General features: G+C 45.3%; 1 protein-coding gene across 1 annotated transcript; it reads right to left on the reverse strand.

The window, feature by feature from the left end:
* Positions 1 to 33,371: 33,371 nt before the first annotated feature.
* Positions 33,372 to 104,973, reverse strand: LOC143804979 (protein bicaudal D homolog 2-like). Its single transcript, XM_077283662.1, has 9 exons — positions 104,840 to 104,973; positions 100,900 to 101,137; positions 99,602 to 99,814; positions 74,647 to 74,799; positions 72,836 to 73,249; positions 61,889 to 62,833; positions 35,613 to 35,764; positions 34,949 to 35,173; positions 33,372 to 33,792 (listed from the first exon to the last, which is right to left on the reverse strand). Coding segments are annotated over exons 2-9 (2,304 nt in total). The 5' UTR covers positions 101,101 to 101,137; positions 104,840 to 104,973; the 3' UTR covers positions 33,372 to 33,791.
* Between the last annotated feature and the right edge of the window lie 37,141 nt (positions 104,974 to 142,114).

The following is a 142,114-nucleotide window of genomic DNA, read 5'->3' on the forward strand; positions in this document are numbered from 1 at the left end:
GGTCTAGGATAGGGGCATATATACAAGTATGGGGGGACATATATAGCAGGTTTGCGCAGCATGTATCAGCAGATAGGTTCCCTTTAATGAATCAGGGCCATTGCTCTCGTTAGCACATCGCTCGGTGTACACAGGAGATGATCTGCCGATAACATATGTATGGGGGACAGATTGATCTATTACTGATCGTTCTAACCCCATAATTCTCAGTCAGCCGGTGTAAAGAGGCCGGTACACAAGTGCCGAATGACTTTAATATAGTTGATGGCGCTCATTTAAATGTCTGACAGCGGCTCCTATAAATGCAACCTAAATGTTTGTATGTGATGGTGCAATATATTACATGTTGGGGCCCCTCTCTGTCTAAAACCAGCCCTGGTCAGGAGAAGGGGTAGAAGACAAAGGCAGTTGTCTAGGGCGCATCTGCCGTGGAGAGCGGACAGGGGCTCTTAGTATGGGGGGCTCTCTGGCGGGTACTGTGTATATGGCGGTGTACTTCTCATACTTCACTTGCATAGTTCCACAGATTAACCTCTCAAGGGCCACTCCAAAAACAACAGAACTGTAGAGCCGTGGATATGTGTCCCCATAGTTTACATTACTGAGCGACTGGACTAAGTTTGGAATTCCAGCCACAACCGTCATACCTGTAACTGATACACTGGAGATTTTGGGAACGGTCGTTTATTGATCTTGACATTTTTTCTGACTTGCTCTGACATGTTCAGACTGTACAAATGTCTAAGATATTGGAGTGTGTGAAACAAATCACCAGAAGTATGGCTTCATCTACTCAACAATAGGAACGAACTTCCATTGTGTTGTCATTATATACTTGAATCAAAATAAGGTTTCATGAAAATGTTTTGCTTTCCATAAAAACTTTTTATAATCTTTATATAAGAAAAAAGAAAACATACTATATGGCAAAAACCGCCTCATTTGTTCACGGTGTATGGCAAGGCCGACGTCATAAACTAAATTAGAAACAATGTCACACCCACAAATCATTTTTACGAACATGTATATTTCCATAGTGTTGGCAAAAAAAATTAGTCCATGACCATTACCGACATCTGTTTTTACTATGAATATTTGTGATCACTAAGCTGTTTAATGCGGATCTGTCGCAGAATTTCACTATACAAACTGCATACGCCACTGAATTAATATCTTAGACCTGACGAGGCTGGTATGCTTGCTGTGAAAATCCAAATCATAATCACTGTATGATCCTTTTTGAAAATGTAAACACCATTACCGCCCACCTACCCTTATTGACAGCTCCTCAGTGTCCCTCCTGCCTGCATATGCTGTCTTTCCCTCTCCTTGCTGGATCTACGCCCGCCTACTTTGATTGAGACTCACCAGTATCCTTCCTCTCTGTGGCTGCTGAAAGTTCACACTTCTCTGTACAAGCTGAAGCTGTCAGCCAAGCTCGGTGGGTAGGGAGTAAATACATTTGGACTCATGAGTTCTCTCACTCTTTAGCTGAACTCATAAAATGCTGATTTTAATATCAAAATTATGCAGCTGTTCTATCATGGATTTTCATAGTAAGTACACCAGTTTCATCAGGACAAATTATTCTATTTATTAATGTATAGCATTTGCTAATAAAGTTGTCACGCTGTGACTGCACGTGAGATAAGGAAATGGGACCGTCACTGTCTCTCAGGCTGGGGCCATAACTATGCCTGTTCCCAAAGGTTCCTCTGATGGTGAGGAGGTTTGGGCCTCGTTCCTCACTGTTCTTTTGTTATACCCTAAGCTGTCCCCAACCTATCCCCCAGGAGGTCTGGGCCAGAAATGCTGGTGTATCAACAGAGATAACAGAAAAGCCATTAACTTACAAAAACACTGACCAAAGGTAGATAGGTAGATAGGGAAGGGGAGGAATGCAAAAATTAAATAGTAAAATGACAAAGAGAAAAGCATACACCCAAAAACAGCACGCAACAATCCCCAGCAGCAAAAACGATCTTCAACTCAGCACAGCGATCTTCAACTCAGCACAGCGTCTCCAAGGAGCTAGGAAACAGGGAATGACCAGATCAGGAGCAGCTGAGAGATGGAGCTGCAAGATTCTAACCAGCATAGAAAGGGTCGTTAACCTCTTCAGCACCAAAGGAAACAAAATTCATTTAATATAGGACTCGAAACACACAGACTAAACGGATGACCTGGGATTTACAATACGTAATGGCTTTCTAACCCCAGATCTCCCAGGAGGACGTGACCCACTCGTGACAAATGTATGGCACAGGATCAGTATTCAATGGAAACAGCTGCCAGCATTAAAGGGGTTGTCCAGACATGGGCTCAAGTCTGCAGTCACTCTATGTGACTGCAGACGCACTTGATTTACCAGTACAGCATCTAGCGCTGGCTCATTCATACGGCCGTAGAAATCAGTCTGATCTTGGTCCGCAAAGCACAGACTGGCCACGGGTCTCCTGACCCGACCGTGATAGCTTCACGTATTTCTATGTCATGCTCGGGTCGGGAGAGACGCGACCAGTCCTTGAATTGAGGTCTGAGATTGGACCGATTTTCACAGGTGTCTGAATGAGCCCTTAGGTGTAGAACATTATGTCCCAGACAAAAGAGCAACTCGAGAGTCTTATCCTGCTCTGTTCGTTACAGTGTGCGGTGCACGTCACAGACATGTATATTTTCAGTAGACTCACCTGTGAACCAAACCTCAAAAGAATCCTAGAGCAAAGGAGCAGCTCACCCAACACCTAATGTATAGAAGCCGCCCGACCTTATTTATCTGCGTTTCCATAATTTCAAGTGCCAAATCTTTACAGCATTTTTTTTCTTTAAAGAAAGATCCAACATACCAGTCTTGAGATATCTAGCATACAAGCCATATGCAATTCAGACTCAAATATCCCTGGGGGCATCAAGACAGCTGGATAACTTCCCAACACGTTCCCAGTGCCCTTCCAGCCTGATTTGTACATATAGGATACAGTATCCCGTATAGTGATCATACAGTGGTATATACCAGTTCTGCAGAACATATAAGAGATTATATACAGTGACTTATAGGTGACATCTTTTCCATCTGGCCCAGTCCACCATAAACTCTTCTTCCAGCCCAAACTTGTTTGCAACGCTAACTTCTATTTCCAACTGGGTCCCATCTATTCCCAATCTACACAAGTTCTCCATCCTTCTGATACCCAAAATTCAGAGCCTTTTGTTACCCTGCCCCTAAAAAATAATAATAATAGTCCTTGCATTTACCCTTAAATAGTCGTAATGGCTATAGTGTCCCTTTAGCATGTAATAATATCTAGTGTGCCCCCTTAATCAGTAAAAATATCTACAGCGCCCCTAAATCAATAATGCTAAGAGTGGCTGTGAGTGGGCCGAGGACGGCTGCCCCAGCTTCCCCCCAATAAGTAATTACTGATAGCAGCATATGCTGGAAACGAAATACATGCTCCATGCAAATCCATCTCTTGTCCTAATAGCGTGATACAATGTATCAGTGCTGGTAACCTGGATCAGCCATGTCACAACTTTTTACATGTGGAGTATCGGTTCACGTTTATATCACGATCACCATTGATTTGCATGGATAGATGTGCACACGGACTTATAATCTGCCCGTCTAAGAGTCCTTACACACTAAAATGGAACAGCCCTTTAACTTGATTTGTTACACTATATACAGGAATGTTTCCTCCAGAAGAAAAGGCTCTCTCTTGCGCCATCTACAGGGAAATGATGTCAGGCTCTCCTCAGCCCAGAGCCTGTGATCAGGTTCATAGCAGTATCTGTGCCCCCCCCACCCCCCCGAGGGGCTCAAAAGCTAAACTACCCCATCTCAGACACACAGCACAGCACCTAATCCTGTTTTGGAACATCACATACTAAGTTTCTGGCCCAAATCCCAACACAATTAACTGGAGAACTTGCTAATTAGTCAGCGCTGGCATACAGTTTACACAGCTGTTAGCCAAAAGCTTTGCCCTTTGACTCCACCATACATTTATACGTTCAGCTGAGCATCACCGCAGTTTTAGGGCTTTCACATGTCCTGTTTTCCTGCTGTGGAAAAAACAGTACCGGAGATATCCGTGTCCATGTGTTTAATATGTCTGCCGCATCAGTGTCACACATACCGGCGCCTGGGAAGCAGCGGTACACTTCACACTGTTCCCCAGCGCTGGGTGCGATCAGCACAAGCAGGGGAGAATGTTAAGAGTTGAATTCAGCTGATAACAGTGAGAGCAGGCGGCGGCTGATGGGAGTATTCATTAGCCGCTGCCTGCGCAAAAATAAGTCCATAGAATGTAAGTCCGCAATGACAGGGTCCTTTCACCTCTGTACCAGTCTGTCACTGTAAACCTGTTTACTGTAAATTATTATTATTATTATACATTTTTATAGCGCCATTTATTCCACAGCGCTTTACATGTGAACTACGGGGCAAATATAGACAAATACATTAAACATGAGTAGAAAACAAGGCATACGGGTACATAAGGAGGGAGGACCCTGCCCGCGAGGGCTCACAGTCTGCAGGGGATGGGTGAGGATACACTAGGAGAGGGTAGAGCTGGTTGTGCGGCGGTTCAGTAGGTTCAGGATCACTGCAGGCTGTAGGCTTGTCGGAAGAGGTGAGTCTTCAGGTTCTTTTTGAAGGTTTCTATGGTAGGCGAGAGTCTGATGTGCTGGGGTAGAGAGTTCCAGAGTATGGGGGAAGCACGGGAGAAGTCTTGGATGCGGTTATATCTATAACCCTGTATGTAACCCCTTTCTCGTGTACAGCACCATGGAATTAATGGTGCTATATAAATAAATAATAATAATTTAAAAAATGACATCGGGTTCCCTTGTATTTTTCTGATAACCAGCCAGGCAAAACTGACAGCTGCAGGCTGCAACCCTCATCATTACCTGATCCTAGTCTGTTATTTATAGTGTTACATAATTTGACTGTAATTTTTGTGTATTAATAAATTTATACCTTTTTATATATTTGGACTTTTTACTTCTATTTCGTTTTGATGATACTATTATGGTCAGCAGTGTCCTTTAGGTGTATCTTGGAGACAACCACATGGGGATTGGTCTCTTTCTCACCTCTACACTGATGTTGCCCTATATGGTTTATGTTTATCTAATAACCCTCAGCTACAGTTATATGAAAAAGTTTGGGCACCCCTATTAATCTTAAGCTTAATGTTTTATAAAAATTGGTTTTCTTGCAACAGCTATTTCAGTTTCATATATCTAATAACTGTTGGACACAGTAATGTTTCTGCCTTGAAATGAGGTTTATTGTACTAACAGAAAATGTGCAATCTGCATTCAAACAAAATTTGACCGGTGCATAAGTATGGGCACCTCACCAGAAAAGTGACATTAATATTTAGTAGATCCTCCTTTTGCAAAAATAACAGCCTCTAGTCGCTTCCTGTAGCTTTTAATGAGTTCCTGGATCCTGGATGAAGGTATTTTTGACCATTCCTCTTTACAAAACAATTCCAGTTCAGTTAAGTTTGACGGTCGCCGAGCATGGACAGCACTCTTCAAATGATCCCACAGATGTTCAATGATATTCAGATCTGGGGACTGGGATGGCCATTCCAGAACAGTGTAATTGTTCCTCTGCATGAATGCCTGAGTAGATTTGGAGCGGTCTTTTGGATCATTGTCTTGCTGAAAGATCCATCCCCTGCGTAACTTCAACTTTGTCACTGATTCATGAACATTATTGTCAAGAATCTGCTGATACTGAGAGGAATCCATGCGTCCCTCAACTTTAACAAGATTCTCGGTGCCGGCATTGGCCACATAGGCCCAAAGCATGATGGAACCTCCACCAAATTTTACGGTGGGTAGCAAATGTTTTTCTTGGAATGCTGTGTTTTTTTGCCGCCATGCATAACGCCTTTTTGTATGACCAAACAACTCAATATTGGTTTTCATCAGTCCACAGGACCTTCTTTCAAAAAGAAATTGGCTTCTCCAAATGTGCTTTTGCATACCTCAGCCGACTCTGTTTGTGGCGTGCTTGCAGAAACGGCTTCTTTCGCATCACTCTCCCATACAGCTTCTCCTTGTGCAAAGTGCGTTGTATAGTTGACCGATGCACAGTGACACCATCTGCAGCAAGTTGATGCTGCAGCTCTCTGGAGGTGGTCTGAGGATTGTCCTTGACTGATCTCACCATTCTTCTTCTCTGCCATTCTGATGTTTTTCTTGGCCTGACACTTCTGGCCTTAGCAAGAACTGTACCTGTGTTCTTCCATTTCCTTACTATGTTCCTCACAGTGGAAATTGACAGGTTAAATCTGAGACAGCTTTTTGTATCCTTCCCCTGAACAACTATGTTGAATAATCTTTGTTTTCAGATCATTTGACAGTTGTTTTGAGGAGCCCATGATGCCACTCTTCAGAGGAGATTCAAACAGGAGAACAACTTGCAAGTGGCCACTTTAAGTAGCTTTTCTCATGATTACATACACCTGGCTATGAAGTTCAAAGCTCAATGAGGTTACAAAACCAAAAAAAAGTGCTTTAGTAAGTCAGTAAAAAGTAGGTAGGAGTATTTAAAACAAGAAAATGATAAGGGTGCCCATACTTATGCACCTGTCAAATTTTGTTTGAATGCAGATTGCACATTTTCTGTTAGTACAATAAACCTCATTTCAAGGCAGAAACATTACTGTGTCCAACAGTTATTAGATATATGAAACTGAAATAGCTGTTGCAAAAAAACCAATTTTTATAAAACATTAAGCTTAAGATTAATAGGGGTGCCCAAACTTTTTCATATAACTGTATCAGCTTCACAAAGGCTGGTTATCAAGAATAGAGGAGTCCCTGCACCGTATTTTTTTTAATTTAAATAAATAATAATAAAAAAGAAAAAGGTGTGGGGTCCCCCTCATTTTTGACAACAGCCAAGCTAAAGCAGACAGCTGGGGGCTGGAATTCACAGGCTGGTAAGGGGCCATGGATATTGCCCTCCCCCACCCTAAAAATAGCAGCATGCAGCTGCCCAGAAAAGGCACGTCTATTAGATGCACCAATTCTGGTGCTTTGACCAACTCTTCCCACTTGCCCTGTAGCGGTGGCAAGTGGTGTTCATATTTGTGGGGTTGATGTCACCTTTGTATTGTCAGGTGACATCAAACCCACGGCTTAGTAATGTCTATAAAACGCCTATCCATTAATAATCCTATAGTTGCATGGTAAATAAACACACAGCCAAAATAAAGTCTTTTATTTGAAATAAAAACAAAAAACACACTTCCTTTTTTTAATTTTAAAATAACAGACACAATTATACTCACTTAACGCCTATGCCACTGATTTTCTCATCTCCTGTAATAAAACAAAAAATAGAATTAGACTTACTGGTAATTCGGTTTCTAGTAACCTTCAACGACAGCATAGGAAGTTATCTCCGTTCCCTAATGGGGGACAGGAAGCACAAAGAGGTTAAAAGCCCCTCCTACTCGCCAGTGACTTATAACGGACACCATAGCACCGGTTACCTTAAGGCTCCCAGGAATTATCCAAGGAACATAGGGAGGGAATTAGTGATGTCGTGGAAGATTCCTAGAAACCGAATTACTGGTAAGTCTAATTCTATTTTCTCTTGTCACCTTCCATGACAGCATAGGAGTACCAACCAATTTTGCACTGGGGGGGGGGGGGGGGGGGAGATAGTAGCCTGGAGTACTTTCCGGCCAAAGACTAGATCCCTATTGGACAATAAGTCCAATCTATAGTGTTTGGTGAAGGTATGAAGTGAAGACCATGTTGCGGCCCTGCAGATCTGCTCAGTGGATGCACCTGCTCTTTCTGCCCAGGAGACTGAGGTAGATCTCGTAGAGTGGGCTTTGACCCCAATCAGAGGTGTCATGTCCTGAGCCAGATGTCTCATGTATGGCCCTCTTGATCCAATTTGAGATGGTACTTTTCGCCACCTTCTTCCCTTTATTTTGACCCAACGGATGAACGAACAAATTTTGGTCAACTCTCCAGGAACTGGTTTGTTCAAGGTAGTGTAAAATAGTACGCCGAACAACGACTTGGCGACTCAGGAAATCTGCCTGAAGGTTGGAAGATCTCTTTAAATAGACCACTGTCAGGGAGAGAAGGTGTTTTTCAGCCCACCAGAATAATGCCCCTTAGGCCGTTGAACCTTGAGCTCCCCTGATGTTTCAGGTGAGCAACTGTAGTCATATTGTCTGAATAGACTCTGACGTGATGTCCCGAGATTAGGTTGCCTACAGCTAGCAGCTTCCTCCACTGCCTTCAGCTCCCTGAAGTTGGAAGACTTGGCGCTTATCTTCTGATCCCAGTGTCCCTGGAAAGGAGTATGAGATACCATGGCCCCCCAGCCTCGCTTGCTGGCATCGGATGTTATCGTAACCAGCGGGGATTGCAACCAGCTTACGCCCTTGCGAACATTCCTGGAGTTCAACCACCACGCGTGGGAGGCTCTCACACACCCTGGAGTGTGCATCCTTTTGTTCATAGAGCTGGGTGTCATGGCCCAAGTTTATTTTCTTCTTTCCTCTCTTGGGACTGGTCATGCAGGGGTTAATCTCCTCGGCCTCGTTCTGGAGCTAGCTGGGCTATTTCAGTCCTTCACAGCCTGCTGACCAGTGTTAGTGATAGCTCAAGCTTCCAGTTTAGAGCCTCTGACCCTTGTACCTTGGTGACCCTCCTGCCTTTGACTTGTATTCCCGTGTATGACCCCGACTGATCTCTGACCCCGTCTCTTGGTATCCATCTCTGCTGCTAAGTTCCCTGTCTGGCTTGTTGATTCTCTGGCTTGTACCTCGACCACATCTTCCGTGTCGCGTGTTGGGAATTCTGCTCTTGGGCTCCCTCCGGTGGTTGTAAGTGATAGCGCTGCTGTCTCTGAATCACAGCATTTATCAGGTGTTTTCACTTTTTGCAATTTGGACAGGGCTATTTAGTCTTGCTTCACCCTTTAGTCAGTTCCAGTTGCCCATTGTTCCTGGAGGATTCACATCCCTGCCTGGTCTCTTCTGCTTTGCAGTTCTTTTCAACAAAGATAAGTTCTGGCCTTGATTTTGCTGTCCACATGCTGTGGTCTTATTGTTCAGTTATTTTCTCTGTTTTGTCTTGTCCAGCTTGGTCTGTATAAGGATTTGTTTAGCCAAGCTGGTATCTCTGGAGATGCAGATATACCCTCCATATCTTTAGTTAGCTGTGGAGTTTTTGTATTTTCTGTGGTGGATATTTTCTAGTGTTTTAATACTGACCGCATAGTACTCTGTCCTGTCCTTTCTATTTAGCTAGAAGTGGCCTCCTTTGCTAAATTCTCATTTCAGTCTGTGTATGTTTTTTCCCTCTCCTCTCACAGTCAATATTTGTGGGGGGGCTGCCTGTTCTTTGGGGATTTTCTCTGAGGCAAGATAGTTTTCCCTTTTCTATCTCTAGGGGTAATTAGTCCTCCGGCTGTGTCAAGATGTCTAGGGAGCGCTAGGTACATTCCACGGCTACTTCTAGTTGCGGTGTTAGGTTCAGGGTCTGCGGTCAGTACAGGTACCACCTTCTCCAGAGTACGTCCCATGCTGCTCTTAGGCCACCAGATCATAACAGTACAACTGGCCAACAATGAGTTAACCGCATCTCAGAAGAAGGGAAGGAAAGTGCTGAGCCATTTTTTTTTCTGTAGTCTGTTGTGTTTTTTTTTTCTCTTCCCTCTTTGCCTCTGGGTGGCTCAGGAGTTCGGCGCTGGTATGGATGTTCAGGGATTGGCTTCTCGTGTGGATCAACTTGCTGCTAGAGTACAGGGTATTTCCGATTATATCGTTCAGACTCCAGTTTTAGAGCCTAGAATTCCAACTCCTGATTTGTTTTTTGGGGATAGGTCCAAATTTCTGAGCTTTAAAAATAACTGTAAACTGTTTTTTTCTCTGAAACCCCGTTCCTCTGGTGATCCCATCCAGCAGGTTAAAATTATTATATCTCTGCTGCGTGGTGACCCCCAGGATTGGGCATTTGCCCTGGAACCTGGGAATCCGGTGTTGCTTAATGTAGACACCTTTTTTCAGGCACTTGGGTTATTGTATGACGAACCTAATTCAGTGGATCATGCTGAGAAGACCTTGTTGGCCCTGTCTCAGGGTCAAGAAGCGGCAGAATCATATTGCCAGAAGTTTAGAAAATGGTCTGTACTGACTAAATGGAATGAGGATGCCTTGGCGGCAATCTTCAGAAAGGGTCTTTCTGAATCCGTTAAAGATGTTATGGTGGGGTTCCCCACGCCTGCTGGTCTGAGTGATTCTATGTCTCTGGCCATTCAGATTGATCGGCGCTTGCGCGAGCGCAGAGTTGTGCACACTATGGCATTGTCTTCCGAGAACAGTCCTGAGCCTATGCAGTGTGATAGGATTGTGTCTAGAGCTGAACGACAAGGATTCAGACGTCAGAATAGGTTGTGTTTTTACTGCGGCGATTCTGCTCATGTTATTTCTGATTGCCCTAAGCGTACCAAGAGAATCGCTGGTTCTGTTACCATCAGTACTATACAACCTAAATTTCTGTTATCTGTGACCCTGATCTGCTCATTATCGTCATTTTCTGTCATGGCATTTGTGGATTCAGGCGCCGCTCTAAATTTAATGGACTTAGAATTTGCCAGACGTTGTGGTTTCCCCTTGCAGCCTTTGCAGAGTCCTATTCCTTTGAGGGGCATTGATGCTACACCGTTGGCTAAAAATAAACCTCAGTTTTGGACACAGCTGACCATGTGCATGGCGCCAGCCCATCAGGAAGATTGTCGTTTTCTGGTGTTGCATAATGTGCATGATGCTATTGTGCTGGGTTTCCCATGGTTACAGGTGCATAATCCGGTATTAGATTGGAAATCTATGTCTGTGACTAGTTGGGGTTGTCAGGGGGTTCATGGTGACGTTCCTGTGATGTCAATTGCCTCCACCCCCTCTTCTGAAATTCCTGAGTTTTTGTCAGATTTTCAGGATGTATTCAATGAGCCCAAGTCCAGTTCCCTTCCACCGCATAGGGACTGTGATTGTGCTATTGACTTGATTCCAGGCTGTAAGTTCCCTAAAGGCCGACTTTTCAACCTGTCTGTGCCAGAACATACCGCCATGCGGAGCTATGTGAAGGAGTCCTTGGAGAAGGGGCATATTCGGGCATCTTCTTCACCATTGGGAGCAGGTTTTTTCTTTGTTGCCAAAAAAGATGGCTCCTTGAGACCCTGTATTGATTATCGCCTCTTGAATAAGATCACGGTCAAATTCCAATACCCTTTGCCTTTGCTTTCTGATCTGTTTGCTAGGATTAAGGGGGCTAGTTGGTTTACTAAGATTGACCTTCGAGGGGCATATAATCTGGTTCGTATTAAGCAGGGGGACGAATGGAAAACTGCGTTTAATACGCCCGAAGGCCATTTTGAATACCTTGTGATGCCATTCGGACTCTCTAATGCTCCATCTGTGTTTCAGTCCTTCATGCATGATATATTTTGGAATTATCTTGATAAATTCATGATTGTATATTTGGATGATATTTTGATTTTTTCAGATGATTGGGAGTCTCATGTGAAACAAGTCAGGATGGTATTTCAGATCCTTCGTGATAATGCCTTGTTTGTGAAGGGGTCTAAGTGCCTCTTTGGAGTACAGAAGATTTCTTTTTTGGGCTTCATTTTTTCTCCCTCATCTATAGAAATGGATCTGGTTAAGGTTCAGGCCATTCATGATTGGATCCAGCCCACATCCGTGAAGAGCCTTCAGAAATTTTTGGGCTTTGCTAATTTTTATCGCCGTTTCAGTGCCAACTTCTCCAGTGTGGTTAAACCCCTGACCGATTGTTGTGATCCGCTTTTTGGCTCCCCTGGTGGTGGCTGGTGGTACTGGAGACTTGTGTGTGCTTTTCTGCCTCAGCTCACCTGCTTCCATCAGTTTTGGGAGTTCCCTATTTAGCCTTGCTCTCCAGTCACTTCCTTGCCGGTCATCATTGTAACCTGAGTCTTTCAGTTGCATGTTCCTGCTACTAGTCTGCTGATCAGCTAAGTGGACTCTTGTCCTTATTGTTTTGTTTTTCTGTACAGTTTACAGTTTTACTGTTGTGATCCGCTTTTTGGCTCCCCTGGTGGTGGCTGGTGGTACTGGAGACTTGTGTGTGCTTTTCTGCCTCAGCTCACCTGCTTCCATCAGTTTTGGGAGTTCCCTATTTAGCCTTGCTCTCCAGTCACTTCCTTGCCGGTCATCATTGTAACCTGAGTCTTTCAGTTGCATGTTCCTGCTACTAGTCTGCTGATCAGCTAAGTGGACTCTTGTCCTTATTGTTTTGTTTTTCTTGTCCAGTTTACAGTTTTGTCATTTCCTGTTACTGGAAGCTCTTGTGGACTGAAATTGCCACTCCTGTGTCATGAGTTGACACAGGAGTCTTAAAGTAATTTCAGGATGGGTTTTTGAAAGGGTTTTTCAGCTGACCGTGAAGTCCTCTTTTGTATCCTTCCTCTATCTAGTAAGTGGACCTCGCTTTGCTAAATCTACCTTCATACTGTGTATGTCTTTTCCTCTGTACTCACCGTCAATATACGTGGAGGCTATCATCTTTGGGGATTTCTCTAGAGGTAAGCCAGGTCTGTTCCTTCCTCTTCCAGGCGTAGTTAGTTCTCCGGCTGGCGCATGGCATCTAGGCAGCCGTAGGAATGCTTCCTGGCTACTGTTAGTTGTGTGGTAGATTTAGGTCACGGTCAGCTTGAGTTTCCATCACCCGAGAGCTAGTCTGTTATTTTTGTGTTTCTGATGTTCCCATGCCATTGGGGAATCATGACAGTATGACCGGCCAACAAAGTGTTAATTGTTTGGGCTGAAGCTGGAGAAAAAGAAGTGTTGAAGGAAATTTTTTTTTTTTTCTTTCCCTCAGAGTTTTGCTGCCTAGCCCTTAATTGCTGTCTAGCTGCTTCTTACCTCCTCTTAACCCTTGAATGGCTCTGACCTTAGCTGTTTAACATGGATGTCCAGAGTTTGGCTGCAGGTTTAAATAATCTTGCTACGAAGGTTCAGAATTTACAAGATTATGTTATACGTACTCCTATTTCTGAACCTAAGATTCCTACACCAGAGGTATTTTCCGGAGATAGATCTCGGTTTCTGAATTTCAAATGTAATTGTAAATTATTCCTTTCTCTCAGACCTCACTCCTCTGGAGATCCTGTTCAGCAGGTTAAGATTGTGATTTCTTTGCTGCGAGGTGACCCTCAAAATTGGGCATTTTCATTGACACCAGGGGATCCTGCGTTGCTCAATGTGGATGCGTTTTTTCTGGCTTTAGGGTTGCTGTATGAGGAACCTAATTTGGAGATTCAAGCTGAAAAAGCTTTAATAGCCCTGTCTCAAGGGCAAGATGAAGCTGAGATATACTGCCAAAAATTTCGTAAATGGTCTGTGCTTACTCAGTGGAATGAGTGTGCCCTAGCGGCAAATTTCAGAGAGGGCCTTTCTGATGCCGTTAAGGATGTCATGGTGGGGTTTCCTACGCCCACAGGTCTGAATGAGTCCATGACAATGGCGATTCAGATTGATCGGCGTTTGCGGGAGCGCAAACCCGTGCACCATTTGGCGGTATCTTCTGAAGGGACGCCAGAGAAAATGCAATGTGACAGAATTCTGTCAAGAAGCGAGCGGCAGAATTATAGGCGCAAAAATGGCTTGTGCTTCTACTGTGGTGATTCCGCGCATGTTATATCAGCATGCTCTAAACGTACTAGGAAGGTTGACAAGTCTGTTTCTATTGGCACTTTACAGTCTAAATTTCTTCTGTCTGTAACTCTGATTTGTTCATTATCAGTTATTACCGTGGATGCCTATGTGGACTTTGGCGCCGCTCTGAGTCTCATGGATTGGTCCTTCGCCAGGCGCTGTGGGTTTGATTTGGAGCCTCTGGAAGTCCCTATACCTCTGAAGGGTATTGATTCTACACCTCTGGCTTGTAATAGACCACAGTTCTGGACGCAAGTGACTATGCGTATGACTCCAGACCATCAGGAGATGATTCGCTTCCTCGTGTTGTATAATTTACATGATGTTTTAGTGCTTGGATTACCATGGTTAAAATCTCATAACCCAGTACTGGACTGGAAAACTATGTCTGTGTTAAGCTGGGGATGTCGGGGGGCTCATGGGGACATACCTTTGGTTCCTATCTCGTCATCTATTCCCTCTGAGATTCCTGCATTTTTGTCGGATTTTGGGGATATTTTTGAAGAGCCTAAAATTGGTTCTCTCCCTCCCCACAGAGAGTGTGATTGCGCCATAGATCTGATTCCAGGCAGTAAATTTCCAAAGGGTCGTTTGTTTAACCTATCTGTACCTGAGCATGCTGCCATGCGAGAATATGTTAAGGAGTCCCTGGAAAAGGGACATATTCGTCCTTCTTCATCACCTTTAGGAGCTGGGTTTTTCTTTGTCTCTAAAAAGGATGGCTCGCTGAGGCCTTGTATTGATTATCGACTCCTGAATAAAATTACTGTCAAATATCAGTATCCGTTGCCGCTGCTTACTGATTTGTTTGCTCGCATAAGGGGGGCTAAGTGGTTCTCCAAGATTGATCTCCGTGGGGCGTATAATTTGGTGCGAATTAAGCAAGGGGATGAGTGGAAAACCGCATTTAATACGCCTGAGGGCCACTTTGAGTATTTAGTAATGCCTTTCGGCCTTTCTAATGCGCCTTCAGTTTTTCAGTCCTTTATGCATGATATTTTCCGTGAATATCTGGATAAATTTATGATTGTGTATTTGGACGATATTTTGATTTTTTCTGAGGACTGGGAGTCTCATGTTCAGCAGGTCAGGAGGGTTTTTCAGGTCTTGCGGGAGAATTCTCTGTGTGTAAAGGGTTCTAAGTGTGTTTTTGGGGTTCAAAAGATTTCCTTTTTGGGGTACATTTTTTCCCCTTCTTCTGTTGAGATGAACCCTGTCAAGGTTCGGGCTATTTGTGACTGGACGCAGCCTACTTCTCTAAAGGGTCTTCAGAAGTTCTTGGGCTTTGCTAATTTTTATCGTCGATTTATAACAGGTTTTTCTGGTGTTGCTAAGCCTCTTACGGATTTGACTAAGAAGGGTGCTGATGTTGCCAATTGGTCCTCTGCCGCTGTGGAGGCCTTTCGGGAACTTAAGCGCCGCTTTTCGTCTGCCCCTGTGTTGCGCCAGCCCGATGTCTCTCTCCCCTTTCAGGTTGAGGTCGATGCTTCCGAGATCGGAGCGGGGGCGGTTTTGTCGCAGAAAAGTTCCGATTGCTCAGTGATGAGACCTTGTGCGTTCTTTTCTCGAAAATTTTCTGCCGCCGAAAGAAATTATGATGTCGGTAATCGGGAGCTTTTGGCCATGAAGTGGGCATTTGAGGAGTGGCGTCATTGGCTTGAGGGTGCTAGACATCAGGTGGTGGTTTTGACTGATCACAAGAATCTGATTTATCTTGAGTCTGCCAGGCGCCTGAATCCTAGACAGGCGCGCTGGTCGTTGTTTTTCTCTCGGTTTAATTTTGTGGTCTCATATCTACCAGGTTCTAAGAATGTGAAGGCGGATGCCCTTTCTAGGAGTTTTGAGCCTGATTCCCCTGGTGATTCGGAACCTACGGGTATCCTTAAGGATGGGGTGATATTATCCGCTATTTCCCCAGATCTGCGACGTGCTTTGCAAGAGTTTCAGGCGGATAGACCTGATCGCTGTCCACCTGGTAGACTGTTTGTTCCTGATGATTGGACCAGTAGAGTCATCTCGGAGGTTCATTCTTCTACGCTGGCGGGTCATCCTGGAATTTTTGGTACCAGGGATTTGGTGGCTAGATCCTTCTGGTGGCCATCTCTGTCTCGTGATGTGCGTGTTTTTGTGCAGTCTTGTGATGTGTGTGCTCGGGCCAAGCCTTGTTGTTCTAGGGCTAGCGGGTTGTTGTTGCCCTTGCCTATTCCGAAGAGGCCTTGGACGCACATCTCGATGTCTCTCAGAGGATGTCTGTTATCTGGGTGGTGTGTGACCGTTTTTCTAAGATGGTTCATTTGGTGCCATTGCCAAAGTTGCCTTCCTCGTCTGAGTTGGTTCCTTTGTTTTTTCAAAATGTGGTTCGCTTGCATGGTATTCCTGAAAATGTCGTTTCTGATAGGGGTACCCAGTTCGTTTCTAGATTTTGGCGGGCATTCTGTGCCAGGTTGGGCATTGATTTGTCTTTTTCGTCTGCCTTCCATCCTCAGACTAATGGCCAGACGGAGCGAACTAATCAAACTTTGGAGACGTATTTGAGGTGTTTTGTGTCTGCGGATCAGGATGATTGGGTTGCCTTTTTGCCGTTGGCGGAGTTTGCTCTTAATAATCGGGCCAGTTCTGCCACTTTGGTTTCCCCTTTCTTTTGCAATTCGGGGTTTCATCCCCGTTTTTCTTCTGGTCAGGTGGAGTCTTCGGATTGTCCTGGAGTAGATGCTGTGGTGGATCGGTTGTATCGGATTTGGGAACAAGTGGTGGACAATTTGAATTTGTCCCAGGAGAGGACTCAGCGGTTTGCTAACCGCCAGCGTCGGGTTGGTCCTCGCCTTCGTGTTGGGGACTTGGTGTGGTTGTCTTCCCGTTTTGTCCCAATGAGGGTTTCTTCTCCTAAATTTAAGCCTCGGTTCATCGGTCCCTATAGGATTTTGGAGATTATTAACCCTGTTTCCTTTCGTTTGGACCTTCCGGCATCTTTCGCTATCCATAATGTGTTCCATCGGTCGTTGTTGCGGAGATACGAGGTGCCGGTGGTTCCTTCTGCTGGGCCTCCTGCTCCTGTGCTGGTTGAGGGTGAATTGGAGTACGTTATAGAGAAGATCTTGGACTCCCGTATTTCCAGGCGGAGACTCCAGTACCTGGTTAAATGGAAGGGCTATGGTCAGGAAGATAATTCTTGGGTAACTGCCTCTGATGTTCATGCCTCGGATTTGGTTCGTGCCTTTCATAGGGCTCATCCAGGTCGCCCTGGCGGTTCTTGTGAGGGTTCGGTGCCCCCTCCTTAAGGGGGGGGGGTACTGTTGTGATCCGCTTTTTGGCTCCCCTGGTGGTGGCTGGTGGTACTGGAGACTTGTGTGTGCTTTTCTGCCTCAGCTCACCTGCTTCCATCAGTTTTGGGAGTTCCCTATTTAGCCTTGCTCTCCAGTCACTTCCTTGCCGGTCATCATTGTAACCTGAGTCATTCAGTTGCATGTTCCTGCTACTAGTCTGCTGATCAGCTAAGTGGACTCTTGTCCTTATTGTTTTGTTTTTCTTGTCCAGTTTACAGTTTTGTCATTTCCTGTTACTGGAAGCTCTTGTGGACTGAAATTGCCACTCCTGTGTCATGAGTTGACACAGGAGTCTTAAAGTAATTTCAGGATGGGTTTTTGAAAGGGTTTTTCAGCTGACCGTGAAGTCCTCTTTTGTATCCTTCCTCTATCTAGTAAGTGGACCTCGCTTTGCTAAATCTACCTTCATACTGTGTATGTCTTTTCCTCTGTACTCACCGTCAATATACGTGGAGGCTACTATCATCTTTGGGGATTTCTCTAGAGGTAAGCCAGGTCTGTTACTTCCTCTTCCAGGCGTAGTTAGTTCTCCGGCTGGCGCATGGCATCTAGGCAGCCGTAGGAATGCTTCCTGGCTACTGTTAGTTGTGTGGTAGATTTAGGTCACGGTCAGCTTGAGTTTCCATCACCCGAGAGCTAGTCTGTTATTTTTGTGTTTCTGATGTTCCCATGCCATTGGGGAATCATGACACCGATTTGACGAAGAAAGGCGCTGATGTTACGATTTGGTCCTCTGCGGCTGTTTCTGCCTTTCAGGAGCTTAAACGCCGATTTACTTCTGCCCCTGTGTTGCGTCAGCCAGATGTTTCTCTTCCTTTTCAGGTTGAGGTTGACGCTTCTGAGATTGGGGCAGGGGCCGTTTTGTCTCAGAGGAATTCTGATGGTTCCTTGATGAAACCGTGTGCCTTCTTTTCTCGAAAGTTTTCGACTGCGGAACGCAATTATGATGTCGGCAATCGTGAGTTGTTGGCTATGAAGTGGGCATTTGAGGAGTGGCGACATTGGCTTGAGGGGGCCAAGCACCGTATTGTGGTCTTGACCGATCATAAGAATCTGATTTATCTCGAGTCTGCCAAACGGCTGAATCCTAGACAGGCCCGATGGTCCCTGTTTTTCTCCCGTTTTGAGTTTGTGGTCTCGTATCTTCCAGGTTCTAAGAATATTAAGGCTGATGCCCTCTCTAGGAGCTTTTTGCCTGATTCTCCTGGGGTCCTTGAGCCGGTCGGTATTCTAAAGGAAGGGGTGATTCTTTCTGCCATCTCCCCTGATTTACGACGGGTTCTTCAGAAATTTCAGGCTGATAAACCTGACCGCTGTCCAGTGGGGACATTGTTTGTTCCTGACAGATGGACTAGTAAAGTGATTTCGGAGGTTCATTGTTCTGTGTTGGTTGGTCATCCTGGGATTTTTGGTACCAGAGATTTGGTTGGTAGGTCCTTTTGGTGGCCTTCTTTGTCACGGGATGTGCGTTCTTTTGTGCAGTCCTGTGGGACTTGTGCGCGGGCCAAGCCTTGCTGTTCCCGCGCTAGTGGGTTGCTTTTGCCTTTGCCGGTCCCTGAGAGGCCTTGGACGCATATTTCTATGGATTTTATTTCGGATCTTCCGGTTTCCCAGAGGATGTCAGTTATCTGGGTGGTTTGTGACCGGTTTTCTAAGATGGTTCATTTGGTACCTTTGCCTAAGTTGCCTTCCTCTTCTGATTTGGTTCCTTGTTTTTTCAGCATGTGGTTCGTTTGCATGGCATTCCGGAGAACATTGTGTCCGATAGAGGTTCCCAGTTTGTTTCTAGGTTTTGGCGGGCCTTTTGTGCTAGGCTGGGCATTGATTTGTCTTTTTCTTCCGCATTTCATCCTCAGACAAATGGCCAAACCGAGCGAACTAATCAGACTTTGGAAACTTATTTGAGATGCTTTGTGTCTGCTGATCAGGATGATTGGGTGGCTTTCTTGCCATTGGCCGAGTTTGCCCTTAATAATCGGGCTAGTTCTGCTACCTTGGTTTCACCCTTCTTTTGTAACTCTGGTTTTCATCCTCGTTTTTCTTCAGGGCAGGTTGAGCCTTCTGATTGTCCTGGGGTGGACTCTGTGGTTGACAGGTTGCAGCAAATTTGGGCTCATGTTGTTGACAATTTGGTGTTGTCTCAGGAAGGGGCTCAGCGTTTTGCTAACCGTCGTCGCTGTGTTGGTTCCCGGCTTCGGGTTGGGGATTTGGTCTGGTTGTCTTCCCGTCATGTCCCTATGAAGGTTTCTTCCACTAAGTTTAAGCCTCGGTTTATTGGCCCTTATAGGATTTCTGAGATTATCAATCCAGTGTCTTTTCGTTTGGCCCTTCCAGCCTCTTTTAACATCCATAATGTTTTTCATAGATCTTTGTTGCGGAAATATGTGGTGCCCGTTGTTCCCTCTGTTGATCCCCCTGCCCCGGTGTTGATTGATGGGGAGTTGGAGTATGTGGTTGAGAAGATTTTGGATTCTCGTTTTTCGAGGCGGAGGCTTCAGTATCTTGTCAAATGGAAGGGTTATGGCCAGGAGGATAATTCTTGGGTTGTTGCCTCCGATGATCATGCTGATGATTTGGTTCGTGCCTTTCATTTGGCTCGTCCGGATCGACCTGGGGGCTCTGGTGAGGGTTCGGCGACCCCTCCTCAAGGGGGGGTACTGTTGTGAATTCTGCTCTTGGGCTCCCTCCGGTGGTTGTAAGTGGTAGCGCTGCTGTCTCTGAATCACAGCATTTATCAGGTGTTTTCACTTTTTGCAATTTGGACAGGGCTATTTAGTCTTGCTTCACCCTTTAGTCAGTGCCAGTTGCCCATTGTTCCTGGAGGATTCACATCCCTGCCTGATCTCTTCTGCTTTGCAGTTCTTTTCAACAAAGATAAGTTCTGGCCTTGATTTTGCTGTCCACATGCTGTGGCCTTATTGTTCAGTTATTTTCCATGTTTTGTCTTGTCCAGCTTGGTCTGTATAAGGATTTGTTTAGCCAAGCTGGTATCTCTGGAGATGCAGATATACCCTCCATATCTTTAGTTAGCTGTGGAGTTTTTGTATTTTCTGTGGTGGATATTTTCTAGTGTTTTAATACTGACCGCATAGTACTCTGTCCTGTCCTTTCTATTTAGCTAGAAGTGGCCTCCTTTGCTAAATTCTCATTTCAGTCTGTGTATGTTTTTTCCCTCTCCTCTCACAGTCAATATTTGTGGGGGGGGGGGCTGCCTGTTCTTTGGGGATTTTCTCTGAGGCAAGATAGTTTTCCCTTTTCTATCTCTAGGGGTAATTAGTCCTCCGGCTGTGTCGAGATGTCTAGGGAGCGCTAGGTACATTCCACGGCTACTTCTAGTTGCGGTGTTAGGTTCAGGGTCTGCGGTCAGTACAGGTACCACCTTCTCCAGAGTACGTCCCATGCTGCTCTTAGGCCACCAGATCATAACAGTCGCGCTCATGTTTGGCTCTTTGACCCTCGGCTTAGTATTTTGCCTATGTGTCTGGCTGGTCCTTCTGTTCCTGATCTTTTTTGACTCAGTTCGTCTGACCACTCTCTCGTTACCTGTGCTCTTGCTCTGTGTTGCTACGCTTAGTGTTTAACCTCTGTTCCCACACCAGCTCCCCCAGGTGGAAGTTTCACTACATCGGGATTTCCATTCCAGTTCTTGAGGATGTGAGCCTGAAAGATTCTGGAGTGGGCCTGCGCCCAGGACACTGATTGAATACAGACCGTCATGGAGCCCAAGATTGACATGGCTTCCCACAGAGTAGGGGACCTTTGTTTTCTGAAGTTTGTGATTCTTGCCATTATAGCTAGGCGATGATCCTTCGGGAGAAAAGATGTCTGTTTCACAGAGTCTAAGAGAACCCCCAGAAATTTCCTTGTTTTGGAGGGCTGGAGCTGGGACTTTTTCAAATTTGGAAGCCACCCCAGAGAACGCAGAATATCGAGAGTCCTTGATACATGATTGCCGAGAGTCTGAGCGGAGGAGGCTACGACTAGCAGCTCGTCCAGGTAGGGTACGATGCAGATTCCTTGTCTCTGGATATATGATACCGCCTCTGCCATTATCCTGGAGAAGACTCTCGGTGCTGAAGAAATGCCAAAAGGGAGCACGTTGAACTGGTAGTGTCTCACCTGACAATTCTGCTGTATCGCAAACCTGAGATATTTTCTGTGTCGAGGATAAATCGGCACTTGGAAGTACGCATCTTTCAGGTCGATAGTTGCCATGAAGAAGTGCGGACCTATCAAGGGAATGGCTGATTTTACCGATTCCATTTTGAATCTGCGATAGAGAATGTGATGATTGAGGTCTTTTAGATTTATTATGACCCGTGCCTCCCATGATGTTTTTTTCACCAGGAAGAGTCGGAAGTAGTGGCCTGAACCCCATTCCTCCGGAGGTACTGGGGATATTGCATTTGATCTTAAAGGGAACCTGTCACCCCCAAAATCAATGGTGAGCTAAGCCCACCGGCATCAGGGGCTTATCTACAGCATTCTGTAATGCTGTAGATAAGCCCCTGATGTATCCTGAAAGATGAGAGAAAGAGGTTAGATTATATTCACCCAAGGGCAGTCCCGATTCTGTTCTGGTCCGATGGGCATCGCGGTCCGGTCCGGGGCCTCCCATCTTCTTATGATGACGTCTTCTTCTTGTCTTCACGCTGCGGCTCCGGCGCAGGCATACTTTGCCTGCCCTGTTGAGGGCAAAGCAAAGTACTGCAGTGCGCAGGCGCCGGGAAAGGTCAGAGAGGCCCGGCGCCTGCGCACTGCAGTACTTTGCTCTGCCCTCAACAGGGTAGACAAAGTACACCTGCGCCAGAGCCTGAAGACAAGAAGAGGACGTCATCGTAAGATGGGAGGCCCTGGACCGGACCGCGATGCCCATCGGACCAGAACAGAACCTGGACCGCCCCTGGGTGAGTATAATCTAACCTCTTTTTCTCATCTTTCAGGATACATCAGGGGCTTATCTACAGCATTACAGAATGCTGTAGATAAGCCCCTGATGCCGGTGGGCTTAGCTCACCTTTGATTTTGGGGGTGACAGGTTCCCTTTAAAGATTCTGGAGGCCTGCCATCATCATTGTCTGGGCTCCCTGAGATGTTAGGGAGGTGACTCTCAGACCCCGAGGGGGGAGGATTCGAACTCTATAAGGAGGCCCTCTCATGACATTGAGGACCCACTGGCAATTGGTAATGGCCCCCCAATGATGGAAGAATTCTGCAAGCCTCCCCCCCACTGGGATGGAGTCATTGTTTATCCTGCTGGGGCTGCTGTTGTTGGGGAACGAGGATGTTCTTTCCCTTCCCTTTAGCATAACTCCATCTCCCAGTTTTTCCTTTTCCCTTTCTCTGGGAGGATTGTGACTGGGAGGCATGAAAAAAAATGCTTCCTAGGTGGTTTTTGTTCAGGAAGGGCCTTTTTCCTATCTGTGGATCTCTCCACAATTTCATCAAGAGCAGGCCCGAAGACGTAATCGCCTTTAAAGGAGATTGAGCATAATTTGACCTTTGAGGTGACATCCCCACTCCACATCTTGAGCCAGAGGGCTCTTCTGGCAGAGTTAGACTGAACCAAGGATCTGGCAGCAATTCTAATTTACTCCATAGACGCATCAGCTAAAAAGGCAGTGGCCTTTTGGAGAACAGGCAGAGAGTCAAGTAACTCCCCTCTAGAGGTACCCTGGGATATATGGTTTTCTAACTCATCCATCCATCGGAAGAGGGCTCTAGCCACACAGGTGGAAGCTATATTGGATTTTAACCCAGAGGCGGATGTTTCCCAAGATTTCTTCCTATCCATTGGATCTTTTAGCTGCGAAGAATCCTCAAAGGGGAGCATGTTTTTTTTCGCTACTCTCGCCACCTGTATGTCCACCTTAGGCACGTCCCATGTAGGGGAGTCACTCTCTAAGGGAAACCTATGCTTCAATTCTGAGGGTGTGGTGAGGTGTTTCTCTGGAAGCTCCCACTCCTGAGATATCAGATCCAGGACGTTTTTATGTACCGGAAAGCCAATCCATCTCCCCGACTTCAATCCCCCAAACATTTCGTCCTGTATGGACTGACTCCTCCTACAACCCCATAGTACTACATAGTACACAGTGCTCACTAGCTCTTCTATATACTCAGAAGAGAAAAAATATTTCCTCGCTTCCGACAACTCAGAGGATGCAGATTCTTCCCATCTTTCTGAAGATGAGGAATAAAAGTGCTCAGACTCAGAGCCTTCTCTCTGAATTTTCTTTTTTAGAAGAAGGTCCTGGCAATGGAGGTGGCGGAGGACTGAAGGTGGCTAAAGAGGACCGAACCTCTTGTTTAACCAGGGTGCGGATTTCTTCAAGGAGAGAGGGTTGTTCTGCTCTGACCATTTTATCCGTGCATGCTTGACAAAGCTTTTTCTCCCAAAGAGGGAAGCTGAAAACGGCACATTTGTGAGTCTTCTTGGCAGGGGCTTTATGGGCAAACTTGTCTCCCTGCAAGAGAGAGAGAGTGGTGTAAGTAGAGGACCCAATACCACTGCCCCTAGCGTAGGACCCACCCCACATCAGACTTACTGAAGCTGGGGCAGCTCTGGGCTCTGCAGATGCAGGGCAGGAAGCAACATCCATACTGAGGGGATCAATCTTACCTGGAGGTGTCTTCAGACAGGTTTATATAGCCATAAACCCTGCCCTCAGCACGATTGGAAATTATTCCCCTCCTCCTCCCCGGGTCCGAGAGCAGGCCTACATGTGGATCGACGTGCTCCACGTGCCGTTCGGCAGCCAAACCCGGAAGTACATGAGTTCCAGCATGGAACGCAATGCCCAGAAGTGACGTCACTTCCGGGACGCAGAACAGTGCGCGCTGAGGAGGAAAGCCGGGAAGCTCAGGGAGGTCCCCAGCTGGGGATCACGGGCCCACTTTACCCCCCACGGGGGCGCAGGTGGACCAGGAAGGTCCCGAATCCACCATGAGCGGGGAGACGGGAACAGCAAAGGAGAAGGAAGGCAGAGCCCACGGCCACCACTGGCCCGGCAGGAAAAACCAGGTGCACTGCAGGCCATGCCCCATGGGGAACTGGAAAGACACTGGCGAGTAGGAGGGGCTTTTAACCTCTTGTGCTCCCTGTCCCCCATTAGGGAATGGAGACAACCTCCTATGCTGTCGTGGAAGGTGACTAGAGAAATAAAAAATATCCCTCACCTGTCTGACGTTCTGCCCCACGCCGTAATCCATGTCTGGGGGATAAATAGTTGTCAACTTGGACGGTGCCTAGATGCGACCATCCAGGCTGAGAACCACTGGTGAATGTGCTGCTATGAGCGCAGCCTCAGTAAAGCGGCGGTGACGTCAGAGGTTACTGCCTGCATAGAGTGGCGCCCCCTGTATGGGAGAGTCGGGAGAGATTGCTACCGGCTAAACAGCTATCCATTGTGCAGAAGAAGCTTTACTTAAAGACTTCTCTGTTTCCTTACAGCTTTCTTCTGTTCACCAACAATAAAATTTGTAATATAGTGACTGTCTTCAAAATCCTCTACCGTAGTCCTGCACTCATATGTGCTAAAAGATGCAAAACTATTTATACATATACATCAAATTGTAAAACCTAAATATTTCATTTTTAACTATGCACATTGAAAGATGTCATTTATGATTTGGCCACTAGAGGGGGTATATACAAGGCTCTATATACAGCTGCTATATACTGCAGACTGCCAGTCTGATAGCTGACGTATACACAGACTGGAGGTGCAGATTATTGCTGATGGAAGCCACTGGTCCTCTTATGGATTGGGAGCATGTTACTAATCCTCGGTTATCCTGTTCTCTCGTCTATTTTGTCGTTATAGGTTCCTCATTCATCTTATCGTGCATAGAATAATATCTTGGTCAAGTCACGATTATTGAAAATGCAATACTCTACAGCTGGCGGTGATTCATCGACGTACAACCATTAAAATTGGATTTTACATTGCAGCAGTGATAATACCTGACCGCTGCAGCCAATCACTAGACTGTGTGGTGCCACTGATGAAGATGGTATATCCACCGAGCCTGGTGATTGGCTGCAGCAGCTGTCTGATAGATCACCTCATTAACAAAGATTGGACTTTTTTTTCTTTTTGTAAACTGGCCTTGAAAAGGGAGTCTCAGCAGAAAATGACTGATCAAATCAAGCACAGTTGTTCAGTGCACCCATAGCCTGGCCAACCAGTTGAGGGGCACCTACTTTTGTTCCTCCTCATCCATCTCTTCCCTCCTCTGGATCTTATAAACAGAGAGCGGTCAATGAAGAAAGATGAAAGCAAATATAAAAAGAAAACAAGGTGGTGCACAGAACTGTTTGGCCACACCAAGGGTGCACCAAGCGCCTGAGCTTGTTTTGAACAGTCATTTTGTGCCGATAGTTCAAATCACAGAGGGCTCCTGTGCAATATACGGGGCCCTTGCGTGCCGATCCCCAATTTGGTGGTAGATATATGATATCTAATCCAGAGATTAAACCCCCTGTGCATGAGTAGTACATGTACTCTGATTTTCTACTGCAGAGTGGGCATCATTGATCACCTTATTAATGGTTCTCCATAATATGGACCCTTATATATAACCCAATAGTGAGGGAACCACTATTATTTTGGCCACCCCTTACAACGTCAGACTGCAGGGTTATGTGGACCATTTTACACCACTTCAATCCATCGAATTTAGGTTACCCCTAACCCTTCCATACTGGGACCTGTACCTTTCCTAAAAATGGGAGTGTAGTATTAGATCACCCAGTAAAGGTTAGCTGGAACAAAAGCCCCATTCACTCAGGATTGTCCCATAAACAATTTCTAGCACCCATCCACAGAATAGATGATAATCTATGAAAGTTTGGGTGCTAGGACCCCCGCTAATTAGAAGAACCGACGTCCAAATGTCCCATGTGAATGGTGCTGTAAGTAAGCGAGTGCGACCACAACTCCTATCGGCAAGGGAGCAATTGTCACATATGGTCACTACCACTCCATTCAATATTCAGACCCCCCACTCTGGCAATCTGTGGGGGTCCCAGTAATCACATTTATCGCCCATCCTTGTGTGCAGGCAACAGGTTGTTAATGGGACAACCCTTTAAATGTAGCAGTGCTGCAATCTTTCTACAGAGTGTAAAAATGTCATGGTCTGCCAGGGATTTCAAGAATAAAAAGGAGCCAAAGTGACCGTGGATTAAGCCCCAATGATCATAATGGTGTAACAAACCAGCAGTCCTAAAAAATCCAGGACAAATTTTTGAAACTTTTTCACATTGGAATAGAAGAAAGTGACAGAGAACAGAGTCTGAAAAATAGTAATATTTTATTGAACATGTAATTCAGTGTTAAGTGAAGCTGAAAACTCGACAGTCCCGAGGAATCAGCCGCTCCCACGGCCATGTGCGCAGTCATATGAGGAAACTGAGCAGAACCTCAAAAGTTTTTAAAGGAGGATTGGAGAAGTTTTGTCTCCGTTTCTGCTCCAAAAACTCCTCTAAATAGTGTGCACAGAGCCAACTGCAAATCCTTCTCCAAAACTTGGTTTGACAAAAGGACCACATAGGTGTGAAACGTGTTGCCTGCTAGCACAGTGGATATTTTTCTGCCTTTTTTAAGTTTTGTTACTGTTGTGTTCAACCCTTTTTTTGTGCTGGATCAATAAAGCAATTCTTTTAAGATGTGCGTGCCGGCTATTGTTTGGATTACTTTTGGATCTAAGCTTTCCAAATACACACAGTGGTATACTCAGCGAGTTATGTGATGTGGGATTATTAGAGCCCGTCTATACAAAATGTTCCCCTATAAACAGATGCACTGTAAATCAGACGAGGTTTCATTGGTCAGGACCCAATATATCAGACTCATTCGCTTTACAAGCCGACGGACATTGTAAAAGCCTCCATGGGGCGGCTACACCTCACAGGATCGCGCCGAGTCAGCGCCAATTACTCACGTCGTAATGGAGTCATTCTAAAAAGGAAAATCGCTCACAACGCAATTCCCTAATGATGGAAACTGATAAGACGCTGTTTTATTAAAAGGGGTTGATTTTATATTGAATGTTGGAGAAAAAGCCAATGACGGGGTAAGGGCACACATTTTGTTCTTACAGTATAGCCATATGAAATCTTAAAAGGGTTCTCTTCTTTCATCAATGGGTAACCCGTCAGGGTCCGGTATGTGTAAAATAAGCTGATCTTTAGTTCCTAAATCCAGTGCTACATCGTTAGCGCTGCAGCCAATCACTGAGCTCAGCTGCTCATGAAGTCTACATGGCCCAAGCCATGGAGATCAGCGATTAGTTTAAGTGCTGTCATCGCTACAGCCAATCAGACAGGCTGAGTCAGGCAGCGCTGGACCTGAGGAGGGCGAGTAAAGAAAGTTTGTTATTTTACACATAACTGGGCATGAAGCATAAAACATTGGTAAAAGGACAATCCCTTTAAGTAAAACAGACGTAGGGCAGAGTCCTACTCATGTGACAGAGCCCTCTCTGCTTGGATATTTTGCTCTTCAGCCAAATACAGGAGTGGATACAAAACAATAGAAGAACTTAAAGGACTAGGGGTGATGTCACACGTTGCAGTCTTTCCAGAAAGGGGGGGAAAAAAAAAAAAAAAAAAAAAACATGCTGCAGTTAGGATAGGCTTGACACAGGAATGCATAAAATGCACCACAAACAGTTAGTTTTTGTACATTTTTTTTTCTATTATTATTGTTTTAGGAAAAAAAAAAAAAAAGTCAAATCTACTTAAGCAATACATTTTGAGTTATTCCATTATGGAAATACAGAGTAGAGTTGAGCCAAAATCATTGCGTGTAAACTGTGGTTTTCAGCAGATTGCAACAGGAGGATGAGATTTGATGAAAACTTATAAAAAATGCGGTGGATATGTCCAGGAAAATTCACTGCGTACCCAATCCACGTGGACGTATCCTTGGTCTCGGCTTTTGCATCCACTCCTTGCTCAAAAACTACCTATTAATCTTTCTATCCTCCTTCTCCTAGTTGCTGGAGACATCTCTCCGAACCCCGGCCCCCCATGTTATAGCCAGTCAAACCTCCCAACTGCTACACCCAGAAACCCCTCTAACCTTATTAATATTCCATGCATGCCTTCTGTCTCTTTCAATTGTGCTCTTTGGAATTCTCGCTCTGTGTGTAATAAACTCTCCTTCATTCATGACTTCTTCCTTTCCAACTCTCTTAATCTCCTGGCTCTTACTGAAACCTGGATCCAGCAGTCAGACACCACCGCTGCTGCTGCTCTCTCATTTGGTGGACTACACTTTTCTCATACCCCAAGATCAGACAACAGAGCAGGTGGAGGCGTTGGTCTGCTCCTTTCACCCAAATGTACCTTCCAAGTTATCCCCCAAGTACCCTCACTTGTATTCCCTTCCTTTGAGGTCCATGCTGTCAGATTCTACGTCCCCTTCTCCATGCGAGTGGCGGTGGTGTATCGTCCTCCTGGCCCCTCTCATCAGTTCCTGGATCATTTTGCCACCTGGCTTCCACACTTTCTCTCCTGTGACACCCCCACCCTCATCATGGGTGATTTCAATATCCCAATTGCTTCTCCCCTCTCCCCATCTGCTTCTCACCTTTTATCTCTAACCTCCTCTTTCGGCCTCTCGCAGCATACTAACTCTCCAACACATGATGATGGAAACTCCCTTGATTTGGTCTTCTCCCGGCTTTGCTCACTGGATGATTTCACAAACTCCCCTCTCCCGCTCTCTGACCACAACCTTCTTTCATTCTCTATCAAGAACTGCCATCCCGCTCAGGTCATCCCCACTTTCCACACTTATAGAAACATACAGGCCATTAACACCCAGAAACTTATGAAGAACTTGCAGTCTTCATTGGCCCCAATCTCCTCCATCTCTTGTCCTGATTCTGCTCTGAAGCATTACAATGAAACCCTGCAAAGTGCCCTGGAAGAAGCTGCACCTCCTATACATAGAACAACTCGGCACAGACGGCGACAACCGTGGCACACGCTGCAAACACGTTTCCTGCAGCGGTGCTCCAGGTGCGCCGAACGTCTGTGGAGAAAATCTAATCTGCCCGAAGATTTCATCCATTATAAGTTCATGTTAAAAACATACAACTCTGCCCTTCACCTCTCCAAACAAACCTATTTCAACACCCTCATCACCTCGCTGTCCAATAACCCTAAACGTCTCTTTGACACTTTCCGGTCCCTACTCAACCCAAGAGAGCAGGCCCCAACCACAGATCTCCACGCTGACGATCTGGCCAATTACTTCAAAGAAAAAATTGACCACATTCGACAGGAAATCATTTCCCAATCTCTTCATACCAAGCACTGTCCTCCCTCCCCCACTGCATCTAGTTCACTCTCTGACTTTGAACCAGTTACAGAAGAAGAAGTAAGCAGGCTCCTTGCATCTTCTCGCCCGACCACTTGCACCAGCGACCCCATTCCGTCGCATCTCCTCCAGTCCCTTTCCCCGGCTGTCACCTCTCACCTAACAAAAATATTCAACCTTTCCCTCACTTCCGGTATTTTTCCCTCCTCATTTAAGCATGCCATCATACATCCACTACTTAAAAAGCCCTCCCTCGATCAAAATTGTGCCGCTAATTATAGACCTGTCTCTAATCTTCCCTTCATCTCTAAACTCCTGGAACGCCTGGTTCACTCCCGTCTTACCCGCTATCTCTCAGATAATTCTCTTCTCGACCCTCTTCAATCTGGTTTCCGCTCTTTACACTCTACTGAAACTGCCCTCACTAAAGTCTCTAATGACCTACTAACAGCTAAATCTAATGGTCACTATTCCATGCTAATTCTCTTGGATCTCTCCGCAGCATTCGACACTGTGGATCATCAGCTCCTCCTCACTATGCTCCGCTCCATCGGCCTCAAGGACACCATTCTCTCCTGGTTCTCCTCTTATCTCTCTGACCGATCCTTCACTGTATGTTTTGCTGGTTCCTCCTCCTCTCACCTTCCCCTTACTGTTGGCGTTCCTCAAGGATCAGTCCTAGGCCCCCTCCTCTTCTCTTTGTATACTGCCCCTATTGGACAAACAATCAGTAGATTTGGTTTCCAGTACCATCTCTATGCTGACGACACCCAATTATATACCTCTTCTCCTGTTATCACGCCGACCTTTTTAGAAAACACCAGTGATTGTCTTACCACTGTCTCTAACATCATGTCCTCCCTCTATCTGAAACTGAACCTGTCAAAAACTGAACTCCTCGTGTTCTCTCCCTCTACTAACCTACCTTTGCCTGACATTGCCATCTGTGTGCGGTTCCATCATTACTCCAAAGCAACATGCCCGCTGCCTTGGAGTCATCCTTGATTCCGAGCTTTCATTCACCCCCCACATCCGATCACTGGCTCGCTCTTCTTATCTGCATCTCAAAAACATTTCCAGAATTCGCCCTTTTCTTACTTTCGACTCTGCAAAAACTCTTACTGTCTCACTTATTCATTCTCGTCTGGACTATTGTAACTCTCTACTAATTGGCCTACCTTTTACCAGACTCTCCCCGCTCCAATCTGTCCTGAATGCTGCTGCCAGGATCATATTCCTCGCCAACCGTTACACCGATGCCTCTACCTTGTGCCAGTCATTACACTGGCTACCCATCCAATCCAGAATCCAGTACAAAACTACTACCCTCATCCACAAAGCACTCCATGGCTCAGCACCACCCTACATCTCCTCTCTGGTCTCAGTCTACCAACCTACCCGTGCCCTCCGCTCTGCTAATGACCTCAGGTTAGCATCCTCAATAATCAGAACCTCCCACTCCCGTCTCCAAGACTTTACACGTGCGGCGCCGATTCTTTGGAATGCACTACCTAGGTTAATACAATTAATCCCCAATCACCACAGTTTTAAGCGTGCGCTAAAAACTCATTTGTTCAGATTGGCCTACCGCCTCAACGCATTAACCTAATTATCCCTGTGTGGCCTATTAATAAAAAACAACAACATAATCACGTTCCTCCATCATGTTCTCATACACTTTATGCAGTTAATAGCCTCTGTGTCTGTACTGCTACATACTTAGGCAGTTAACTGGTTCATGCAGCTTTACATGAACACCCGAGCCTTACACTATGGCTGGTCCAAATAACTAAAGCAATTGTTACCATCCACCTCTTGTGTCTCCCCTTTTCCTCATAGATTGTAAGCTTGCGAGCAGCAGGGCCCTCATTCCTCCTGGTATCTGTTTTGAACTGTGATTTCTGTTATGCTGTAATGTCTGTATAAGTCCCCTCTATAAGTTGTAAAGCGCTGCGGAATATGTTGGCGCTATATAAATAAAATTATTATTATTATTATTATTATTATTAATAATCCAACCCTGCTGGACTAGCTTTGCTATATCTAGTAAAGAGATTCTGATTTTAGGAATATTAGAAAAAAAAATAAAAATAAATAAATTATATATATATATATATATATATATATATATATATATATATATATATATATATATATATATATATACACAGGTCCTTCTCAAAAAATTAGCATATAGTGTTAAATTTCATTATTTACCATAATGTAATGATTACAATTAAACTTTCATATATTATAGATTCATTATCCACCAACTGAAATTTGTCAGGTCTTTTATTGTTTTAATACTGATGATTTTGGCATACAACTCCTGATAACCCAAAAAACCTGTCTCAATAAATTAGCATATCAAGAAAAGGTTCTCTAAATGACCTATTACCCTAATCTTCTGAATCAACTAATTAACTCTAAACACATGCAAAAGATACCTGAGGCTTTTCAAAACTCCCTGCCTGGTTCATTACTCAAAACCCCCATCATGGGTAAGACTAGCGACCTGACAGATGTCAAGAAGGCCATCATTGACACCCTCAAGCAAGAGGGTAAGACCCAGAAAGAAATTTCTCAACAAATAGGCTGTTCCCAGAGTGCTGTATCAAGGCACCTCAATGGTAAGTCTGTTGGAAGGAAACAATGTGGCAGAAAACGCTGTACAACGAGAAGAGGTGACCGGACCCTGAGGAAGACTGTGGAGAAGGACCGATTCCAGACCTTGGGGAACCTGAGGAAGCAGTGGACTGAGTCTGGTGTGGAAACATCCAGAGCCACCGTGCACAGGCGTGTGCAGGAAATGGGCTACAGGTGCCGCATTCCCCAGGTAAAGCCACTTTTGAACCATAAACAGCGGCAGAAGCGCCTGACCTGGGCTACAGAGAAGCAGCACTGGACTGTTGCTAAGTGGTCCCAAGTACTTTTTTCTGATGAAAGCAAATTTTGCATGTCATTCGGAAATCAAGGTGCCAGAGTCTGGAGGAAGACTGGGGAGAAGGAAATGCCAAAATGCCTGAAGTCCAGTGTCAAGTACCCACAGTCAGTGATGGTGTGGGGTGCCATGTCAGCTGCTGGTGTTGGTCCACTGTGTTTCATCAAGGGCAGGGTCAATGCAGCTAGCCATCAGGAGATTTTGGAGCACTTCATGCTTCCATCGGCTGAAATGCTTTATGGAGATGAAGATTTCATTTTTCAGCACGACCTGGCACCTGCTCACAGTGCCAAAACCACTGGTAAATGGTTTACTGAGCATGGTATTACTGTGCTCAATTGGCCTGCCAACTCTCCTGACCTGAACCCCATAGAGAATCTGTGGGATATTGTGAAGAGAAAGTTGAGAGACGCAAGACCCAACACTCTGGATGAGCTTAAGGCCGCTATTGAAGCATCCTGGGCCTCCATAACATCTCAGCAGTGTCACAGGCTGATTGCCTCCATGCCACGCCGCATTGAAGCAGTCATTTCTGCCAAAGGATTCCCGACCAAGTATTGAGTGCATAACTGAACATTATTATTTGATGGTTTTTTTGTTTGGTATTAAAAAACACTTTTATTTGATTGGACGGGTGAAATATGCTAATTTATTGAGACAGGTTTTTTGGGTTATCAGGAGTTATATGCCAAAATCATCAGTATTAAAACAATAAAAGACCTGACAAATTTCAGTTGGTGGATAATGAATCTATAATATATGAATGTTTAATTGTAATCATTACATTATGGTAAATAATGAAATTTAACACTATATGCTAATTTTTTGAGAAGGACCTGTGTGTATATATATATATATATATTTATTTATTTATTTTTTTTTAAACAAATAGCAAAGCTTTACATTTTACCAATACTAATAAGCCTCATCATCCATCTATGATTATATGTAGAAATACCAAATATTTTTTCAGAACCATTTGTACAGGTATAATATCTCCACATGCAAAGAAAAAAACAAATTAAAAATTAAACATTTTATTCTAAAAAAAATAGAAAAAAAAAATGAATATTGGAGAATGAAACCGTATTAATAGTTTTTTGCTAAGACTTTAAAATAAGTTAGTTGATATCTAACAGTTAAGGCACTTTTCAGAATGAAAACTTTATATACATTTTTTTTTTTTAAAGTGATAAAATATTTCAAGTTTAAAAAGAATTAAAAAAAAAAAAAAAAGGAAGATCCACGACATCTTTATTTTTTCTTCTAAGTAACTTTCAGATTTGCCATCTGCTAGAAGTCGTTGAGGAATGATGTGCTCCGAGCTGGGTGCATTGTTGTGCGTGACTTCTTTAAAGAGTCCTTCGTGGGAATGCATTTGTGGTTGGTGGTCGCGGGTGTAGGGGGCGTTTAGTCCACAATAATGGAAGCATTTATACTTTCTGTGAAAAAAAAACAAAAAAAACCTAGCATTAGAGAATTGAAATTCGTACTACCAGAACTTGTAATTCAGAAAGGGTAAGGCCGGTTTCACACGTCAGTGGCTCCGGTACGTGAGGTGACAGTTTCCTCCCGTACCGGAGACACTGACACACGTAGACCCATAAAAATCAATGCATCTGTTCAGATGTCATTGATTTTTTGCGGACCGTGTCTCCGTGTGCCAAACACGGAGACATGTCAGTGTTCGTGGGAGCGCACGTTTTACACGGACCCAATAGAGTCAATGGGTCCGCGTAAAACACGGACCTCACACGGACATTCTCCGTCTGGGGTCCGTGTGCGTGCAGGAGACAGCGCTACAGTAAGCGCTGTCCCCCCCACATGGTGCTGAAGCCGGTATTCATATCTTCCCTGTAGCAGCGTTTGCTATAGAGAAAATATGAAGAATAGTGTTAAAAATAAAGATCCATGTGTCCGCCGCCCCCCCACCCCCTGTGCGCCCCCCCGCTGGTCAGAAAATACTTACTCGCTCCTTCCTGGTCTGGCCGCGCCTCCTACTGTATGCGGTCACGTGGGGCCGATCATTTACAATCATGAATAGTCGGCTCCGCCCCTATGGGAGGTGGAGCCACATATTCATGACTGTAAATGATCGGGCCCACGTGACCGCATGCAGGAGAAGCCGCGGCCAGACCAGGAAGGAGCGACAGCCGACGGGGGACCCGGGTAAGTATTTTCTGACCAGCGGGGGGGCGCACAGGGGGTGGGGGGGCGGCGGACACCTAAATCTTTATTTTTAACACTATTCTTCATATTTTCTCTGCAGCAAACGCTACTGCAGAGAGGATATGAATCGCAGCTTCAGCACCATGCAGAGTGGGTACCACACGCTCCGTGTGGTACCCACTCGCCATACGGGCGGCACACGTGTGCCTCACGTATGGCCTCCGTGAGTTCCCAGGCACACGGACACGGATAACTCCGGTACCGATTTATTCCGGTACCGGAATTATCTGGACGTGTGGGACAGCCCTAAAACAAAGGTTAGCCGATGCAGGAAAAGCAAACAGAACTCCACTTTTTTTTTTTTTTTTTCCTTCGACCTATTGCATACCAAAAATTGAACGTAGCGATGGCATTTTAGTCATTACGTACCAGATCACTTTTGACTTCGAAGAACGAGTTTTCGTCTTTGTCGAAGATTTTGTTCGACTTGATTTGGAGGCCTCTTGAGCTGCTTCCCGAACTTCTAGTCGTTCAGTTAGAGCCAATTTTTGTTGGATGGCCATCCGCAGCAAAGCATTCAAGGTCTTCTTTTCATCCTCGGCATGCACCAGTTGGCGTTGCATGTCTTCCAACTGGTTAACATACTGATCACATCTATAAAAAAAAAAAATTGAAGTCACAAAGTTATCAGCTGAGCTGACTGCATTGGTCATAGGAAGCAGCCATTAGTGTTACAGAGAGAAGGGAAACAGTTTGGTGTCATACACCTTGTATATCATATTATGGACCTGCAGGTCTCACTACTGGGGTTCTAAATGCTCCCCTTCCCCCACACCACGCAGAAAGCGTTTCCCCACCCGTCCACTGCGACAAGCATTTGATTCAGCATGCTTCGATGATGTGACCAGAAGTGACACATGAAGCACTTTTGCACCAAACACAAAAATCTGATAAGTCTGCTACTACCACTGCCCCGTCCCTACACTCTTGGATAGAGCCAAAAACGGCACAGTAATTTACACTCCATAAAGTGTTCGTTTTCTTTAAACTCTTCAAATTTTGCAATGACAAGTTCTAGTCAAGCATACGGTACCTGCTCGCAAACACAGAACGCATGGATGAAAAAGTAGCAGCGTCCTCCTTTAAGGCCTTCAACTCTTGTCTCAGCTTCAGCATCATGTCCGATACGAGCGCCTTCTCGTTTTCATACTTGCTCTTCAGGTTTGACATGGCTACCTCAGCAGTCTAAAAAAAAAAGAAAAAAAAAAAAAGAATTTGAGTCCACATTAGAGGATATGATATAAAGTGGTGTACGAGACACACAGATCAGTCATCATTGAAGATCTCAAAAGAGGGGGGAATGTTCCACATGGTCTTCGCAGCATTCACGTAATCCAAATTTTTGGCTTTTCGGATGGTAGCCAAGGAGAAAATTGACCATTCAAAAGCTACATACAACTTGGAGACTTGTGAGCTGATTAACCCTTTTCTGCCATCAGACATACTATTCCGTCCAAGTGATCCGGGCCCTAATTCCCATGGACGGAATAGTAGATCAGCGATCAGCCGTGCTCACGGGGTGTGTGTGTGTGTGTGTGTGTGTGTGTGTGTGTGTGTGTGTGTGTGTGTGTGTGTGTGTGTGTGTGTGTGGAGACCGGGTGTCAGCTGATTATCACGGCTGACATCCAGCACATTAACCCCTGAAACGCTGCGATCAAACAAGATCGCAGTGTTCCAGCAGCACAGGGAAGCATCGCACAGGGAGGGGGCTCCCTGCGTGCTTCCCTGTGAAACGCCGCAATGTGATCGCATTGTTCAGAGGGTCTCCTACCGGGTCCTGCAGGGAGGTGGCTTGTTGGCACCTGCTGAGAGCAGGCGCCAGCAAGCCTGGAGCACTGCCTGTCAGATTGCTGATCTGACACAGTGCTGTGCACAGTGTCAGATCAGCGATCTGACAATATATAGTGATGTCCCACCCTGGGACTAAGTAAAAATGTAAAATAAAAAAATAAAAATATCATGTGTAAAAATATTTTTTAAAAATTCCTAAATAAAGGAAAAAAAAAAAAAAAAAGAAATTTATTGGAACAATATTTATTTTGAGTAAAAAACAAACAAACAAAAAAAAACAGTAAAAAGTACACATATTTAGTATCGCCACGTCCGCAACAACCCGTTCTATAAAACTGTTCCACCTGTTAACCACTTCAGTGAACACCGTAAAAAAAAATAAATAACAAACGAGGCAAAAAACAATACTTTACCATCATACCGCCGAACAAAAAGTGGAATAACACGCGATCAAAAAGACTGATATAAACAAACATGGTACCGCTGAAAACGTCATCTTGTCTCGCAAAAAAACAAGCCGCAATACAGCGTCATCAACAAATGAGATATCACTGTAATAGTACTAACCCAAAGAATAAAACTGCTTTATCAATTTTACCACACGCGGAACGGTATAAACGCCCCACCCAAAAGAAATTCATGAATTGCTGGTTTTTGTTCATTCTGCCTCCCAAAAATCGGAATAAAAAGCGATCAAAAAACAAGACCTCACATGACTCTGTGGACCAAAATATGGAAAAATTATAACTCTTAAAATGTGGTGATGCAAAAACTATTTTTTGCAATAAAAAGCGTCTTTTAGTGTGTGACAGCAGCCAAACAAAAACCCGTTAAAAAACCCGCTATAAATAGTAAATCAAACCCCCCTTCATCACCCCCTTAGTTAGTGAAAAATTTTAAAAAAATGTATTTAATTTCTATTTTCCCATTAGGGTTAGGGCTAAAGTTAGGGTTGGGGCTAAGGTTAGGGCTAGAGATGGGGTTAGGGTTTGGATTACGTTTACGGTAGGGATTAGGGTTAGGGGTGTGTCATGCTTAGATGTGTGGTTAGGGTTAAGGTTGGGATTAAGGTTTGGAGCGTGTTCGCATTAGGGGTGTGGATAGGGTTATGGTTGGGATTAGGGTTAGGCGTGTGTTTGGGTTTCAGTTAGAATTGGGGGGTTTACACTGTTTAGGCACATCAGGGGCTCTCCAAATGCGACATGGCGTACTCTCTCAATTCCAGTTAATTTTGCATTGAAAAGTCGCTCCTTCCTTTCCGAGCTCTGCCATGCGCCCAAACAGTGGTTTACCCCCACATATCGGATATCAGTGTACTCAGGACAAATTGCACAACTACTTTTGGGGTCCAATTTCTCCTGTTACCCTTGGAAAAATAAAACAAATTGTATCTGAAGCAAATTTTTTGTCATAAAAAGTTAAAAGTTCATTTTTTTTTTTTTAAACATTCCAAAAATTCCTGTGAAGCACTTGAAGGGTTAATAAACTTCTTGAATGTGGTTTTGAGCACCTTGAGGGGTGCAGTTTTTAGAATGGTGTCACATTTTCTATCATATAGACCCCTCAAAGTGACTTCAAATGTGATGTGGTCCCCCCCCCCCCCCCCAAAAAAAAAAAAAGAAAAAAAAAAAGAGGGTTGTAGAAATGAAAAATTGCTGGTCAAATTTTAACCCTTATAACTTCCTAACAAAAAAAAATGTTGGTTCCAAAATTGTGCTGATGTAAAGTAGACATGTGGGAAATGTATTTATTAAGTATTTTGTGTGGCATATCTCTGTGATTTATGGGCATGAAAATTCAAAGTTGGAAAATTGCGAAATTTTTAAAATTTTCGCCAAATTTCCATTTTTTTCACAAATAAACGCAGGTAATATCAAAGGAATTTTACCACGAACATGAAGTACAATATGTCACGAGAAAACAATGTCAGAATCACCGGGATCCGTTGAAGCATTCCAGAGTTATAACCTCATAAAGGGAGAGTGGTCAGAATTGTAAAAATTGGCCCGGTCATTAACGTGCAAACCACCCTTGAAACCCCCCAACAAGTAACACCATTTTGGAAAGTAGACCCCCTAAGGAACTCATGTAGATGTGTTGTGAGAGCTTTGAACCCCCAAGTGTTTCACTACAGTTTATAACGCAGAGCCGTGAAAATAAAAATCCTTTTTTTTTTTTTTTCCACAAAAATTATTTTTTAGCCCCCAGTTTTGTATTTTCCCAAGGGTAACAGGAAAAATTGGACCCCAAAAGTTGTTGTCCAATGTGTCCTGGGTACGCCGATACCCCATATGTTGGAGTAAACCCGTTTGTGCGCACGGGACAGCTCGGAAGGGAAGGAGCACTGTTTTACTTTTTCAACGCAGAATTGGCTGGAATTGAGATCAGACGCAATGTCGTGTTTGGAGAGCCCCTGATGTGCCTAAACAGTGGAAACCCCCCAATTATAACTGAAACCCTAATCCAAACACACCCCTAACCCTAATCTCAACTGTAACCCTAACCACACCCCTAACCCTGACACACCCCTAACCCTAATCCCAACCCTATTCCCAACAGTAAAAGGGTCATTCCACATCAAGTGAACCAGTTTTAAAAATCGTCCCCACTCGACCTTCTCCGATTTTGCTGAAAATTTTTAAGGATGTACATGTATATTTGAAAAGAGGTTCTGTAAATTTTTAGGGCCAGATCTCAAATACATTGGCCACTATTGACCTTTCACTGGAGGTTCCACCAAGCCTGCGGCTTTAGCTAAGAGGATTTTGCAAACTTTGGCACATAGCCATTAGAGTTCTATACTGGCTATGATGCTGAAATTTGGCATACTAGCTCAACTTTTGCTGCTAAACATGATAAAATTATTACCGGCTATGACAAAACAATATTTGGGCCGCAATTTTGTGTCAAAGTAGCTTGAAAAACGCGTCGCATAAAATTTATGCCAAACTTTGCCCATATATAACTCAAGACCAAAAACCAATAGTAACTGGTGCTTTGCCCTGTACACCAAACATCTACATGACTTTGCATTGCTGCAATATCACGGTCAAAGCATATGTACTTGTGGAAATATTCACACCCACATATGATGAAAAACTTAAAAAAAACGAATTTTACCTATTTTTAGGTCAAATTTCTCAAAAAGGGTACCCCTAAAATATATTAATTCTGATATCATTAGAAAGACCACATTTTTCTCTACAATGATCATTGTTTGTTTTTTTGGAGTCTCTGTTTAAAGGGAACCTATCACCCCGTTTTTTTCGGTATGAGATAAAAATACTGTTAAATATGGCCTGAGCTGTGCATTACAATAGTGTAGTTTGTGGACCCCGATTCCCCACCTATGCTGCCGAAATACGTTACCAAAGTAGTCATTTTCGCCTGTCAATCAGGCTGGTCAGGTCGGATGGGCGTGGCTTCTTCCCCCAGATATTGCGTAGTTTTCCATTGGTGGCGTAGTGGTGTGCGCATGCCCAAGGTCCCCAATCCTGCACGGGGGGGTGAAAATAGCAGCGATGTCCGTTATTCCATTGGTGGTCGGTGGGCGCGGCCATCTTCCTTTGGCCGCGCGTGCGCAGAAGCGGCGCTCTGCTGGCCGCGGCTTCAGGAAAATGGCCGCCGCGATCTCCATCTGCGCACGCGCGGCATCCCGCGGCCATTTTCCTGAAGCCGCGGCCAGCAGAGCGCCGCTTCTGCGCACGCGCGGCCAAAGGAAGATGGCCGCGCCCACCGACCACCAATGGAATAACGGACATCGCTGCTATTTTCACCCCCCCGTGCAGGATTGGGGACCTTGGGCATGCGCACACCACTACGCCACCAACGGAAAACTACGCAATATCTGGGGGAAGAAGCCACGCCCATCCGACCTGACCAGCCTGATTGACAGGCGAAAATGACTACTTTGGTAACGTATTTCGGCAGCATAGGTGGGGAATCGGGGTCCACAAACTACACTATTGTAATGCACAGCTCAGGCCCTATTTAACAGTATTTTTATCTCATACGGAAAAAAACGGGGTGATAGGTTCCCTTTAAGAAATGAAAAATGCCACTGAACATGGTGTTATTTATTAATATGCAATGAATGGTAACTGCACTAGTCAAACCCTTGCGTTGGTCCATGGTGGTTATACCACAACCAATTCCCTAAGAATTGGTATTATAATCCTATTAAGAATTGTAATAATGCTGTCTTTCGAGAATTGGCAGCCCCAGCGCCTAGGAGCCATGGCCGATAGCCGTGCAAGGCGAGCCTCGGGCGGTCTCTTTATCGCAGGTTCCAAAGCCTGAGGGTGGGTGTCTTTGCCTAGGATCCCAAGCCTAATATTGGGTATCTTTTGTTGGTTCCCAAGCCATAATGTTCAGTCTAAGGGTATGTTCACACGTTCCTGATTTCCCTCCTTTTTTTTCAGGACTAAAAACCGCAGCTCTTGGAAGAAAACACAGGTGCGTTTTTTGGTGCGGTTTTTGATGCGGTTTTTTATGCAGTTTTCTCTGCAGATTGTCTGTTTGACACAAATAAAGCTTTAACTGCAGTGAGGGAAAAAAAAAAAAAAAAAGAAATGATGTCATTTCCTTGTCCAACCCTTTTCTTCTTCCATCCTCCATTTTGGGACTAAACACCAAAATGAGTGGACGTGTTTTGAATGACAGCGCTCCGCAGAGTGCTGAGCGTAGGCCAGATCACAGCCCGCGGATCCAGCTCTATCCAGCTATTTAAGTCTACGTTCACATTTGCGGTCTGCGCCGCAGCGTCGCCGCATGCGTCATGCGCCCCTATATTTAACATGGGGGCGCATGGACATGCGTCGCACTTGCGTTTTGCGCCGCATGCGTCACTGCAGCGCACGCATCCGGGCGCAGAGGACGCAGCAAGTTGCATTTTTGCTGCGTCCAAAATCAATCAAAAGAAGGACGCATGCGGCGCAAAACGCAGCGTTGTGCATGCGTTTTGCTGCGTTTTTGTTTGCGTTGTGTGTTGCGGCGCCGACGCTGCGGCGCACAACGCAAATGTGAACATAGCCTAAGTGCCACGTATCACATATTTCACTGCCACGTATTTCAGTGCCACGTATTTAAGCGCCACATATCACGTATTTAAGTGCCACGTATTTAAGGGCCACGTATTTCAGGGCCACGTATTTCAGTGCCACGTATTTAAGTGCCACGTATTTAAGTGCCACGTATCACGTATTTAAGTGCCACGTATCACGTATTTAAGTGCCACGTATTTCGTATTTAAGTGCCACGTATTTAAGTGCCACGTATTTCAGTGCCACGTATTTTGTATTTAAGTGCCACATATTTCAGTGCCACGTATCACGTATTTAAGTGCCACGTATTTCAGTGCCACGTATCACGTATTTCAGTGCCAATAAGACGCCTATCCATTATTAATCCAATGAAAGGTTTTAAAAAAAAACACAAACACTAGAAAAAAAATATTTTAATGAAATAAAGACACCCACTTTTTGACCATATTTTATTGTACGCTCAATCCGTCCTGAAGACCCTCGACCTGAAAAAGACGCAAAATGAAAAAAAAAATTCATACTCCCTGGCCCTGTCCGCAGAAATCCATCGAGGGTCCCACGAAGATCTTCCATGGAGAACAGACACATCCAGAGATATGTCTGCTCTCCACGGCTGCAGCAACACACTGACAGGAGCCATAGTTCCTGTCGGTGTGTCACTGCGCATGCGCGAGCGAGTTTACCGGCGGTCATTGACCCCGGCACTCTCGCTTAACGGCAGTGCTGCGTGGGAAAGTTCAACGCAGCTGTACTGCCGTTAACCGAGACGCCGGAGCCATTGAACTCCGGAACAGTACGCGATACACTGCTAGGAGCTTCGCTCCTGGCAGTGTATCGCCGGAGAGCAGCCGATCGGCATGGGACACTCGTTTTATGGATTCTGCGGACAGGGAGTATGAATTTGATTTTTTATTTTGGGATTTTTTTCTAGGGGATCGAGGGCTTCGCCTACCAGTGTGCTGTTGGTGAGTATATACTCTGTGTTATATGTTGTATGTACTGTGTGTCATGTATGTGTATTGTGTGTGTTTTGTGTAACTTTACAACTGTGCTAAGTCGCCGGACACAGGGACAACTCTCCCATCCTAATACCGAATGGGAGTAGTAGTCCCATACGGCGACTTAGCACAATGGTGGCACTAGCGTCGCATGGGGACACACACACACACACACATACCAAATCAATCAAACGGCCGACACGATCCCCATGAGACGGTATGCCTCCATGTCTCTCCGCCCAAGCACTTCCGCCCACGCACTTCCGGCCGCTTCCCCGCACTTCCTGCTGCAGCGGTTTCTCCACCCATAACCGCAATAAAACCCGCAGATATATTTTTGATCTGCGGGTTTTACTGCGGGTTTGACCTCACAATGGAGGTCTATGGGTGCAGAACCGCTGCTGTTTCGGACAAAGAAGTGACATGCTCCTTTTTTCCCGCAGCTATTCAGCGCGGCTTTTTTTTTTAAATTCAGGATCATGTGCACAGTGGTTCCTGTTTTCCATAGGGTACATTGTACTGTACCCTGCATGGAAAAAAGCTGCGGAACCCCGCGGTAAAAAACGCACTGTGTGAACATGGCCTAAGTGGTCTGGAATTGATGCTGAATTTGCAACATAATCAGTTCAGAGAAGCTGTATTGTCGGCCCATTGATGTTGCAGCTGGTGCTGGAATTATTGCAATGATTGACTGCTCGGGAATCCAGCATGTATCATTTCTCACAGGCCAGTGAAAAGCTAGCTGGTCCATGAGGATGCATAAAATTTATTAATGCATCATGCTCGTCGACAGAAATTTCAGAAATATTTCCAATCCACCAGTTCCTATCGTAAATGCAGGCAATGTATTCCCCTGTCTGGAGGTTTGCAATTGGCATAAAAGGCATTTCTGATCTGACAGATCTATCTACATGGGCAATGAAAGATGATGGGTCATTTGACACCCTTGAAATGCGAATCTTTTTGTCATCAAGTGGCACAAACTGGTGATTTTCTCTTGTTCCAGCAATCGTATGTCCATCTTTGAACCTTTCCTCTTGAACTACCCGTATTTCCTCAATTTTTTCTTTTGGAACAAAAAAAAAAAAACTTGATTCCATGCAGTTGCTCATTGCAAAAGTTGAATAAATCCACCGGGGTCAGTATTTGGTTTTCAGTTGGGCGTTGAAGACTGGCACGAGCTGCCAACCTCTTTGCTGTTCCTCCAATCCCATCACAGGGTGACTTTCCATGACTGGTACCAAAAAAATTCCATTCCGCGCTGATATTGAAATCAGCTTTGTGGTGGCACAAGTTGAGAACATTTTTGAAATTTTTGTACTGGGCTGCAGATCCATCGCTGAAGTAGTGGATATGACGAACCCCATAGATGAGAGTCTTGAGATACTCCACAATTACTGTTAAGAAAGTGTGGACTGCAACTGTGTCATGTTGTGAGCAATCACTGATTATGCACAAGCTGATGTTCTGCGCAGCTTCACCATTTTACTTCTTGAAGTAAATTACAAATGGGTGTACTGTAGCTTGACTATTTTCCCAGTGGAAACCTTGAATGGCATCTTGAACAATAAATGAGTACGGTAATTTTCAGCAAAGTCCATAAGGATCACAAGCTCTCCAGGTCTCAGATTTTCCTTCAACGATTTCAGATAGCAACTTTGATACTTGGCGATGTAGTGATGGCTACAAAGTTTAGAAATTTTCAAAACCAATTCTTCAATGAAATCTTCTATAGTCAGTTGTTTGGTATCAAGCGTGTCTCGATCAATGTGAATCCATTGTTTGAACTCAATAATATCTTCAGGGTCACTGTTGACAAACACATTGACTAGAAATTCTTTTAAAACTTCAGGACCCGGGCATTTATCACAACGGCCAAGCATACAGTCCTTGGATTCAATTCCACAGACCATTTTGCATATGAGCTCTTTGTAGTCATCATTGATTGGGCATGCTGCAAGCATTAGTTTGACATTTTGGTGAATGGTACACACACAAACGGAATGTGTTCCAGCAGATCCAACAGTTACGCACCACTTTGGCCGAAGCTCACAAAACATGGAAAATCCAATTTGAGGGCCATTCCGATCCCGATCGGCAACAAACATTTCCCTCATATTGCTCAGTAATAGTCGCTTTTGCATCTGCTTTTTTTCTCCTGCTATTCGCACTGATACATAGTCTTTTGTACCAGGGCACATTTGACTAAATTCATCATCCTCAAAAAATGCCTGCACCTTTTTCTTCACTTCCTCAGAAACTTTCTTGCCACACTTAATTCTTGGTAAGGCTAAGATCCCATGTTCACATTTAAGCTTTCGAGCTTGTTTGACCATTCGTTCAGAGACACCGAATTCGTCTGATATAGCCTTAATGGACCAACTTTTGGGTGCCAATGCCAAGATTTGGACCTTTTTAGACAGCAATGGGCTGACAATACAGCTTCTCTGAACCGATTATGTTGCAAATTCAGCAACAATTCCAGACCACTTAGACTGAACATTATGGCTTGGGAACCAACAAAAGATACCCAATATTAGGCTTGGGATCCTAGGCAAAGACACCCACCCTCAGGCTTTGGAACCTGCAATAAAGAGACCGCCCGAGGCTTGCCTTGCACGGCTATCGGCCATGGCTCCTAGGCGCTGGGGCTGCCAATTCTCGAAAGACAGCATTATTACAATTCTTAATAGGATTATAATACCAATTCTTAGGGAATTGGTTGTGGTATAACCACCATGGACCAACGCAAGGGTTTGACTAGTGCAGTTACCATTCATTGCATATTAATAAATAACACCATGTTCAGTGGCATTTTTCATTTCTTAAACAGAGACTCCAAAAAAACAAAACAATGATCATTGTAGAGAAAAATGTGCTCTTTCTAATGATATCAGAATTAATATATTTTAGGGGTACCCTTTTTGAGAAATTTGACCTAAAAATAGGTAAAATTCGTTTTTTTTAAGTTTTTCATCATATGTGGGTGTGAATATTTCCACAAATACATATGCTTTGACCGTGATATTGCAGCAATGCAAAGTCATGTAGATGTTTGGTGTACAGGGCAAAGCACCAGTTACTATTGGTTTTTGGTCTTGAGTTATATATGGGCAAAGTTTGGCATAAATTTTATGCGACGCGTTTTTCAAGCTACTTTGACACAAAATTGCGGCCCAAATATTGTTTTGTCATAGCCGGTAATAGTTTTATCGTGTTTAGCAGCAAAAGTTGGGCTAGTATGCCATATTTCAGCATCATAGCCAGTATAGAACTCTAATGGCTATGTGCCAAAGTTTGCAAAATCCTCTTAGCTGAAGCCGCAGGCTTGGTGGAACATCCAGTGAAAGGTCAACAGTGGCCAATGTATTTGAGATCTGGCCCTAAAAATTTACAGAACCTCTTTTCAAACATACATGTACATCCTTATAAATTTTCAGCAAAATCGGAGAAGGTCGAGTGGGGACCACTGGTCCACTTGACACGGAATGACCCAAAAGTAATCCAAACCCTAAACCTAACTTTAGCCCTAACCCTAACTTTAGCCCCAACCCTAACTTTAGCCCCAACCCTAACTTTAGCCCCAACCCTAACTTTAGCCCCAACCCTAACTTTAGCCCCAACCCTAACTTTAGCCCCAAGCCTAACCCTAACTGTAGCCCTAACCCTAGCCCTAACCCTAATGGGAAAATGGAAATAAATACATTTTTTAAATTTTTCGTAACTAAGGGGGTGATGAAGGGGGGTTTGATTTACTATTTATAGCGCGTTTTCTAGCGGATTTTTGATTGGCAGCCGTCACACACTAAAAGACGCTTTTTATTGCAAAAAATACTTTTTGCGTTACCACATTTTGAGTGCTATAATTTTTCCATATTTTGGTCCACAGAGTTATGTGAGGTATTGTTTTTTGCGGGACGAGTTGACGTTTTTATTGGTAACATTTTCGGGCACGTGACATTTTTTGATCGCTTTTTATTCCGATTTTTGTGAGGCAGAATGACCAAAAACCAGCTATTCATGAATTTCTTTTTTGGGGGGGCGTTTATACCGTTCCGCGTTTGGTAAAATGGATAAGTTTTATTCTTTGGGTCAGTACGATTACAGTGATACTTCATTTATATCTTTTTTTAAATGTTTTGGCGCTTTTATACGATAAAAACTATTTTATAGAAAAAATTATTTTTGCATCGCTTTATTCTGAGGACTATAACTTTTTTATTTTTTTGCTGATGATGCTGTATGGCGGCTCGTTTTTTGCGGGACAAGATGACGTTTTCAGCGGTACCATGGTTATTTCCGTCTTTTTGATCGCATGTTATTCCACTTTTTGTTCGGCGGTATGATAAGGCGTTGTTTTTTGCCTTTTTTTTTTACGGTGTTCACTGAAGGGGTTAACTAGTTATAAAGTTTTATAGGTGGGGTCGTTACGGACGCGGCGATACTAAATATGTGTACTTTTATTGTTTTTTTTATATTATTTAGCTAAAGGAATGTATTTATTGGAACAATATATATTTTTTTAATTATTTAGGAAAAAATTTTTTTATTTACATTTTTGCTTGCTTTGCTGTGCACTGTGTCAGATCGGCGATCTGACGTGCACTGCTGGTGGCTTCCCGGCGCCTGCTCTGAGCAGGTGCTGTGAAGCCACCCCCCTGCAGGACCCGGATGCAGCCCCGCAGCCATTTTGGATCCGGGGCTTGCAGGGAGGAGACGCTCGGTACAAGGTGAGCACATCGCCTTGTACCGATCGTCTCAGGGAAGCACGCAGGGAGCCCCCTCCCTGCGCAATGCTTCCCTGTACCGCCGGAACACTGTGATCATGTTTGATCGAAGTGTGCCACGGGTTAATGTGTTGGGGGCGGTCCGTGACCACTCCTGGCACAGTGCCGGATGTCAGCTGCGATAGTAAGCTGACACCCGGCCGCGCTCCCCCCATGAGCGCGGCCGATCGCGCTGGACGTACTATTCCGTCCTTGGGAAGTAGGGCCCACCCCACATGGACGGAATAGTATGTCCAATGACAGAAAGGGGTTAACTATATTGCTGGTTTAGTGTAAACAACGTCTCACCAAAAAAAAAAAAAAAACTAATACCATAAAAATAATTTTTATTAAATTGCTCTTAAAAATAACCAATGACCTAAAAACAAACCACACCAAGAAATAATTAATCCACTACACTAGACAACACTCACCGGTGGGCTGGGTATCCTGTTATACCCTTATAATCCCTACTTGAACCCTACCTGTCTGCGGAGGTTGGCACCCTCTTGGACGCAATGTGGCGCCCCCGCTCCTCACCCTTATCTCCCTAGCAGATCCCTAGTATATACACCAATAGGGGATTCATGAAAAATACCACTACACAGGGATACAACACACAATGACTTATCTAGATTATAACCCAAAAAAAGGGGAGTAGGCCAAAAAAAAAAAATGACACCTACAACTAAGAGCCATATCTGATTCTGATGTCAGAATGACACAGACATTCCCTTAAGCCTCCTGAAGAACTTTATCATGGGAGGGAAATGCGTCGAGGCGAAGTCTGATTACAGATAAGTTAGACCAACATGGATTGGCATTTTTATTGTGTCGGCTGTTGATTTTTCTGGGGCACAGTGCAATAGGTGTTTTTTCTTGTACATACATTTGTTAAAACCTTAAGGTACCGTCACACTAAGCAACGTCGCCAGCGATCTGTGACGTTGCAGCGTCCTAGGGAGCGATATCGCTGTATTTGACACGCAGCAGCGATCAGAATCCCGCTGTGAAATTGCTGGTCGCTGCTAGAAGGTCTGCACATTATTTGGTCGCTAGGTCGCCGTGTATCGCTGTGTTTGACAAGCAAAAGCAACCATACCAGCGATATTTTACACTGGTAACCAGGGTAAACATCGGGTTACTAAGCGCATGGCCGCGCTTAGTAACCCGATGTTTACCCTGGTTACCAGCGTAAAATGTAAAAAAACAAACAGTACATGCTCACCTGCGCGTCCCCCAGCCTCTGCTTCCTGACTCTTACTGATCGCCGGCCCTAAACTGAAAGTGAAAGCACAGCGGTGACGTCACCGCTGTGCTGTTAGGGCCGGAGCTCAGTCAGTGTCAGGAAGCAGAGGCTGGGGGACGCGCTGGTGAGTATGTACTGTTTGTTTTTTTAACTTTTACGCTGGTAACCAGGGTAAACATCGGGTTACTAAGCGCGGCCCTGCGCTTAGCAACCCGATGTTTACCCTGGTTACCCGGGGGCCTCGGCATCGTTGGTCGCTGGAGAGCGGTCTGTGTGACAGCTCTCCAGCGACCAAACAGCGACGCTGCAGCGATCGGCATCGCTGTCGCTATCGCTGCAGCGTCGCTTAGTGTGACGGTACCTTTAAAGGTGAAACCTGTATAACAGAGTCAGCTCTACTATAGGCTCGGATAAACCTCATCACCCACCTATTGCTTGCGAGGTCACAGTTGAGTAAAGGTACCTTCACACGAAACGACGCTGCAGCGATAGCGACAACGATGCCGATCGCTGCAGCGTCGCTGTTTGATTGCTGGAGAGCTGTCACACAGACCGCTCTCAAGCGACCAACGATGCCGAGGTCCCCGGGTAACCAGGGTAAACATCGGGTTGCTAAGCGCAGGGCCGCGCTTAGTAACCCGATGTTTACCCTGGTTACCAGCGTAAAATGTAAAAAAAACCAAACAGTACATACTTACATTCGCGTCCCCCGGCGTCCGCTTCCTGCACTGACTGACTGAGCGCCGGCAGTAGCAGGGCACAGCGGTGACGTCACCGCTGTGCTGTGCTTTCACTTTGCGGCGCTCAGTCAGTGTGGGAAGCAGACGGCGGGGGATGCGAATGTGAGTATGTACTGTTTTTTTTTTTTTCCATTTTACACTGGTAACCAGGGTAAACATCGGGTTACTAAGCGCGGCCCTGCGCTTAGTAACCCGATGTTTACCCTGGTTACCAGTGTAAAATATCGCTGGTATCATTTCTTTTGCTGTCAAACACAACGATACACGGCGATCGGACGACCAAATAAAGTTCTGAACTTTATTCAGCGACCAGCGACATCACAGCAGGATCCTGATCGCTGCTGCGTGTCAAACTAAACGATATCGCTAGCCAGGACGCTGCAACGTCACGGATCGCTAGCGATATCGTTACAAAGTCGTTTCGTGTGAAGGTACCTTAAGGCTGCTAAGGCTGAAATGTGTACTTTGAGGATACTAACAGCTAATCCCAGATCTAAGCCCTTTTGCAGGAACTCCAGTATTGCCACTATCGGGACCTCCCCTTCCCGTATTGGCCCTGAGCTGGAGAGGAATTTCTTCCATATTCTCCCATAGATCTTGGTCGTTACTGGTTTTCTGCTACTGAGCAAGGTGGATATTAAACCAGCTGAGAACCCTTCTTTCTCTAACAACGACCGTTCAAATGCCAGGTTGTCAAATGTAGCCCGGAATTCTGCGGGTGGTTGAAGGGACCCGGTGTTAGAAGGTCCTGGTCTTCCGGGAGAACCCACGGGTCCGTCACTGACATCACTCTCAGCCAGTAAAACCATGGTCTTTTTGGCCAGAAGGGAGCTATTACAATTACCCTGGCCTTGTCCTCCCTGATCTTCTTCAGAACTGCTGGGATTAGACATATCGGTGGGAAGGCATACAGGAGTCCCGACGTCCATTCTATGCTGAAGGCGTCTACTGCCAACGGCCTGTCTGCTGGGTTCAGGGTGCAGAACTTTTGAACTTTTTTGTTGGCTTTTGAGGCAAAAGAGGTCTACATTGGGTCTTCCCCACATGTGACTATCCGTTGAAAAATTGACTTTTTTAGGGACCATTCCCCTCGCCTTAAGTGGTTTATATTGTCCACACCTCGAATATGCAGGGCCGATAATGAAAGGAAATGCCTTTCGGCTGGAGTCATGAGTCTTCTGGTTATGTGCATCAGTGACCGAGAACGGGTGCCCCCCTGGTCCGATAGGACTCTCACATGATGCCCTGCCAAGTGTGGAAGTAACCTCTTTAGCGCTTTTTCGATCACTAGGAGTTCCCACTCATTTGAGGATAGATTTTTCTCCTCTTGAGCCCAGGGATCTTGGACCCATAGTGTGTCTGAGTGAGCTCCCCACCCCCATGGACTGGCGGCCGTTGTGATTACTTTGGAGGCTGTGTATGTCCAGGGAACTCCTCTCGGAAACGACTATCTGTAACCACCATCTGAGTGATTGGAGTACAGAGAGTGGGAGAATGAGCTTCTGCTCTAGCTGCCCCTGAAGTTCCAGGTCGTTCTGCAGCACACACCATTGCAGTTCTCTTGCATGGAACTGGGCCCATTTTACTGCCGGTATGCAGGAGGTTAGAGATCCTAACACCGACATGGCTCTTCTTAAAGTCATCTCTGTTTTTTTTTTTTTAATGTGGACATAATCATTTGTTTGATCTTTTCCTCTTTTTCCTCTGGGAGTCTACCGTTATCCCTAGGAAATTCTGGACCATTGTTGGCTCTAGTTTGGATTTCTTGAGGTTCAGTTGCCATCCTAGTGTCTGTAGAGTGTCCATCACTATTCTGACCTGCTCCTGACAGTGAGAAAAGTTTTTCCCCACTATCAGGAAGTCGTCTAAGTAGGGTATTATCAGAGTGTCTTTTTCTCTGAGAGGTGCTGTGACCTCTGCAATCAGTTTTGTAAATACCCGTGGGGCTGTTGCTATCCCAAAGGGCAGAGCCCTGTACTGAAAGTGACGTAGCTGGGACCCCATCTGAACTGCCACTCTGACGATCTTGTTGTCTGATTGGGACGTGATAAGCGTCCTTGAGGTCTAGGACGGACATGTAACACTGAGGATATAGAAGTTTCACCGCTGATTTTATGGTTTCCATTTTGAAAGATGGAATTATTAGATATTTGTTGAGGCCTTTTAAATTTATTATTGTTCGCCAAGAATTGTCCGTTTTTTTTTTTTTTATGAGAAAAAGGGGGAAGTAAAACCCTTCCATCCTTTCCTCTGTTGGAACTTCTTCCAAGACGTGTCTGTCTAGGAGTGATATTATTTCTCCTTCCAGACTGTCTTGTTTCTCTTGGGAGGACTGTACCGGGGTCTGCATGTATCTTCTTGGAGGCCAGTGGTGGAATTTTAGTTTTATGCCTGATCCTATAATCTGTCGGATCCATACGCTGGAGGAGATCCTCTCCCAGGCTGGAAGGAAGTGAGAGAGCCTCCCTCCCACATGAGAAGGACCGTCACTGGGAGGGTTTCTTGGTGTCCCTGGGGGACTTGCCAAAATAGAAGCCTTTCCCTCCCCTGGACCGCTTATCGAAGTTGCTCCTGTCTCGGTCTATATACTGCTGCCTTCGGAATTTTTGGCCTCTCCGAAAGGAGCGCCGAAATGGCTGCTTAGGAAAATTTTTCTTTTTGTCACCGGCTTTTTCTAACACTTCGTCTAGTACCGGTCCGAACAGGAAGTTCCCCTCACTGCAAAGAGCAAAGCTTCATCTTTGCCTGAGTATCTCCTGGCCAGCATTTAAGCCATACGGCACGGTGTCCTGTGTTGGCTAAAGCTGCTGATTTTGCTGCCAGTCTAGCTGAGTCTGCTGATGCTTCAGCTAGAAATACTGCCGCTGCTCTCATGGTTGGTATTGCCTCTAGGAGAGTTTCTCTGGGAACTTTTTGTTCTACCTGTTCCTCCAGTTTGTCTATCCAGATTTTAAGGGATCTGGCTACACAAGTGGCCGCGATAGCTGGCCTTAGTGCCCCTGCTGAGACTTCCCATGACGTTTTCAGGGAACCGTCCACTTTTCTATCCAGCGGTTCTTTTAGAGAACCTAAAACCTCAAATGGCAGGGAGGATTTTCTGGCAACTTTTGAAATTGCCACATCAATTTTTGGGGCTCTGTCCCAAGATGAGGAGGCCTCCTCTTCAAAAGGATATCTTCTCTTTAGGGAGGTGGTTATTTGGGACCTTTTCTACGTTTTTTGCCATTCCCTTTTAATCAGTTCTTGTAGCTGTTCATTAATAGGGAATGACCTCCGTTTTTTCTTCTGCAGACCACTGAACATAAGTTCTTGGGCTGTCGTTTTTGCCTTCTCATCTACCAACCCCCCATGGTAGAGCGAACAGCTTTAATAAGCTTATCCGTAGCTTCCGCTGGAAATGCGTCTTCCTCCTCTGAGCTACTATCTGAGCAGCGAGCTGTATCAGAGTCCCCCTCTGACTCCAAGGAATCTCTTTGGGATGCTACTGAGGGGCTGGATCTGTCCCTAGATCTGGAATCTGTGTCGGCTGTCTGCAATGCTTTCACAGACCTACAGACCTCTGATTGGATCAGTGATCTTAGACTCTCTGTAAAGGAGGGTGTTTCCTCCGCTACCGTCTTGTTAATGCAATCCTGACACAGATTTTTATTCCAGGATGGTTTTAACGCTTTTTTGCATAAGGGACATTCCTTGTTTTTAGCCTTTGATTTACACTTCTTTGGGACCTCCTATACTCCACCCCCCAATGTATGTAAGAAAAAGAAGGGAGAGACGGAGATAAGAGAAGAGAAAAGAACAGACAGTGTGCTGGACTTTCTCGCAGTTCACTCACCACTCGGACGATTTCAAAGTACGGGTACCGGATCCGGAGGTTGGCTGGTTTTCTCCGTGTCTCCCAATGAGACTAGGGACCCCTCCTTGGTATGGCGATCCGTCCGTACGCTGTCCTAGCAGCTTTTGCTGCTGCCATGTCGGATCTGGCTTTTCCACTTGAGCGAGACCGCCTCTCCTGCACCTCTTGCTGTGGCATCAAATGTGCTGGTGAAAAGCTCTCCATCATACACACTACCACGTAACAAGAGTAGTCACCCTCAGCCTGGTTTAGTGACACAGGGCAGCACTTCCGGTTCGTTTAAATAGATTCACTTCCTCTTTTTTAATGAATCACCTGGTTGATCCTGCCATTACTGGTTGCTTCAGCAGTCAGGTGCTTGTGCGCACCTGTCATGTTTTGATTACCTGGCCGATCGTGCCTGCACCACTTCCGGTGCTCATAGATGCAATCAATCACCCCTGCATCTGCTGGCCGCTAGCGCAACGCCTGCGCTGTATAATTATGCCAAAGCGAGCACCCGGCAACTACTTCCAGTGCGCGCTATTAGATCCACCATTCACCTGGTTGATCCTGCCCCGAGTGCTGCCGCCGGGTCCTGCGCGTGCACACGGCTATTATTTCCGGTGCACGCTTCTTCAGCGCCTATGCGCGCTTTACTTCCAGGCGCGGCACCGGAAGGCCTTTGCTTCCGGTGCCCGTCGAAGATTCTGGCCCCCTTGCCCCTATCAAACGTTCCAAGTGCTGCCACCGGGTATTGCGCACGCACGTACCTCCATTCCCGGGTACCTGGCTCCGGCTGGAGGTAGGCTTCTGGAGTGTCCACGCCACAGATTCAGGAAGGTAGCGCATGTACCCTCAGCGTCCAGATGCTCTCTCAGTGCTCCACCGCTCTGTGCAGCCTCAGGTATCGCCAGGGAGGAGGGGGAAGGGGGGGGGGGGGGGAGACCTGCTCTTAATGCTCGACAGGGAGGGCCCCAAACCTCCGAGGAGCTTACCTAGCCCCGATGTGCCTTACATGTGGTCAACAGGGGGGGCACCATAAAAGTGACCCCCGTGGACAGCAGGATTTTAAATCAACAGGGGGGAAACGCCACCTGCGGCCCCCGTGGATAATCTTCACCAAGGCAATCCTCACGGGTTGTGGCCATGCTTTGCTCAGGGGGGCATGGAATACATGACCCCCAAGGCGACTACCGGTACCTGGTGACGGGTGCAGCAGACCAGCACCTGCCCAAATCCAGCTGACCCAGGCATCCTCTTCTATCTTCATCAGAAGTCTTCATCTTGAGGGTTCCCCGTCAAGGACAGGAAACCAACTGATGTGGAGAGAGGAGCCGCCCCTTTTATTTTGAAGGTTTCCTGTCCTTGATGGGCGGATCCCCCTCTCTCGTGGTGCCGTCGTGTATGATGGAAAAAAGTCATTGTGTGTTGTATCCCTGTGTAGTGGTAATTTTCGTGAATCCCCTATTGGTGTATATACTAGGGATCTGCTAGGGAGATAAGGGCGAGCCGCCGAGGAGCGGGGTCGCCACATTGCGTCCAAGAGGGTGCCAACCTCCGCAGACAGGTAGGGTTCAGGTAGGGATTATAAGGGTATAACAGGGATACCCATCCCCCAGCCCACCCGTGAGTGTTGTCTAGTGTAGTGGATTAATTATTTCTTGGTATGGTTTGTTTTTAGGTCATTGGTTATTTTTAAGAGCAATTTAATAAAAATTATTTTTATGCTCTTCAGAACTCAACAGAGCTTTGTTTCCATCCATTTCTGGAGGCTTATTGAAGTATGTGTTGGGTTATTGTCCGGCTAGAAGACCCATTACCTAGAATGCAAACCCAGATTTCTGACACTAGGCACTACATCACGACCCAAAAACCTTTCGTAATCTTCAGATTTCATGATGCCTTGCACAAAGTCTAGGCACCCAGTGCCAGAGGCAGCAAACAACCTCAAAACATATTTGAACCTTCACCATATTTGACTGTAGGTAGTGTTCTTTTCTTTGTAGGCCTCATTCCATTTTTGGTAAACCGTAGAATGATGTGCTTTACCAAAAAGCTCTATCTTGGTGTCATCTGTCCACAAGACGCTTTCCCAGGATTTTGACTTACGTACATTTTGGCAAACTGCAGTCTAGATTTTATGCCTGTGTCAGCAGTGGGGTCCTCCTGGGTCTCCTGCCACAGAGTTTCATTTCAGTCAAATGTGGAGGGATAGATTGCGCTGACACTGATGCATCCTGAGCCTGCAGTAGATAAGGTATATTGGTGTGCACTCAGTCAACTTAGAGTGAGGTGCTGGTGCCACGGACTGTTAAAGTCCTAGGTATCATATTACTATAAGACACCGCACACTCTAATAATTGTATATACAAAATAGTGTGAATTTATTAAAACATGAACAGCACATGGGAGCAAACAAAGAAAGCGACCGAGACAGTTATGACGTTTCGACTCTCCCGAGTCTTACTCATACACTGTGTGCAGAATTATTAGGCAAGTTGTATTTTAGAGGATTATTTTTATTATTGATCAACAGCTATGTTGTCAATCAACCCAAAAGACTCAAATATCAAAGCTTAATATTTTTGGAAGTTGGAGTGGTTTTTTTTTAGATTTGGCTATCTTAGGAGGATATCTGTTTGTGCAGGTAACTATTAAGTTGCCTAATAATTCTGCACAGTAATAAAAACCAAATATATTCCCATCTCACTTGTTTATTTTCACCAGGTAAACCAATATAACTGCACAAAATTTAGAATAAACATTTCTGACATACAAAACCCCCCAAAATTTTGTAACCAATATAGCCACCTTTCTTTATGATGACACTCAGCAGCCTTCTATCCATAGATTGTCAGTTGCTTGATCTGTTTACGATCAACATTGATTGCAGCAGCCACCACAGCCTCCCAGACACTGTTCCGAGAGGTGTACTGTTTTCCCTCCCTGTAATCTCACATTTTATGAGGGACCACAGGTTCTCTATGGGGTTCAGATCAGGTGAACAAGGGGGCCATGTCATTAATTTTTCTTCTTTGAGACCTTTACTGGCCAGCCACATTGTGGAGTAGTTGGAGGCATGTGATGGAGCATTGTCCTGCATGAAAATCATGTTTTTCTTGAACGATACCGACTTCTTCCTGTACCACTACTTGAAGAAGTTGTCTTCCAGAAACTGGCAGTAGGTCTGGGAGTTCAGCTTCACTCCATCCTCAACCCGAAAAGGTCCCACAAGTTCATCTTTGATGATACCAGCCCACACAAGTACCCCACCTCCACCTTGCTGGTGTCTGAGTAGGAGTGGAGCTCTCTGCCCTTTACTGATCCAGCCTCTGGCCCACCAAGAGTCACTCATTTCATCAGTCCATGAAACCTTTGAAAAGTCAGTCTTAAGATATTTCTTGGCCAAGTCTTGACATTTTATCTTAGGTTTTTTGTTCAAAGGTGGTCGTTTTTCAGCCTTCCTTACCATGGCCATGTCCCAGAGTATCGCACACCTCGTGCTTTTTATTACTCCAGTAACGTTGCAGCTCTGAAATATGGCAAAACTGGTGGCAAATGGCATCTTGGCAGCTTCACGCTTGATTTTCCTCAATTCATGGGCAGTTATTTTGCACCTTTTTTGCCCAATACGCTTCTTGCGACCCTGTTGACTATTTGCCATGAATGAAACGCTTGATTATTCGGTGATCACGCTTCAAAAGTTTGGCAATTTCAAGACTGCTGCATCCCTCTGCAGGACATGTCACAATTTTGGACTTTTCAGAGCTCGTCAAATCTCTCTTCTGACCCATTTTGCCAAAGGAAAGGAAGTTGCCTAATAATTAATCACACCTTATATAGGGTGTTGATGTCATTAGACAACACCCTTCCTCATTACAGAGATGCACATCATCTGATTTACTTAATTAGTAGTTGGCCCTCAAGCCTGAACAGCTTGGAGTAGCACAACATGTATAAAAAGTATCATGTGATCAAAACACAACTTGCCTAATAATTCTGCACACAGTGTATAGTCGCTTAGTATTTTAGTAAGAAGTATACATAGCGAGTCCGCAGGAGCGCCGCTCAGCAGTCAAGACTTCACAGGTCCTTCATACAGGGTAGCAGATCTTTACGGGTCACATACCACTTCGCCACAGTCTTGCACCACCCAAATCCTTAAAAAGGACTCGCTATGTATACTTATTACTAAAATACTAAGCGACTATATCAGTAAGACTAGGGAGAGACGAAACATCAAAATACTATCTCGGTCGCTTTCTTTGCATCTGTAATTTGCTCCCATGTGCTGTTCAGGTTTAATAAATTCACACTATTTTGCATATACATTTATTAGAGTGTGCGGTGTCTTCTAGTAATATTTGATTCCTGAGCCTGCGGGACAGCTTGAATTTCTTTGGAACTTGGTTGGGGCTGCTTAGCCACCATCTGGACTATCCTGCGTTGCACCTTTCATCAATTTTTCTCTGCCGTTCAGGAACAATATGTTGCGCACCATGGACAAGAGAACATAAAGCCAATATTTCCTGGGTGTGGATTAGTCACGTTTTTTGTGGCGTTCCAACAACACATGTGCAATTGTAATTATTTCCGGGAACAAAATTTCTCCCAAAAAAAATTAAGTACCATATTTCAAGGATGCCGACACTTTCGGCCATGACTGTAGATGGCTCTATGCCTAGTTTGGGTGGACGATCAGGCCTGCAATGGGACTTTATATGGTGGTAGGGCCCTCAGCGGGAATCCCACCCAGCTTCCTGCATAACAGATCTTCTAGGAGAGGTGAGGAACTGATTGATCTGGCAGTTGTAGGTTTTGATGGTTATTTGTGACCCAGATTGGGAGATTTGATGAGTTTGGCCTTTTTGGTACTCTGCAATAGGGAGCAGTGAGCTACGTTAACACCCGAAGTAAGTAACAGCACAAGTGCGCAAAGATACCTTCAGGTTTTAACAACTTATTTTGGGCTCGTGTCAGATATTCATATTATACAGTTACAGGAGGAAGCTGCCGAATTGCTCATCTGCAAGAAACCATAAGATGCTTGAGGGACGCAAATACCAGTATAATTAAGCTGCACATAGATCTTTCAGAACTGTGTGCCAAGTGAGATGGCCCTCTTCCCCCCACCCTAGTGATCAGCCAAACGTCCAACGGGGAGAGGAGAAAAGCTGGCAAGCTCACTGATTTTGTTTCAGAGAATAAAAGAATTGGGCATTCACATACACTCACTAGATGGTCAGGCCAGTTAATGATGAAATCTGTAGCGGTGGTCTCGTACTATTGACTCTACAGTTAGGGATTTTGTGTGGGGGAAAAAAAAGCAGCAGAGGATATGTCTTGAGATATTGCAGAGGCCCAAGGATGGAGGGAGACTGTCGCTTCCGAGCCCTTGGATTTATTACTTAGCTGCTCAGGGCCAACAGAGGAGGGGGTGGTGGGAAGTGTCTGGGGCAGGTTCAATACAAAGGGTCTTGGTCCAGGTGATGGGGAGGCATCCCTTGGTTCAGGGGTTGGAGGCAGGAAGATGGGTTTGAAGTATTCTACTTTAGCACCGATACATAAAATCTGGGAGGCAATTAAAAAGATTAGGGGTTTGGAGCACTTGACAAATTTAATATGGCAAAACGAGACTCTACCGGAATTTGTTAAAATGGGAGAATTTAAAAATTGGATGAGACTGGGAATACAGTACATGGTTCAGGTGCAGGACGCGCAGGGACTGGTGCCCTTTGGAAAGTTGCAGGATTATGGGCTACCGGAGGTCTGCAGATTTCAATATGGGCAGTTTCAGCATGCTTATGTTACGCAGAGCAAGAAGATTAATATGGAGATTCACAAGGATATATTGATTGATTATGTCTGGGCAGAGGGGGGAACAAAAGGGGTGGTGTCAGGCATTTATAAGGATCTAATGCATGCTTTTATAAATAATTATCCTATTAGTGCACAGGGGAAGTGGGAGGAGGAATTGGGTAGGATAGAGGAAGATAAATGGGAAGTGATTATGGAATATATACCCCAATTATCGCTGGGTGAACCGGGCAGACTCTCGCAGATATATGTACTCCATAGAGTATATAGAACTGCTGAACAGCTCCATAGAGCGGGTCTTAGACATTTGAGTGACCTCGGTGCCGGGTGGAGGGGGCTGGAATTCTCCATCTGTTCTGGCAGTGTCCAAATCTGAACCCATATTGGACAGCGGTGCTTAATGCCATAGGAGGAGCGTATGGTTGTAGGATCGAGAAGGATCCTGTGGTGTGTATACTGGGATATGTGGAGGAAATCCGGGTACATAAATATAAGGTGGCAACAGCTAGATTATTATATATTGCGCGGAAACTAATTGCCAGATACATGAAGATCCGCCGATGTTGAGGGAATTTTTCAGACAGTGACTATTGTGAATATGGAAAAAAACACATTTATGTTAAGAGAAAAGGCATAAGAACATTTGAGACACTATGGACACCTCGGGTGGAGAGAAGCAGATGACCCTGAACTTAGGTTACACCGTGCATCATCGGCTGCTCTTGTATGTAATGGGGGGAGGGGAAGGGAGGGAATTTCTAAAACTAATGACCACTGTTAATGTTGTTTCTATTGTGAATTTTTATTGCTTTGTACCTTGAATTTGGTTACATAAAAATATATCTGACTTAAAAAAAAAAAAAAAATGATGAAATCTGCAGGTACGTCCAATTATTATTTTTTTTATGCATGTATTAGGAGCTAAAAATGACCTTTAGTGAAGATGAAATTACAAAAAGTTAAAGTTTAGCTTTTTACAGTCTTTGTTCCACTGCTTGTTCACTTTAATGTTGTCTGTGGTCATAACTCAGCTAAAAGTAGCGCAGAAAAAAAAAAAAAAAAACGGACAAGACCTGGAAACTCTATTCGAATGTCAGGATGAGCTTACTGACAGATTCTCTGTAAACTCCTACTGCAAACAGCAATAGAAAGTGCAAAACAGAGGCTACAAAAAGGACAACTGTGCTGCAGCACGTGTCATCGCTCTGCAGTGGGGAGAGCAGACTATTTGTCAATGCTAATGTAAGGGTGTGTTCTGCTTTTCCCAGTGTGCTGCTGCTTGCTTATGATTGGTCAACGTAAGAAAGGAAGTACACGCCCCCAGTGAAATCTCTCTGGTAACGCCCACTTTGACTTAAATTTAACTGTTAAAGAGTCTATTACATGGTGTGTCCAGTTCAACTTGAAAAATTTGGTGAAAGTACCTCTATAAGCCATGAAATGTCTGCTTGCAGACAGTCCCCCTAGAAAATATCCCCAGGGGCTGCAATCTACAGTATATATAAGCAGGAATTTAAAGCATGTTTACATCTTGGTTATTAAAGCATTATTATGACTGAAAATGAACAGTTACCTATTTTATTCTAAATGGCTCCCGGTTACCTCACAACATGACCCATTTCATAAGCGAACCAAATTTATCTCAATATACTTGAATGAGAGAAAAAAAAAATATATATATATATATATATATATATATATATATATATATATATATATATATATATATATATATATATATATATATATATATATATATATATATACACACATACTTTGTAGGAAGAGAACATTGGATAAAGGGGTTCAGGGCAAGGATAATGAACATTTATTAGGATAGATCATCAGGAAGGGTCTGACACTTAGAACCCCCACCGATCAGATGTCATCAGGTCCTGCAGCATGTGCAGAGCTGGAACAGCACAGCTCCATATAGTGGCAGCTCAGTCCCCATTGAAGTAAATGGAGGTATTGAAGAGTATTTGGTAGTCTACAGAGACTGACAGACCTGACGCCATTGTGCAGGTATGTAATGTATGGGTCTATACACACACAGTATGCCCATGCATAAGAGTAGGAAGAACAAGGAGCCGAGTAGAGAGTCAATATATGTACCTAGGGTGACGTGCAGAAATATAGATGGACCAAAAAAAAAAAAACACCACACACCAGACAGACCGTGCTACACATTTTCCCTAGTGTCCATTCACATCCACAAGAATTTTGAAAATTGTTTGGCACAATACTTTTGACAGTTTCGGTAATCCCATTTCTCTTTGTCACGCACATCTAGACACGAAAAGGGAGAACGACCCTTTAAATTTCTAGAAGAATAAATAGCAAGCACATCGGAAACCAATATTTGGCCGGCCCTGGTCCAAATGCTTAACAAGTCCATTAAAGGGGTTTTCCACTACCAGGACAACCCCTTCTTGATAATGTTTGGCCCCCCATAAAATAATAAAAGTCTATACTTACCTCCTGTGCTGGCGTCGTTTGCACGGAGGCGCCACGGCCTCTTCCCGGGGATCTCATTCGGTTGTTGTGACACTGGTGCCAAATCAGTGCCGGCGTCCCCGTCTCCACCTTTAGGCACAATCGAACATGAAGAGGAAGTACGGGCTGCAACTGATCTCGGACTTCCCCTTTCCGCTCAATTTGACAGGAGGCAGGGACAGTGACGCTAGCCCTGATTGGGAGCCGACTCGCCACAACCACAGCTCGGGGGCCCCCAGGGAGAGCCAGTGCAACCACCATAGGAACGGCGCCAGCACAGCAGGAGAGTATACGCTTTATTACTTTATAGGGGACCAACACGGGGTATGAGAAGTCGTCCAAGAACACATCCTTGTGGAATACATTCACACGGGACATTTATATAAAAAAAAAAAAAAAAAAACACATACACAAATCTTAAAAAAGGAAAACCAACTTATTTATTAAATTAGCAAAAAAAAAAAAAAGTATATAAAAAACAAAAACATACAAAACACTAATAACGGCACGACATAACGAGTAGACTAAAAAATAAATACTATAAAACCGGGAGCCCTGATTAAGACAAAATGTACCTGCTTATTAGCCTTCAGAACAGTCCTCAGGGTGGCTATCTGCTCTCGCTTAGTGCTCAGCAAAGCTTTTAGTTTCATGATTTCTTCCACCAAAACCTCCTTCTCCTTATCCATTTCAGAGGTTATGGTTTCGAGCGACGTGTGGTGCCAAGCCACGGAAAGTGCGCCCTGGAGATGTTTGATCTGGTCTTTAACGATGGCGATGAGGTGGGTAATGCTAAGGGGTTCTCTAGCAGAGTCACCAAAGTCTGAACCTACGGAGGAGTCCGGGCTACTCAGAGGCGAGCGCTCGCCACTGTGAAGGCTGGTGGTCATCTCCAAGTCAGGGTTCACTAGAAGCTTACCAAAAAAGTCTGAAGATTTTCGCTTTCTAAAATGTAACTTGGCTCCTTTCCCATCCCGGAAGTAATCGAGCATGACGCGGTTGGGCGTTAGGTTATTGCACATACAGACGTGATTATAGAGATGGGCCAGCTCTTCTATGAAGGATAGCAGCTCGTCCTGCGCCAGGTTCAGCTTGCTTTGAAAGTCACAGTACAGTCTTCTTGCTGCCCTTAACTCCTCCTGAAGAACAGACATGAGTCCTCGATCATCGCTCTCCGATTTCGCAGAAGTGTCGAGCTCCTCAACCACCACCTGCTTGCCCATCTCCCACTCTTGTTTCTCTTCTTGGTACCTTTTCTCGCACAACTCGTATTGTTCCTTGACTTCTTTCAGCTCTTTTTCAAGTTGCAACACTTCCGCCCCTTCTTGTCCACAGGTACATACTGAAATATCTCCATTATCCAGCTGGTGCCTGGGATTAGCACTCTTCTGGAGAGTTTTCATTTTTTCAACCAGGTCAGCGTTTCTCTGTTGCTCGTCACACAAGTCCTTGCTGATCTCATCGAGGTTCCTCCTGACTTCTTGCATGTTAAGCTCCATGTTGGCCTTTTCCCGATCAACCTGCAGAACAGCAAAGAGGATATTCAGGATAGAGTACAACTAAGAAATCCATTATAGCTAGCCAAAGACCTCAAAACTATACTTCAGAAGCCAATCTTGGGAACATTCAGATGTAGGAGGCCCAAAAGTTGTGGTCTATCACCCCTTATCCCTCTTTAAAAGTTATTAGTCAGAGCCAAGATTTGTGCACGACATACACTGTCATTATTGGCAATAATATGGATTATGTATGCAAACTGCCTTAATGGGGTTATCCAATAAAAAAAAAAAAAAGTAGGACCTGGATGGGTGAGCAGGGTGGCGGACCGGCTATTAGACAACCTCTTTAAAAAGATCTTTCTGCTTTATCAAATGGTAGGAAGGAACAAAAGGGGAACTAGTTTCTATAAATAAGAAAAACCTTTATAAAACTCTATAGTCCATTTCCTGGCACACAGGATTGGGCATGTTGGGCATCAACATGTCTGATCCTAGTTTTCCCAGCCATCTGATACAGGACGACACCACAGACTTAAAGACAGTTAGTGGGATCCTCCAATACTATTGGTATGTGGCCAGATAATCAGATTTGTTCTTAAAGCTAGTTTCAGATCAGCCCTATATTTAAGAAGCCCCACAGTAAGGACTGGATTTTGGGAATCGCTGCCCGTCACTCATTTTTTGGTCCCTTGACCACCATGTCACCCTTTGGCCTGCAGTCTAATTCCCCTGTAAGCTGTAGGACATCTAAGGCTTGGCACTAAGCAGCGTGGATCACAACTGTAAATCCCGTCTGGTCATCAGCACACACTACAGGGATTACAGCAGTCTCATCCTGTATACATGGCGGCACTGGCTGACTGTGTGCAGAGCCTCACATACATTCGCTCAGGAAGGGCCTATACCGTAAGTCACGTCTCCCGGAGGAGGCCATGTGCATGCTGATGGTTTCCATCACTACTTGTTTGCAGACGACCAATATTTACACTGAGATAATTGCGCTCTAAAGGCCCCGTCTCACATAGCGATTTACCAACGATCACGACCAGCGATACGACCTGGCCGTGATCGTTGGCAAGTCGATGTGTGGTCGCTGGGGAGCTGTCACACAGACCGCTCTCTCCAGCGACCAACGATCAGGGGAACGACTTCGGCATCGTTGAAACTGTCTTCAACGATGCCGAAGTCCCCCTGCAGCACCCGGGTAACCATCGGGTTACTAAGCGCAGGGCCGCGCTTAGTAACCCGATGTTTACCCTGGTTACCAAAAAAAAAAAAAAAACAAAAAAACAAAACAGTACATACTCGCCTTCTGATGTCCGTCAGGTCCCTTGCCGTCTGCTTCCTGCTCTGACTGAGTGCAGCCGTACAGTGAGAGCAGAGCGCAGCGGTGACGTCACTGCTGTGCTGTGCTCTCACTGTACGGCCGGCAGACAGTCAGAGCAGGAAGCAGACGGCAAGGGACCTGACGGACATCAGATGGTGAGTATGTACTGTTTGTTTTTTTACATTTACGCTGGTAACCAGGGTAAACATCGGGTTACTAAGCGCGGCCCTGCGCTTAGTAACCCGATGTTTACCCTGGTTACCAGTGAAGACATCGCTGGATCGGTGTCACACACACCGATTCAACGATGTCAGCGGGACCTCAACGACCAAAAAAAGGTCCAGGCCATTCCGACACGACCAGCGATCCCGCAGCAGGGGCCTGATCGCCGGTACGTGTCACACATAGCGAGATCGCTACTGAGGTCGCTGTTGCGTCACAAAACTTGTGACTCAGCAGCGATCTCGCTAGCGATCTCGCTATGTGAGACGGGGGCTTAAGCAGAATGACTGCGGCTGTGCAAACACTCCTATTACAACGTGGGGACACAACAGCCCTCCATCCCAGTTTTGTCACGTCAGGGTGGTCAGGGTGCTGTGTGCAGAGAATTCCACATTCCAAAGATAATCAGTGTTGTATCCGCAGGGATTCTGCAGCCACATTCCTCTCCTCCCTATATAAAGGAATATGAAAGTTGCTCAATAGTTCTGGGTCATATGATTAAATATTTCCTACAGGAAAGAAAAAAGGCAAGTGAGATTTTACTGCATCCATTGTAGTCACAAAATAGTTTTCAGCTCCATGTTTACGCCGGTCGATGATGACAATTAGGAGCCCATGTAAATGGGGCTTAAAGGGCGATTACACTTTCGAGTAACTTTTCAGAGTAAGTTGTCCTGTGTGTATACATGAGGAATGACATTGTCTGGCCATTATATTGCTGCATTTTCACCAGTTTTCCCTTTGAAAAATTAGAGAAAGCATGCAATCCACTCTGAGCTGGTGAGAGGAGGCTAGCTGCGGTGATGTGGGATGGATTCACGCTCTCCGTTTCTTAGTTAGCACCCAGGCACAAGCTGCAGCAATGGAGGAAGATATACAGCAGCGCTGAGCCGTAAAGATATGAATCCAGCTCTGGGAGGAGGTAAAAGCCTCGTCAGAAAGCTCAGCACGATCTTTAGGTGTCTTTACAAGACAGCTAGTCCTGTACAGATATCTCCTGCTGATACCACACAGCCTAGTGTGACCCATACCTGGAATCAGGCTCTCCGATCCTGTATCATGCTGTTATCTGTCCTGGTTTGGGGATTTTTTTTTTTTTTTTTTACGTCAGAACTACATCTCGATGTGCTAAGGTATTTGGGTGCATTTACACTGCACAACTAAGTGACCTCTGATCAGCTACATATTTGTAGATCGGTGGTCGTTCAGCAGCCTGTTTAGACAGGTTGACCAGTAACAGATCATTCTGAGAGCATAGACTCATCGTTCTCGGCAGCACTAATCCTGTAAACACAAGGCGATGTGCTGCCGAGAATGACAATTTTAAAGAAAACGTTCATTCATTGGGTGAAAATAATTAAAGCGATGTGTGATTTGGGAGAACTGGAAATCTTTCTGCGGCGGTTGATAATTAGGGAAAATAGTGTTACTAGCAACACTCGTTCACCCAATGCAAGTGCACCCATAGTAAATCAGACATGCTAGTTTTTCTAAAATGAGAAGGGGGGGAAAAAAAAAAGAAAAAAAAAAAAGACAAATGGTGAAGAGGCTATTGCTGCCTGCATGTTAAGCATTTGTTGGGTGGGTGACTTCACCAGATTTCCAATGCTGGAGGCTTCAGACAGTTGGTAACAGTATGTATTGCTGTATTAGGACCAACCGATATTCCTATAAACCAAGAAGTATCTGGCTGAATAAGAGCTGCACCTAAGTATCAGGAGATAACCAAAAAGGAAAATGGTGCTACAAAATCTCAAATATATATTTTATACTTAATAAAATTTATATAACGGTTTTGCCAAACAGAGTAGCTCAACGGAGAGCTAACAAACCTGCCAAGGCTATAAACCCTATATAGTTAATATGGCCACATATCTATTGAACTACATTCCCTAATGGTTAACATTCATCAGGATAGAAGATTATAGGAGGCAAACTTACATAGTAATAATGTGGAGACCTGCGAACCAAGATGTGTTTCACCCAGCTTTGTCAGGGGCCTCATGAAATGCACCCTGAGGAAACTGGGTTAACCCCTTCACCCCAAAGCCTGTTTTCACCTAAGTGACACGGCCAATTTTTACAATTCTGACCACTGTCACTTTATGAGGTCATAACTCTGAAACGCTTCAACGGATCCTGGTGATTCTGAGATTGTTTTCTCGTGACATATTGTACTTTATGATAGTGGTAAAACTTCTTCGATATGACTTTCATTTATTTGTGAAAAAAACAGAAATTTGTCGAAAATTATGAAAATTTAGCAATTTTCAAATTTTTCGTTTTTATGCCCTTAAATTAGAGAGTTATATCACATAATATAGTTAATAAACAACATTTCCGACATGTCTGCTTTACATCAGCACAATTTTGGAAACATAATTTTTTTTTGTTAGGGAGTTATAAGGGTTAAAAGTTGACCAGCGATTTCTCATTTTTGCAACAAAATTTGCAAAACCATTTTTTTTACGGACCACCTCACACTTGAAGTGACTTTGAGGGGTCTATATGACAGAAAATGTCCAAAAGTGACACCATTCTAAAAACTGCACCCCTCAAGGTACTCTAAACCACATTCAAAAAGTTTATTAACCCTTCAGGTGCTTCACAGGAATTTTTGGAATGTTTAAAAAAAATTGAACATTTAACTTTTTTTTCACAAAATTTTTACTTCAGATCCAATTTGTTTTATTTTACCAAGGGTAACAGGAGAAATTGGACCAAAAAAGTTGTTGTACAATTTGTCCTGAGTACGCCGATACCCCACATGTTGGGGTAAACCATTGATTGGGCACATGGCAGAGCTCGGAAGGGAAGGAGCGCCATTTGACTTTTCAATGCAAAATTGGCTGGAATTGAGATCGGAACCCATGTCGTGTTTGGAGAGCCCCTGACGTGCCTAAACAGTGGAAACCCCCACAAGTGACACCATTTTGGAAAGTAGACCCTCTAAGGAACTAATCTAGATGTGTGGTGAGCACTTTGAACCTCCAAGTGCTTCACAGAAGTTTATAATGTAGAGCCGTAAAAAAAAATTAATATTAATTTTCACAAAAAATGATATTTTTGCCCCAAATTTTTTATTTTCCCAAGGGTAGCAGGATAAATTGGACCCCAAAAGTTGTTGTGCAATTTGTCCTGAGTACGCTGATACTTCATATATGGGGATAAACCACTGTTTGGGCGCATGGCAGAGCTCGGAAGGGAAGGACCGCCATTTGACTTTTCAATGCAAAATTGGCTGGAATTGAGATCGGAACCCATGTCGTGTTTGGAGAGCCCCTGACGTGCCTAAACAGTGGAAACCCCCAGAAGTGACACCATTTTGGAAAGTAGACCCTCTAAGGAACTAATCTAGATGTGTGGTGAGCACTTTGAACCTCCAAGTGCTTCACAGAAGTTTATAATGTAGAGCCGTAAAAAAAAATTAATATTAATTTTCACAAAAAATGATATTTTTGCCCCAATTTTTTTATTTTCCCAAGGGTAGCAGGATAAATTGGACCCCAAAAGTTGTTGTGCAATTTGTCCTGAGTACGCTGATACTTCATATATGGGGATAAACCACTGTTTGGGCGCATGGCAGAGCTCGGAAGGGAAGGAGCGCCATTTGACTTTTCAATGTAAAATTGGCTGGAATTGAGATCGGAACCCATGTCGTGTTTGGAGAGCCCCTGACGTGCCTAAACAGTGGAAACCCCCACAAGTGACACCATTTTGGAAAGAAGACCCCCTAAGGAACTTATTTAGATGTGTGGTGAGCACTTTTAACCCCCAGTTGTTTCACTAAAGTTTAGAATGTAGCGCTGTGAAAATCAAAAAATCATTTTTTCTTTCCACAAAATGATGTTTTAGCCCGCAATTTTTTTCCCCCCAAGGGTAACAGGAGAAATTGGACCACAAAAGTTATTGTCCAATTTGTCCTGAGTACGCTGATACCCCATACATTGGGGGGAACCACTGTTTGGGCGCACGGCAGAGCTCGGAAGGGAAGGAGCGCCGTTTGAAATGCAGACTTAGATGGATTGGTCTGCAGGTGTCATGTTGCATTTGCAGAGCCCCTGATGTACATAAACAGTAGAAAACCCCCACAAGTGACCCCATATTGGAAACTAGACCCCCCACGGAACTTATCTAGATGTGTTGTGAGAACTTTGAACCAACAAGTGTTTCACTACAGTTTAACACGCAGAGCCGTGAAAATAAAAAATATTTTTTTTTCCACAAAAATTATATTTTAGCCCCCACATTTTTATTTTCCCAAGGGTAACAGGAGAAATTGGACAACAAAAGTTGTTGTGCAATTTGTCCTGAGTACGCTGATACCCCATATATGGGGGGGAACCACTGTTTGGGCGCATGGCAGAGCTCGGAAGGGAAGGAGCGCCGTTTGAAATGCAGACTTAGATGGATTGGTCTGCAGGTGTCATGTTGCATTTGCAGAGCCCCTGATGTACCTAAACAGTAGAAACCCCCCACAAGTGACCCCATATTGGAAACTAGACCCCCCACGGAACTTATCTAGATGTGTTGTGAGAACTTTGAACCAACAAGTGTTTCACTACAGTTTATCACGCAGAGCCATGAAAATAAAAAATATATTTTTTTCCACGAAAATTATATTTTAGCCCCCATGTTTTTATTTTCCCAAGGATAAGGCTGGTTTCACACTTGCGTTTTTTTTAAAAACGCATGTGTGAAAAAACGCATGTAATCGCGGTAAAACGCATGCGTTTTTTTAGACGCATGCGTTTTTATAGAAAAACACAAGAAAACAAGAAAAAACCAAAAAACCCTAACCCTACCCCTAACCCTACCCCTAACCTGAAATACGTGGCACTGAAATACGTGGCACTGAAATACGTTTATATACGTATATACGTATATACGTATATAAGTGCCACGATATTTCAGTGGCCACGTATATAAGTGCCACGTATATAAGTGCCACGTATATAAGTGCCACGTATTTCATGTACATGCCACGATATTTAAGTGCCACGTATTTAAGTGCCACGTATTTAAGTGCCACGTATTTAAGTGCCACGTATTTAAGTGCCACGTATTTAAGTGCCACGTATTTAAGTGCCACGTATTTAAGTGCCACGTATTTAAGTGCCACGTATTTAAGTGCCACGTATTTAAGTGCCACGTATTTAAGTGCCACGTATTTAAGTGCCACGTATTTAAGTGCCACGTATTTAAGTGCCACGTATTTAAGTGCCACGTATTTAAGTGCCACGTATTTAAGTGCCACGTATTTAAGTGCCACGTATTTAAGTGCCACGTATTTAAGTGCCACGTATTTAAGTGCCACGTATTTAAGTGCCACGTATTTAAGTGCCACGTATTTAAGTGCCACGTATTTAAGTGCCACGTATTTCACGTAAATGCCACGATATTTCAGTGCCACGTATTTCACTGAAATACCGTGGCACTGAAATACCGTGGCACTGAAATATCGTGGCACTGAAATATCGTGGCACTGAAATATCGTGGCACTGAAATATCGTGGCACTGAAATACGTGGCACTGAAATACGTGGCACTGAAATACGTGGCACTGAAATACGTGGCACTATGACTGTCAGAAAATGTTCATTAAACGGTTAGGGATGAGTTTAGGGGTAGGGTTAGGGTTTGGATCCCTTTATCACCTTGATGGTGGTGGGTGACTTTTCAGTGTGTTCTGTTTTTTTTCTATAAAAACGCATGCGTTTTTAACGCAAACAAACGCGTTGAGATCGGACGCCATGTCGCGTTTGGAGAGCCCCTGATGTGCCTAAACAGTGAAAACTCCCCAATTCTAACTGACACCCTAACCCCAACCCTAACCCTAGTCCTAACCCTAGCCCTACTTTCACACTAGCGTTTTTTTGCATACGTCGCAATGCGTCGTTTTGGCGAAAAAACGCATCCTGCAAAGTCATCTGCAGGATGCGTTTTTTCCCCATAGACTAACATTAGCGACGTATTGACACACGTCGCAAGCGTCGTGCGACGGTTGCGTCGTGTTGTGGCGGACAGCCGGCAGCAACAAACGTTACATGTAACTTTTTTTGTGCCGAAGGTCCACCATTTCCGACCGCGCATGCGCGGCTGGAACTCCGCCCCCACCTCCCCGCACCTCACAATGGGGCAGCGGATGCGTGGAAAAACAGCATCCGCTGCCCCCGTTGTGCGGCGCTTGCACAGTATGCGTCGGTATGTCGGGCCGACGCAGCGCGACGGCCCCGTACCGACGCTAGTGTGAAAGTAGCCTAACGGGAAAATGGAAATAAATATATTTTTTAAAATTTTATTATTTTTCCTAACTAAGGGGGTGATGAAGGGGGATTTGATTTACTTATATAGCGTTTTTTGGGCGGATTTTTATGGTTGGCAGCCGTCACACACTAAAAGACGCTTTTTATTGCAAACAATAGTTTTTGCATCACCACATTTTGAGAGCTATAATTTTTCCATATTTTGGTCCACAGAGTCATGTGAGATCTTGTTTTTTGCGGGACGAGTTGACGTTTTTGCTGGTACCATTTTCGGGTACATGACATTTTTTGATCGCTTTTTATTCCGATTTTTGGGAGGCGGAATGAACAAAAACCAGCAATTCCTGAAATTCTTTTAGGGGGTGCGTTTATACCGTTCCGCGTTTGGTAAAAAGGATAAAGCAGTTTTATTCTTCGGGTCAGTACGATTACAGCGATAACTCATTTATATAATTTTTTTATGTTTTGGCGCTTTTACACAATAAAAACTATTTTATATAAAAAATAATTGTTTTTGCATCGCTTTATTCTGAGAGCTATAACTTTTTTATTTTTCTGCTGATGATGCTGTATGGCAGCTTTTTTTTTGCGGGACAAGATGACGTTTTCAGCGGTACCATGGTTATTTATATCCGTCTTTTTGATCGCGTGTTATTCCACTTTTTGTTTGGCGGTATGAGAATAAAGCGTTGTTTTTTGCCTCTTTTTTTTTTTTTTTTTTTTACGGTGTTCACTGAAGGGGTTAACTAGTGATATAGTTTTATAGGTGGGGTTGTTACGGACGCGGCGATACTAAATATGTGTACTCTTATTGTGTGGTGTTTTTTTTATTTAGATAAAGAAATGTATTTATGGGAATATATTTATTTTTTTTTTCTTTATTTAGGAATTTTTTTTTTTTTTTTTTTTTTTTTTTTTTTTTACACATTTGGAAAAAATTTTTTTTTACTTTTTTACTTTGTCCCAGGAGGGGACATCACAGATCGGTGATCAGACCGTGTGCATAGCACTCGGTCTGATCACCGATGTGACAGGCACGTAACAGAGGCTTGCCGGCGCCTGCTATGAGGATTCTCAGCAGACGCCGGCAAGCAGGGTCATCTTATGACCCGGAAGGAGTCCCGCGGCCATCTTGGATCCGGGGACTCCTTCCAGGTCACCGGAGCAGCGCGATCTCATCGCGCTGCTCCGGTGGGAGAGCGCAGGGAGCCCCCGTCCCTGCGCGATCCCCCTCTATGCCGCTGTCACTATTGACAGCGGCATCAGAGGGGTTAAATGCCCGCGATCGGCGACAGCGCCGATCGTGGGCATTGCTGCGGGGTGTCAGCTGTCATATACAGCTGACACCCGCACCCGATCACCGCGGCGCTCAGCGTGAGACCGCGGTGATCGGGGCGCCGTACTAGTACTGCGGCTGGCACTAATGCAGTGCCGGCAGCGCCGTACTAGTACGGCGCATGTCACGAAGGGGTTAAACGGTTTTTGGGAGTGCAGGGGCGATGCACCAGACAGGGCTCCACATTATTAATAATCAGGTTAGCCCCCTATACTGTATCCTGATGTTAACCACTAAGGAAGGTACTGCAATATATATGTGGGCATACTAATTATATACTGTTTGTAGACTTGGCAGGTTTGTTAGCCCTACACTGAGCTACTTTTTTTTTTTTTTTATATAAACAAAATGTGTTAAATTTTGTATTTCATAAAGTTGATATATTTGTGAGTTATATTGCTGGATGCGTTTTTCTGGCAGCAGCATGTCGTAAGTACGTGTGCAAAAGTGGAGGTCTTGCTATGGTCCCTCTGTGCGGGTGAAGCCGTGCTGTGGTCACTAGGGGAATGGGACGGCTAAATAAGTGTGAGGACCCAACCTTTTAGTCTCAAACCCGCCCTTACATTTATTAAATGATTTCTACATGGGAAAGCGTGTGCATTGCATAACAGGATGCCCTCAAGCACAAGGCGGCCTCCTGACTAACATGTGACAGTCTTCGTTCCTAGAGGCAGAACATTCATCCGTCCTAGTAAGAGTCGTCCACAGAACCTCAATTTGCGCTGGCAAAAAAAAAAAGCTTTATTGCAAGTTAAAACCATGAATGCTTCTAGCACACAAAACATGACTGATTCTTGAGGTCTACGAAGCCTTGATCCGCTTATAAACACGGCGCACGCTGCATTTGACAATGGAGGAGAGAAGGAGAAATACCTGCAATAATTGCTGCTTGAGTTTCTGAATTTCCGTCAGGCTGAGTTCAGTGAAGAGGTCGGAAGCCAGTTTAGGGCCGGGATGGAAGACGTCGCTGTTGCGGGGCGTGGACATCAGGATTTCTCCACTTGACTTGTTTAGGCCACCGGAGTTGTATCCGCTGTCGAACTCCTCTTCGTTCAGGTCTTCTAAGTTCGTCTGGATGTTTCCTATGGAGTCGTAGCTGAGGTAACTGGACAACTCTCTCCGGAGTTCGTTTTTTTGTTCCCTTTCGCTCTTTAATGACTCCAAGGCCTCCTCAAGCTGACGCTCGGCGATGTCCTTCAGCCGCACCAGCTCGTCTAGCTGGCCGTTCAAAATGTCAATTTCTTCATCTTTTCGTTTCAGTTCATGTTTTATGCTTTCATAATCCACCTGAGAAGAAAACGTGGGTTATTAACCAAACAACTCACAAATAGTGGACAATAAAGTATAAACCTACTAGCGAATGAGCAACTAAGTGTTCCCTGGTTGTTCAGTCATGTAGGAAGTGTCCCGAATTATCAGTGGAAACCCCTTTCTTCTAGTGATGGACGTCCCGTGCAAAAGCCTACAGGCGACATCAATCAAAAGCAGAGGGCAGGGAACATCCAACGGACACAAGGCCATTTGTAGCATGTAACTTACTAAGTTTATTTATTCATATATCTGGGCATCTACTTTGCGATATTGGTGGCAGGATCACTTGATTCAGATTTCCAATTTTTTTTTTGCTAACTTCACATGGTTTTCAAGATCTCGGCTTGAAGTTATTCAATAAAAAATGGTCACTTTATTCCCAGGGGATAGTAGTCCGATATTAAATCCACCATAATGTACATGTGATGGTTCTCATGGCTCCAACTCACAAAAGTCATTGTGTTTTATGCATCACATTCAAAACCCCGACCATAAAAAGCTTCCCCCGCCCAGAAGTATAATTTTAGTCCCTGGGATAAAACATGAAGGACAGTGATCAGATCCTGCCAACTAGGAATTTATAGTGGAAAAAATATATCTATATTAATGACTAAGATTTAAAGAGGGTTCTCCAATATCAAACATGGCCATCTTAAAATGGGCCCAGTGCAGTGCAAGAATTTATTATAATAACCAAATACCGTATTTTCTGGTGTATAAGACGACTGGGCGTATAAGACGACCCCCAACTTTTCCATATAAAATATACGGCGGGCATATCCCAAATTCCATAAGACGGGGGTCATCTTATACGGCGTGTGGTTCCCAGGGTCTGGAGGAGAGGAGACTCTCCTTCAGGCCCTGGGATCCATATTCATGTAAAAAATAAAGAATAAAAAATATTGATATACTCACCCCTCCGACGAACCCTGGCTGTCACCGCTGCAAGCGTCTGCCTCTGTTCCCAAGAAAGCAGTGAGTGAAGGACCTTCGATGACGTCGGTCAGGTGACCGGTCACCTGACAGCTCACATGACCGCGACGTCATCGAAGGTCCTTCACTCACTGCATTCTTAGGAACGGAGGCAGACGCTTGCAGCGGTGACAGCCAGGGTTCGTCGGAGGGGTGAGTATATCAATATTTTTTATTCTTTATTTTTTACATGAATATGGATCCCAGGGCCTGAAGGAGAGTCTCCTCTCCTTCAGACCCTGGGAACATCCAGGATCGTTCCCTGCACACGCCGTACCCGGCGTATAAGACGACCCCTGACTTTTGGGACAATTTTTAGGGGTTAAAAAGTCGTCTTATACGCTGGAAAATACGGTATTTATATAAAATATATATATATATATATATTGTAAAATAACCACCTGGTTTTCCTTTAATACAGACGCTTGTTTCAGCAGAGAGATATTTTCTTCTTCCAGTTCAGAGAAGTCTCGGAAATGTCGCATTTCTCTAATTTTGCACTGTTTTATTTCCTCCCGCAGTTGCACTTTCTCTTTATCGGTGTCCTGGCTTTCCTATAGTTTGGAAACAAACATGCCAAATGTTACAGTGAATACGATTTACATATCATTTTTCCCCCTGAACACCTTATGGCACTTCCACGTGGTGTTTTGGTGCCCGTTTAGTGGCCCCGTTGGGGTGCACCGCAGCTCCGGGACAGACTGACAGCCGACCCCAATGCAGAGACAGTGTCAGAGCAGGAGGCAGAGTTACAGTCGGCGTTCTCTATACTCAGGAACGGTGACTAAACCAGCGCCGACCCCATGACTGAAACCGGACCGCTGCTGGGGAGAAGAGAAATAACGTTCATTTTCTCGCTAAGTGAGGGCGCTGGGCAGGATAATAGTGCTATTAACCTGCAGGTATGGGGTTAACATTTTTTTTTCTGGTGACCAGTTCCCTTTAAAGCCGACTGCAGCATCCAAGTAGTTTTACAGAAAGAGGGAAATATATTTATTTTTTTCTTTACATAATTCTTTAATTGAAAAAGGTTATATTTTACAATTCGGGAAGAGGGGAAATTCACCCATCCTCCAACATTGTTAACAAGCAGGCAAGGAGCCGCCACATATCAATTGGTAATATTTGTATTTTTTTGTACAGAACTGCAATTTACTGTAAAACAATATATCTTATTTAAAAAAAAAATGCCCAATTAAAGAGGGCATCAACAGAAATCTAGTATGGTTCTTCTGATTTGCTATGTTGCTTACCCCAAGTGCAGGGCATTGCAGTAGCCTAGGTGTCCATGGTTCCGACCACTAAACTACTGCAACGTCCTGCACATGGGGGTCACATACCAGCAGTATAATTTCCAGGGAGCACAGTGTATAGCATTATATTAGGGGGAACACTATGGCACTATTTATTTTTCAGGGGGCACAATGTGTGGCAGTGTTATTTTTTAGGGGGTACAGTGTAGGCAGTGTTATAATTAGGGGGCACAATGAAAATTTTCACAACCGTATAAGATGAGGATCTGCAGCGCAAGTGATGATCTAAAGATGTTTGGGTGGAAAACATAACTCAAAGAAAGTCTGGACCAAACAGAGAAAAGAAAGTACAATCGGCCATGACGGCACATGGGTCACTGAGTATTCTGCCTGTGACTGGCTCTCAGTTCTCCCATCACTTGTGAGGTCTGCAGCACTGTAACCTGGTGAACAACAACCCTCAGCATGCCCTTACCATTGTTTAGGCCCTACTCGGCGCTGTGATCTCACAAGGTGTCCTACGTCTATAGCGTCAACCTCACTCAATAATTCTTACATTTGACTATTAGTAGAAATTACTTTCTGCGGTCCACTACACTGCGACGTTGTGCTCAGCAGGTAGAGTCCTTGTGGTAAGAGTCCGTGTCATCCCTATATACAGAGATATGGGGAGATCCCTGCATCTTATCTTACTAGCAGGGAAGCCAGTCACTGTATACACATTTGACAAGCCCATGAAAGCAGAGTAGATACAGTAGAAACTAAGCGTACTAATTAAAGGGAATCTGTCAGCAGTTTCCGATATGTAATCCGAGAGCATCATCATGTAGAGGCTGGGACCCTGAATTCAGCAACAGGTCACTCACTAGGATCTGTGTTGCGGTTTCAATAAAATCAGTATTTTATCAGCAGGAGAATATCACTACAGGACTAGGTGCCTCACAACCTCACCAGTGATTAGCAGCTTACTGTCAATGCACAGTATACACAGGAAGTGGCCAATCAGGGGGGTGGGCGGGGTTATACACGGCTCAGCATTCCGAGCTCTGCAGCAGAGAAAACAGATCCATCAAAATAACAGCAAGTAATAAAAATCGCTGTAATCAGATTCTCTGCTTTTACAGCATGCTGCTGTTAGATTACATAACAAAAATCTGCTGACGGTTTCTCTTTAAATAAGGATTCTATGAATATTCGGTGCATAACTTTACATATTCAGAATTAAAATCTGCACCTCCAGTCAATTTACATGAAGATATTGCACTTAGTTTGTTTTTAACCCCTTAGTGACGGAGCCAAATTTTTGAAATCTGACCAGTGTCACTTTATGTGGTAATAACTCTGCAACGCTTTAACAAATCCCAGTGATTTTTAGATTGTTTTTTCGTGACACATTATACTTTATGATAATGGTAAATTTAAGTCAATATATTTAGTGTTTATTTATTAAAAAATATAATTTGAGAAAAATGTTAAAAAATTTGCAATTTTCTAAATTTGAATGATTATCCCTGTAATCCAGATAGTCATACCACAGCAAACCATTAATAAATAACATTTCCCACATGTCGGCTTTACATCAGCACCATTTGTAAAATGTTATTTTATTTTGTTAGCATTTTAGGAGGTTTAAAAATGTAGCAGCAAATTTTCATTTTTTCAAGGAAATTTACAAAATTTATTTTTTAGGGACTTATCCATGTTGGAAGTGACTTTAGGGGTCCCATATATTGGGAAACCCCCAAACGTGATACCATTTTAAAAACAGCACCCCCTGACATATTGAAAACTGCTGTCAGGTAGTTTATTAACCCTTCAGGTGCTTTACAGGAATTAATGCAAAGTGGTATGACAAATGAAAATGTGTATTTTTACCACCTAAATGCCTCTAACTTCTGAACAGATTACAACAGCCGGCAGACTCTAAGGCCGCTATTTGATCGTGAATTGCCATCGCAAACATCAAGACCAAAAAATCATGATCTGAGGGCACCAGTTTGGATAAAGAGGAAGCCCCCTCACTCTGTTAACCATTTATAATGATGTAGTCACTATTGACAGCAGCATCTAAGGGGTTAAACAGATATGGATGGTTCCAACATTGATCGTGGCTGATGCAGCAAGTTGTCAGCTATAATGTACAGTCAACAGCTGCTGGATTGTCACCTGTATGGGGAGGCTATTCTCATATCTCAGGTCAGTTAAAAGACGTATTGGCTGTCATTAAGGGGTTAAAGCAGTGCAAGGATGAGATTTGGGACTTTTTTTTACTGAGAAAATAAATAAATAATCGAGGAAAATCCTTGGTAGATCTGCAAGAAGATATGTATAAACAAGCAGACAGATAAAAAATAAAAATGTCAAGTTAATAAATGTGGATTTTCACTGCAGATTTAATAATCTACGAAAAATACAAAGATAAATCCACATGTAGATTACATGAATCTTTCCAATGATTCATTGGCTGTGTAATCTTTGCTTCTCGTGTACATAACCTAAAAGGGAAACCTCAGGAATCAATGCTTCTAAAGGATAGAGATAGATAGCACAGTAATATAAACTTTATGAAAAAGCATGCGGTTGTGTACTCTCTGCATAATAATGTCTTTATTATGAAAAGGCAAATAAACAAATGAAGAGAATGTGAACAACACGGACCAAAAGGCGATGGCACAGTGGGCAGGATTTGTTGGATGGCGCATAAAAAAATAAATAAAAAATGTAAGGATATGTGCACACAATTTTGTTGCGTTTCTCCAAGCCTTTTTTTTTTTTTAATTTATTTATTTTAATATTCAATCAGCCTCCTAGTGGCAGCAGCATACACCCACAGCCTGTGTCTACCAATGAGGAGAAGGACAAACGCAATTACTTCAGGAATGTTATTGATTAACATTGCTTAATTGTTATGCACGTGATCAGGAATTTTCCGTCCTTAATTGCAGCGTTCTATTTTCCACAGCATGTCAATTCTTTTTGTGGATCTGCAATGTTTCTGCACCCATTGAATCAGTCAAATTCGCAGTAAAAATGCAGGTGTAAAGGTTTGCGGATTTGCTGCCAAAAATGCTGCAGAAATGAAATGTCAGAAAGGAGGAGTGTGCGGGCAGAGAATATGTGCGTGCGTGCACCAAAGGCGTAATCTAATGGGACTAATACTCCCATCCGGCTACATTTTTTGTCACATGACATACAGCATGAGCCGATGATGGTAGAATAGTCTCATCATCCGGTGCATGTGTTCAATCAAATTATGAAAGTGTTTTACATATTCACATACACAATACATACGCACCAAATACCTAATCCGACGCCCATGTCTCCTGCAAATAATCAAAAATAAACCAACATATACTCAACTTTCCACCGTAGTCCATTTAATAACCGAGTGTCCCACGTCAATCTCACCCGGCGATAAACTGACAGGAGGTGATCGCTCAGTGTATCACTGAGCCGCAGTGAGTTCACTGGAATACATCAGCTCCAGTGCTCTCACTTACGGCACTACCGCTGTGAGAACTTTCCCACGCAGCGGTGCGGAAAGTGAGAGCACCGGAGCTGATGTATTCCAGTGAACTCTCACGGCGGCTCAGTGATACACTGAGGGAGCGATCACGTCTTGTCAGTGTATCGCCGGAGACAATGTAGAGTGGTCACATCTCCCTATGTGACTGTTGTACACGTGAGATAGTCGTGGGACACTGTATTAAATGGACGATAGAGATAGAGACAGACAGAGAGACGGTTCCAGTAAGGTTCCCCACCCCTAAACTATAGGGATAGTAATAGACAGTAATGGAAAGACGTCTACAAGACACCTAAGCCGTGGGCTTGATGTCACCTGACAATACAAAGGTGACATCAACCCCACTTGCCACCGCTACAGGGCAAGTGGGAAGAGCGAGGCCATAGTGCCAGAATTGGTGCATCTATGAGATCCCCATTTCTGGGGTGGCTGTTTTAAGCCTGGGGGGGGGGGGGGGGCCCTTCCCAGGCCAATAATATCAGCCTGCAGCTGTCTCCCTAGCCTTTGCTGGCTCGATTTTATAGGGGGCCCAATGTCAATTTTTTTCTGGGGTTCCCCTGTAGACTAACCAGTAAAGGCTAAGCAAACAGCTGTGAGCTGATAATAGCCTGGGAACCTTTATGACTATTGGCTCTGTCCCAGAATATTAACATCAGCCCTATTAAAAAAGTCATAGTTACTCACCGTTAACGGTGTTTCTCGGAGCCCATGACAGCACTACGGAGAGAGGGGATCCGCCCTTCAGGGACAGGAAACCTACAGATAAAAGGGCGGTACCTCTCCCTCGCATCAGTTGGTTTACAGAGCATCAGAGGACCTCCAGGTTAGTTGCAACAGAGAGAACATTATTTTATAACATTTCTTAATAGAGGAACCCCGTGCCTAAATCTATAGTATACACATCATATAAATTATATTTAAAAAGGTGCTCACCGCACTCGTGATGGGAGGGAATAAGCAGGTGCTGTCATGGGCTCCGAGAAACACCGTTAACGGTGAGTAACTATGACTTTCTCGGTCTCCCATGACAGCACTACGGAGAGAATTGCAGAGATTAAGCTTAGGGAGGGACCACCGCCTCAAGGACCCTTCGTCCGAAGGTTAAGTCAGATACAGAGGCTAGATTTAGTCTATAGTGCCTAAAAAAGGTTGATGGTGATGACCAGGTGGCCGCCTTACAGATTTGCTCTATTGATACCTCTGACCTCTCAGCCCATGAGGTAGCTACTGCTCTTGTGGAATGCGCTTTTATACCATCCGGGATTGTATTCCCCGAGGATGAATATGCCAAGGCTATTGCCTCCTTAATCCATCTGGCTAAAGTCCCCTTGGACGCCCGGAATCCTTTTCTGGGACCCTGAACACAGACAAACAAAGAGCCTTCCTTCCTATACTCCCTGGTGGAATCTAGGTATTGGACTAGGCATCTTTTAACGTCTAGATTATGGAAGTTTAGTTCTCTCTCGTTTTTCGGGTTTGGACAGAAAGATGGCAGGGATACTTCTTGTGACCTATGAAATTTTGATGCCATTTTTGGCAAATAGGCTGGGTCGGGTCTAAGAGTGACTATCATCCAAGATCTTAGTGAAAGGTGGATTAGAGGAGAGGGCTTGAATGTCACTTATTCTGCGCGCAGATGTTAATGCTACTAAGAGAATAGTTTTGAGTGATAATGTTTTTATGGGAATTGTTTGTATAGGTTCAAATGGAGGGCCCGTTAATGCTGAAAGGACTAAATTTAGGTCCCATGAGGGTATCTTTTGAATAACTAAGGGTTTTGATCTTGTAACCGCCTTGATAAATCTTATTATCCAAGGGTTAGCTGCAATGTTTTGGTTATATAGAGCTCCTAAAGCTGCTATTTGTACCTTAAGAGTACTGACTGCCAACCCCTGCTCCAGACCTTTTTGTAGGAACTCAAGGATTTTAGGGATTGAAGGCCCGTCCTGTATCTTTACCTTGGAGACAGATAGGAATTTCCTCCATGTCTTCCCATATATTTTAGTAGTGATGGGTTTTCTACTTTTTAACAGTGTAGTCACTAAGTTATCCGAGAAACCCCTTTCTCTTAATAGTCCCCGTTCAAAAACCAGGCTGTCAAATGGAGGTTCGACTCCTGTGGGTGGAAGATTGGACCTTGATGTAGAAGGTCTGGCATATCCGGTAGAACCCACGGGTCTGATATCGATAGTATTCTTAGCCAGGAAAACCATGCCCTTTTTGGCCAGAATGGGGCAATCAGGATCATTTTTGTTTTGTCCTCTCTGACTTTCCGAATGACTGCCGGAATCAGAATGGTTGGCGGAAAAGCGTATGCCAGTTTGTGTGTCCATGGAATCAGAAAAGCATCCAGAGCCTGGGGATTCCCTTCTGGGCTTAGAGAACAAAATTTGCCTACTTTTTTGTTTTTGCAATTGGCGAACAGGTCTATTGTTGGTGTCCCCCACATTTTTGTGATCTGATTGTAGATGGATTGGTTTAGGGACCACTCGCCTTGTTTCAACTGAGTCCGGCTCAGGTAATCTGCCCTTTCGTTGTTTGAACCCTGGATGTGTAGTGCCGAGAGGGATAGTAAGTTTTCTTCCGCCAGTTTGATAATTTTGGCTGAAGAACTCATCAGTGAACGAGACCTTGTTCCCCCCTGGTGGTTTATATAGGCTACAGTCACTTTGTTGTCTGAAAGAATACGGACATGGTGTCCCTGAATGTCGGCTAGGAAAAATAGAAGAGCATGATATACCGCCCAAAGTTCTTTTTGGTTTGAGGATGCTAATAGTTTTTGATCTGACCAATTTCCCTGAGCTACTTTGTCCCCCAGGTGGGCCCCCCACCCTCTGGGGCTCGCATCAGTTGTTATTATCCGAGAGATATTTGGAACCCAAGGGACTCCCTTTGACAGGTTTTGGTCTTTTCCCCACCAAAGAAGGGAATGAATAACTGATGAATCTAGGATGAGCCGGCTTTCTAATTTGTTTTTTAGTAACAATTGCCATTCCAGGATGTGCCACTGAAGCTCTCGTGTGAAATTGTGCGAAGGGTATCGCTGGTAGGCATGAGGACAGAGAGCCCAGAAGCGACATTGCTCTCCTTAGAGTCATTGAGGGATTGTGTAACGTTCGCGCTATCATGGACAATATGTTGTCTTTTTTGGGACCCGGAAGTCGGCATTCTTGGACCCGAGAGTCTAATGTCAGTCCTAGGAACTCTTGTACTTGACAGGGTTCCAATTTCGATTTTTTTACATTTATAAGCCATCCCAAGTCCGTCAGGATGGTCATCACTTGGTCTCTCTTTTCCCTGCAACTTTGTGCTGAGTTGCTTGCGATAAGAAAGTCGTCCAGGTAAGGGATTATTAGTATATCTTGTTCCCTCACGTGGGCCATCATTTCCGCTATTATTTTCGTAAATATACGTGGGGCTATTGAAATCCCGAATGGAAGAGCTTTGTATTGAAAAAACCTTATTTGACCCTTTATGGAGACTGCCATCCTGAGGAATTTTTGGGATTGATTGTGGATGGGCACATGGTAGTATGCGTCGGTTAGATCTATTACGACCATGAAGCAGTTCGGGAAGAGAATCTTTATAGTGGACCTTATTGTCTCCATTTTGAATTTGTAATTTAAGACGTATCTGTTTAGGTTTTTTAGATTTATGATCGTCCGAAAGGACCCGTCGGGCTTTGGTACTAAAAATAGAGGGGAGAAAAAACCTTCCCCTATCTCCTGAGGAGATATTTCCCGAATCACTGATTTTTGAAGTAGGGACATAATTTCCTCCTCTAATGCAGTTTGTTCTGCAGCCGAAGATCTTGTTTTTGTTGTTACATAATTCCGGGGAGGGAAAGAGACAAAATCTATTTTTAGACCATACCGTATGATATTTAAAATCCAGATGTTGTTGGAAATTTTTTCCCAGGCGGGAAGGAATGATGTCAGCCTTCCTCCCACCGGAGGGTAAATGTCATTTGGAGAACTTTTTATCACGGGAGGTGTTGCCAAAGAGGTAACCCCTATCCCTTCTCCTTCCTTCTTCCCACTTATTCTGCTCTCTGGGGGGTCTACGGCGAAAAAATCTGCGGCTCCGAAAAGACTGTTTAAATGGAGTCGGACCCAGATTTGGAAACCCCTTCTTCTTATCTCCCGCCTTTTGGAGGATGTCATCCAGGGTTTCTCCGAATAAAAAATTTCCCTCACATGGGATAGAACATAATTTTAATTTTGTTTGTAGATCTCCCGGCCAGCTCTTTAGCCACAAGGTTCTTCTGGCAGCGTTGGAAAGAGCAGCGGCCTTAGATGTTAGGCGTACAGAGTCCGCCGAGGAGTCCGCCAGGAACGCTGCTGCTCTCATTGCAGGGAATGAATCCAGCAATTGTTTTCTGGGTAACCCGTCTTTAATCTGACTTTCAAGCTGGTCGATCCACACCATAAGGGATCTGGAGGTGCAAGTAGCTGCAACTGTAGGTCTCAGGCTACCCCCAGCTGATTCCCATGCTCCCTTGAGGAAAGTATCCGCTTTTTTATCTAACGGGTCTTTGAGGGTACCCATACGAATGGCAGCGCGAATTTTTTCGAGGCTTTGGCTACTGCAACATCTAGTTTTGGTGCCTTATCCCAGAAAGAGGAAGCCTCATCCTCGAAGGGATATTTTCTTTTAAGGGAGGGTACCGAGGAATTTCTTCTATCCGGTTTCTCCCATTCTTTTTTAATTAATGTTTGGACATTAGGATTTAGGGGAAAGGTTTTTCTCTTTTTTTGTCCCAGACCTCCAAACATCACATCTTGGGCCGTTTTGTCGGGTTTGGGTTCCTCCACTCCCATAGTAGCCCTAACTGCTCTCACTAAGGAATCCACTTCTTCTAGTGGGAAGCAATGTCGGCCAGACTCTTCCTCAGAAGAGGATAGGGGGGATTTTGAATCGTCCGAATCAGCATTTTCGGATGATGATCGGGCCGAGTGGGAATGTACCGACTCCTTCACCCTCTTCACCTCTTTTTTGGAGGATAGAAGGGCATTCTGAACCTCAGTCCTGATTACATTTTTAAGTTCAGAAGCGAAGTCGGGGGTCTCCTCACATAGTAAGCTCTGGATGCATGATTTGCAAAGCTTTTTCTCCCAGGCTACTGGTAAAGCTTTGTTGCAGGTAGGGCAGACCCTATTTTTCCTTTTCTCCAGGCTCTTCTTACCCTAGTAAGGGAGAAGAGGGAGCCCCATTATAAAATATGTACATTCACGAAGATCACTCACCACTCGGATGTGGAGGCAGGTACCGGTTCTGGAGGGGGCGGGCCTGTTAAGGAAGGTGCTTGAGACGGAGTATCAGTCTTCGCAGCTGATCTGCTACGCCGTGTGGAACGGCTGCTAGATCCACTCCTGGTGCTCTTTGTGTGGTGCTGCTGTCCTGGCTGCAGCTCCTGTGGATCGCTGTCCTCCATGGTTACAGGGAGAATGTGCGCACATGGGGGTCGCACTATCTCCCTTTTTGTAACCGGCGCCAATCCCCCGGCGTCTGCCGCACTTCCGGTTCCTGCGTGCTCCCAGGGAGAAGATATTACTGCGCGCGCCATGACCCGGAAGTCCTGCCGCATTTCCGGAGCGGCGGCCATCTTTGTGCACCCGGAGTGTGCGCTTGTCGGCGCAGGAGCTCCGGTGATCCAGCGCCCCTCCTCATTTGATTCGGCGGCGTTCTCCCCTCGCTCACCCTGAAGGACCCCTCGGTCCCAGCGGTGGCGGCTTCGGGAGCCGGACAAGCCGCGGCAGGAGCCTCCTCGCTGCCGGAACTCGACCGCCCGGTCCCGGTCCATCGGTCTTCATGCAGGTACCGTCCGAAGAGAGGTTCCCTGTCAGGGACAGGAAACCAACTGATGCGAGGGAGAGGTACCGCCCTTTTATCTGTAGGTTTCCTGTCCCTGAAGGGCGGATCCCCTCTCTCCGTAGTGCTGTCATGGGAGACCGAGAAAAAATAATTTAAAAAAAAAAAATAAAAACAGATTGCATTTCACACAGATTTCTGAGGGTATATGTTTGCACAGTCAGTAAACGCTGCAGGTTGGACGCTGCGTACATCCGCTGCATCCAACCTGCAAGATGCTACAGCATAGTGGGAGGTATTTCAAGAAATCCCATGTCCACTACGTGTGCACTGGCGCCCGCAGCTTCCCTGCAGAGACGGACATGCGGTGCGTCTTTCCAGACCGCAGCATGTCTATTTATCTTGCGGAGACGCTCAGTCTCCGCAAGATATATATCACCTGTCCAATGTATAGGATGCGGCGATTCCACATGGTTCAATAAACACATGCGGAATCACCTGCGTTCAAAAGCCGGCAGCGCTTTGGACAATGTAGACGACATGTGCTGCATCCAAAGCACTGCTGATTACTGACAGTGGGGACGTAGTCTAATAACAGTTGCTGTTTTGTTACAGCTTATGTAGGTTAATTATGCTAATGCTCCTACGCGCATGCGTGTTTAATACTAATGGGGGTATCTGGCTGAAGAGGTTAAACAAGGAAATTTCATCACTTTTTTTAACATATATCTTTATTTAGCTTACAAAAACGCATACAAAACCGCGAGGAATTTCCACTGCGTTTTCTGCAAAGAGATGCAGAAGCCACGCAGAAATTTCCACAAGCAAATCCACAACGTGCGCACACAGCTTAAAGGAACAGGACAGCAGGCAGAAAGATGGAGCAGGGAATGCAAGAAGACACTGGATAGGAGTCACACTCACACACTGGCATTTAACACACGCCGGCAAGTGGGTGGGGGTTAAAGACCCCTCCATGCTGGTTATAGAGATTCTCCTGTGAAAGCCAATATTAACTGGGAGATTGATTTTAGCTATACATAGAGCTGATGCACTGCTATGCATAGTACAAGCGATCGGATGATCACAGCTTCAAGTTCCCTAATGGGACTATTAAAGTGAACCTGTCACCCCCCCCCCCCCGGTCGTTTCAAACTAAGAGCCACCTTGTGCAGCAGTAATGCTGCATTCTGACGAGGTGGCTCTTTTAGTTCTGGGTGCTGTAACTTGAGAAATAATCAGTTTTATAATTTGTCTGAAATACCTGGTCCTCAGTCAAGTAGGCCGGCGTTTCCCCCCTGCTTCAGACAGCACACAGCTGTCACTCACATCTTCTTGGCGCCGGGTGCCGCCTCCTCCTCACCGCTGTTTTCAAAAGTAGCCGGCGCCTGCGCTCTTTTCCCCTGCCTGGTGCAGGCGCTGTGAGCGCTGGCCATCTTTCCTCATATGCAGCCCAGCTGACTGTGCCTGCGCGGCCGCCCTGCCTGTGAATCCCAGCCCCGCAGTGACTTATGATTTATTCACATTGCGGGGCTGGGAATTACAGGCAGGGCGGCCGTGCAGGCGCAGTCAGCTGGGCTGCATATGAGGAAAGACGGCCAGCGCTCACTGCGCCTGCACCAGGCAGGAAAAAAAAAGAGCGCAGGCGCCGGCTACTTTTGAAAACAGCGGTGAGGAGGAGGCGGCACCCGGCGCCAAGATGATGAGTGACAGCTGTGTGCTGTCTGAAGCAGGGGGGAAACGCCGGCCTACTTGACTGAGGACCAGGTATTTCTGACAAATTATAAAACTGATTATTTCTCAAGTTACAGCACCCAGAACTAAGAGAGCCACCTTGTCAGAATGCAGCATTACTGCTGCACAAGGTGGCTCTTAGTTTGAAACGATTGGGGGGGGGGGGGTGTGACAGGTTCCCTTTAACCCCTTCACGACATGCGCCGTATATGACCCCTGTGGTTGTCATTGCCCCATTGCTATGAGCGCCACCTAGCGGTTGGAGCTCATAGCAAGTGAGCATTTCTGCGACAGCCCTGCTCTATGTAGCACAAGCGATCACAGCTTCTAGGCTCCCAAGGAGACTATTGAAGCCAGTGTAAAGTGAAAAAAAAAAAAAAAAAAAAAGTGTATCATCTGAAATATACCAGAAATCAGCTAGACCGGTAAGACTAATCACTGTATTCCAACTTTACTTACCTTTCTTTTCTTCCCTGCTCTTTAACCATGCTCACATTTCCCCCACCGTTTTTGTTTCACTAATCCTCACTCTCCTCCACTACCCCCATACCCCTGCACCCTCAAACCACATAACTCTCGCCCTCTCTCTTACCCCCCCCACCTCGCTCCATCTGCAGTCCTACTTTCTAACCTCAGACATCTACCACCAAAATATAATATAAGGCCAATCACTCCCCTTCACCCACCTGCTTCTTTCTCACTGCTGGCGACACATCCCCCCAATCCTGCCCCCCCCCCCCCCCCATTCATCACTAATCCTCACCCCTATCCTCCCACACTATGAGAAACTATCGCAACCCCTCACACTTAATCTGTGCCACTGACCCCCACCCCCCTGCTTCCTCTCTCTGGGGCACTTTGGAATGCCCGCTCTGTCTGCAATAAGCTCCACATGGTCCATGATCTCTTCACTTCCTGCAACCTTTCCTTTCTGGCCCTCACTGAGACCTGGTTGACGCCCCCTGACACGGCCTCGCCTGCAGCACTGAGTTACTTTGGCCTCCAATTTACCCACACTCCTCGCTCTGGCAACAGACATGGTGGTGGGTATCCTTTCTAAAAACTGTTCCTTCAACCCTATCCAACCCCCACCCTCCCTCATTCATCACTAATCCTCACCCCTATCCTCCCACACTATGAGAAACTATCGCAACCCCTCACACTTAATCTGTGCCACTGACCCATGTCCAGCCATTACCACATCCTCGCAGAAACCTCGCACATCTAGACATTCACAGACTCTTCTACCTCTGTCCTCCATATCTTCACTCCACGACACGGACAGCGCCACCGCTTTTTATAACGCCACCCTCACAGCCATAGACTCAGTCGCCCCTCTCATGCATGGCACAGTGCGACGAACCAATAGGCAACCTTGGCATAACAATCTCACAAAAAAACTTCGACAAGCATCCAGGGTTGCGGAGCAGCGTTGGAAGAAAACACGCCTGCCAGACGACTTCACTGCTTTCAAACAAGCTAGATTTGACTTCAAATGAGCCCTCCCCTCCGCTAAACAGACCTATTTCACTAACCTTCTATCTTCACTATCCTACAACCCAAAACAACTATTCAGCACATTTACCTCCCTCCTCCGCCCACCACTGCCACCTCCAACTCCCCTCATCTCTTCCGAGGACTTTGCCACCTACTTCAAAAACAAGATCGACCAAACAAGGCAAACCCTAACTGTTCCACCACCCCAACCACTCCATATACCAGACCTCTGCCCTTCCCTAATAACCTCCCTCTCCAACATCACTGAAGGAGAGCTTACTCGCCTCTTTTCCAAATCGCACCTCACCACCTGTGCACTTAACCCCATCCCCTCCCACCTTCTCCCCAACCTCACTAACATGCTCATTCCAGCCCTAACCCATTTCTTCAACCTATCGCTATCTTCTGGTACCTTCCCCTCTGCCTTCAAACATGCCACCATCACACCCATCCTCAAAAAAAAAAAAAAAATACATAACCTTGACCCAACTGCTATGCCCAGCTACCGCCCCATATCACTGCTCCCATTTGCTTCAAAACTCCTTGAGCAGCATGTCCATGCTCAAAATTTCCACCCACCTCTCATCTAACTCTCTCCTTGACAACCTCCAGTCTGGCTTCCGCCCCCACCACTCCACCGAAACTGCTCTGACCAAAATTACTAATGATTTAGTCACAGCCAAAGCTAACAGACAGTTCTCCATCCTCCTCCTTCTTGACCTGTCCTCTGCTTTCGACACAGTCGATCACTGCCTACTGCTACAGATTTTCTTCCCTTGGCACCAAGGACCTTGCCCTGTCCTGGATTGCCTCATACCTTTCCGACCGCACATTTAGTGTTTCCCACTCCCACACCACCTCCTCATCCCACCCTCTCTGTTGGAGTCCCTCAAGGCTCTGTCCTAGGGCCCCTACTCCCCCCCCCCCATCTATACCCTTGGCCTAGGACAACTCAAAGTCCCATGGCTTCCAGTACCACCTGTATGCGGACGACACTCAGATCTACCTCTCTGGCCCAGATGTCACCTCTCTGCTGTCCAGAATCACGAAGTGTCTGTCAGCCATATCCTCCTTCACCTCTCGCTTCCTAAAACTCAATGTAGACAAAACCGAACTCATCTTTCCACCATCTCACGTATCCCCCTACCTGACCTATCCATTATGGGAAACGGCATCACGCTCTCTCCCGCACCTGAAATCCGCTGCCTCGGGTTAACTCTCGACTCTGCCCTGTCCTTCAAACCGCACGTCCAAACTCTTGCCACCTCCTGTCGCCTCCAACTCAAAAATATTGCCAGAATCCGTCCCTTCCTCAGCCCACAATCTACCAAAACTCTTGTGCATGCCCTCATCTCCCACCTCGACTACTGTAACACCCTCCTCTGTGGCCTCCCCGCTAACTCTCTTGCACCACTCCAGTCTGTCCTCAACTCTGCTGCCCGGCTAATCCACCTGTCTCCTCGCTACTCCCCTGCTTCTCCCCTCTGCAAATCCCTCCACTGGCTCCCAATTCCCCAACGAATCCAGTTCAAACTACTAGCACTGATCTACAAAGCCATCCACAACCTGTCCCCTCTCTATATCTCTGAACTAATCTCCCAATACCTTCCCTCACGTAATCTCCGATCCTCCCAAGACCTCCTACTCTCCTCCACACTTATTCGTTCCTCACACAACCGCCTCCAAGATTTCTCCCAAATATCCCCCATCCTCTGGAATTCCATGCCTCAACACGTCCGACTATCCACCACCCTCGGATCCTTCAGACGGAACCTGAAAACCCATCTCTTCAAGAAAGCCTACAATAACCATTCTGCCGCCTCGCCATCGCCAGAGCAGCCGCCTCACCCCCGCCAGAGCTGCAGCACCTCTGACGACCTGTCTCTTCCCCACTATCCCATAGAATGTAAGCCGCAAGGACAGGGTCCTCTCTCCCCTCTGTACCAGTCTGTCACTGTAAACGTTTTTACTGTAAATTATATCTGTAACTGTTTGTAACCCCTTTCTCATGTACAGCACCATGGAACAACAACAACAACGTATTTGGTGCATTCAGTATCGCCCAATCTATAAAAAAAGAAAAAAAAAAAAAAAAAAAAAAAAAAGAAGAAGAAAGAATCCAAACTGTAAATGGCATAGCGGAAAATAAATAAATAAATTTGAAATGCTAGAATTCCTTTTTTTTTTTTGGTGCTACAAACATTGCAATGAGAGGCGATCAAGACATTGCATCAATACCAAAATGGTATCAAGAGAAACATCCACTCCCAGAAAAAAATAAAATATAAGCCCTAACCACAGCCCAATATAGCTAAAATTATACATACAACACAGCCAAGTTATTTTTACCGGATAGGGTACATGATGATTTAAACAAAAATCAACGCTGCCCACGTAGTATACAACACTGCCCACGTAGTATACAAAGCTGCCCACGTAGTATACAACACTGCCCACGTAGTATATAGCACATCCCACGTAGTATATAAAATTGCCCACGAATAAAACACAGCCCACGCAGTATATAACACAGGCCACACAGTATATAACACTGCCCACATAGTATATAGCATCCTTGCAGTAGAGAACAGCCCAAGTACTATATAGCAGTGTGGACAACATATCCCTGTTATAAAAAGAATGAAAATAAAAAAAATAGTTATATACTCACCCTCCGACGTCCAGCGAAGCTGTCCCTGTGCGCGCGATGCGGCCGGCAGCTTCCGTTCCCAGCGATGCACTGCAAAATTACCCAGATGACTTAGCGGTCTCGTGAGACCGCTACGTCATCATCTCGCGAGACCGCAATGCAAGGCCCGGAGCGTCGCGATAAGCAGGAAAGGCGACAAAAGGCGAGTGATTTTTTTATTGTTAACATTAGATCTTTTTACTATTGATGCTGCATAGGCAGCATCAATTGTAAAAACGTTGGTCACACAGGGTTAATAGCTGACTAGAGGGGAGTATGGAGCGGGCACTGAGAAGGAAGGGGCAAATTCACGGCCGGACTGTGCCCGTCGCTGATTGGTCGCGACGCAGGATCAGCGACGCAGGATTTCCGTGACAGACAGACTGAAGTACCCCATAGACGATTATATAGTAGATTTTTCATATAGAAATGTTTGCAAACAGTGCAAGCATTGCATTAATACATTTTAAGCTTAATTTCTCTCACAAAAAAAAAAACAAAAAAAAAAAAAAACACACACACTGGTGGCACCTTCCCTTTAAATAAAATTATGGCATTACAGCACATACCAAGCGAATGCGGGCACAATAGCACATGTCATGTCCAACAACATTGGTGCAGTTTATTAAAACCAGCTTTTTATTTTCATAAAAATTTTTTTTTTTAAATATATACAGTGGAGGGGCTCTGGAGCTGGTAGACCTGCCACCAATCACTAGTCCAAAAGGACCCACTGAAAGAAAAAGCACTTACGAATGAAAATGATTACTTTTCTTTGCAATCACTTCTTCCCTTTATGCAGAAATCCTATACAGCACAAAGACTGTCCAGTGTGGACAGAACAATAAGCAGCTTGTGCTTCCAGAAGAGAAAGCAGATAGTGCTAGGCACAGCCAAGATGTCTCTGGGTGGCACGAAGCATACCAATCCTCTATAGCTGGACGCTAGAGATCTACACAGATTGCAGGACACTGCTACATTAAGGCTATGTGCACACGCTGCAGACTGGTGTGCGGATTTTTCCGCACTGATTTTGATAAATCCGCAGGTCAAAAACACTGTTTTTCCTGCGGTTTGTGCGGATTCTACTGCGGTTTTACACCTGCGGGTTTTTTTTTTTTTTAATTTTAATATGGAGCAGATGTAAAACTGCTGTGGAATCCGCACAAAGAATCGACATGCTGCGGAAAATAAACCGCTGCGTTTCCGCACGGTTTTTTCAGTAGCATGTGCACAGCAGTATTTTCCATAGGTTAACATGGTACTGTACACCGCATGGAAAACTGCTGCGAATCTGCAGCGTCAAAAAACGCTGCAGATATGCAGTAAAAACCGCAACGTGTGCACATAACCTAAACCTCTGCAATCCGCACAACCAGCAGTTAAAGGGCTTGTGAGAGAAAAGAAATTTGATGTGTATCAAATGCATACAAATAACTAATATACGCCAATGAAAAAGCTCAGCTGTGGACCCGTCCTCAGGTTGTGTGTGGTATTACTGCTCAGCTTTAGGCTATGTGCCCAAGTTGCGGATTCGGGTGCGGATTTTTCAGCACAGTTTTTGCAAAATCCGCAGGTTAAACACTGCATTTTACCTGCGGATTTTGCAAAAATGGTTTACTGCAGATTTCACCTGCGGATTCCTATTGAGCAGGAGTAAAACGCTGCGGAATCTGCACACAGAATTGACATGCTGCAGAAAATACAATGCAGCGTTTCCACACAGTATTTTCAGCACCATGTGCACTGTGGATTTGGTGTTCCATAGGTTTACATGGTACTGTACAAAGCATGGAAAACTGCTGCGAATCCGCAGTGGCCAATCCAAACAGTTAGAGGCTGCCGTCACACTAGCAGTATTCGGTCAGTATTTTACATCAGTATGTGTAAGCCAAAACCAGGAGTGGAACAATTATAGAGAAAAAGTATAATAGAAACATATGCACCACTCTTGCATTTATCACCCCAACTCCTGGTTTTGGCTTACAAATACTGATGTAAAACTAGGAGTTAGACATACCGGTAACGGTATTTCCAGGAGTCCATTATGACAGCACCACAAGGAGGTTGCTCTTCATATCCTTCATAGGGACAGGAACACAGAAGAGGTTAAATAGCCCCTCCCCACCTCCACCCTTCAGTGATTTTACAAAGTACCACACCAGGATGGATACAACGCAATTTTATTGAACTTCCTCTCTATACATGTTTATATCACACATCAGACAGGAGTTCAAGGGAGGGTAAATAATGGGTGCTGTCATAATGGACTCCTGGAAATACCGTTACGTCTAACTCCTAGTTTCCAGGTCGTCCCTTATGACAGCACCACAAGGAGAAATACCAAATAACTCCTACTTAGGGCGGGATTACAGCTTGGAGGACCTTCCTCCCAAAGCCGGTCTGTTTTGACAGAACGTCTAGTTTGTAATGTCTACAAAAGGTATTTGAACTAGACCAAGTTGCCGCCCGGCAAATTTGGTCCATGGATGCACCCGCACTCTCTGCCCATGAAGCAGATATTGCTCAGAGAGTGGGCTCTTAGATGTTCTGGAGGGAATTCACCGGCTGAAGTATACGCAGCGCAAATAGTAGATTTAATCCATCTAGCTAGAGTCGCTTTTGAGGCTTTTTTGCCTCTATTTTTCCCCGACATCTGTATAAAGAGATTTGGATCAATTCTCCAGCCGTCTGTAAGTTTCAAATACTGCAAAACTGTTCTCTTAACATCCAGGGAATGAAGAGAACGTTCTTTTTCGTTGTTAAAGTTCTGACAGAACGTAGGCAAAATTATTTCCTGGCTTCTGTGAAAGTCCGTCACAACTTTTGGAAGAAACGAAGGATCCAACCTTAGAATGATGCAGTCTTCCTGTATCTTTAAATATGGATCTGTTATGGACAAGGCTTGAATTTCGCCTATTCGCCTTGCTGTCGTTATTGCGACCAGAAAGACAGTCTTGAATGTTACGGATTTTAGGTCTGACTGATCAAGCGGCTCGTAAGGAGCCTTCCGTAATTCCTTAAGTACCAATGTGAGGTTCCATGAGGGTACTGAACTTCTTATTGTCGGTCTGATACGTTGCGTAGCTTTGATGTATCTCATTATCCAGGGATGGTTTGCTAATGGATAGTCATAAAAGGCACTTAACGCTGAGATTTGTACTTTTAGCGTACTAGGCCTCAAGCCCATATCAAAGCCTGTTTGGAGGAAATTTAAGATTTGAGAGATATCTGTTCTTGTAGAACGGATATTGAAGTATTGGTATGAGTACAAAATTTCTTCCAAATCTTTTGGTATATAGCCGAGGTTACCGGCTTTCTGCTTTTCTTCATGGTTGAGATAACCGAGTCCGACAGTCCTTTTGATCTCAAGATTTCCCTCTCAAGATCCATGCTGAGAGTTGTAGCATCTTTAGATTTTGATGGACCAGCGGTCCTTGCGTTAGAAGATCCCGCCTCAGCGGTAGTAGCACTGGGTCTTCTATCGCCATCCACTTCAGCAGAGGAAACCAGCTCCTCTTGGGCCAATATGGCACTATTAGGATCACTACCGCTGGACTTTCCTGAATTTTTCTTAGAACTCTGGGAATTAGAGCTAGGGGAGGGAACGCGTATGCAAGTTCCATGTCCCAATGTTGAGCCAAGGCATCTATGCCAGTTGGATTGTCCCCTGGCTTTAATGAGAAAAAATCTTTTGTTTTTGTATTGTCCTTTGTGGCAAATAAATCTACCCGCGGAGTGCCCCATTGTTGGATTAGCTGAGTAAAGACTTCTCCGTTTAGAGACCACTCTGTCAGTTGCAATTTCTCTCTGCTGAGAAAATCCGCTATTTGGTTTTGTGAGCCTTTTAGATGAACTGCTGTGATGGACTTCACAGTATCCTCTGCCCAGGAGAATATAGTCTCTGCTAGCGCTTGAAGTGGACGGTGCCTCGGTTTTCCTTGATGTAGGAGAAAGGCTACCGTGGTCGAGTTGTCTGAGAAGACTCGGATATGGTGTCCCTGCACTTCGTGTTGGCACCCCTTTAGTGCTTCCCAGACCGCTCTGAGTTCCCTGTAATTGGAGGAACTGTCGCGTACCGATGGCGGCCATGTCCCCTGTAGGTATCGTCCTTCTATGTGGGCTCCCCAGCCCTTTGAGCTTGCATCGGTCGTTATGTTTACGCATGGAGATATATTCCATGGTTTTCCTCTTTTGAGGTTTTTTTTATATCGATCCACCATGAGAGGGACTGTTTTACTTCGCTGGATAACCGCATCCTGTTGTCTAAGGAGTCTTCCTTTCCATACCGAAAGAATTTCCTTTTGGAGCGTTCTGGAGCGAAACTGACTCCACTGTATGCTGGGAATGCACGAGGTCATTAGTCCTAGGATCCTCATGGCTTTCCTGATGGAAATGTATTTCCGTTTTTTTATCATTTGAAATTCTTTTTTGATTGACTGTTGTTTTTGGTCTGGTAGGAAGGAGTATTCCAGCTCGGAATTTAGAAGTACACCCAGAAATATTTTTTGTGTCTCTGGTTCAAGACTCGACTTTTTTAAATTTATTACCCACCCCAGATGTTTCAGGAGTGACATGGTAACTCTTAAGGATTCTTCCATCTGTTGGGATGAATTTGCTACCAGCAACAGATCGTCCAGGTAGAGTGTAATGAGAATTTCTTTTTCCCTCAAGTGGGCCATGATCTCTGTCATGAGCTTTGTGAATATTCTTGGGGCAGAGGAGAGACCGAAAGGTAGACATTGAAACTGGAAATGCAGAATCCCCTTGCGACTTCTTATTGCAAATCTGAGGAATTTTTGATGTGATGGGTGGATGGGAACATGATAGTACGCATGTTTGAGGTCTAGCGTGCACATTACCGAATTCTTTTTTATTAACGGTACAATTGACTTGAGAGATTCCATCTTGAAGCGTTTGTACGCCACCCATTTGTTTAATGGTTTTAGGTTTATTATTGTGCGGTATTCTCCGCTCGGTCTTCTTATGGAGAACAGACTGGAGTAATGCCCCTGGAAGTGCTGATGATGGGGTACCGGTATTATGACGTGTAACTCTAAGAGTTCCTGTATGTCCGTTAGCAGTCTTTGATGTACTGCTGATGACTCCGTGTGAGTCAAACAGAATCTCTTAGGGGGGTAGATGAGTAAACTCTATCTTGTACCCCTGTGCCACTGTCTGCAGAATCCACTTATTCTGAGTAATGTTCTGCCATCCCTCCAGGAAGTATTGTAGTCTTCCTCCTATATTGTTGGCGTCATTGTTTGCTGGGTCCTGATGACTGGTCCCGAAAGGAACCTCTTCCTCTGCCCCCTTTAGGGTAGCTCCATCTGCCGGACTTCCCTTTTCCTCTGTAGTCCTGTCTTGGGTGAGAGCGAGTTCTACGAAAAAATTGTGTCTTCTTTGGCTTCTCTTCAGGGAAGCCTTTTTTTCTTATCGGACGCCTTCTCGAGTAGCTCGTCAAGAACTGGACCGAACACGTGAGATCCTGAAAATGGAATCGAACACAGCTTGTTTTTGGATTGGGTATCTCCCGACCATGATCTCAGCCATAAGGCTCTTCTTGCTGCGTTTGACAGTGCATTGTTCCTGGCAGCAAAACGTACCGATTCCGCGGAAGCGTCCGCCATAAAATCAGTCGCCATTTTCAGCACTGAAAGATTTTAGGATCTCTTCTCTTGGGGTTCTGTCTGTAATATGACTCCAACTCGTCTACCCAAAGACTCATAGATCTTGCAACAGAGGTAGCCGCTATGTTCGTTTTCATAATGGCGGCCGACGACTCCCAGGCTTTTTTGAGAAGATCTTCTGACCTCTTATCCATCGGATCCTTTAATCCTGATGAGTCCTCGAAGGGGATAGCCGTTTTCTTTGTGACCTTAGCCACAGGAATATCAATCTTTGGAACTGATTCCCAGATTTTAGTTTCTTCTGGATCGAAGGGAAGACGGTACTTGAAGTCTCTCGGGACTACTAGTTTTTTTCCCACGTCTTCCCACTCTTCCATTATCATTGCTGTAATGTGGTTATTGACCGGAAAAACTATTTCTGCGAGTTCTTAGGCCTCCGAACATCTCATCTTGAACCGATAGTGGTTCAGACGAGTCCTCTATCTTCATGGTGCTTCTAACTGCTTTGAGCAGTATGTCAGTATTTTCGGATGAAAACCGGTATCTTTTCCGTTCTTCTGGTGATACCGCCGACGGACCCTGTTCCTCTGAGCCTGGATCGGAATACCCCGAGACCTCTCCTTCCTCGGAACTTAGATCCATGTCCCATCTGGGCCTTTTAGGTCGTGGAGACCGTGGAGACTGGGGTGGCACCATTGTAGACATCGTAGCTTGGACTTCGTCTCGAATCATGGTATTTATATTATCTAGTAGCGAAGCCTGCTCATCCTTTAGAAGTTTAGCGATGCATTTTTCGCATAACTTCTTTTTATAACCATCTGGGAGCTTGACGGTGCATAACGGACATCTGGTCCTTTTCTTTACCGCCGGCCTTTCAGGGACGTCCTTATCATGGTCCGTTGGCAGCTCTAAGGATTGGACGACTAGCACCTTCCATTTTACTGAGTCAAGTGTGCTGTCAGTTGTCTGTCATTAAGTAGTCAGTCTTACCCTGCTTCAAGACATCTGATTCGTCCTCCTTCCGAGCTCAGCTGCCGGCTTCCACGGTAATTCCAGGTGCCCAGCTGTACTGCGCATGCATCCTCCGGAACGCACGCCGACCAGCCTGGGACCTGGATTCTGGCGCACCATCCGGCCGCCATTCTGTTCCGGTCACTGCTTTCCCCCACAGGCTTTCCGGCGTATCCGGAAATGCTTTGGCGCCGCCGACCCCAGGAATCCGGCCACGCCCCCGGAAGTTGTCACTGACCGGGCGCTGGACCGGAAGTCCGGGGAACGACACCAGCACCGGCCGCACGTGGAGCGCCGGACACCGCAGCCTCAGAGCCCCTTTGTGAGGGGGTGAGACAGGCCCTGGGAGCACACAGCTCAACCTTGTTGCGGAGGTACCTCCGTCGGTCTCCAGCAACTTTTTAAGGAGTCTTCTCCGCAAGACCCTCGCGGCCAGAGCCCCCTAACAGGAGGATGGGACCGCAGTCAGGAGCGTCTGCTCCAAGACCTGACACCGATATCAGGTAAATCTTCTGGAGAACTCTCTCCTGCGTCTGTCCCTGATAGGGACAGGAAAAACACTGAAGGGTGGAGGTGGGGAGGGGCTATTTAACCTCTTCTGTGTTCCTGTCCCTATCAAGGATATGAAGAGCAACCTCCTTGTGGTGCTGTCATAAGGGACGACCTGGAAATACTGACCAAATACTGCTAGTGTGACTGCAGCCAGAGGATCATGTGTCTGAGTGCTAAGGGGCCTCTCAGGTACATGGGATTTATTTTGTGTGCCAATTGTGCAACTTTCCACGAAACGGACACGTCCGATTTTCACCCAAGGGTTGGATCAAAATTGGCAATACAAGTCTAGGTGTCCATGAATTTGAGAAAAAAAAAACAAACAAAAAAAAAACACAAAAACACCCCACCCACACAACGCATTTATATTGCCCCCATTGTTATGCTAATGAGGGCTTTGACTAGTCGATGGGGCGTTAGTTGCCCCAGACTAATCAGCCCTCTTTCCATGTTATCATACCTGTGTGCATGAAAACATGATGCCACTCAGGCAAATCTGAAGTCAGGGATACGCTTTCCAGCTTCAGAGGCACAATGCTCATGACCGGAGGTTCAGACGATGGCTTACATGACAGTGTGCGCCTAGCAAACATCCATCCAGCTTAAGGCTGGGTTCACATTGCGTTATGGCAGTCCATTAGACGGACTGCATTACACTGCGGCGTAACGCAGTCCGTTAACGCTGCCATTAACCCCTATTATCGGGCGCATCGCCAAAGCATGCCATAATCGGCATGCGCTAGCGATGTGCCGTCATTCAGTGACGGACCCTCGGACGCGGGCTGCAGTGTCTGAGGTTCCGTCATCGCTAGCACAGATGAATCACCTGCGCTAGCGGTATAGCGTAACGCGAGAGCGTGTATGCTATAGCGTTAACGTAGCCCGTCAATGCTATGAGTTGAACAGGCTGCTTTAACGCAATGTGAACCTGGCCTTAGAGACGCTGCTGGAATGAGAGACACGCATGCACTAGGATTGCATGAGCAGTAATGACGCAGTTGGTGCAAGTTAAGTTATCACGTCCACAGAGCGTGATAAGAGGGCTGAATAGTCTGGGGAAAATAACACCACATTGACCAGTCAGTGCCCTCATTAGTATAGGAAAGGGGGACAATATAAATGCTTTTTTTTTTTTTTTTTTTTTTTAATTTTGTTTGTTCAGAAAACCATTATACGGGGCTTATTAGGCAGTGAATACTGCTGGGTGGGCGGGCATGAGGGACCTGACAGGTTCCCTTTAAAACTACAGCTGCTTATGTCTTCAAATTTCATTAATGGGGACAATTGCTTTAAATCCTTTGTCCCTGTATTATTTTTTTTTTCACTAGTTTGCGGTGTTAAAAAATAAAAATCAGCTAGTACTCAACCTCCTCAGCGTGGTTTGGTGATTGGCTGCAGTGCTGTCAGTGTGCCTGTACATAATCACTAGACTCAGCAGTAGACGGCACATGCTAATGTACCGCAGCACTGCCAACATAACACAATCGCTGCAGCCGAAGAGTTGGACAAGTACAGGTTGACTTTTTATCATTTACCATGGCCTATTAAGTGTAAAAAAAAAATAAAATTAAAATTGAAAAATCCTTTAAAATATAAATTGTTTGTCTTATTTCCCCCTTCTTAGCACTTCTGTATTGAGGTACATCACCGTACCTTCTTAAGGCTCTGTATCACAAGGGCAAGTCGCTCGTTTTCCGCTGAGGTATTGGTAATAAAAGCTTTCATCTGCCGGACTTCATTCTGCAGCTCGTCTATTTTCCCGGTCAGTTTTGCTTCCCTGGAGGCAGTCTCCTTTAGCAGACTGTCTTCTCTACTTTCCCCGTCAGCAGCGGTTCTCTTCTGGTTGCTGTGGGCTTCTGCCAGAGCCTGAAAAAATAAATAAGTAAAAAATATATATAAATAGGGCAGGTAAGTTCCCCCATACACAGACAAGGACATCGTGCGGTCCTACATGATAACTTTACAACACTTAAGTTTACTTTTAAAACTTGTAAAAATGTCAGCAGTTTCTAAATCCATGTACAAGTCACCGAACATTTACAAGGCGTAATTGCCTTGCAAAACTGAAAAGGGTCACTGCAATAAAAAACACTCACTCCTTATAAAACTCCACTCACACTATGACCACAAAGTTCACGAGTCTGCCCTCCCTACCCCCACTGACAGGTCACCACCGAAGCCCAGACAGCTCCTTATGTCTCATCACACACAGTCCTTCCACTGACTCCATGGTCTGTAGCAGGAAACTAAACACTGAGCCATTGAAAATAATGCAGGTAAACAGCCAGGACTGAATAACTGCAATATTCTGCCTGTGACCGTGCAGAGCGCTTCAGCAGCACTCTGCCCCATCATTAAAGGGGTAACCCCTCTAACAATATTCATCACCTACCTGATTAATAGACCAAGACTACCTTCACTTCCATGAGTTTATATAGTGTTGGTAGAATGCCTGCGGGGATGGAAGTGTTCACACTGTGCACTACCTCTCCATTCACACAGAGGACCCCTGATCTCATGATTTGTTGAGGTCCCAGCTGTCGGACCACCCCAGTAGTCACTTATTAATCACCTTCACTGTGGATAAGTGGTAAAGGAATTATCACACAAACAGCATTTACAGAGCTTACTTTCCTTGAGCGGGTGTAATCTCCAGGCTGCGAGTCTGCGCCGTTGTGCAGTTTAAAGGAGAAAGCGTCTGGTGACCCTTTCGCTCTGAGAAAGGTGAGGGTTCAGGCAGTCTGGACAATGCTAGGAATGGCTGTGCATAGACATCAGTCACACTTACGCATGCAGGCCATACTGCGCTCAACTCTGTTCCTATTCTGAGGTCAATGTGCACTCGTGTCCATGCTCAGAATTGCAATAACAGCACTTTTTTTTTTTTTTTTTATTTTTGCATCCTATGCCAACACCCCGAACTTCGCTATATAGAGGGGCCTGTCACGTACCTCCTTCATCTGCGTTAGCTCCTGCTTCAGTGCATCGCAGTCAGATTCTAGGTCACAATACTTTTGCTTTAACTCAGCGTTCTCTTCCAACACGGCCAAGCCGTACTGAGCCGCCTGGAATTTCTCCTCCGTGGTTTCCTGCAGCTCGGCAGACACACGATCCAGCTCTGCCCGCAGCGCTGTTACGTCTTCTCTGCTCATTGTGCTAATTCCAGACGAGGAAAACCTGCAGATCAACCTGTAGGAGACAGAGGTCCCGTTAGCCGTGCAGACGACATTACTCTCTAGGAGGGAAACTGAACAGTGGGAGGGGAAAGCGAGCTGCATTCCCTGCCAAGTAATCCTGCAGAGGAGGAGGAAAAAAAAAAAAAAAAAAGTTTAAGTTAAACAAATCTGTGCAGACCAGTAATCCCATGACCTAGTTATCTGCCAAGCAGATTCGCCTTCAAGACGATTAACTTCACCCCATTTTAATGTGGGACGCTTAAAAGGATCTCCGATGTTTCCAGCCTACCTGGAGGACTCTGGGCGATAGTGTTAGAATCCATTTTCTCCTATGGAGTCGATGGCATTACTGGACGGCCATCTCTACGAAAACGAGGCCCCATAAATCCCTACCACCTATAATCCTAAACTCATGCGGCTCAACCGTCTCCTGACTGACTGTAAAGGTTTGTCTGACTGACAGTTTATACAAGGAACATATTAAGAGACCCAGGGACTGATGGCAGAAAACTACAGGTCATCATTTACAGAAGGGTAATGCCTACATATTACAGATCTGGAATATGGTGCCCGAAACCTGACATGTGCCTATACAGCTTTTACCTGGAGGCACATCCCCAGGTAGCATGCACGTTGTCGGCAGCACATCCCATCACACGGGCAACAAGGATAGTTTAATGGTTTGCATAAACAATCCGATTGTACATAATCATTGTCACTGTCTCTTGCCAATGATCAGCCCTTGAAATTAGTCCTTAAAGAAGCTGCATACTGAAATCTACTATATAATTGTCTAAGGGGTACTTCTGTCTGTCCCGGATATTCATTGGTCGAGACCAGCCAGTGGGCGTAGACAAAAGGGCAGGGGAGGCCAGTAAGTATGCACAGCGAGTCCCCGCCCACTCCATATAGGCCCGGCCACAAGTGCTGTAAAGGGGGCGGAGTCGCCATTAGGAGGGCGTAACCGGCGGGGACCATGGGCACTGTTGGGCCTACCCCGGAAAGAAGCCGGGGACTAAATTAGTGGCCGCGGCCAGCCAGTACAAGCCCGGCCAGAAAAACTGCAAAGGGGGAGGAGTCGCAGTGAGGAAGGCAGAGCCGGCCGGGACCATGAACGCTGTTGGGCCTACCGCTGCAAGAAGCCAGGGACTAAATTTGCGGTCGCGGTCAGTGATGACGGCCGCGGTTATTCATGACGGCTGCGACAGCAGGAAACAGCGCAGCACATGCGGCGGTGACAGCTGCGGACAGAAGGTGAGTATATACTACGTGGGCTGGGCAATATCCTACGTGGGCATGCATATTCTAGAATACCCAATGCGTAAGAATCGGGCTACCATCTAGTAATTTGATAACTTTCTGATCGGCGACTGTCTGACTACTGGGGCTGTCACTGTTCGGAAGAATGGGGAATTTCCCCGCCCATTACAATATGGAGTGGTAGGTTGGAGGTCCGACTGCAGCGCCATTCGTTCTTTCGGGGGTGAAGTGACATTATTGTAGAAGGGCATAGAGCGGAAACTCTTACAGTCCAGGGCACTATGTGGTTTGTGAAGAAGAGGGGAAAATTGAGGAGGGTCCTGGATGTGTGATAAGCCCAAGATATATGAGTAATGAATGGAAGTGGTCATGACGGTCTGGGCCGAACAGGCAACAAAAAGAAGGAAAGTGTACAACTGCAATCATCGGGAACGTCACTGATATCTACCATTACATGGTGGTAATATTAGTCTTTCTACAGTAAAATTAGTTATCACTACAGTAAATTTTGCCGATATGTGCTTATGGTTTGGTGGTATTTGTCACTTCTATTGCAGTATTGACGGTAATAATAATGGTGGCATTATTACGTCACTATGTAGCTTGTTGTTATTATTTGTCTTGCAGTATATCTTGTAATAGAGATCCCATGCCTGATTGGGTCTGGGTGCTTTCAAATGCCAGGGCCCGACCCTGCTCCTGCCCGCTGTGACAGCAGGTGTAGGGAGGAAAAAACAGACATATTTCTCATCACAAACTTAACAAAAATCACCCCATTTCTCGAATCACAAGGCTTGTGGTGAAGCTCGACTCTTGTTACACGCCTCTACCAGTCACACAGGAAACCATCATGAACTTTCCCACAACCACAGTCTACATACGGCCCCGATCTTAGGGCGAAGGCCACTGTGCTGTGAACGCACAGTATAATGCTGCACTTCTGAGCCGCTCGCCGTACCCCGCAGGAACACATGCAAACCATAACCCACGGCACCTTCTAATACTGGTGCAGGATAGATGGAGACCCTGCAGGCACCAGAAAGATGCAAGCTCAATGATACACCGACACCATAGAAGCAATTAGGAACAGCCCCAAAAGTTGGGCACTAGTATGTAAGGGATTTTACAGTAAAAAGAAAACCAAAAAAAACCACACCTTTATTCACCCTCCCCCGGTCCAGCAGAGTATCAGCTGTTGTTCCTGGGGTCTGTTTGCAGCACTGCAGCCAATAAGCAAGCTCCGAGAGGTTCGTGCAGTCAAAGGAATTGAGCTCGTTTATTGGCTACAACATTATGTTAGCGCTTCGAACAGATACTGGAGGAGTCAGCAAAGGACCTGGGGAGGGCAAGTGAAGCCCTTGTTAAAAAAAAAAAAAAAAAAAAAAAAAAGTCAGGGGAATCTGCCCGATCCTGAGAACTCTGCTTTATCCAGAAGCCCCATAGAGAATGAAGGAAGGGGCACACTACGCCACTTGCTTCAGGGCCCGATGAGAAGCCCTGTGGCCAGACACCCTGCGCTCACATTTCTCACCCATTCTGGGATTACTAGATGTTGCAAGAAAGGAGGAAAAAAAAAAACACCCTCTTTTAAAATGGGTGGTCAATCCCTAGAGACTTTCATTTATTTATTTATTTTTAAACTTAAAGCATTTTGAGCTAAAAATCATTTTTATCAATTGGGTTGTATTAAAATAATTGCACAGCTTGATTTTATTCCCCCCCCCCCCCCAAAAAAAAAAAAAAAAAAAATGCAGCATGCTCATTAATTTCGCGGAAAAATCTCCGGATTTGCCACTATATAATATAGGACTGGAACGCTCCAGAAAAATCCGCATACAAAACGCGAGCTGATTTCTTGCAGAAAGAGTCCGGTTTTGTTCAGGAAAATTCTGCAAAGAATCCTGAACGTGTGCACATAGCCAGCTGAGGGGGAGAAAAAGAAGAAGAAAAAAAAAAGTTATGTCAGAATGAGCTCACTAATAGATTCTCAGTTACCTCATCCAATACACAGTGCACCATAAAGTCTATAAGAGAAGAAAATGGTGCTAATGTTGTAATGAAACCTAGTTGAAAACATTTATAGCCCAAAATACAACGTGCGTATGAAAAAAAAAAAAAATGATAAAAAAGTCCCCAAAAGTGGTCAAGCCCCTTTAAGAGTCAATTGCTTAAACCTTTGTGGACACCCGTCATGACATCTCCTCTGTCACTGCAGCAGAGCAGACAGCCAAGGTTAAGAGACGACTCTCCTCGTGCATTTCGCCAACACTTGCTGGGAGTAGTAGTTCCACAATACATGATCCGCAGCAGATAAGAGGACTCTGCCTCAGGTCACGTGATGCTGCCAACTCTGAGCACGGAGAAATAACCGAACGGGAGGGCGCAATAAACAAAACTCAAGAAGTGAAATGATAAATAAGCCGCTCGCAGCGCACACAGTGCTCCCGGTACTCACTTCTTGTCGTGTGTTACACGGCCATTAGACGGGCAGGGGAGCCGTTGGTTTGTCTGCAGCGCTCAAGGATGTGCGGACCGCTGCGTGCCTCTCTCCGCCTGTTTCCGGTACCTCACTCACTAACAAACTCCGTTTGCTTTTGAAAAGCTTCTCCCGCCCAATGGTTTCGCCCTGATTTCACGGCAAAGCGATTTCTCATTGGTCGGCCGCTCTGTCAGTCTCTATTTTGGTCCCGCCCACATAGAATTTTGGACGCTGATTGGCTGTTTTTGTATCGGGGGATGTGGTTTGGGTTTTTTTGCCGGCTTGTCGGTGCGCTAAGTGACGTGTGCACTTGTGTGTTGTGCTGGTCGTAGGTCACCTCTGGTGAGTGTGTGCAGGAAAAGAGGCGGGAAAGTCATGGAGCACTCAGAGCAGCTCCCCGATAGAGAACCTCACATGGAGTGTCTACAGAGGACACATTTCTGACAGGAAATTCACCAGAAAGGTGCAATAATATGACAGGGTATTCCACCACTTAATGTCCTGAGACACAGGAAAATGGTAACAGGTGAGGTAAAATGGTGGAAAACAGCTACACCGCCACTGTTTTTAATGTTTAGTTTTCACATCGTATTTTTTGTGAGGTAAGAATGTACTGTAGGGTCTGATTCTCAGGTTCAGGACCATACAGCAATACCCAACTCGTATATTTTGAAACTTGGTGCCATTTTTACGACTTGATGCCCTCAGGAGGCCTCTGCTGGATCTATTAGCTATAGTTTACACCTACTGGGCTCGCGACTCTAATCTTTAAAGGGGTTGTCCGCTACTGGACGATCTGTATAGATCAGGGGTCTCAAACCAAACGAGTCAGGCCACTTCCAAAACAAATCCATGTTGCAGTGCCATATATGTAAATGGTGTCAGGATTCCCAGTGTACCGAATCCCTACTGCCAACTATACACAGTACGATGACCCAACCGCTCCCCTATACACAGTACAATGACCCAACCACTCCCCTATACACAGTACGATGACCCAACCGCTGTTATGATCCCAGTGGCTTAGGATCACAAATCTAACCAGCTAAGTAAGAGAAAATAGGACAAGCTCTGGGGATGTGGTAACTGGACTGACCGCAAAACCTGATCCTAACCAAACACACTAAAGGTAGCCGTGGAACGTTTCCTGAAATCCTAGACGTCTCTTCACGGCCTGAGAAACTGACTACCCCTAGAGATAAAGTAAGACCTCACTTGCCTCAGAGAAATAACCCCAAAGATATAGAACAGCCCCCCACAAATAATAACGGTGAGTTAAGAGGAAAAGACAAACGCAGAGATGAAACAGGTTAAGCAAATGAGGCCCGCTAACGCTAGATAGCAGAAAATAGCAAGGGATCTGTGCGGTCAGTAAAAAACCCTATACAAAAATATCCACGCAGAGAATGCGAGAACCCCCACACCAACTAACGATGTGGGGGGAGCAACTCAGCACCCCAGAGCTAAAGCAAGCGGAGAAATCACATATTAGCAAGCTGGACGAAACTCATAATATTCAAGGAAACATATTGAACATAGATGAGCAAGAATAAGCAAACAGAACTTAGCTTCTCATGGAGAGACTGATTACGGATGTAGACAGGAGCAATCAGAATAGCACTGAATACAACAACAGCAGGCATAGACTGAGAGTCCAAGTGAGCTTACATAGAAAACCAGCCCACAGATAACGAGACAGCTGATGCCAGTCACAAACCTGCAGAAAGACAGCACTCACACAGTACCACTTGTGACCACAAGAGGGAGCCCAGAAATAGAGTTCACAACAGTACCTCCCCCCCTTGAGGAGGGGTCACCGAACCCTCATCAAGACCCCCAGGGCGATCAGGATGAGCCGCATGGAAGGCACGAACCAAATCGGCCGCATGAACATCAGAGGCGACAACCCAGGAATTATCCTCCTGACCATAGCCCTTCCACTTAACTAAATACTGAAGCCTCCGTCTGGAAATACGAGAATCCAAGATCTTCTCCACCACGTACTCCAATTCGCCCTCAACCAGCACCGGAGCAGGAGGCTCAACAGAAGGAACCACAGGCACCACATACCTCCGCAACAAAGACCTATGGAACACATTATGAATGGCAAACGATGCTGGAAGGTCCAAACGAAAAGACACCGGGTTAAGGATTTCCAAAATCTTATAAGGACCGATGAAGCGAGGCTTAAATTTAGGAGAGGAAACCTTCATAGGAACATACCGAGAAGACAGCCATACCAAATCCCCAACACGAAGTCGGGGACCAACACCGCGACGGCGGTTGGCAAAGCGCTGAGCCTTCTCCTGTGACAACTTCAAATTGTCCACCACATGGTTCCAAATCTGCTGCAACCTATCCACCACAGAATCCACCCCCGGACAGTCAGAAGGCTCAACCTGACCCGAGGAAAAACGAGGATGAAAACCAGAATTGCAGAAAAAAGGCGAAACCAAAGTAGCAGAACTAGCCCGATTATTAAGGGCAAACTTGGCCAATGGCAAAAAAGTCACCCAATCATCCTGATTAGCAGAAATAAAACATCTTAAATAAGTTTCCAAGGTCTGATTAGTTCGCTCGGTTTGGCCATTCATCTGAGGATGGAAGGCCGACGAAAAAGACAAATCAATGCCCATCTTAGCATAAAAAATCCGCCAAAATCTGGACACAAACTGGGATCCTCTGTCAGACACAATATTTTCAGGGATGCCGTGCAAGCGAACCACATTCTGAAAAAATAAAGGAACCAAATCTGAGGAAGAAGGCAACTTAGGCAAGGGCACCAAATGGACCATTTTGGAAAAATGATCACACACCACCCAGATGACAGACATTCTCTGAGATACTGGAAGATCTGAAATAAAATCCATGGAAATGTGCGTCCAAGGCCTCTTCGGGACAGGCAAAGGCAAAAGCAAACCACTGGCACGAGAACAGCAAGGCTTAGCCCGAGCACAAATCCCACAGGACTGCACAAAGGAACGCACATCCCGCGACAAGGAAGGCCACCAGAAGGACCTAGCCACCAAATCTCTGGTACCAAAAATCCCAGGATGACCTGCCAACACCGAAGAATGAACCTCGGAAATAACTCTGCTGGTCCATCTATCTGGGACAAACAGTCTCTCTGGTGGGCAACGGTCAGGTCTCTCAGCCTGAAATTTCTGCAGCACTCGTCGCAAATCTGGGGAAATGGCAGACAAAATCACTCCCTCTTTGAGGATACCAGCCGGCTCTGAAACTCCCGGAGAGTCGGGCACAAAACTCCTAGAAAGGGCATCAGCCTTCACGTTCTTCGAACCAGGCAGGTACGAGACCACGAAATCGAAACGGGAGAAAAACAACGACCAACGAGCCTGTCTAGGATTCATACGCTTGGCAGACTCGAGATAAATCAGATTTTTGTGATCAGTCAAGACCACCACACGATGCCTAGCTCCCTCGAGCCAATGTCGCCACTCCTCAAATGCCCACTTCATAGCCAACAATTCCCGATTACCAACATCATAATTCCGCTCGGCAGGCGAAAACTTTCTTGAAAAGAAGGCACAAGGCTTCATCACAGAGCCATCAGAGCTTCTCTGCGACAAAACAGCCCCTGCTCCAATCTCAGAAGCATCCACCTCGACCTGGAAAGGAAGAGAGATATCAGGCTGACATAATACTGGAGCTGAAGAAAACCGGCAAGGGCTTAACCACGGCAGAAAAATTAGCGATGAAGTGACGGTAAAAATTAGCAAAACCCAAAAACTTCTGAAGACTCTTAACAGATGTAGGCGGAGTCCAGTCATGAATAGCCTGGACCTTGACTGGGTCCATCTCAATAGTAGAAGGAGAAAAAATAAAACCCAAAAAGGAAACCTTCTGTACTCCGAAGAGACATTTTGAGCCCTTCACAAATAAGCCATTAGCACGCAGGACCTGAAATACCATCCTGACCTGCTTCACATGGGACTCCCAGTCCTCAGGAAAGACCAAAATGTCATCCAGATACACAATCATAAATTTATCCAGATATTCTCGGAAGATGTCATGCATGAAGGACTGGAACACAGAAGGAGCATTAGAGAGTCCAAAAGGCATCACCAAGTACTCAAAATGGCCCTCGGGCATGTTAAATGCTGTTTTCCATTCATCCCCCTGCTTAATACGCACAAGGTTATACGCACCACGAAGATCTATCTTGGTGAACCAACTGGACCCCTTAATCCGAGCAAACAGATCAGACAATAATGGCAAAGGATACTGAAATTTGACCGTGATTTTATTTAGAAGACGATAATCTATACAAGGTCTCAGAGAACCATCCTTCTTGGCCACAAAAAAGAATCCTGCACCAAGAGGGGAGGAGGACGGGCGAATATGTCCCTTCTCTAAAGACTCCTTTATATAACTCCGCATTGTGGCATGTCCTGTTATAGACAAATTAAAAAGTCGTCCCTTAGGGAACTTACTACCAGGAATCAAATTTATAGCACAATCACAATCCCTGTGAGGAGGCAGGGCACCGGATCCGGGCTCATCAAATACATCCTGGTAGTCCGACAAAAACTCAGGGACCTCAGAAGGAGTGGAAGAAGCAATTGACACCAAAGGAGCTTCGCCATGAATCCCCTGGCAACCCCAACTTGAAACAGACATAGCTTTCCAATCCAGAACTGGATTATGGGCCTGCAGCCATGGCAGACCCAAAACGACAACATCATGCAGATTATGCAGCACAAGAAAGCGAATCACCTCCTGATGCACAGGAGTCATGCACATGGTCACTTGAGTCCAATACTGAGGCTTATTCTCAGCCAATGGTGTAGCATCAATACCCCTCAGTGGAATAGGGAATTCCAAAGGCTCCAGGACAAAACCACAGTGCCTGGCAAACGACAAATCCATCAGGTTCAGGGCAGCACCTGAATCCACAAAAGCCATAACCGAGTAGGATGACAAAGAACAAATTAAAGTAACAGACAAAATGAATTTAGGCTGTATAGTACCAACGGTGACAGATTTAGCGATATTTTTTACGCGCTTAGAGCATGCTGAGATAACATGAGTTGAATCACCACAGTAAAAGCACAACCCATTTTGACGTCTATGATTTTGCCGCTCAATTCTGGTCTGAATTCGGTCACATTGCATAGACTCAGGTCTCTGTTCAGAAAACACCGCCAGATGGTGCGCAGATTTGCGCTCCCGCAAACGCCGATCAATCTGAATGGCCAAAGCCATTGAGTCATTCAGACTTGCAGGCGTGGGGAACCCCACCATAACATTCTTAATGGCTTCAGAAAGACCTTCTCTGAAATTTGCAGCCAGGGCACACTCATTCCATTGAGTAAGCACCGACCATTTCCAAAATTTTTGACAATACACCTCAGCTTCATCCTGGCCCTGAGAGAGAGCCAGCAAGGCCTTTTCTGCCTGGTTCTCAAGATTAGGTTCCTCATAAAGCAATCCAAGCGCCAGAAAAAACGCATCCACATTAAGCAATGCAGGATCTCCCGGCACCAGGGAGAAGGCCCAATCTTGAGGGTCGCCACGTAACAGGGAGATAACAATTCTAACTTGCTGAGCGGAATCACCAGAGGAACGAGGTCTCAAAGAAAGAAATAATTTACAATTATTCTTAAAATTCAGAAACCGAGATCTATCTCCAGAAAACAACTCAGGAATAGGTACTTTTGGCTCAGACATAGGACTGTGAACAACAAAATCCTGAATGCTTTGCACCCTTGCAGCAAGATGATCCACACTAGAAGTCAGACTCTGAATATCCATGTCTGCAGCTAAACTCAAAGCCACCCAGAGATTAAGGGGATGAGAGAAGCTGGACTGCAGCAAAGGGAGAGGAAAAAAAAAAATTGTACTCAGGGCTTCTCTTATCCCACTTCTGCGATGCATTAAACACTTTTCCGGCCTGCTGTACTGTTATGATCCCAGTGGCTTAGGATCACAAATCTAACCAGCTAAGTAAGAGAAAATAGGACAAGCTCTGGGGATGTGGTAACTGGACTGACCGCAAAACCTGATCCTAACCAAACACACAAAAGGTTGCCGTGGAACGTTTCCTGAAATCCTAGACGTCTCTTCACGGCCTGAGAAACTGACTACCCCTAGAGATAAAGTAAGACCTCACTTGCCTCAGAGAAATAACCCCAAAGATATAGAACAGCTCCCCACAAATAATAATGGTGAGTTAAGAGGAAAAGACAAACGCAGAGATGAAACAGGTTAAGCAAATGAGGCCCGCTAACGCTAGATAGCAGAAAATAGCAAGGGATCTGTGCGGTCAGTAAAAAACCCTATACAAAAATATCCACGCAGAGAATGCGAGAACCCCCACACTAACTAACGATGTGGGGGGAGCAACTCAGCACCCCAGAGCTAAAGCAAGCGGAGAAATCACATATTAGCAAGCTGGACGAAACTCATAATATTCAAGGAAACATATTGAACATAGATGAGCAAGAATAAGCAAACAGAACTTAGCTTCTCATGGAGAGACTGATTACGGATGTAGACAGGAGCAATCAGAATAGCACTGAATACAACGACAGCAGGCATAGACTGAGAGTCCAAGTGAGCTTACATAGAAAACCAGCCCACAGATAACGAGACAGCTGATGCCAGTCACAAACCTGCAGAAAGACAGCACTCACACAGTACCACTTGTGACCACAAGAGGGAGCCCAGAAATAGAGTTCACAACAACCGCTCCCCTATACACAGTACAATGACCCAACCGCTCCCCTATACCCAGCACGATGGCCCAACCACTCCCCTATACACAGTACGATGGCCCAACTACTCCCCTATACACAGTACAATGACCCAACCGCCCCCTATACATAGTACGATGACCCAACTACTCCCGTATACACAGTACGATGACCCAACCACTCCCCTATACACAGTACAATGACCCAACTACTCCCCTATGCACAGTATGATGGCCCAACCACTCCCCTATACACAGCACGATGGCCCAACCACTCCCCTATACACAATATGATGGCAAAACCTCTCACCTATACACAGTACGATGGCCCAACTGCTCCCCTATACACAGTACGATGGCCCAGCCGCTCCCCTACACACAGTACGATGGCCCAACCACTCCCCTATACACAGTACGATGGCCCAACCACTCCCCCATACACAGTATGATGGCCCCACCACTCCCCTACACACAGTACGATGGCCCAACCACTCCCCTATACACAGTATGATAGCCCAACCACTCCCCTATACACAGGATGATGGCCCGACAGCTCTGCAATGTACAGTGTAATGGCCCCATAGACATATGCGCTTCACAGAAATTTTTGGAATGTTTAAAAAAAAAAATGAAGATTTAACTTTTTTTCACAAAACATTTACTTCAGATCCAATTTTTTTTATTTTCCCAGAGGCAACAGGAGAAATTGGACCCCAAAAGTTGTGCAATTTGTCCTGAGTATGTTGATACCCCATATGTGGGGGTAAACCACTGGGCACATGGCAGAGCTCGGAAGGCAAGGGGCTCTGTCTGACTTTTTCAATGCAAAATTGGCTGGAATTGAGATTGGACGCCATGTTGTGTTTGGAGAGCCCATGATGTGGCTAAAGAAACAGTGGAAAGCCCCCACAATTGACACCATTTTGGAAACTAGACCCCCCAAGGAACATATCTAGATGTCTGGTGAGCACTTTGAACCCCCAAGTGCTTCACAGAAGTTTATAATGTAGAGCCGTGAAAATAAAAAAAAAATCATATATTTTCCACAAAAATGATCTTTCTGCCCCCAATTTTTTATTTTACCAAGAGTAGCAGGAGAAATTGGACCCAAAAGTTGTTGTGCAATTTCTTTTTAGTACGCCGATACGCCATATGTAGAGGAATACTACTTTTGAGGTACAAAGCTAAGCTCAGAAGGGAAGAGCTTATGCCTCCAAATTACTGGAGCAACACGTCCAACTTGAACTGTCCTCCCACCTCTCCTGCTCCCTCTTTGATCGGTAACAATCTGGCTTCCGACCTCAACTGAAACTGCCCTAACTCAAGTCACCAATGACCTACTAACTGCCAGGAGCAAGTGACATTACTCTGTCCTCCTTCTCCTGGACCTGTCTTCTGCCTTCGACACTGTGGACCACTCACTTCTGCTACAGATCCTCTCATCTCTTGACATCACAGACTTGGCCCTATCCTGGATCTCGTCATATCTGACAAACCGTACATTCAGTGTCTCCCTCCCCCACACCACCTCACTTCGCCCCTTGTCAGTCGGTGTTCCTCAAGGCTCTGTTCTAGGACCCCTGCTCTTCTCCATCTACACCTTCGGCCTTGGACAGCTCATAGAATCCCACGGTATGCAGTACCATCTCTACGCTGATGACACGCAGATCTACCTATCCGGACCTGACCTCACCTCTTTACTTACCAAAATCCCGCACTGTCTGTACGCTATTTCAGCCTTTTCTGCTCGTTTTCTAAAACTGAACATAGACAAAACAGAATTCATCATCTTTCCCTCATCTCACTCGACCCCTCCACCAGACCTATCCATCAATGTCAAAATCTGCTCACTTTCCCCAGTCCCACACACCCGGTGCCTCGGGGTGATCCTCGACTCTGCCCTCTCTTTCAAGCCACACATCCAAGCCTTTGCCTCCTCCTGCCGTCTCAAACTCTAAAATATTTCCTGGATCTGCGCATTCCTTGACCGCGATACCACAAAAACACTATTGTATGCCCTTATCATCTCCCGCCTTGACTACTGCAACCTCCTAGTCTCTGGACTCCCCTCTGGCACCACTCCAATCCATCCTACACTCTGCTGCCCGACTGATCTACCTGTCTCCCCGCTATTTCCCAGCCTCTCCCCTATGCCAAGCCCTTCACTGGCTTCCTATCGCCCAGAGACTCCAGTTCAAAACCCTCACAATGACATACAAAGCCATCCACAACCTATTTCCTCCATACATCTGTGACATGGTCTCCCGGTACCTACCTACACGCAACCTCCGATCCTCTCAAGACCTCCTTCTCTACTCCCCTCTCATCTCTTCTTCCCACAACCGCATCCAAGACTTCTCCCGTGCTTTCCCCATATTCTGGAACTCTCTACCCCAACACATCAGACTCTCGCCTACCATAGAAACCTTCAAAAAGAACCTGAAGACTCACCTCTTCCGACAAGCCTACAGCCTGCAGTGATCCTCAACCTACTGAACCGCCGCACAACCAGCTCTACCCTCTCCTAGTGTATCCTCACCCAACCCCTGCAGACTGTGAGCCCTTACGGGCAGGGTCCTCCCTCCTTATGTACCTGTGTGCCTTGTTTTTTGCTCATGTTTAATGTATTTGTCAATATTTGCCCCGTATTCACATGTAAAGCGCCATGGAATAAATGGCGCTATAAAAATGTATAATAATAATAATAATAAATAATAATAATAATATTGGAGTTCAGATTTTGCTGGAATGGTTTGAGGGTGCCATGTCACATTGGCAGAGCCCCTGAGTTGCCAGAACAAGAGAAACCCCCTATATGTGTACTGATTTTACAAACTACGCTCCCCAATGAATTCATCTAGGGGTGCAGTGATCATATTGACACCACATGTGCCTCACTGAGCGGTGAAGAATGAATAAATTACATTTCTACCACTAAAATGTTAGAGCCCCAAGTTTTTAATTTTTCTAAGGGCTAATAGGAATTTTTTTAGGTCTATTTTTTTTTCCAGAGTGCGCCAATACCCTACATGTAATCTGGAAATATTTTTCAGTCACACTGTAAAGCTCAGAAGGCAAGGAGTGCCAGATTTTACTGTTATGGTTTGCAGGATCTATGCCCCACTGGGAGAGCCCATGAGGTGCCGGAAAGCAGAACCCCCCATAAGTCACCCCATTTTACAAACTACACCTCTCAATGAATTCATTTAAGGATGCAGTGATCATATTGACACCATGGGCGTGTCACATAATTTTATACTATTGGGCAGTGAAGACAAAATAACTACATTTTTTCCACTAAAATTTGGTTTTAGTCAAAGATTTTACATTTTCACACAAGAAGTGGGTAACAATGGAACCAAAATTTGTCCCACAATTTCTACTGAACGTGGTAATACCCCAAATGTGTCTGTACAGTACTGCTTAACCATACGGAGAGACTTGGGAGGAATGGAGCACTATTTGCCTATTCAAGTGAATGGGTCTGTGCACATGTCAGTGTGCAAAACACGCTGACATGTCTGTTTTTAATGTCAGCACGGGCCGCAAAACATCGTGCATACGCATAAGACACATGGATGTCATCCGTCTGACACGCATTGGCGCTGGGGAAGAAGCGTTACAGTAAGCACTGTTCCCTGGCATCGGGTGCTGAACACGGCTCTCATCATTCTCCCATGTTCTGCCAGTGATCTGCGCAAGTAGGGGAGAATGATGAGAGTTATATTTAAGTGATAAAAGAGACAACAGGCGGCTATTACTCCCATCAGCCTACCCCTGCTGCTGCTAATAAGAGTGACAGCAGGAATGGCTGATGGGGGTATTCATCAGCTGCCACCTGCGCTATAAATAAATAAGTAAATGAAAAAAACTACGTGGGTTCCCCTGTATTTTTTATAACCAGCCAGGTAAAACTCACAGCTGGTGTCTGCAACTCTCAGCTTCAGCAAGGTTGGTTATCAAGAATAGAGGGGTCCACACACTGTTTTTTTAAATTATTTAAATAAATAATTAGAAAAACGGCGTGGAGTCCCCCCATTTTTGGCAACCAACCTTGCGAAAGCTCACACCTGGGGGCTGGTATTCTCAGGTTGGTAAGGGCCAGTGGATATTGACCCCCCCAGCCTAAAAATAGAAGCCCGCAGCTGTCCAGAAAAAGCACATCTATTAAATGCCCCAATTCTGGTGCTTTACACAGCTCTTCCCACTTGCCCTGTGGCCGTGGCAAGTGGGGTTCATATTTTTGGGGTTGATGTTACCTTTGTATTGTCAGGTGTCATCAAGCCCACAGCTTAGTAATGGAGAAGTGTCTATAAAACACCTATACATTACTAATCCTATAGTTGTATTGTAAATAAAGACACAGACAGAATAAAGTCATTTATTATAAATAAAACAAAACACACTTTTCCATTTTTATTTAAAAATAACAAACACAGCTATACTCACCTAACGCTTATTCCACCGAAGCCCTCGTTCTCCTGTGATAAAACAAACAAAAAAAAAAACATCCCTCACCTATCTGTAGTTCTGTCCCATGCCGTAATCCATGTCTGGGGGATAATTAGTTTTCAACCTGGACGATGCCAAGATGCAACCGTCCAGACTGAGAACCACTGATGAATTAGATGCTGCGAGCACAGCATTAGTGACCAGTGGTGACATTATAGAGGTTAACTCCGGTCACTGAGGCTCCGTTCCCAGCCGGGCTGAGCTGCGGTGAGATCCCCGCTAGCACCGTGAGTGCAAAGGTGACATCGTGAGGGCTCACGACATTTTGTTGTAGTGTACATTGTTTTGGCTGCAGTAACAAGGAGCTGGTTGCGGCGCTTGTGCAGTAGTATCTATCGGAATATGATAGCTGCTAATGCGCAGGTGCACCCGACGGCGCCATATTGATGGTGATTTTTCTTTCTTTGAAACACAGGAAGATAATAGGCACTAACTGGTAAGAGTGTCACGAACGTGGTTTGTGGAATCACTGTGCCACGGACTGTGGAGAGCCTAGAGGGGTGTGACTAAGCGAACATCTGACTGTTCACTAGAGCCTCTGATGGTGAAGTTAGACTTAGCTCCCGATGAATGCCAGGTGCCACTCCAGGACAGACCAACGGACACGCAGCAGTTGGACCCAGAGGACAGACTGTATAGAGAAGCAGGCAGAGTTTGTATTTGAATGCAGCAGACAGAATTTGTATCAGAGTGCAGCAGGCAGAGTTTGTATCAGAGTGCAGCAGGCAGGATTTGCGCCAGAGTGCAGCAGGCAGGATTTGAACCTGAGTGCAGCAGGGACTGGTATGCAACCTTACACAACATAGACTGCAAAACAGGAAGGTTGCTCAGACACCTCCCCAGTGGGACGGAAGCAATATATACATACTGCCCCACAGCCATTGGCTTGGGAGGAAATAGCAAGTGCACGCTTGCCCTTTAAGAGGATGAGAGCGTGTGCTCTAAGGACATGGCTAGAGGCCCGGCTGGAAGTTCTGCTGGAAGCATGCAGAGCATGAGAAAGGGAAGAGCTGACCACTGCACGGGTGAGTGAAGTGACAGAGCAGGGATCCGGCATGGTGCTAACAGTACCCCTCCCCCTTTATGCCCCCTCTTCTTCAGGCCATCTAGGAAGTTCCGGAGGAGAATTGGAGCGTGAATATTCTCCGTGGGCTCCCAGGATCTTTATTTGGGACCAAATTCCTTCCAGTCGACCAGGAAGAAGGTCTTGCCTCTCACCCTCTTCATGGCCAAGATGTTCTCTTCAAAAACATCATCCAAGGCATTTGGCATGGGCTTGGTACTGGGATGCTTGAAGAAGGGGCTCAGGATGACCGGCTTCAGCAGAGATTCATGAAAAGAATTCGGAATCTGTAATGAAAGAGGCAACTTCAGTTTATAGGAGACCTTGTTGATCCAAAAGGCCCGAATGTCATGTCGCACGCTGTTCACACTAGGGGGTCTGACAGACAGCGGTAATTCCTCATTCGTCCACTATATGCTCAGTGGCGCTGGCTAGATTGATCCAGATTGTCTGGGGTTAATCTGGCTGGTACTCGGGTTGGAGGCTTAGTCACGCCCATTGCCTTTAAATAGTTTTGCTGGGCTTTGGGCGTCGCAGATTATAGCTTGTGTCTTGTGCCTGGTGATCTCGGTCTGGAGTGGTGGTCTAGGAGAGGAAATATCGTATCTGGTGGTGTATTATCCTTCGTTATATTTCTCCTTCCTATATTTGTATTGTTTTGCCCTGTGCACATTATAGTGTTTTCCTGTGTGTCTGCGGTGTGGTGCTTTTTTTAGTTTTCCCTGTCTGTGCTTTCTGTAGGGGTTGGTGAGAGGTCTTATCACTGGGTGGCGGGTGGAGGTTTCAGCTTAGTACTCAAACAGGACTCAGGGTCAGGCCTGGCGGCCCAGACATGCACACCTTCAGTGTAAACTCTGGGAGAGGGACAGACAGGGTTTCCCTAGTTTGAGGGATATTGCAGGGGCCCGGGTAATCAGCTGTAGTCTACCCAGTACCCCCGTGACACCGATAAAACAAGGACCCAACTTGTAAGAGGGAACCTTCAGTCGGATGTACTTGGACGAGAGCCATATCTTCTCACCAGGGTGGAAGCACGGAGGATCCAGGCGCCTTTTGTTTGCATGTCTCTTCTACTGGCGGAGGATTCTTCTAAAGTGGCTTTGGTATCCTCCCACAACTTTACAAAATCCTTGGCAAGGACATCTGCTGCAGGGACATCAGAAGGAACTGTCACCGAGAGGGAAACCGCGGGTTGCCGACTGAAGACAATGTAGAATGGAGACTCTCCTGAGGCTTCACCAATGTGATTGTTGTACGAGAACTCAGCCCAGGGAAGTAATTTCACCCAATCATTATGGTGGGCATTGATGAAGTGTCGCAGGTAGTTGCCCAGGACCGGGTTGACATGTTCCACTTGCCCATTGGACTGAGGTTGATAGGACGAGGAGAAATCCAAGACGATATCTAGATGCTTACAAAGAGATCACCAGAATCTGGAAGTGAACTGCAAACCTCAATAGGACACAATGTGATGAGGAAATCCGTGCAGGCAGAAAATATGTTTGATGAAGCTGTCAGCCAGTTGAGGAGCAGATGGAAGAGCAGACAACGGGGTAAAATGCACCATTTTGGAGAAGCGATCCATGACTACCCAGATGATGGTGCAACCCTCGGATATTGGTAAATTTGTGATGAAGTCGATTGCTATGTGCTGCCATGGACCAGATGGTACGGGTAAGGGCAAGAGAGAACCAGCAGGAAGTCGTCTGGGGACTTTATTGTGGACACAAATTGGACAGGCAGCCAGGTAAGCATAGATCTCCCTCCTCATGGATGGCCACCAGTAGTGGAGAGAAATCAGTTGTAGTGTCTTCCTTTGTCCCATGTGACCAGGCACCTTGGATGATTGGCCCCATGACAAAACTCGCTCCTTCTCGGATTCAGCCACAATTGTCTTTCCTGGGGGGAATTCACGAAAGGCTGACTGGAGCGACAGTAACCATCTTGGATGGTTCGATGATAAATTAAGGGTCCTCCTCTTGTTCCCAGGACAGACATGAGCCAGGGAGGGCATCATCTCTAACATTCTTGTCACCGGACCTGAAATGTTAAAAGAAAGTTAAAGCAGGCAAAAAACAAAGACTACCTGGCTTGGTGCGGATTAAGTCTCTGGGCGGACTGGAGATATGCCAGGTTCTTATGGTCTGTGTAGATGACCACTGGATAGACTGCGCCCTACAGCAGGTATCGCCACTTCTCCAAAGCCATTTTAATGGCGAGTATCTCCCGGTCCCGATGGAGTAGTTAAGCTCTGGAGTGGAGAAGGCCTTAGAGAAGAAACCGCAGGACACGCCATAACCCAAGGATGATTTCTGAGTGAGCACAGCTACAGCCCCTAATGAGGATGCGTCCACCTCTAGGAAGAACTGTTTGTTCAAATCTGGACGATGCAAAACGGGCTCGGTGGAGAAGGACCGTTTAAGAGAGCGGAAGGCCTCTTCATCCTTGGAGGACCAGTTCTTTGGATTGGCTTCCTTTCGGGTCATAGCAGAGATGGGAGTGGTCAGAGTGGAGAAGTGTGAAATGAATTGCCTGTAATAGCAAAGTCAAGGAAACGCTGTATTGCTTTGACTCCCAAGGGCAGCGACCATTTAAGGATGGAAGGGACTTTCTCAGGATCCATCCTGAGTCCGGTATCTGAGATAACCTAACCCAAAAAGGAAGGGCAATCTGTTCAAAAACGCATTTCTCATGCTTGAGAGTCTATTCTCCCTAAGATGCTGAAGAACCTGCCGAACTGCTCATCTGTGGGAGGCCAGATCTAGGGAAAATACCAAAATATTGTCCAGGTACACAACAACACAGGAATAAAGCAGGTCCCGGAGAATATCATTGACGAACTCTTGAAAAACTGCCGGTGCATTACTGAGACCGATGGGCATCACTCCATATTCATAATGTCCATCCCTGGGGTTGAAAACCATCTTCCATTCATCTCCCCGGCGAATGCGGATTAGATTTTTGGCACCTCTTAAATCTAATTTGGTGAAGATCCTGGCACCTCTTAATCGGTCAAACGGCTCAGGGATCAGTGGGATAGGGTATTTATTTTTCACCGTGATCTGGTTGAGACCCCGATAGTCTATACAGAGTCGGAGTGATCCGTATTTCATTTTAAAGAAGAAAAACCCGGCCCCAGCAGGAGAGGAGGACTTTTGAATGAACCCCCTGGCCAAATTCTCCTGAATGTAGTCTGACATAGCTTGAGTCTCAGCTGGGGACAGAGGGTAAATTTGGCCTCTAGGGGGTGTAGATCCTGGAATCAAGTCAATAGGGCAGTTGTACGGCCTGTGGGGCGGCAAAGTCGGGCAAACCGGGCAGCAATGCCGGACAAGATGGGGCCTTAGCACGTACTGGAGACAGACACTTCTCATGACTGGAATGTCCCTAGCGGAGCACCTCTCCAGTTCTTCAGTCCAACACAGGTTCATGTTGTCGTAGCCATGGTAGGCCTAAGAGAAAGGCATGAGACATTTTTTTGAAAAGAACATAGAAGACTATATTCTCAGTATGAAGCATCCTAATACGGACCTCAGGTGTCTGTTACGAATGTGGTTTGTGGAACCACTGTGCCACGGACCGTGGAGAGCCTGGAGGGGTGTGACTAAGTGAACACCTGACTTTTCACTAGAGCCTCTGATGGTGAAGTTAGACTTGGCTTCCGATGAACACTCCAGGACAGACCAAAGGACTTGCAGCAGCTGGACCCAGAGGACAGACTGGATAGAGCAGCAGGCAGAATTTGTATTAGAATGCAGCAGAGTTCGCATCAGAGTGCAGCAGACAGAGTTTGTATCAGAGTGCAGCAGGCAGAATCTGCATCGGAGTGCAGCAGGCAGGGATTTGCACCAGAGTGCCACAGGCAGGGATTTGCACCAGAGTGCCGCAGGCAGGGATTTGCACCAGAGTGCAGCAGGCAGGGATTTGCACCAGAGTGCAGTAGGCATGGATTTGCACTTGAGTGCAGCAGGGACTGGTATACAACCTTACACAACATAGACTGCAAGACAGGAAGATTGCTTAGGCACCTCCTCAGTGGGGAGGAAGCAATATATACATACTACCCCACAGCCATTGGCTGGGGAGGAAATAGCAAGTGCACGCGCTGGCCCTTTAAGAGGGTGGGAGTGTGCGTGCTCTAAGGACATGGCTGGAAGTTTTGCTGGAAGCATGTGGAGCAAGAGAAAGGAAAGAACTGACTGGAGCGCGGGTTAGTGAAGTGACATGCCAGAGACCCTGCCTGTCAGAGCAGGGATCCGGCGTGGTGCTAATAAAGAGTACTGTAAGTGCGCAGGCGCCGCCATTTTGATTAAATGACATGCTTTTTTCCAAATACACACATTAGTATATTCATTATGCAAACTAGGGGCAGGTCACTGAGGGATCAGTGACCTGTCAGCAGTCTGCATTATGAATATGTAATCAGAGCACCACATACATAAACCCCGCCTAAGGGCACGAGAATCTCATTAACACAAAACTGAAAATAAAGATTAAGAAACAACAACAAGACGGATTTCATCAAGGTATCATTTTATTCAGTATAACGGCGCTGACCTGACACTGTGTGTAGGTTACTATGCACAATCCTGCTGACAAGTTCCCTTTAAGCTTTAAGTTGGTGAAGTGAGAATAATATAGTAATAATAATAATATATAATATAAGCATAGATTAGATTTATGGGATCAAATAACTAAAAATGTACATGTGGATTAGTGACAGGAAGTCCACCTGTTTGCCATCTAAGTCTCACATGGTCTGTCAGTATATACACTTTACCGTTTCTTAACCCCTTAATGACTGCCAAAACATCTTTTTACTGACCTGAGATATACAGGTCCTTCTCAAAAAATTAGCATATAGTGTTAAATTTCATTATTTACCATAATGTAATGATTACAATTAAACTTTCATATATTATAGATTCATTATCCACCAACTGAAATTGGTCAGGTCTTTTATTGTTTTAATACTGATGCTTTTGGCCTACAACTCCTGATAACCCAAAAAACCTGTCTCAATAAATTAGCATATCAAGAAAAGGTTCTCTAAACGACCTATTACCCTAATCTTCTGAATCAACTAATTAACTCTAAACACATGCAAAAGATACCTGAGGCTTTTAAAAACTCCCTGCCTGGTTCATTACTCAAAACCCCCATCATGGGTAAGACTAGCGACCTGACAGATGTCAAGAAGGCCATCATTGACACCCTCAAGCAAGAGGGTAAGACCCAGAAAGAAATGTATCAACAAATAGGCTGTTCCCAGAGTGCTGTATCAAGGCACCTCAATGGTAAGTCTGTTGGAAGGCAAAAATGTGGCAGAAAACGCTGTACAACGAGAAGAGGTGACCGGACCCTGAGGAAGATTGTGGAGAAGGACCGATTCCAGACCTTGGGGAACCTGAGGAAGCAGTGGACTGAGTCTGGTGTGGAAACATCCAGAGCCACCGTGCACAGGCGTGTGCAGGAAATGGGCTACAGGTGCCGCATTCCCCAGGTAAAGCCACTTTTGAACCATAAACAGCGGCAGAAGCGCCTGACCTGGGCTACAGAGAAGCAGCACTGGACTGTTGCTAAGTGGTCCCAAGTACTTTTTTCTGATGAAAGCAAATTTTGCATGTCATTCGGAAATCAAGGTGCCAGAGTCTGGAGGAAGACTGGGGAGAAGGAAATGCCAAAATGCCTGAAGTCCAGTGTCAAGTACCCACAGTCAGTGATGGTGTGGGGTGCCATGTCAGCTGCTGGTGGTCCACTGTGTTTCATCAAGGGCAGGGTCAATGCAGCTAGCTATCAGGAGATTTTGGAGCACTTCATGCTTCCATCGGCTGAAATGCTTTATGGAGATGAAGATTTCATTTTTCAGCACGACCTGGCACCTGCTCACAGTGCCAAAACCACTGGTAAATGGTTTACTGACCATGGTATTACTGTGCTCAATTGGCCTGCCAACTCTCCTGACCTGAACCCCATAGAGAATCTGTGGGATATTGTGAAGAGAAAGTTGAGAGACGCAAGACCCAACACTCTGGATGAGCTTAAGGCCGCTATTGAAGCATCCTGGGCCTCCATAACATCTCAGCAGTGTCACAGGCTGATTGCCTCCATGCCACGCCGCATTGAAGCAGTCATTTCTGCCAAAGGATTCCCGACCAAGTATTGAGTGCATAACTGAACATTATTATTTGATGGTTTTTTTGTTTGTTATTAAAAAACACTTTTATTTGATTGGACGGGTGAAATATGCTAATTTATTGAGACAGGTTTTTTGGGTTATCAGGAGTTGTATGCCAAAATCATCAGTATTAAAACAATAAAAGACCTGACAAATTTCAGTTGGTGGATAATGAATCTATAATATATGAAAGTTTAATTGTAATCATTACATTATGGTAAATAATGAAATTTAACACTATATGCTAATTTTTTGAGAAGGACCTGTACACACGTGGCCAAAATTATATGACAGAAAACCCCACAATGGTCACAGAAATAACTTGAATCTGACAAAAGTAATAATAAATTAAAAATCTACGAAAATGAACAAATGAAAGTGAGACATTGCTATATGCAGCAAAGCAGCACCAGAACATAACAGAGCCTCCTCCATGTTTCACATTAGGGACAGTGTTCTTTTCTTGATATGCTTAATTTTCTCCATCTGTGAACATAGAACTGATATGCCTTGCCAAAAAGCTCCATTTTAGTCTCATCTATCCATATGACATTCTCCCAGAAGCTTTGTGGCTTGTCAACATGAAGTTTGGCAAATTCCAGTCTGGCTTTTTTTTTTCAACAATGGTGTCCTCCTTGGTTGTCTCCCAAGAAGTCCACTTTGTCTCAGACAATGATGGATGGTGCGATCTGACACTGATGTTCCTTGAGCTTGAAGTTCACCTTTAATCTGTTTAGAAGTTTTAGAAGTTTTTCTAGGCTTTTTTGTTACCATTCGTATTATCCGTCTCTTTGATTTGTCATCAATTTTCTTCCTGCGGCCACATCCTGGGAGGTTGGCTACAGTCTCATAGATCTTAAATTTCTGAATAATATGTGTGTCATGATCCAGGTCTGGGTTTGCTTCTTGCTTTCCTTTCCCCGGTTTGGTTATCTTGGGGTTAACCTTTCCTGCCTGTCTTTAGTTCGTGGATGGCTATTTATTGGTGCCATTCCTAGTCTGGTAGCATTTGTCAGTTATAGTTCTAGTCTCTGGCTTGAGCAGCTGACCCGTATCCTAGTGATCCTTCTGCCTCTTACTACCCGTATTTGTGCTTGACCCTTTCCCTATCCCTGACTTAGTGTGTGTTTGGTGATTTCCACAAGGGTATGACTCGGCTTGAATTCTGAACCCTGCCTCCTGCTTTTGCAGCGCCCCAGGGTCCTGGTCGTTGCGGTAATGTCATTTTCCTCTAGGGGGGAGTGATGTTACGTTTGGAGGCAATAAAGGAGATCTCCTTACCAGGTACCACAAACATACAACACATTTCATACTCCAGTCCACCAGGGAGAGCTATGCTCCTATTAATTGGGGCACTCGTCACACTTAGGTAAAACTGGTGGCCTGGAAAGGAAGTTAGGCAGTTGCTGGCTGAGCTTCGCTCAGGTAGTTGGTCCCTGAGAGGGGTGGGAGCCTGTCAGAGGCCTAGACAGAGGGTCACGGAGCTGCGCCTGCCCTAAGTGCGGCAGTTCCTAAGAACGGACACCAAGGAGAACTGTATTTTAGTGAGAGTGAGCAAGTCATAGCAAAGGAGTGGATACCAGAAGGAGTTCTGCCCTGCACAGGCCGCCTCCTGAGGCGCAGGATTCCGGTAGCCAGAACACCGAGGGAGCAACAGTCCTTTATGCCTTGCTCCAGAGACCGGTAGGACAGCTAATTGCAATTTACTGATCCACCCCTATACCCAGGAGGCAAGGTGGCACCCACTAGAGGCCGGGGCATGATAGAGTCTCTGTAAAAAGCCTCAAGCCACCGGTCATACGGGTTTGTCCTATCCATCTGGGGGACAGAGAGAGAGATAACATCGATAACATCTACAACATCTGTGAGGACCTTATGAGACGCTTAGCAGTAAGGTACTACAACACCAAGGCGCTAGAGGAAGGCTACTGATTTCCACCTAGATAAGGGGACTCTGGATTTGCCTCCAAACCGGCCGGACTCTGCCTGCCCTGTGATCTGGTGCTCTGGACTGTGGATGCTGAAGTCTTCAGTAAAAGGTAAAGAGACTGCAACTTTGTGTCCTCGTCCTTCACTGCGCCTCACACCATCCACCATCTACACACTGGGAAGCCCTGGGGACACACTGTGGGAAGGTATACCATCTAGCTGCCATAACATCACCCCAGCGGACCCCTTAAAGCAGCGTCGGTCACCCTGACCGAATACCACAGGTGGTGTCATGAACATATCCCTTTAAAGACCTTTCCCTTTAACAACGGATGTCCCGAGGGCCACGGACTGGGTCAGCCACCGTGACATCCCCCTTGAGAACCAAAGGACCCTGTACCGAGTACCCCACTGCCCACGGGGGGGCTCCACTTTCCGTCTCTGTTACTACGTTTCCCATCTGGCTTTAACTCTCTGGCTCGTACCCCGACTACGTCTTCTGTCTCACTTTTTGGATCCCGTTCTCCTGTCTGGTTCCGGTTCCGATTTCTGTCTTGTCTCTGATCACGTGCATTGCTGTGACCTCTGGTACTTTGTTTTCCTGTTTGTGGATGACCGGCCTGTGTGACTACTCAGCCACCTCCTAATGGCGCTCCGCGCTTTGTACTGTGATGCTACATGGTGAAACTCTCTGACACCTTCTCTAGCGAGAAGGATAAGTTCCGCATGTTCAAGGAAGGTTGCAACTACTATTTTCCCTTAGACCCTGATCTTCAGGGGATGAGAGTCAGCGGGTGGGGATAATTATATCTTTATTGAGGGAGGATCCACAGTCTTGGGCTTTTTCCTTGCCCCCTGTGGACAGGTTCTTTTAGGCTCTGGGCCTGATCTATGATGAAACAGACTGTCAGATTGGCAAAGGACAATATTATGGGTCTATGTCAAGGAAAGGTCTCTGCCGAATGGTACTGTTTGGAGTTTCAGCTATGGTCCCCAGAGGTGTCCTGGAACGACTCAGCACTCAGGTGTCAGTTCCGGAGGGGACTGTCTGATTATTTAACCCCTTTCTGATATATGACATACTATCCCGTCAAGTTGGTATGGGACCATATGACCACCGACGGGATAATATGTCATCATCGATGAGCTGCGCTCACGGGGGGAGCGCGTCCGATCGCGGCCGGGTGTCAGCTGACTATCACAGCTGACACATCCGGCACTATATGCCAGGAGTGGTCACGGACCGCTCCTGGCACATTAACCCCCGGAACACTGCGATCAAACATGATCGCAGCTTTCCGGCAGCATGGGGAAGCATCACGCAGGGAGGGGGCTCCCTGAGACACTCGGAACAATGCGATGTGATCGCGTTGTTCAGAGGGTCTCCTACCTCCTCCTCTCTGCAGGCCCTGAATCCAAAATGGCTGCGGGGCTCCTTCCGAGTCCTTCAGGGAGGTGGCTTGCAAGCTCCTGCTCAGAGCAGGCTCCAGTAAGCCTCCTGCACTGCCTGTCAGATCGCTGATCTGACACAGTGCTTTGCAAAGTGTCAGATCAGTGATCTGACACTATAGCATAATGTCCCACCCTGGGACAAAGTAAAAAAGTTTAAAAAAAATATTTATATGTGTAAAAAAAAAAACCTAAATAAATAAAATATATATATACCGTATATATTGTTCCAATAAATACAGTGGGGCAAAAAAGTATTTAGTCATTCAGCAATAGTGCAAGTTCCACCACTTAAAAAGATGAGAGGCGTCTGTAATTTACATCATAGGTAGACCTCAACTATGGGAGACAAACTGAGAAAAAAAATCCAGAAAATCACATTTTCTGTTTTTTTATCATTTTATTTGCATATTATGGTGGAAAATAAGTATTTGGTCAGAAAAAAACAATCAAGATTTCTGGCTCTCACAGACCTGTAACTTCTTCTTTAAGAGTCTCCTCTTTCCTCCACTCATTACCTGTAGTAATGGCACCTGTTTAAACTTGTTATCAGTATAAAAAGACACCTGTGCACACCCTCAAACAGTCTGACTCCAAACTCCACTATGGTGAAGACCAAAGAGCTGTCAAAGGACACCAGAAACAAAATTGTAGCCCTGCAACAGGCTGGGAAGACTGAATCTGCAATAGCCAACCAGCTTGGAGTGAAGAAATCAACAGTGGGGGCAATAATTAGAAAATGGAAGACATTCAAGACCACTGATAATCTCCCTCAATCTGGGGCTCCACGCAAAATCCCACCCCGTGGGGTCAGAATGATCACAAGAACGGTGAGCAAAAATCCCAGAACCACGCGGGGGGACCTAGTGAATGAACTGCAGAGAGCTGGGACCAATGTAACAAGACCTACCATAAGTAACACACTACGCCACCATGGACTCAGATCCTGCAGTGCCAGACGTGTCCTGTTATGGTTCCCAATGGCAGGGGAACATCAGAAGCATAGAAAAAACGGACAAGCTCTCAGGTGATGGAAACTAGAGCTGACCGCGATGCTAAACCTATACACACAACTAATAGTAGCCAGGGAACGTACCTACGTTTTCGCTAGACGTCTCGCACCAGCCGGAGAGCTAACTACCCCTAGTAGATGAAACACAGTCCTGGCTTGCCTCCAGAGGAAAATCCCCCACAGGAGATAGTAGCCCCCCACATATAATAACGGTGAGTTAAGATGAAAAGACAAATGTAGTATGAAAGCAGATTTAGCACAGCGAGGCCCACTAACTAGATAGCAGAAGGATACAATAGTGGACTTCGCAGTCAGCTACAAAACCCTATCCAATACCATCCTGAAATTACCTTAAACTCATGTGCCAACTCATGGCACCGGAGTGGCAATTTCAGCCCACAAGAGCTTCCAGCTGCAGAGAATCACATAAGTGCAAACTGGACAAAGATACAAAAATAGACAAAGGACAGAAATGTCCAACTTAGCTGGTCAGCAGACTGGGAGCAGGTACATGCAACAGAAAGACTCTGGTTACATTGATGGCCGGCATTGGAATGACTGAGGAACAAGGCTAAATAGGAAACTCCCACATCCTGATAGAAACAGGTGAAAAGCTCAAAGACACCAGTACCACAAGCGACCACTGGGGGAGCCAAATAACCGAATCACAACAGTACCCCCCCTTAAGGAGGGGGCCCCGAACCCTCACAAGAACCACCAGGGCGATCTGGATGAGCCCTATGAAAGGCACGGACCAAATCAGAGGCATGAACATCTGAAGCTGAAACCCAAGAATTATCCTCCTGACCGTAGCCTTTCCACTTAACCAGATATTGAAGTCTCCGTCTGGAAACACGGGAGTCCAAGATTTTCTCCACCACGTACTCCAATTCACCCTCAACCAGCACAGGAGCAGGAGGCTCAACAGAAGGCACAACTGGCACCTCATACCTCCGCAATAACGACCGATGGAAAACATTATGGATAGCAAAGGATGCTGGGAGGTCCAAACGAAAAGACACAGGGTTAAGAATTTCTAAAATCCTATAAGGACCGATGAACCGAGGCTTAAACTTAGGAGAAGAGACCCTCATAGGGACAAAACGGGAAGACAACCACACCAAGTCCCCAACACGAAGACGAGGACCAACACGACGATGGCGATTAGCAAAATGCTGAGTCCTCTCCTGGGACAACTTTAAATTGTCCACCACCTGCCCCCAAATACGATGCAACCTGTCCACCATAGTATCCACTCCAGGACAATCCGAAGATTCCACCTGACCAGATGAAAAACGAGGATGGAACCCTGAATTGCAAAAGAAAGGGGAAACCAAAGTGGCAGAACTGGCCCGATTATTAAGGGCAAACTCTGCCAACGGCAAAAAGGTGACCCAGTCATCCTGATCAGCAGACACAAAACACCTCAAATAAGTCTCCAAGGTCTGATTAGTACGCTCCGTCTGGCCATTCGTCTGAGGATGAAATGCAGACGAAAAAGACAAATCAATGCCCATCCTGGCACAAAACGCCCGCCAAAATCTGGACACAAACTGAGATCCCCTGTCAGAAACTATATTCTCCGGGATACCATGCAACCGAACCACATTCTGAAAAAACAGAGGCACCAACTCAGATGAGGAAGGCAACTTGGGCAAAGGTACCAAATGAACCATCTTAGAAAAATGGTCACACACCACCCAGATGACAGACATTTTCTGAGAAACAGGGAGATCAGAAATAAAATCCATAGAGATGTGTGTCCAAGGCCTCTTAGGAATAGGCAAGGACAACAACAATCCACTAGCCCGAGAACAACAAGGCTTGGCCCGAGCACAAACATCACAAGACTGCACAAAAGTACGCACGTCCCGAGACAGGGAAGGCCACCAGAAGGACCTAGCCACCAAATCCCTGGTACCAAAAATTCCCGGATGACCTGCCAACGCAGAAGAATGAACCTCCGAGATGACTCTACTGGTCCACTCATCCGGCACAAACAATCTACCAGGCGGACAACGATCAGGCCGATCCGCCTGAAACTCTTGTAAAGCACGTCGCAGGTCAGGGGAGACAGCAGACAATATCACCCCATCCTTAAGGATACCCGTAGGTTTAGAATCACCAGGAAAATCAGGTTCAAAACTCCTAGAAAGGGCATCTGCCTTCACATTTTTAGAACCTGGCAGATACGAGACCACAAAATTAAACCGAGAGAAAAACAACGACCAGCGCGCCTGTCTAGGATTCAGACGTCTGGCCGACTCAAGATAAATCAAATTCTTGTGATCAGTCAAGACCACCACCTGATGTCTAGCACCCTCAAGCCAATGATGCCACTCCTCGAAAGCCCATTTCATCGCCAAAAGCTCCCGATTACCAACATCATAGTTTCGCTCGGTGGGCGAAAATTTTCGAGAAAAGAACGCACAAGGTCTCATCACTGAACTTTTCTGTGACAAAACCGCCCCCGCTCCAATCTCGGAAGCATCAACTTCCACCTGAAAAGGAAGTGAAACATCAGGCTGGCGCAACACAGGGGCAGAAGAAAAGCGGCGCTTAAGCTCTCGAAAGGCCTCCAGAGCAGCAGGAGACCAATCGGCAACATCAGCACCTTTTTTAGTCAAATCAGTCTAAGGCTTGACCACGCTAGAAAAACCAGTTATGAATCGACGATAAAAATTAGCAAAGCCCAAAAATTTCTGAAGGCTCTTAAGAGAAGTCGGCTGCGTCCAGTCACAAATTGCCCGAACCTTAACAGGATCCATCTCAATAGAAGAAGGGGAAAAAATGTACCCCAGAAAAGAAATCTTCTGAACCCCAAATACGCACTTTGAACCCTTTACAAACAGAGAATTGGTCCGCAAAACCTGAAAAACCTTCCTAACCTGTTGAACATGAGACTCCCAGTCATCCGAAAAAATCAAAACGTCATCCAGATACACAACCATGAATTTATCCAGATATTCACGGAAAATATTGTGCATAAAGGACTGAAAGACCGAAGGGCATTTGACAAACCAAAAGGCATTACCAAATACTCAAAATGGCCCTCGGGCGTATTAAATGCGGTTTTCCACTCATCCCCCTGCTTAATTCGCACCAAATTATACGCACCACGAAGATCAATCTTAGAGAACCACTTAGTTCCCTTAATGCGAGCAAATAAATCTGTCAGCAATGGCAAAGGATACTGATATTTGACTGTGATCTTATTTAAGAGTCTATAATCAATACAAGGTCTCAAAGAACCATCTCTTTTGGCTACAAAAAAGAACCCCGCTCCTAAAGGAGACGAAGAAGGACGAATATGTCCTTTTTCCAAGGACTCCCTAATATACTCTCGCATAGCAGCATGTTCAGGTACAGACAGATTGAATAAACGACCCTTAGGAAATTTACTGCCAGGAATCAGATCTATGGCGCAATCACAATCTCTGTGAGGGGGAAGAGAATTAAGAGTAGACTCATCAAAAACATCACAATAATCAGACAAAAAAGCCGGGATCTCAGAGGGAATAGATGAAGCAATGGAAACCAAAGGTGCACCCCCATGATTTCCCTGACATCCCCAGCTTAGTACAGACATTGTTTTCCAGTCAAGGACTGGGTTATGGGTTTGCAACCATGGCAATCCCAGCACTATTACATCATGTAGATTAAACAACACAAGGAAGCGAATCACCTCCTGATGGTCTGGAGTCATACGCATAGTCACTTGTGTCCAGTATTGTGGTTTATTACTAGCCAATGGTGTAGAATCAATACCCTTTAAAGGTATAGGGACTTCCAGAGGCTCTAGATCAAACCCACAGCGCCTGGCAAAGGACCAATCCATAAGACTCAAAGCGGCACCAGAATCCACATAAGCATCCGCGACAATAGAAGATAACGAACAAATTAAAGTCACAGACAAAATAAACTTGGACTGCAAAGTGCCAATAGCAGAGGATTTAGCAACTTTGTTTGTTCGTTTTGAGCATGCTGATATAACATGAGTTGAATTCCCACAATAGAAGCACAACCCATTTTTGCGTCTATAATTCTGTCGTTCGCTTCTGGACAGAAAACTGTCACATTGCATACTCTCTGGTGCTTTCTCAGAAGACACCGCCAAATGGTGCACAGGTTTGCGTTCCCGTAAACGCCGATCAATCTGAATAGCCATTGTCATGGACTCATTCAGACCCGTAGGCGTAGGAAACCCCACCATGACGTCTTTTACGGCATCAGAGAGCCCTTCTCTGAAATTTGCCGCCAGAGCGCACTCATTCCACTGAGTAAGCACGGACCATTTTCGAAATTTCTGGCAATATATTTCGGCTTCATCTTGCCCCTGAGAGAGGGCTATCAAGGCCTTTTCAGCCTGAATCTCTAAATTAGGTTCCTCATAAAGTAACCCTAAGGCCAGAAAAAACGCTTCCACATTGAGCAATGCAGGATCCCCTGGTGCCAATGAAAATGCCCAATTTTGAGGGTCACCCCGCAATAATGAAATCACAATTTTAACCTGCTGTGCAGGATCTCCAGCAGAGTGAGATCTCAGAGAAAGAAACAATTTACAATTGTATTTAAAATTCAGAAAACAAGATCGATCTCCGGAGAAAAACTCTGGTATAGGAATTTTAGGTTCAAACCGAGGAGCATGTATAACAAAATCTTGTATATTCTGAACTTTAGCAGCAAGATTATTCAAATTTGTAGCCAGACTCTGGAGATCCATATTTCAACAGATAAAATCTGAGCCATTCAGGGGTTAAGAGGAGAGGAAAGCAGGAGACTGCAATTAGAGCTGGAGTGCAACTTCAGAGGGAGGAAAAAAAAAAAAAAATTTCACATAGTTCCGTTTCTCTCCTGCTTCAGCCCATAGATTAAACATGTTGGCCGGCCATACTGTTATGGTTCCCAATGGCAGGGGAAAATCAGAAGCATAGAAAAAACGGACAAGCTCTCGGGTGATGGAAACTAGAGCTGACCGCGATGCTAAACCTATACACACAACTAATAGTAGCCAGGGAACGTACCTACGTTTTCGCTAGACGTCTCGCACCAGCCGGAGAGCTAACTACCCCTAGTAAATGAAACACAGTCCTGGCTTGCCTCCAGAGGAAAATCCCCCACAGGAGATAGTAGCCCCCCACATATAATAACGGTGAGTTAAGATGAAAAGACAAACGTAGTATGAAAGCAGATTTAGCACAGCGAGGCCCACTAATTAGATAGCAGAAGGATACAATAGTGGACTTCGCAGTCAGCTACAAAACCCTATCAAATACCATCCTGAAATTACCTTAAACTCATGTGCCAACTCATGGCACCGGAGTGGCAATTTCAGCCCACAAGAGCTTCCAGCTGCAGAGAATCACATAAGTGCAAACTGGACAAAGATACAAAAATAGACAAAGGACAGAAATGTCCAACTTAGCTGGTCAGCAGACTGGGAGCAGGTACATGCAACAGAAAGACTCTGGTTACATTGATGGCCGGCATTGGAATGACTGAGGAACAAGGCTAAATAGGAAACTCCCACATTCTGATAGAAACAGGTGAAAAGCTCAAAGACACCAGTACCACAAGCGACCACTGGGGGAGCCAAATAACCGAATCACAACAGTGTCCCACTGTTTAAGCCAGTACATGTCCGGGCCCGTCTGAAGTTTGCTAGGGAGCATTTGGATGATCCAGAGGAGTTTTGGGAGAATGTCCTATAGTCTGATGAAACCAAACTGGAACTGTTTGGTAGAAACACAACTTGTCGTGTTTGGAGGAAAAAGAATACTGAGTTGCATCCATCCAACACCATACCTACTGTAAAGCATGGTGGTGGAAACATCATGCTTTGGGGCTGTTTCTCTGCAAAGGGGCCAGGACGACTGATCCGGGTACATGAAAGAATGAATGGGGCCATGTATCGTGAGATTTTGAGTGCAAACCTCCTTCCATCAGCAAGGGCATTGAAGATGAAACATGGATGGGTCTTTCAACATGACAATGATCCAAAGCACACCGCCAGGGCAACGAATGAGTGGCTTCGTAAGAAGCATTTCAAGGTCCTGGAGTGGCCTAGCCAGTCTCCAGATCTCAACCCTATAGAAAACCTTTGGAGGGAGTTGAAAGTCCGTGTTGCCAAGCGAAAAGCCAAAAACATCACTGCTCTAGAGGAGATCTGCATGGAGGAATGGGCCAACATACCAACAACAGTGTGTGGCAACCTTGTGAAGACTTGCAGAAAACGTTTGACCTCTGTCATTGCCAACAAAGGATATATTACAAAGTATTGAGATGAAATTTTGTTTCTGACCAAATACTTATTTTACACCATAATATGCAAATAAAATGATAAAAAAACTGAAAATGTGATTTTCTGGATTTTTTTTTCTCAGTTTGTCTCCCATAGTTGAGGTCCACCTATGATGTAAATTACAGACGCCTCTCATCTTTTTAAGTGGTGGAACTTGCACTATTGCTGACTGACTAAATACTTATTTGCCCCACTGTACATTTCTTTATCTAAATAAAAAAAAACAATAAAAGTAAACATATTTAGTATCGCTGCGTCCGAAACGACCCGAACTATAAAACTTTCCCACTAGTTAACCCCTTCAGTGAACAACGTTAAAAACAAAAAAACAAGGCAAAAAACAACGCTTTATTATCATACCGCCGAACAAAAAGTGGAATAACACGCGATCAAAAAGACGGATATAAAAAAACATGATACCGCTGAAAACATCATCTTGTCCCGCAAAAAAACGAGCTTCCACACAGCGTCGTCAGCAAAAAAATAAAAAAATTATAGTCCTCAGAATAAAGCGATGCAAAAATTATTTTTTATCTAAAATAGTTTTTATCGTATAAAAGCGCCAAAACATAAAAAAATATAAATGAGGTATCGCTGTAATCGTACTGACCCGAAGAATAAAGCTGCTTTATCAATTTTACCAAACGTGGAACGGTATAAGCGCCCCCCCAAAAGAAATTCATGAATAGCTGGTTTTTGGTCATTCTGCCTCACAAAAATTGGAATAAAAAGCGATAAAAAATGTCACGTGCCCGAAATTGGTACCAATAAAAACGTCAACTCGTCCCGCAAAAAACAAGACCTCACATAACTCTGTGGACCAAAATATGGAAAAATTATAGCTCTCAAAATGTGGAGACACAAAAACTATTTTTTGCAATAAAAAGCGTCTTTTAGTGTGTGACAGCTGCCAATCATAAAAATCTGCTAAAATACCCGCTATAAATAGTAAATCATACCCCCCTTCATCACTCCCTTAGTTAAGGAAAAATAAGAAAATAAAAAAAATGTATTTTCATTTTCCCATTAGGGTTGGGGCTAAAGTTAGGGTTAGGGCTACAGTTAGGGTTGGGGCTACAGTTAGGGTTGGGGCTAAAGTTAGGGTTAGGTTTGGGGCTAAAGTTAGGATTAGGGTTGGGGCTAAAGTTAGGGTTAGGTTTGGAGCTAAAGTTAGGGTTAGGGTTGGGGCTAAAGTTAGGGTTATGGTTGGGGCTAAAGTTAGGGTTAGGGGTGTGTCAGGGTTAGGGGTGTGGTTTGGGTTATGGTTGGGATTAGGGTTAGGGGTGTGTTGGAGTTAGGGGTGTGGTTAGGGTTGGGATTAGGGTTAGGGTTGTGTTGGGGTTAGGGGTGTGTTGGGGATAGGGGTGTGTTGGGGTTAGGGGTATGGTTGGGATTAGGGTTAGGGGCGTGTTTCTTAGGGGGTCTACTTTCCAAAATGGTGTCACTTGTGGGGGATTTCAATTTTTAGGCACATCAGGGGCTCTCCAAACGCTACATGGCGTCCTATCTCAATTCCAGTCAATTTTGCATTGAAAAGTCAAACGGCGCTCCTTCCCTTCCGAGCTCTGCCATGCGCCCAAACAGTGGTTTACCCCCACATGTCGGGTATCAGCGTACTCAGGACAAATTGTTCAACAACTTTTGGGGTCCAATTTCTCCTGTTACCCTTGGTAAAATAAAACAAATTGGAGCTGAAGTAAATTTTTTGTGAAAAAAAAGTTAAATGTTCATTTTAAGCCTCCTTACCTTGACAAGCCAGAGATGGTATGTCACTCTCCATAAGGAGAAACGATACCCCTTAGACCCCATGTCCAGAGCCTCTCACCTAGCCAAATCAGTTCTCATGCTTCGCACTGACGAGGGCCAACAGCCCGAAACACCGTGTCTGCGAATTGAGATACTGATTTGGCTTTTATCCTAAGTCATATTGTATGACTCGTTAAAGGGTTGATTGTGACTTGTAGGATCGCTACTTCCAATAGGTGGCGCTGTAGAGTTTAAGTCCTCTTTTTCTCAGAAGAGGCAATTTGCATATTTAAATTCCCAGAGGAGCATTGTACGGCAAATAAGCCTCCTTACCTTGACAAGCCAGAGATGGTATGTCACTCTCCATAAGGAGAAACGATACCCCTTAGACCCCATGTCCAGAGCCTCTCACCTAGCCAAATCAGTTCTCATGCTTCGCACTGACGAGGGCCAACAGCCCGAAACACCGTGTCTGCGAATTGAGATACTGATTTGGCTTTTATCCTAAGTCATATTGTACGACTCGTTAAAGGGTTGATTGTGACTTGTAGGATCGCTACTTTCAATAGGTGGCGCTGTAGAGTTTAAGTCCTCTTTTTCTCAGAAGAGGCAATTTGCACATTTTTTTTCAAACATTCCGAAAATTCCTGTGAAACACCTGAAGGGTTAATAAACTTCTTGAATGTGGTTTCCAGCACCTTGAGGGGTTCAGTTTTTAGAATGGTGTCACACATGGGTATTTTCTATCATATAGACCCTTTAAAGTGACTTAAAATGTGATGTGGTCCCTAAAAAAAATGGTGTTGTAAAAATGAGAAAATGGTGGTCAACTTTTAACCCTTATAACTCCCTAAGAAAAAAAATGTTGGTTCCAAAATTGTGCTGATGTAATGTAGACATGTGGGAAATGTTACTTATTAAGTATTTTGTGTGACATATCTCTGTGATCTAAGGGCTGTGGTGCAGTGACCAATCTTACAGCCAGGGGGCGCTGTGTGTACGCTGCAGGATGCGCTTGAATGTATAACTGGTGGTGAGAGAAAGTCTGGCAGGATTATAAATGGCCGGTATGTGTGTCGCAGAGGAGGACACTCTGCGCTGTCAGTCTAAAGTTATGTTGTGTTCTGGGACCTGTAGTCCCACAAGTAATTGTGTAGTTCTAATGGGAGACTGGCAGAGCTAGTTATGAGAGATGGGAGGGTCAAACTAGCCACACACACCCACACTCCCACCCAGGGGAGTGGTTACAGGTATGTAATGTGACCAGGGTGTGAGTTACATGGTTCCTGTGAGTACCTGTAGGTTCAGAGTGTATGCAATAGCCTGTGTGTTGGATTGTCCTGGAGTGGGCTGGAGTCCTGGAAGCACTGCTGAGACTATGGACTGAATGCTCGAGGGTGTTTGATTGTCCTGGGATGGACTGGAGTCCTGCAAGCACCTGGTAAGATCATGGACTGATGGCCTGTGTGTTGGAGGTGCCTGTGATTGGACTTCCTGGAAGCGCATAGAAAGGCTGCATCTACAGAGCCTGTGACGGTTTCTGTGTTGGGGAAGCTACAGTTCCTACTATGGGTCTGGACTATCTGAGGTGCCCTGATCCCAAGGACGGTGATCCCAGTGAGGCAGTTTCCCTGTGAACCAGCACTGGCAGGAGTCAGTGTGTGGAGCCGGAGCTTCTGAGAGGTAACCCCTGGTATGGGAAAAAACCTGTAATATACGGCAGAGACGTATCTGCCATTGGAACAGACTGTCGGTGGGTAATATGTTCTGTTGATGCATACAATTAACTGTAAGGAACTGTGCGCTAACGTATGACAGTTGCTGAACTGTGCAGTCACCTGGTGACTGAAGAGATAAGGCATGACTTTTGAATGCTTAGCAAAGCCACACGTGTTAAAGTAAAGGTACCTTCACACTGAACAACTTAACGATATCGCTAGCGATCCGTGACGTTGCAGCGTCCTGGATAGCGATATCGTTGTGTTTGACACACAGCAGCGATCAGGATCCTGCTGTGACATTGTTGGTCGGAGCTAGAAGGCCAGCACCTTATTTTGTCGCTGGATCACCCGCTGACATCGCTGGATCGGTGTGTGTGACACCGATCCAGCGATGTCTTCACTGGTAACCAGGGTAAACATCGGGTTACTAAGCGCAGGGCCGCGCTTAGTAACCCGATATTTACCCTGGTTACCAGTGTAAATGTAAAAAAAACAAACACTACATACTCATATTCCTGTGTCTGTCGCGTCCCCCGGCGTCCCCTTCCCTGCACTGTGTCAGCGCCGGCTGGCCGTAAAGCAGGGCACAGCGGTGACGTCACCGCTCTGCTTTAGGGCCGGCGCTTACAGTGCAGGGAAGCAGAACGCCGGTGGACGTGACAGACACAGGAATGTGAGTATGTAGTGTTTGGTTTTTTTTACATTTACACTGGTAACCAGGGTAAACATCGGGTTACTAAGCGCGGCCCTGCGCTTAGTAACCCGATGTTTACCCTGGTTACCCGGGGACTTCGGCATCGTTGGTCGCTGGAGAGCTGTCTGTGTGACAGCTCTCCAGCGACCACACAGCAACGATGCAGCGATCGGCATCGTTGTCTAGATCGCTGCAGCGTCGCTAAATGTGACGGTACCCTAACAGACTATGTGTAAGCTGGTGATGTGTAACATAGCTTACGGTGCGGTTTATGACGCTTTAATAAACCGGAATGGACTTAATTTGTGTGAGATATCGTGCCTGTATGCGTTATTCACGTGCAAAGCGAGTGTCCCCCAAGACTCGAAGTAAGGGAAACGCTACAGGACATAAAAATTCAAAGTTGGAAAATTGCGAAATTTCTAAATTTTCGCCAAATTTCCATTTTTCTCACAAATAAACGCAGGTAATATCAAAGAAGTTTTACCACTATCATGAAGTACAATATGTCACGAGAAAATAATGTCAGAATCACCAGGATCCGTTGAAGAGTTCCAGAGTTAGAACCTCATAAAGGGACAGTGGTCAGAATTGTATAAATTGACCCGGTTATTAATGTGTAAACCACCCTTGGGGGTAAAGGGTTTAAAGGACGCTATGGCTCTCCATCCTCCTCCCAGCTCTCTGGAAGAGACCATTACTGAGGCCGTTCACATGGATCGTAGGCTATGGGAGAGAGGAGTCGTGCATCGGGAGGCTCCTTTCCTTCCGGTTAAGCCGGAACCCTCACCTCTGAAGGGTTGTTTGAAAATGTGGTTATGCCTTTCAGTCTGACTAATGCTCCAGCAGTTTTCCAGAATTTTATCAACCATGTCTTTTCTGACTTTCTTAGGCACTTCATGGTAGTTTATCTAGATGACATTCTGGTGTACTCTGCATGGTCTGTCTCTCACTTCAATATCTGGTCCATTGCATGGGTTATGGTCCTGAGGATCGGTCCTGGGTTCCGGCGCGATCGGTCCATGCGATTCGGTGGGTCCAGGCCTTTCATGCTCGGTATCCTGGGAAACCTGGGGGTCGGTGGCTCCCCACTTCGGGGTTTGCTTCTTGCTTTTCTTTCCCCAGCCTGGTTATGGTGGAGTTAACATTTCCTGCCTCTCTTTAGTTCATGGGTTGCTATTTATTGGTGCCATTCTTGGTAGCATTTGTCAGTTATAGTTCCAGTCTCTGACTTGAGCTGCTGACCCGTATACCCTAGTGATCCTTCTGCCTCTGACTACCCATATTTGTGTCTGACCAGTTCCCTATCCCCGACTTAGTGTGTGTTTGGTGGTTTCCTACAGTGTATGACTTGGCTTGAATTCTGAACCCTGCCTTCTGCTTTCCGTCTCTGTTACTATGTTTTCCGTCTGGCTTTGACTCTCTGGCTCGTACCCCGACTATGTCTTCTTTCTCATGTTTTGGATCCCGCGCTTCCATCTGGTTCCGATTTCTGTCTTGTCTCTGACCACGTGCATTGCTGTGACCTCTGGTACTTCGTCTTCCTGTTTGTTGCTGACCGGCCTGTCTGACTACTCTGCCGCCTCCTAGTGGCGCTTCGTTCTTTGCACTGTGGTGTTACACAGTGAGTGCTACCTTTTTCCCCTTACCTGCGCCCCCTGGTGGAGGTTGCGTGCAACTGCATTACATTGTGCAACTGTAGTCACAGGAACATCAAGCTGCTTGGAGATGGTCTTATAACTTTTACCTTTAACATGTTTGTCTATAATTTTCTTTCTAATCTCCGGAGACAACTCTTTCCTTCGCTTCCTCTGGTCCATGTTGAGTGTGATACAGAACATGTCACCAAACAGCACAGTGAGTATCTGTAGCCCTATATACAGGCTCACTCACTGATTCCAAGATTGTAGACACCTGTGATGCTAATTACTGGACACCCGTGATTTAACATGTCCCTTTTGTCGCATTATTTTTAGGGGTACCATCATTTCTGTCCAGGCCTATTTCATGAGTTTTATTTTTTTTTTAATTCTGTGAAAGCATGGTTGAAAGCAATGTTTGACTTTCATTTGTTCATTTTCATAGATGTTTAATTTATTATTACTATTGTCAGATTCAAGTTTTTTCTGTGACCATTCTGGGTATTTCTGTCATTAAACGAGGGGTACCAATAATTTTGACCACATGTGTAAAAGAATAGCATCCCCATACAGTTGACAATCCAGCAGCTGTAAGCTGTACACTATAGTAGACAACTTGCATCAGCTATGATCAGTGTTGGCACCGACCATATCTGTTTAACTCCTTAGATTCTTCTGTCAATAGTGACTACATCATATAAATGGTTAACAGAGTGTGGGGTCTCCCTCTTTAACTCCAAGAGATCATGAATGTGTTGTCCTGATGTTTGCCATGGAAATTCATGGCCAAATAGCAACCTTAGAGTCTGCTGGCTACAGTGACCTGTTCCGAAGTTGGTGACATTCAGGTGGTAAAAATACACTTTTGCATTCCTGTCATGCATTTTTGCATTAATTTCTGAAAAGCACCTGAAGGGTTATTAAACTACATGAAAGCAATTTTGAATATGTTGAGGGGTTTTGATTTTAAAATGGTATCACTTTTGGGGGTTTCCAGTATATAGGACCCCAAAGTCACTTCAAACCTGGATAGATCCCTACAAACATCAATTTTGTAAATTTCCTTGAAAAAAAAGAAAAATGACTGCTACATTTTTAAACACCACCATAAAGACCAAGGATATCTCCAAACAAGTCAGGGAACAAGTTGTTGAGAAGTACAAGTCATGGTTAGGTTATTAAAAAAATCCCCCAATTGCCCCAACAGCTCTCCAATATACAGTATGATGGCAACACAACCACCTCTCTACAGTATGTTGTCCCCATAGCTTACTATATGCAGTATGATGTCCCCACAGCTTCATATATACCGTATGATTGTCTCATAGGTCCTCTATATACCGTATGATGGTCCCAAAAGCTGTCAGTATACAGTATGATGACCCCATAGGTCTATATACAGTGTGATATCCCCCACAGCTCACTATATACAGTACAATGTCCCTACAGCTTCAGACATACGGTCTAATGGCCCCACAACCCCCTATATACAGTATATGCCCAGAGTCCCCTATATCCTGTATGATGGCCACATAGCCTCCCTAGATACAGTATAATGTTCACACAACTCACTATATATAATATAGAAAGGAATATTCACCGCACTCTTGAGTCGATATATTCAAGATACTTTATTGATTGGTACACATCAAAGAAGCATGAACCAGTTAAAACAAATTATCGACAAAATAAAGAAGACGTTTCGACCTGTCCTGGGCCATAATCACAAGCTCACATTATATCTGAATTTACTGAAATATAGCATATGAAGGCATGAGCTTGTTATATAAGGATAACTTAAAAGGGTCCATCTATCTGGGGAACAGTAAAGTGTAACGCAGGCACATCCCGTGCCATTGCATTGTGTACCAATTAGTAAAGTATCTTGAATATATCAACTCTGAACGTGTGGTAGATATTCCTTTCTACTGTATATACTGGGACTACAACCCACTTCTCCCACACCTCCATTTTATTTCGAGTGCAGACTGACTATTAACTTTGTTTATTATATATAATATGACGGCCCACAGCTCCCTGTTTACAGAATGCTGGCCCCCACAGCATCTATATACAGTATTATGTCCCCACGGTTTCCTATATACAGTATGATGTCCTCACAGCTTCCTGTATACTGTGTGATGGCCACAAAGGTCCTATATACAGAATGGTGGTTTCACAGCCCCTTATATGCAGTAAGATGGCCTCATGGGTCCCTTTATAGAGTTCGATGGCCCCTAACATATTTCTGATATACAGTATGATGGCCACAGAGGTCTTCTATGTAGTGT

This window comes from Ranitomeya variabilis, chromosome 2 (genome assembly GCF_051348905.1).
Source record: "Ranitomeya variabilis isolate aRanVar5 chromosome 2, aRanVar5.hap1, whole genome shotgun sequence".
Lineage (NCBI taxonomy): Eukaryota > Metazoa > Chordata > Amphibia > Anura > Dendrobatidae > Ranitomeya > Ranitomeya variabilis.

Coding starts and splice junctions, on each gene's coding strand:
- LOC143804979 (XM_077283662.1), bottom strand. CDS start 101,100: ATGAGCAGAGAAGACGTAACAGCGCTGCGGGCAGAGCTGGATCGTGTG. Junction 74,800..99,601: donor TGATACAGAGCCTTAAGAAG/GTACGGTGATGT, acceptor TCCAAACTATAG/GAAAGCCAGGACACCGATAA. Junction 35,765..61,888: donor TTCTGAAGGCTAATAAGCAG/GTACATTTTGTC, acceptor TTTTTTTTTTAG/ACTGCTGAGGTAGCCATGTC.